The sequence below is a fragment of the Archocentrus centrarchus genome, chromosome 8, assembly GCF_007364275.1.
Source record: "Archocentrus centrarchus isolate MPI-CPG fArcCen1 chromosome 8, fArcCen1, whole genome shotgun sequence".
Lineage (NCBI taxonomy): Eukaryota > Metazoa > Chordata > Actinopteri > Cichliformes > Cichlidae > Archocentrus > Archocentrus centrarchus.
This window is the reverse complement of record NC_044353.1, coordinates 28,990,116-29,101,126: the sequence shown is the minus strand read 5'-3', so window position 1 is coordinate 29,101,126 and position 111,011 is coordinate 28,990,116. Positions and strand designations below refer to the sequence as shown.

Below are 111,011 nucleotides of genomic sequence, written 5' to 3'. Positions count from 1 at the left end.
ATCCAGAAATGTGTTTCTGCAGAAAATTATAACAGTTTGGATTTTACTAACAGGTAAGTGTAAATGTGTCAGCAAACTGTTTTTATTTTATGTTAAAAAAAAAATCATTCATATTCTTTTATATTTGTTTTGTTTGAGAGCTGTTTTAAAGTAAGTAGGATATATGGATGCACAACCCAAAAATACACTGCAAAAAAGAGAGGAAAAAAAAAGAAGGGAACAGTCCATCATCACAGTATAACACAAGGTCAGTTAAACTTCAGCAATATCAATCTATACAGTTATGAATAAACTATTGTGAATCCATGATGTTGCAGGCAGCATAACATTCACCAAGGTACCTCCAGTGTGAACCCGCTTTCCTCTGTAAAGAGAACAGACTGCCAGTCAAGCTGTATGGTGCAGGGCTGTGAGCACAGGTCCCACTAAAGGATACCGGGACCTCATGCCAATATCACCTTGATTCTGAAAGTCTGGTCACAAACATGGACACGAGTAGCCTGCTGGAGGTAATTTTGTAGGGCTCTGGCAGAGCTCCTCTTATTCCTCTTCATACAAAGGAGCACAGAGTGGTCCTGCTTCTGTGTCCCATTATCTCCTCCACATTCTTTAGACTGTGCTGGGAGACACAGCACACTACCTGAATGAGCTGCCAGTATAGTTTCACTCCACCAGCAGTAACAAGGACACAAGGGGGGGGTCAGTCAGGAGGGATAAGGACAGCGCAACAGTCTGAGGTTACCACCTGTAAAACAGGTGAAATAGCTTCACATTGGTTTCTTTCGAACTTGCCAGATTGATATGCCTTGATATGCATTATACTGTGATGATCTAGCATTCCATTGATTTATTTGACCAGTGTATTATGCTTCAATTCACTAAAAACTAAAGGTTATTAAATATCAGATTTAATAGCACTTACCTGTTAGATTATGGAAGAACTGCTTTCCACAAGCATGCTGCTGAATTGTCAATTTGAGGACAAGGACAGCCATAAACTGTCACCAACTATTTTAACCAGTGATGGGAGTTGGCCAAACAGAAACATGTCTACTCCTCTGTGGCATTCAGTTAGATTCTCACTTTATGTCAGGAAAAACATGAACAAGGTAAACAGACTGGCATATAAGAAGAAAAGAAAACCTAACCAAGGACACAAAGATTACTTTTCCGTGGGTTTAGCTGACAAAATCATAACTTCAGCACTATGCAGATTTAGTAAAGTATTTAATTCTTTCATGATTAAAAATGACTTCTGGTCTGACAGGACTCAATATCCTTTTCAGCCTGTTAAGACATGACCATACTGATGTGACCAAATGTAGCTTAGACTGCTGACAGTCTACTAGTTAAATTTAGCATCAAGCCCCACCCTTATTCTGCTGCCTGTTTTAGCCCATCACTCTTTCAACAGCTACCAGCCAAACACATATCAGTTTCTAAGTAAGACACCATTTTATTACCCACAGACCACTCTCTAACAACCATCACCAGCTGCCTTGTCATTTACCATTAAAAACAAACAAGTTTTCCAACAGATTCCAGTACATTTTTATTGTTTGCTCAGATAAAGATTATAAACAACTTGCAAGAAACCAACCACACTGCATTTATAAATTAAAATTTCCTTGATAGTATCATTTAAGATTATATTAATGCTAATATATTTCCAATGAAACCACAAGAATCCTTTTATTCCTTTAAAAAATTTGGCTGGGTATTACCACATAATGAATTCCTTTCCTGCAAATTAAGTTTAAAAAGCTCACTGAGCTACGCAACTGTCATGAATTTCAAGGAAAAAATCGTGGCATGAACAGTGATTACAGATTTAATGGTGAAAAGTCCTCCTCATTTGACACTGACAGTTCACTCACAGTCTAAGGTTTTAGCCACTGACATGAAGCAGGTGGTGACACGAACAGCTAAGCTCGACACACCCACAGGTGCAGGATGTCTGTTTGGAGCTGTGAGTGACTTGTGAGGAAGAGCTGTGGACTGTGGTGAGAGAAGCTGGAGGAAAATGTCTGAGCTGAGCACTGCTTTTATGTGTGCTTGTATCCTCATCCCTGTGATGACCTTTCACATGGCTTTAACTTTGATCTGCTTCATCTTCATCTGCTTCTTCTCGATCTTCTTCTGTTCACGCCGCTGGGCTGCTTCCTGAAAATGTGACATGAAAAAATATAGTTGAATTTACTTTAAAGAGAAAAATTCAACATTTTGGGAATTTTGCTCATTTGCTGTGCAACACCCTCAACCTCAGGATGACCACTTTTGATTGCAAGATGATTGCACACGTTGCCTGGTTGGAGGCAAGCTCTCCATCTCAGACAGATTGGTGAAGGTTTGCAAATAACTGCTATCTAATTTAGAAATTCAGACAGATTTATAGATTTGCAGTGTGCTGGCAGTCATTGTGCGGTGATGAGCACAACTCATCTGCAATGCATCTCTTTGCAATAGGGGAACTCGACTGAACTGGTTGCCAGCTGGTTATATTCCTATGTAAAGGCAAGGCTGAGTTGGTCATGTTGCAGTTAAATCACTGGCCTGCAGCAACTATGTCAATATTTGTGAAGGAATTTCTGAATTTGTTTGTAATTGCTCACTTGACACTATTCAGTCACAAACAGACTGACTGCACCTTACCGCTATTTGAATTGCTGTCTTTATGCAGCGAAGTTGCTTTGAAGACAGAAACTCAGTGCAAGTGTTCACAGACCTGCTCCCTGTCTTCAAAGTAATCCTTTCAAAGGCAACAAGACTGCAAGTCCATTGCACACGGTTGCAATATTTTGGTAATGCCAAAGTCTCCAACCACTGTTTTCCCTAGTGTGGTTGTAGCCTAACATGATAAATCTCCAAAAGTTGTTCAGTCCTTTACTTGAGACTACAGTACTGACATGATGCAGCAAAGGTCTGGCTAATGGGTAGACTGAACCAAGGACTTCATACAAAACAGGCACCAATTTGTGGGTTTTTCTTATAATTGAAGGTACCAGCTTCACCTATATGCATATCTACTGAATATTTCCATATTTCTAAAAACTACTGGATATCCTTTTGAGCAACTTAGTACGAAATTTTTTTATTTCAGACCTCCAGACGACGTTGTCTCTCAGGGTCCTCCTCATTCATGATCCTCTCCTTCTCTGCTCTCTTCTTCTCTTCACGCCGTGTTTGGGCTGCCTCCTGACGCTGAGCGTGAGTCTGCTTCAGGAAGTTCTCCTCGACACGGGCACGGTTTTTATCAGCTTTCTGTTTGCCCTAAACAGAAAGGATTAAAGAAAGAAATTTTAGAACCCTTATTTTAGAAGCTCAAATTCCAGTATATTAGCACAGGGCCACAGTGGGTACACTGCACTCACCTCTCTGTTCAGACGAAGCTTCTTGACTTTATCAATGCTGTAGATCACCATGTTCATGAGAGGAAGCAGAGCATCCATGTCTTTGGGAGAGGTGTTGCCCATGCCAGGCACTAAAAAAACACACACACACACACACACACACACACACACACACACACACACACACACACACACACACCATAAAACATATTAAAATGAGCACATCAGTAAAATCAAATGATGATGTATAGTGAAGATTTCCAAGACAGCGGCAGAGACAAAATGCTCACCATTAAATGTAAACAGCAGTGTCTTCTTAGTCTCCGGCAGCTTTAAGGGCTGACCCTCCCTAAAACACAACATTAAAAACTATCAGACAGAAAATCTTAACTGTAAGGCAAAAAGAATAAACGATTACTTACTCTTGCATAACTTTTGGACCAGAAAATTGGTCCGAGAAATGGATGGACTCAATCTTGTCAGCATGGTTGGTGATATAATGCACCATCTAAAAATGAAAAAAATTATGCAACACAAAATTTTAATGACCGTGATGCATTCAAAGAGAGAAATCAGGACACCATAATTGATGCAAACTTCAGAGAATATCCAGTCTCTTTTATGACACTACTTTGACATAAGAACCAGACTTCACCTTGTTGTCCATCACACCATCTGTCACCTCGCCCATCTCACTAAGAATAGCCAGGGAATCTGGGAGCCCATACTTGGCCCCAGACTTAGGCTTATCACCACAGAACTCACTCTGAGGAAAAAGGGACAAAAAAATAAATAAAAACAAGGCTTCTGTTTTCAGCATTAGTTGCTTATTACCTGGAAAATATTAAAAATTCAAAGCTGCGTATGGGTAAACATTAAGTCTTGAATACTGACCTATTTGTAGTCTTTATTTGTATGCAACAATAGCATAAAACAGTGACTCTTATGGTGATCTGTGGAAAAAACTCACCAAGTCCTGCATCTCTTTCTGAAGCCGGGCCATGGCCTTCTTGGTGCCCACAGCAAACACAAAAGTATCCATGTCCTCGTCATTAAGAGTCACTTTGATTTGCTGCAAACAAAAACAGACATCGATGGTTAAAAAGTGTATCTGCAGCAGTGTGCAGGGCAAAAAAATATCACTCCATGAGTGATAACATACCACTTGGTCACAGGCAGGCCTCATCATCCTGGCCAGAACATTGAGCAGGTCCTGCCTCTTCAGAAACTGTAACACATAACAAAAACATTAAAATATATAGAGAGAGAATATTTGGGACAATACACTGACACCAACAGAACATAATTATATATCCAAACACACAGTCCATACCTTGAGTTGGATCAGCATGCCTTCACAGCACACACGTCCAGAGCACCACAGGTTGTAGATGTGCTCATTTTCCTGATTCAGCTTCCCAGTGCTCACTGGCTCTTTACTGGTTCCATCATCACCTACACATTGTCAAGTGTTAACTTCATGTTGTCTATTAACATTGAATATATGGAAGAAGAACAAGCCTGTTAAGCAATACTTTTTACACTGTGGAAGCAACTCACCCACTAGAGCAAAGTTGCTTTCGAGAAGCTCCCTGTGTGAGTTAAACCAGGCCTGAGCCAGGCGACTGTTTTTGTTCTTTCCAATGATGTAGTTCATGATGTAGGCCAGCAGGCCGGTCACCATCAAAATCTCCATGTAGTAACTCTCCCAGCTGTTCTGAAGATGTGCAGGAACCTGCAGAGAAACAGCCAAGAGTTTTAGAAATGATGAAAATAAATTACTTTTTTTTTTTTTTTAAACATTAATTTCAATGACAAAGCTCTTGTTTTATCTTGCACTATAAATTATGAAAAATCCTTTCCTTCACAGTGGTGTCTTTTCACACCCTCCCACTCACAGTTTAGTCCAGCTCACAATAAATGATAAATGGATCTTTTCTACTCTGTCTGAGCACTCAAAGCTTATACAACACGTTTACATTTACCCCATTCACACAAGCACTTCCATGATTAACTAAGCTAAATGCTTTTTATTATCTAAGGTTCACACACATTCACACTCCAACGTCAGAGAGCAACTTGGGGTTAAGTATCTTGCCCAGGCATGCAGCCTGGAGTTGCCAGGAATCAAACCGCTGACCTTCTGATCAGTAGGTGACTGCTCTACCTCCTGAGCTACAGCCACCCCTGACAGAAAGAGAGCTTTTACTAAATAAAAGCAACCTGGAGCTGCAATCCCCCAAAATCACAACAAATCATTTGAGCCTTTGAAGTATTTTCTTTTTTGTTGATGCTCCATTTACATCTTTACTTCAGCCAACTGATTAACAGCTACTTCTTTGCTGCTACTGATGAAAATATGAGATGAATTTCAAATAAAAAAAAATAAATCAGAGAATGAAGATTACCTTTGCTTTTTTCAAATTACCAGTTGATTACACTTTACCACTGATCTAAAGGAAGTGAAAGTCATAAAAAGGTTTCTGCAGGTGGCCCTTGCTCAGGATCAGTATTAGCCTGCAGCTGCTTGCTAATAAATTGTGTCAGTTGGTTGTTGGCTTTGTTTCTCCAGCGTTGCTGCTCTGTTGTCCCCTTAGTGGATTAGTCATTGCTGCCTGGGGCTCTTGTTGCCCCCATCTGCACTCACAGGTATCCTGTGGGCCAGCAGGGACTGACTGTTGCTGTCGAAAGACCGGTTTACAGTCAAAAGCACCTGCTAGTCTGTTTCTAATGCCCTACAGGATGACCTTGTGTTTCCTACCATGTCCATCTCTTCAATTATTCATATTTTATTTAAATTATATTTAAAGTTTAAGGACAGATTGATTCAATAAATGCACCGGATTTGTTTATTAAAATAATCATGAGCATGATGTTTTTGCCATAATCAAGAAGCCCTAGCATTTTGAGGTTTAAAAAATAAATTCTGAACCATGTAGCACAACAAAAACAAATTTGTTTTTGACTATAACATACATTATAAGGTTATTACATGTTATTACTTTTTAAATATAATGACAGTCCATTCATCCATTCTCTTCCGCTTATCTGGGGCCGGGTCGCGGGCGCAGGAGCCTAAGCAGAGAAGCCCAGGCTTCCCTCTCCACAGCCACCTCCTCCAGCTCATCTGGAGGGACCCCAAGGTGTTCCCAGGCCAGCCGAGAGATATAATCTCCCCAGCGTGTCCTGGGCCTACCATGGGGCCTCCTCCCGATGGGACATGCCCGGAACACCCTGCCCAAGTGTGTCGGGCGGTTGTCGAGGGCGGAGGCCCTGGCGGACCAATCCCCGGCTATCGAGTATGGCTATAATGACAGTACTGTTTTTAAATGAGCTCAAACCTGGTTTGAGATTTCTGTGCTGAACTTTGCCATTCCTTTGCAGTCATGTACACAGGCACCACTGTATATAAAATGGGTGAATAACGGCCAGTCTATCAGCCTGGCTAACTTATCAATCTAGCTCAAATCAGTGCAACTGTGACAGAAATAAGTCAACTGCTAAAGATCACAATTTTAGGACTGACTGAAATGTGCCATAAACCCTTTCTGAGCTGCTGGTCTTTGACTGTTTTTGCACCCCCTGTATTGCAAAACAAAGGAGCCTCTTTAGTGTTTTTCTACACCTCATGATGAGAGTTGATTAGTATGATGGCAGAAGAGGATCCCCTAAGGAAGGCTTCTCTATACACTGTTCATATGCATTCCACATATACTGCGTAGATGTGGAAGGCTGGTATTGATAGCCTGTGGAGGTGGGCAGCGAAGGATTTGCAGGGCGTTTACTCTGCAAACCGTCTGCATTGCTGGGGATCACTGGACAGGATAAGAGCAGGGCCATTAGATCAGCTACTGAAGCTGGAGAGAAAGCCACGGCACATTAGAGAGATGTATTTTTCAGCTGTACGTTGCATTTGGATACTTCAGTTATATGACTAGAAACGTGGGATTTAGGGAGGCGCTGCTGTGTGCATTATTGTTTGATGTAGTTGCATGTTTGTTTTCCTGGGGCTATAAATTGGTGAGCTGGTGATTTTTTTTTTACATTTACCATTTTAGTGTCACCTTTGTGTCATTATCAATCACAGTGCTAAGGGTTTCTAAAGCCTTGACTAGATTCTGTTGCAGACAGAGAGCTGGAGACACGATGGCCGAGCAATCACTCCTGTTATATTTCTTTGATGTCTGCTTGAAGTCTGGGGGTGCATGTGTGGATGAATCTGTTGGTTTTCTGAACTGGTGGTCCACGTGGACCCTCATGCTCAGATTTATGACTACATTTACGTCACTTGGATGCAAGCGGACTCAGACAAGCAAAGCATAATCAAGGATTAAGAATGCAGCACTCAGTGTGCCAGGCTTGCTTTTTAGAAGATTTCATCATTAAGCCCAGCTTACCGTGTGGATTATCAGGGGGTCTTTCATGGAGTGGCTTGTCTTCTCCACGTCTCCAATCCCTTCAAACTCCTCCTGGTCATATTTGCTGTACATGTCTTGATCCTAAGAAAATATAGAAATTAAATACATAAAATCAATACATATAATTTATTACATAAACTGTGTTCAAATATCAAGTTGTAAACAGTTGCAAGGTAATGAACCTGTGTGTCTGAGTCTTCAAACCCATCCTGGCCATCCTCCAGCTCCACAGTGGCTTCATCTTCATCCTCTTCCTCATCTGGCTGCAAGGATGGTGAGACACGTGGCGGAGGGGCGGTTTCTGCCTCAGCTGCTGGATCGTCGTTCATGTCCTCAAACTCGGCAAAGTCATTGTCATCGAAGTCTGCTAGGTCCTCTCCATCGTCAAAGTCGTCATTGTAACGCCCCCTAGAGACGGGGATGGCCAAGAGGAGCAGCAGTGTGGGTATCAGGAGGAGATAGATGCTTCGCATGGTGGGACCTGCATCACAGCAGGGAGAGACAGTTGATGCAACAAACGGGAAAATAAGGGTTGACAACAATGTAGACAGAGCGACTACAGAAATACAGGACACGTAAAAATCTCAGACTTGGCAAAGAATAGAAAGATTAAGAAACTAGTTCAGAAATTTGTCAACCAAGACATCTGGCAACAGAAAGATTATTATGCTTCCTGTTTATGAAATCTGAGGACTAGTTTAAGATCAGAGCCCAGCTGACACATGGGTCAGCCAATCTTGATCCATGAGACATACTGATATTGCCACTAATTTACTAATTCATTAAAAACAGGAGAAAACAAAGAAACAGATTAGTCAACAAGTCTTAGTTAAAACTGAGCACCATCTAACAGATGATAAACATTGTGCTCATTTACAGAGAGAGGTACTCACTTTATGTGACTTCATGTAAACTTGCCAACTAGTTCCTGACATATTTTGCTGGAAAGATAATAAATAATCTTCATCTTTTCTATGTTTTCTTATGTTAACTCACTCTACTGTATGTAAGTATATAAAGGTGTATTAGGGATGCACAAACTAACATCAGTAAATATCTTATTTTCAAGTAGAGTTTGTGTTATGTTATTTTACAGAAGTCTGCATTTTCCTGTTACTGTTGTCCATTTTATAAAACCAGTTCTGGTGATTTTCTTCTGGTGAAAAGCTAAACCTTTAATTTGCAAGAAAAACCCTATATTTTATTTTATATATATATATAATCTAGTAGATTGGTGTGGGAAACACAACCTCTGCATCAATGCAGGGAAGACAAAGGAGCTAGTCTCAACATCCCATTGCTTCTCCATCATCACCTGGTATGGAAACCGCTGCTGACAGGAAGATGCTGTAGTGAAAGCTGCCCAGAAGATCGCTCACAGCCATCTCCCCTCCACTGAGGACATTTACGTCAGCGGGTGCAGGAGCAGTGCATTATGAGGGATTCCAACCACCGACCCAGCGTTTAAACTGTTTCACTCTGCTCCCTCAAGCAAACTTTGTTTTTCAATATAATAAAGGAACCTTCACCTTGATTTCTGCTAATGGTCTAAGTCATTTTTTTTAGGGTTTTCAGAAAAGACAAAAAACTCAATGAAAAATAGAAATCTACATAATTTAGGCAAAAAACTTTCATCAAAAAAATGACTTAGGCCGTTATTTTAACAAGGTGACGATATGCTATACAGGTTTGCAAGCCAAAAGAAAAAGAAAAAGAAAAAAAAAAAAAAAGGTCATTTGCAACTTGACTTCTATCAGCCATGAATCCAAGAGATGAACTAAACTGTGGTTTTGGTTTTATTACACCCTTAAAGTGTACCAACATCCTCAACCTAATACTAAAAACCTTTAAAAGTCTAACACACACACACACACACACACACACACACACACACACACACACACACACACACACACACACACACACACACACACACACACACACACACACCTCAAAAAATTAAAAAGAAACTTTTTAAATCAGAGTTTAGCATTAAGTCAATTAAACCTCTGGGATATTGATCTGGTCAGTTAAGTAGCAGAGGGGGTGGTTAATCAGTTTCAGCTGCTTTGGTGATAATGAAATTAACAGGTGCAACATTGAGACAACCCAAAACAGGAAAGGTTTTACAGGTGGAGGTCACTGGCATTTTCCCCTCCTCATCTTTTCTGTTTTTCACTAGTTTTGCATTTAGCTAGGGTCAGTGCCATTGTCAGAAGGTTTGCTGTGTCTCCCATGACAGTCTCAAGAGCACTGAGGAAATTCCAGGAGACAGGCAGTTACTCTAGGAGAGCTGGACAGGGACGTAGAAGGTCCTTAATCCATCACAAAGACCAGTATCTGCTCCTTTGCGGAAGGAGGAACAGGATGAGCACTGCCAGAGCTGCAAAATGACCTCCAGCAGGCCACTGGTGTGAATGTCATTGATCAAATAATCAGAAACAGACTTCACGAGGGTGGCCTGGAGGATCAAGGAATTGATACCATTGACTGGCCCCACACACTCACGTGACCCAAATCCAGTACCTCTGGTAAATTATACTTTGGTCCATTCGACTCTGCCAGGTTGCACCTCAGACTGTCCAGATCTGGGAGGAGATCCCCCCCAGAACACCATCCATCATGGGTCCCATGCCCCAACGTTGTCAGGTATGCATACAAGCATGTGGGGGCCAAACAAACAACTGAGTACCATTTTGAGTTGCTGCAATGAAATTTCAGCAAAAGTGTGGGTAATTATATATATCCCACCCCAAAAACTTGGGGACATTTACATGAGAACCTTAGCGTTAAAACAGAGACTCAAACAGAGAAAATAAAGCATAATACTAAATATAATCACCTAGGACATTTCCACCCACACCTGCCAACAGACAAAGGTCATACATCTTATTGATCCCTTTAGGGGTCACCACAGTGGATCATTTGCCTCCATCTCACCCTTTCCCAGCATCCTTCTCTGTCACACCAACTCTCTGCATGTCCTCCTTCACTATATCCATGTACTAGTCAGTCTTTACATTTAAAGTCCCTACACTCACCTTCACACTCCTGCCTTTCCTTCTCTCTCACTGCCTAACACGCCTTACCCCTGTCCTCTTCCTCTGTCTTTGGTTAACAGTAGCACAGTTTCCACCAGCACCCTGTTGGCCAACAGCACCTGAGGTGGTCGTTGTTACCCTGGGCCCCAACCAATCTGATACAGAAATCTCATTCAAAATTTTATCTGGACTTGAGTACACCTGCTGGTCCCTCTGTGGCAAGGGTCACAATGAAGTTAATCATGTCAAAGGCAAAAACCAGAGATCCAACAACAAATAAAATACAAAGTAACCAAAAAGATGCACCAACCCATTAGGATTTAACAGTACTTAACCACGTGTGTGTGTGTGTGTGTGTGTGTGTGATAAGCATGTCTGATCTTCATCCACCCAAAGACCGAAGTATTCCCCTAAAATCAGACGCTCCTTTGTAAAGAAGTGGTTTCCCTTATTGTTTAAACTGATGACATTTCTTTAAACCACACACAAACAGGCTGAACAGCAGATTAAAGTGGTCCCTGCGCACAAAGTGGGGTATTAAGGTGACAAAATTCCCACAGAAAACTCTCCCAGCAGAGCGACAGGAACTAAAAACAATGACTAAGGAAGAAAATTACCTCCAATTATCAGCAGCCCCACTTTATCGCTAGAGAAAACTCATACAGTTGGACCTTCAGACGTCTGTGGCCACACGGATGTCAGCTGGAACCGACTTAAGCAGCTTCAATCTTAGAAGTGCAACCAAAGTGCTTTCGTTAGCCCAACCAACTTTGAGCCACTGATCCAATCTGTGCTACACGCTCGCTAACAGCTAAAACACTGATTAAACTTCCTGACTTGTTTGTGACATTTGTGTTGAAATTATCAATGTGCCCGTAACTAGTAACGGGTGCAGGATTAAACCACAAATATTATTTGTATCACCCAACCCATCCCCCCCCGCCGCCACTACCCAGCTCCCACTCCCTCATTAACCGCTAGCAAATCTGACATTAGCATGCTAACGTTGGCTAACTAGCATGACAGCACGTCTCCAAGAGCCCAACTTACGATTTCAGCAGAAAGCAGCGTTTTTTGTTTAAAAAGGGCCCAGTTAAACAAAATTATTGAATAAACAGCTCACCTGGAGTCGACCTGTCACGGTAAAAGGATCACTTGCGTAAATTAAGCAGCATGAACTGTCCTTGTGACGACGACACACCTGAAAAGTGATACAGCCCTTTCAAAGTAAAAGTATTGCGACCGGATAATGCAGGATATTTTATGTATATTTCCAATACGAAACATTTATTTTGAATATTAAAACCGGAAGTGTTTGTATGCCTGCTTTGGCGTTATTAGTGGCGGTAATGCCGCCCCCTTGCGGACACAGCACGCAACTTACATCCGCCTATTTTATAATACGCTGGTTTACAGTATGTATACTAAAATGTTAACGATTACAGTGTCAATAGTGAAGAAACTTAAAGAGGTCCAGTCGCCTTTTTTTCAAGCTCCAGAGACTATTATGACGTGGATGACTGAGAACCTACACAGACAGTGAAGAAAAATATATAGTCTATCTTTATTACATACAAATAGTTATAAAAAATAAATTAAATAAACACTTGGATACATATAAGATAAAAACATTGTGATTTATATTTGTGCGCAGGCACTGTCCATATTTACATTAAGTATTTAAAAAGACATCAATAACTTTATTTTCTAATATTTCAATAAAACGCAGATTGTATACTCTGCCCTCTTGTGGTCACAATGAGTAACTATAGCTTTCGCTTTTGAACGTATTATTTTGGAAGGAAACAAACGGAAATGACACTCTGCTATTGTGTCTAACTTGATGAGCGTGGAGTTGCAGTTTCTCGCTGTGGCCACCAGAGGGCCAAAACACTGAAACACCAAACACCAAAAGATCTTAAAAATCGACAACTGTTAAACATTGATTGTAAAATTACCAGAACGTCACTTGTTTAGAATAGGCTGTGTTTCAAACCATGCTTTAGAGCGACTGCAGAAAAAAATATGTAATTACACAGTAAATTATTTTAATTGCGTTCACTGTAATGCATTGAAAATGGTCGTTAAGTGTTAATTAAGCCGTACACAATAGCTTAGCTCCACGTTTCCGGTTTGAACATTCAAAATAAAGCAAAATTAGGCAAACATTGGGTCGTAACCACCTATGCTAGCATGCTAGTACTAATGATCCGTATTAGTACTAGCATGCTTCTGGAACATTTAAAAATGAAAAGATAATAAATAGACAGTTTTTGGTTAATATGGAAGTCCAGTGTAGTCCAGACGGTGCCATTACACAACATATCAACAAGACTCAGGGGAAAGCATTAATATATAGTAACAGTAGACATTAAAAGCCCAAATGTTGAGCTAAGTAAGTTAGTTCATAGGCAGTTTAGACTCATCAGACTGCTGCTGCCCTCCCTAGAAAGGCAAAAATAAATAAACTTTCCTGTTCATGTACTTGTGTTCATGTGTGATGGTTTGAAAGATTTGCAAAGAAAAATTTTAGCAGAGAAAGAAATTACAAAATCTGATAATCCTTTGAGTAACAAGCTTATTTCTCTGCTGATGTATGCTGAATGGACTTGGGGTTTATTCTGAATGTTTTCCAAACTGGTTTAACCCACAGCGACCCCAGCCTCAAATTTACCTTCAGTTTTTAGAACAATTATGGACTAACGCAGTATAATACAAACATCTTTTTCATTGCTCTTGCCAGTCCTGTAAAACGAATCCTCTGTTCTTAGTTGTTTATATTTTGTAAACTTCTTTTATTGACTTGATGGATATTTTCTTTGTTATACTTTTTTTTTTAAAAAATAACTCTTCTGTGTAAGATGACTTCTTTGTAAGTTTCTGTGTTTTGAAAGGTGCCTAATTTTATTTTTCTTCTTTTTCTTATTGAGAGAATCCAGCTGTTTCCCCCTTTTGGCTGCCTTCTAATCTCCTGCTACTCTCTTCAGTCTAGCAGGTGGCGGTAATGCGCCTCTCAGTTTAGTCACCAACCGCGAGAGAAGGAGAAGCTTATTTTAAAGTTATGTTGAAAATCCAAACCGGAAGCGGGTTACGTTGCGCACGACTTGACCTCTTCTTCAGGTTGCAACGAGCGATGGTACTCTTTGTTAAGTAACGTGGTGGTAAATGTTACTTTGAGCCAAATTTTGCTTCGTTAAATAGACATTGTCGCCGAGTCTGCTGACATTCGTTCCTGCGAGTTGAAGAAGCGGGTCGAACTTCGCTTGTGGGACTACTTAAATCGCAGTTCGCTGACGCTGGTGTGTTGGCTGCAGTTCGAGGGGGGATGTCTCTTCACGGCAAAAGAAAAGAAATCTACAAATACGAAGCGCCATGGACGGTGTACGCCATGAACTGGAGCGTCCGTCCGGACAAACGGTTTCGACTGGCTCTCGGGAGCTTCGTGGAAGAATACAACAACAAGGTGCGCAGTGTGTTTTGGGGCCGTCGGCAGCTAACACAGCGTTAACGAATTAATGCTAATGCTAGCTCCCCTAGCGTTCAATAACAATGCCCCATCTGTTGTTATTCACCAGTAAAATTGAAGTGCTAACCGTGCACAAATGTATTAATATCCAGCTCCTCATCTGTTGTGTGTTAGTGAAGACACCCCTTAGTAACGCCACTATAAATGGACAATTCTAACTCCGACCCCTCCGGGAACAATCATTTGGTTCATTCCCGGTATAACAGCTCATTTGTTTGATATGACAGGTGATGTTTCCCCTTCTGCACAGGTTCAGCTGGTGGGTCTGGAGGAGGAGAGCTCAGAGTTTGTCTGCAGGAACACGTTTGACCACCCTTACCCCACCACCAAGATCATGTGGATCCCAGACACGAAGGGGGTTTATCCAGACCTGCTGGCCACCAGTGGGGACTATCTGCGCATCTGGAGGGTAAGAATACAGATACCTGTGTTTGTATAGCACATTTCTAAATAAGGCACAAAGCAGTATACATAAAAATAAAAGATAACAAGCAAAAGATAATAAAACAATTAAATGAATACATAGCGGTAAACGGTAAGTTTAACACAACAGGAGAACACAGCAGAAAAAACAATTATTTTCAGAGTAGTACGTTTTGAGCAAAGGGGTGAGGATGTCGGGAGTGACGGTGGTTCAGGGCATGCATGAGGGCAGCGAGACAGTGGTGAGTATTTTTATAGATATAATCTGTAGTAAGATCACGGAGCAGATGGAGAGGAGCCTGGAGAAGTGGAGGTATGCTCTGCAGAGAAGAGGAATGAAAGTCAGTAAAAGCAAGACTCTGTGTGTGTGTGTGTGTGTGTGTGTGTGTGTGTGTGTGTGTGTGTGTGTGTGTGTGTGTGTGTGTGTGAGTGAGAGGGAGACTGGTGTAACAGTGAAGCTGCAGGAAGCATAGGTGGTGAAGGTGGATGAGTATAAATACCTGGCTTCAACCATCCAAACCAACGGACAGTGGAGATGAGTGTAAGGGGTGATTTGTGACAGAAGGATAGCAGCAAGAGTGAAAGGGAAGGTTTACAAAATGATAGTGAGACCTGCAGTGATGTATGGATTGGAGATGGTGGCGCTGACAAAAACATAGGAAGTCGAGCTGGGAGCGACCAGTATGGACAGGATTAGAAATGAGTACAGCTCAGGGTGAGGGCTTTGGAGACAAAGTTAGAGACGAAAGGCTGAAATGGTTTGGACATGTGCAGAGGAGGGACAGTGGATATACTTGGCAAAGGATGTTGAAGATAGAGCTGCCAGGCAGGAGGAAAAGAGGAAGACCACAGAGATTTATGGAACAGCCAAGAGAAAAAGAAGAGATCAAGCAGTCATCTATATGATATGACCTCCTAGTTTTAAAAGTGATCATTTAATATTTTTAATACCTACTATTATATTTTAAAATCTACTGTGATACAGACTGGAAGCAAATTATCTCGTTAAAAGTTTGTGAGGCAGAGAAGAACTTTGCAGTAATCTAACTGGGACGAGATTAATGCATCATTCTTCTTGTTAAAGTTTTGGCAGATAAAATGAGCCGATTAGAAAAAGACAGCTGGATAATGCACTCACACATTCCTTCCACTGATTGACCCACATCTTTTTTCACACCTTGGCTCATGTGATTATGCACATGATCAACAGTGGGTGAACAACCGCCTCCATGGGACAATCCCCACTAGGGTTTAAATACCCGGGACTCCTCACGTTTTGGTTTTAGAACTGAAGAAGCCTTTTGGATGAGAGGTGAAACATCCAGTCCAGTCCAGCTGCCCTTTTTTCAAGCTTCAGAGGCCATCAGTGACTCATATTTTGCTTCTTTATTATGAACTCGCACTGTCCTGCCACTGTAAATATTCACCCATGGAACAAATGCATGATTTAATCCTCTGTAGTTGCTAAACACCATATCCAGCTGTTGTAAAGATGCCTTTTTAAAACATGAAACCTTACATTTGTTAATTGTTGAAGATTTTGTTGTCATTTTGGTCATTTCTTTGGATGATTTCACAACAAAACTGAAAAGTGAAAACAATATTTCTGGCCTCATTTAACTTGACTCTCGTCCTTTGCTGTATCTGTCGATTATCAGTGACACTCACTTGTCACCCTGACATAAACTGCTCTGTTTTGAAGATAAGATCAGTTTGTTTGGTCCTTAAACGTGGCTGGCTGGGAGCTATGAATTAGTTGCATTAGCTGGTAGCACTTGTTGTAAGAAGCCTTGCATTTGTGTCACAGGTCAGCGACACAGAAACACGTCTTGAATGTTTGCTGAATAACAACAAGAACTCGGACTTCTGCGCTCCCCTCACCTCCTTCGACTGGAATGAAGTCGATCCCAATCTGCTTGGTAAGAAACCTGATGTCTCATCAACTGTAAAGACTCACAGAATTGAATTTAGTTTCTCTTTTATGACACTTAAATTTATTGTGCTGGATTGTTGTCTTTTCTGCAGGTACTTCCAGTATTGACACAACCTGCACAATCTGGGGGTTGGAGACCGGTCAGGTGTTGGGACGAGTTAACCTGGTGTCTGGACATGTGAAGACCCAGCTGATCGCTCACGACAAAGAGGTCTGCGTGTGTCTGGATGCCAGAAATGATCCATGTGTGGATGTGTAAGCAGAAGAATACTTGATTTAATCTAGTTGTTTTTCTCTACAGGTGTATGACATTGCGTTCAGCCGTGCAGGAGGTGGCAGAGACATGTTCGCCTCCGTTGGAGCTGATGGGTCCGTCCGCATGTTTGACCTCCGACACCTCGAGCACAGCACCATCATCTATGAGGACCCCCAGCACCACCCACTCCTCCGCCTCTGCTGGAACAAACAGGACCCCAACTACCTGGCCACGATGGCGATGGATGGCATGGAGGTCGGTTTGCTGCAGTACATCTTGTTTGTTTGTTTGTTTTTTAAATTACTGAAGCACTTTTTTTTGTTGTAGTGAGCATTAAAAAAAGTAACATTTAGATTTTTTGACATGTAATTATCACAAGTAACTGCACTGGATCTTGTATGGTATGCTAAGAAGCCACAGCTATAAATGAACATTGATGTCATTTCAAAAAAGAAAAGAAATTCTATTATTGGATTTAATTTGAAATCTTTTGCCAGGTGGTTATCCTGGATGTACGCGTGCCCTGCACTCCAGTGGCTCGGCTGAACAACCATCGCGCATGTGTTAACGGCATCGCGTGGGCACCTCACTCCTCATGTCACATCTGCACTGCAGGTAAGCAAACCGCAAGCGGGGTTTTGTTGAGATCAGAACCAGATGTGGGGATGCGTGATGTCAGATAGACATAAAATAACACACTTCAACCTTTAATTAGAGTTTTATATTGTGTTTAAAGGCTGGTCAGATGCCAAAACAGTGGCTCTTGGTTTGTGATGCTAAAAACAGGAAAGTCATCAGTGTTCCAACTGTATTATATTTCTTTGTAAGAGAAGGGGCTCACATGACAATTTACCACAAATGTGTGGACTAGGGCTCATAGAAAAATGGTGATATATAACATAAGATACAATATGGTTAAAAACTAGGGATGGCCAATTCAACGATTTACTTGTGAAATTTTGGCTTTACATGACGGACTGTGCGCTGGAGCTCATGGAGAATTTACATTAAAATAAATACTCACATGTAGCGCTTTCATAAAGAACAAAACCCCCGATTCACTATCCACACAGCATTATCACTAAAATTGCTAAAAATGGAAAAGTCTCCAGCATCACTAATGGGGCAGACTGGCCAGGTTGCAGTCCCCCAGCCGTGAGCAGAAGCTTTCCCCTTATAGCCAAAAGGTTTGCTGGAGGGAGTTGGGGAAAAATACTGCAGTGTTTCTTTGCAGTTTTGAGAGATCTTTGCAGATAGAGAAATTAAGATAAACACTGGAAATGTTGGGAAGTCTTGTTGTTCTTGATGGCATCATTGCTTGGCTGTTTTTGTACATCTTTGGGTGGCTTTTCCCATGCAAGAAATAATTGCACAAACTATTTAATTTTACTTGTAAATCATGACCTTTACAAAGTTGTTTTAGTATCATTTTATTTGTAACACACAAAAGAATATTTCTTTACTTAAAATAAGTAAGAAAGCATAATAAGGATCCACTTCATGAGAAGTTAAAGTGAGAAGTTTGCTGCTCCTCATCACATCAGAATAAATCCCAACAGGGAATACCAGTTTGCAGCTATAAGCTAGGTTATAGGAAAGACGGGCAGTTTTTTTTCCTTCTCTACATTATACTGTCATTAACAGTCATTTCTGTCTTCGCCTCTAAGCTGACGACCACCAGGCCCTGATCTGGGACATCCAGCAGATGCCACGGGCCATTGAGGATCCTATCCTGGCCTACACTGCTGAAGGAGAGATCAACAACGTCCAGTGGGCCTCCACGCAGCCGGACTGGATCGCCATCTGCTATAACAACTGCCTGGAGATCCTGCGTGTCTGAAGTCACGAAGAAGGAGCACCATTTCAAATCTGGACTTTTTTTCAGTTCTCATTCCTCTGTTTTCGTGACAAGGATGAGGTGTTGAGTGAACTCTCTGAATGCGTTTGGAATATTAAATACCTGCTCTGCAATAACCTGGTTTACATTGTTTTTTTCCATGTCTTTATTCTACTGTTATATTAACCGTGTATAAGCACTTATTTATTTTACTTTGCTCGCAAGGTAGTGTTCAGCAGCTGGGAGAGACATGAGTGCTTTGAACTCTGAGCTGCTGCCTATGAAAGTCAAATTTTTGTACTTCTTGGTGTGATTTGTAGCCAGCTGTGTGATTATCATGAAGGGGTTACCTGTTGTACATTTCATCTGTTTCATTTCTCAAGGTTGATGCCAGCTACTGTAGGTGGCAGAAGATGACCTCTCTAATAAGTAGGAATATGTTGTAGCCTTTCTTGTCAATGCATACCTTTTTATCGAGAATTCAAGGATTAATATATTACAGTCTTGTTTACCCTTGTGGCAATTTAAGCTGTTAAATTTATCAAATGGGTGTGTGTTCTTTCTCCAGATGACTGTGCCCAGGCTCACGCTTGTAACTGGGGCAACTTTTAGAAAAATGTAAAATAACCTGAGAGGGTTCATGTTGTCACTGCAGTGGTGTGTCATCATATGTTGTGTTTTAGTTTTGCAGTTGGCAATCCAGTGAGGCAGCCATGTACAGCAGCACTCAGAACCTACCAGAGCAATGTTGTTCAGCCTTTTATGCCCCCAAATTATTCTCCTCTTTCTTATTTTTATTTGTAGAAGGCTGTGCTTGGAAAGCTGCATTTTTCCATGGTGTGTGAGTTGTCAAAATGGGAGGAAACAACTTTCTGACCATGTTTATGTCTGCCTCTCTTTTTTGTTTTCAATAATTAAAGGGTCGTGTCCTTGTAGCATGCCATTACAAGGCAAATTGTACATACATATAAATATATCAACTTAAGATGTTGGTAAGACAAGTGTTCATGTTGTAGTTTTTTTCATAAAGTTTAATATTGAATTTACTCCTAATAAATTGTATTCCTCCATATCTTAGAAATGAAGCTTTGTAGTGTTTTTTTTAATGTTTTTTGGATCTGTTTGCTCAGATTATAACTGTTCCTGCATTGCATGAGTTTAAATATGTAAACAGAAACTGCTGCTATCAGCATGTTGAGCCTGCAGCTCTCAGAGAGCCAGAGGTGGCTATTTACAGTTCAGGGTCATTTTTCACCTTTGACTGAGCTACCTCAGTTGAAGATAGGTTATTTTAATTTTAAGTTGGTACTAGAGTGAAAAGAGGGGGCACCCGGATTTGAACCGGGGACCTCTTGATCTGCAGTCAAATGCTCTACCACTGAGCTATACCCCCTTTGCTCTCAGTTGTCAGAGGTGGATGCATATGCAACTGGTGCAGGCACATCATTATATTTATCATCAGTTTGCATCAGTTGCTTGCATGTATCATCTGTGCAGAACAAATTTTTCAGATTTTTTTTCCTGAATCAGTAAATCAGAGCTGGCAGATAGATTACAACACTAAAATCTAGGGCACAGCTATAATGTTGCTTTATTTCATCTGCATTTTAAGCATAAAAAATACCTCAATTGCATTTAACAACATTCTTGCAATAAATCTGTTTTTTCTTTTGTAGAATGGAAAAAGCAAAAACCTCAAAAATCTACTTTCCACCAGTAATTTTAAGGTTTTATACCTGCTTTTCATAACAATTTACTACTATTCCATGAAAATCAACAGCCTTACCTGATTTAAATTGGCCAATCTCCCATTTAAAGTCATCTTCTCTGGCAATGTTGCAGGATTGCTGTTTTTTGACACACTGGAGGAGACCCCAGCTGCCATTACAGAGCCACAAGAACAAGGGGCCCTAAGGGAATTCTGTAGAGAGAGACCTAAAAATAGCAGCCTCATTGAAAACAGTCCAGAGGTGCCAGAGAAGATGACCTTGAATGTGAGGTTGGCTAAATTTAAATCAATTAAGATTTTTGACATTTATGCAGCTCCTCAGAACTTTTCCATCACACCTTGTAATAGAAGTCACACTCAATATACACAGCAGACATTTCTCATCATCTGTCACTTTGAACTGTTTGTGATATTCCATTTTTCCGGTGCACTTAGCATCCCAGTGCTTGGTTAAGTAATTTGGAAAACAAAAGGATTCTGAGCTCGCACAGTAACTCTGCAGTGTGTCTTTAATCTAAAAAAGATAAATAACAGGAATCCGTGGTTCAAGAAACCTTTCACAGAATTATAAATGCTTTAAAAGTCATTACATTCACCCTGTGGCTGGAACTGAAAGATCATCTCAAAACACATATAGATGCTGTCTCTGTGCCTGTTTGTGATTGACAGTTACCATCCACTTCAACTGCCACTCAGCTGATTTCCCTTTACGTGTGTCCAGGGTACAGTCTGTCCACTGTGAGCCAAAATAACTGAGAGAACAAGTCCTTCATTGTTGGCACTTTCAGATAAACACATCAGGAAGCGTTATGAAACCACGTGACCGCGCTGCTTTGAGACACACGTCTGAGGTGAGCAGATAAACAAACACAGAAACAGAGGAAACCAAAGAATTCATGACTGAAAACAAAACTGTAAGAGCTATATTTAAATGTACATGAAACTTTGATGTTTTTCTCTGCTGTTTGATTGTGTGTACTCTAATACTTTCTCATGATCAAATGACATGCTTAATAAGTTTTCAATGATGTCAAAATGTCACAAGAAATATGAGATGAAAATGGCATTTTCCCTACGTCTGCCTTAAATTGTCTTCTTTCACGGTGGGTCAGACAGTTATTGTATGACTTTTGATATTTTTTAAACATGTACAAGAACGGGAACACTGAACCTAAAACACTCACAGTTGTTACATTTACTATGGTCCTGAATGTACCCATAATTATTTGTAATATGAAAATAATATCAGTTCCAAATAACTGATTATACTTTTCTATGCTCAAATCTAAATGTGCAATTCTTATACAAAGTAAATGGAGATAATTCTTCAAATGTGAAACCTCTACATTTTTTCTTGTCGTTTCACTTCTCTTCAAGGATGCTTCCATTTAGGAGCAGTTGATGTAGCTTTGAGATCCAGTGACTGCTTGACACACATCAGGTAGATGTCAGTGCACCATCCTGCTGGGCATGAGTAATCTCTTTGTTGCGCAGGTTTTGGGGAGTGATGGGATGCTGGAGCACAAAACTACAGCAGCCTACAAGGGGGATGTTCGGTCTGTGCTTGAGAAACTCGAGGCACTCTGTACCCTCTGTGATGTGAAAGGCAAGGCATCCCATGCTCCACAGCAGCATCTGAACAGGAGAGGAGGAATAAATGGGAAGGAAGTAACAATCTGGGGAAAATATGGCTGCCCTTCCAAAGTACCGTACTGTTGGGTGGGAGTCGGTGATGGCTGTTCTAGCTGCCCGGCAGGACAGGGTCAGAGACATGCCTCTGGATCTCCTGCATTTCTGTGGAGATCTCGAGGTGCTCGGGGAGAGAGGGGAAGCGCTGGGTGCCACACAGAAGTCCAGAAGGCTCTTGGTTTCCAGAGCAGAGCATTTGAGGAGTGATGAGGTCCACAGAAGGCAGATGTGGCGGGTCGGCCTCCGGCGACATGGACATGGTGTCATCTGATGCCACAGTGAGATGGATTCCACTGGACAGGGAATCCTTGGATTTGTGCTTGGAGTCAGAGTCTGGACTCTGGAAAGACAAAGAAATATTAGTTCAAATAGGATTAGATGTATGCAGGCATGTCACAAAGTACCTGCACACTGTGTTTAATTTCATTTAATTATGAAGTATTACATCATATTAGATACATTTAAATGGCCTGACTCAGTTAAGTTCTGCAGGACATAAAGGTCAGAATCATATTATAGTACATAAACAAAAACAAGCACATTGAGGCGAACAAGCCACAGGAGCAAGAAAACACCAAGACAAAGAAAGTTACACAAAAAGAATAAGGTGGTGTATAATTAGAATCTGTGCTTGCAAGTGTGTCTTTCCATCAAATAGTTTTGATAGATTTTAATACTTTTAAGCTCTACTGTGTAATTGTAAACTTTCCAAAGTGGTGAAGGCTGCCACCTGAATCAAAGTTAACATTGTTATATTCTGTCTAACTGTTAAAAAGGTGCTCTGTGCTCTGAATGCAAAAACAAGGAAGAAAGATACTGCAGTACCTGATCTCTTCCTACAGATAAAGCCAGAGACAAATGATGATGAATTCATTGGGAAAAACGGCAGCTTATTATCTTAAAAAATAAACTGCAAGTACTATATCTGAGGATATTAACAAAAATTAGTGGGCTCTGTTTCTTGTTAGTTTTTTTCATCTTTCAACTTGCAGATTTATCCAAAAGTTGAAGTTATGTTTTGCCTTCATTTTTTTGCTGTTGTTAATTCTGTTCTTCCTTTTTCTTTTAAAAGTGATGGATGTCTTGTTTTCTTGTGCAGTTCCGATGGACTGAATTTAATTGTCTCAGTCGTATTTTTTTTGAAAACGTTACAATTAATAAATGCTACTAAATTAGTCCTGCAAGGGTCAAAAAAGTGATGACTACAGAGGAGCAAGCATATTACATACAGTACTTGTAAGTAAACTGAGCACCTGTAATAGTGAGGCAGTGCTGTCAATCTGTGCTGTCTGCTTTGGCGGGATGGTGTGGATTGTGGGTGTGCCTGTGCTGTACAGTGTGGTGGGGTGAGGTGGGTGAGGACTCGGGGACACAGCGCTGTAGGCCGGAGGCACTGGAGCCATCTGTCTCTGAAGGAGCTGCAGGATCACATTAATGTCTGCAGTCATACGGGTCTCCAGTCTAGACAAGATAAGAAGACAAACAAATATGGTTTCAAGAATTTTTCAGTCCTATTAGAGTATTCTCCCCCCCTCCCTTTGTTTTGATGCTGGTTAGAATACTTCCTAGAAGGTTTAGTCCTCTCATCTGCTTTTTAAAGTGTCCACTAGATGTCGCTCTAGCTCTCTCTACAGAATCTCTTGATTATTCACATATAAGCAGGAAGGCAGTTAAAAGCAAATATATATGATGGACTTCATGAAGACATTTTCAGTCTCACCCTTGACCCTTTCTTATCTTTGTTTCTTTCTCATCTTCTTCTCCCTCCTCCCTTTCTCTCTCACACATGCAAAATAGCACCTTGAATGCACTCAGTTAAAAACTGACACGCAAACACAGAAAAAGAGGAGGAGCATTAAAACACTCCCAAAATACAAACACTCCCCTGGGAGGACAGTGACAAATACATCCACCTCCTGCAACTTTTATCATCGGGGGTATAGCTCAGTGGTAGAGCATTTGACTGCAGATCAAGAGGTCCCCGGTTCAAATCCGGGTGCCCCCTGTCTGTTGTTCTTTTTGGTTTACTTTTTAACTCTACTGTTAGAAGAGGAACATAAATTTAGCTTACCGGTTTAATTGTGACTGAAGCAGTTCCAAACGAGACTCCAGCTCACTGGGCCGATCTTCAGCACAAGGTGGAGGGTGAAAACCGGCCCTTACTGAGGATGGTCGTCTCTGGCTGTCTGAAAACTGGCTTGCTCTGCGATCTGGCCAGTAGCTATACAGGCCTGACATGTTGATAGGGGCTGCTGCTGTGTAGAAGTAAAAGAATAGTTCTCATTTATATCTTTCCACTGTGGCTATGCTAGGCTACCCTTAAGAATACAAGGTTATATTTTTATTGGTGAGATTGGAATTGGAAAGATTTATGAATAAGTGAATGCTGTCTGCAAATCTAAATCCTATATTCCAGCTGAATTATTTCTATGCAGCCATTGTAATTTATTCTTTTATCCCAAAAATGTTTTTTGCCAAAATATGTACATTTCTTAGGCCATATTCATTTTTATTAATCAGTGCTGCATTTGAAAGAAAGACGCACTTGGACTTTCAACAATAATTTTAAATTTACATATGGGAAGTAGTTAGCACATTTAGAGTAGAGAAAGACAGTTTGGAGAAGAAGAATTTCAGGAGAAAACTCCGAAGAGGGGAAAGGTAGGAGCATGATTTAAAAAGTGATTTGCAACCTCTAAAATATTTTAAGGCTTTATCAAGTGATGGCTGATAAAAGGATTCTAATTGGAATTTACCTGAGTATGGAGGCCCTCCGAGGTCTACAGGCGGTCCCATTCCAGCTGAAGGTCCACTGTGAGGCAGAAGGTTGACTACTGCTGACGGATAGTCTCTAGTATCACCCCCATGGGGGTACAACTCCCCCTTTCTGTGTCCCATGGGCTTCATTTCCTCATCACTAGACTGCGAACATATGCTAGCACTGCTGCAGAGGTCTTCCCAATGAGATCCTGCCATTGTGCTCTGGTGGTGGTTTGACATTGGACATGACTGATCTGGGTAGGAGTCTTCACGATCCATCCCGTCTGTACAGACAGTCACAGCACAGACAGGAATAAGATGATATGTTGATGCAGGACCATGCAAATACATTAAGCGGTTTCTCTCGCTCACCTGGCCTGTTTCTCCGACGCAGTGAGCTTCTCCGATGCCTTGTCAGACGATAGCCACATTCAGAGTCCCTGCCTGGGGTTGGCTGGTTTATTCTATCTGCCTGATACATATCAGCTTCAGTAATTCAAAATTACAAACCATATCCCATGCTTATAGGAAATAAACAGCCAAGTATATTTAAAAAATCTAGGTAAGATGTGATTGTGAGATCTTTTTGATTTTACCACTAAAGGTCACCTGTGATGTTTGTGATGCTATGGCACCTGCTTACTGAGTGTGATGTGCAAATAGACAGCTTCAATCCTGCCTCTAAACCCTCCTCCTGCACACTTTGCCCATGTTTGGATGTTCACCTGGAGGGTCCATCACATTAAGTGCTGTTTCAAACCATTTAGCTTCAAGCTGAAACTGCATCACATTCTGTGAAGATGGAGTACTTTTTTTGCGCATGTAGGAAACTCCAACTACTCCATGTGATTATTTCAGGACCAGGACAATAATAAGTGAAATAGCTTTAATGGAAGTTTTATACATGTTTGAGTGCTTCATAATTTGAGGCCTTGAACTAGAAATGTGAGTATGAAGGTCTATAATCACAATTAGGATGTTGTGTAACAACGCCCCCTGGTGGCACTCACATCTCTCAAGTTGAAGGTGATTTCCAAATTGTTCCAGAACAAGTCTGAAAAATCAGGATACATGTCCAGCACTTCCAGAAGGTCATCCCTCAGGATCTTGTGAAGGTCACAGTAGGTCAAAGCTCTGACATCAGCGCTGGATTTCCCTGACCTCTCATACAGATTGATGGGTTCACCAAAGATGTCATTCTTTCCTACATACGTTACAGAAAAAGAGTAGAAAATTAATTTAAACAAGCCAATCTTTATATCAGTAATAAATGTTTAATAGAACTTGTTTAATTTTAATTGGTTAACTACTTTAAAAGTAATGCACTACAGTGACTCTGATACACAACAGTGCAGCTCAGCACAAATTAAAGGTCCCCACAAGCATGGCTTAAAAGATATGACCTATGCAGTCCGGATTAGCCATTGCTGGCTCTATTGATGATCAATGTCCCTGTGGAATGAAAGTGGAGCTGTGCCCAAACACCTCTGGCCACACACACACACACACACACACACACACACACACACACACACACACACACACACACACACACACACACACACACACACACACACACACACACACACACACACACACAGAGTGTGCTGATGTGAACTAAAGGGCAATGTCAGTTGTGGTGGTGGCTTTGCAGGAAGAGAAAGAACAACTGAGTGGAAAACAGGAACACAAAAAGTAACAAAAGACGAATCACAAAATAATACAGAAAAAAAATATGAATCAGACAGTTAAAAAATTTGTTATATTTTTTGGTTTTACCCCAAAAAAATACACATTATTTAGGTTAAAAGCTCACACTCCTGTTTTTGTACTTGAAAATTGGAGTGTGGGCATATATATATATTTTTTGGATTACCTAAATGAATAACTCTTTAATTTAATTTTTGGTAAAATGGGATGACATAAGAAAGTTCTTCATAGCAGCTTGCAGCTCACCCAGTATGGCCACCACCACGTCGTCCCTGAGGATCTCTATTGAACCTCTGGAAATGAAGTAGAGGGCAGTAAGAATATCCCCACTGTGGACTAAGGTGTCACCTGGCGGAGCATGGGTGGTCTTAAATCGCATTGCCAGAGCCCGCAGGCAGCCTTTGTTAGCACCTCGAAAGGCTTTACAGTTCTGCAGCAAGCTGCGGTTCAAATGAAGGCAGATGTCAGCTTGCAGACATTCTGGGAAACCCTTTAAAACCTGCAGAAAAACAAATGGAATAGGGTGAATTTAACTGTTTTTAGGTTTTGTAGCTTAAAAACAAAGTCATCTGAAACTGGAAGTTGAAAAATGAATCTGGAGGTACATGAAAAAGGACCTGAGAGGAGAGAAGGAGAGCAATGTATCAGATTGATTCAGTCAGGACATAAAGGATGAGAGCTACAAATGATAAGTGATTCTCTCATTGAATTGGCAGGCAGCGATTCTGCTATGGTGCTGTCAGCAGGGATAGCCCAAGCAGCAATATGACGCACACTGTCCCTGAAAACTGGGTCTCTAAATGCAGCAACTTCACTGGAAACAGTGGATGTGGCTAAATGAAAAAGGGGGTGCCCAGAGTTGACCTGGGGATCTCTTGAGCTGTGGTCAAATTCTCTGACCCCCTATACCCCTTCCAAAGTAAGGTGACATTTTTTCTCATCAAAGAAACTGCATCAATGGTGCCTAAAATCTGAGAACGATTCAGCGAAATAGTGTGATAAGGGTTTTATGTTCTCATCCTGAAATCAAATTAGTTTGCAATGTACCTAATAATGCCTGGATTTGTCATCATTACTACTTTCAAGGAGTATATGAAATAAAAGTTCACCACACAAAAACTGGGTCATTGCAACAGCATAGAACAAAGCAAACAGTGGGTGTAGGTCAAACACAGGATATCAAATGTAATGCATCAAATTAGTTTGAGAAAGAGAACTTGAGGAAACCAAGTGTTTCAGTAAATTACAATAAATGCAATTCAATGAGGTGCTTTAAAGAAAGCACACATTCATAGATGTTTGCACTTTGCAAGCAGGATCATAAAGGGAAAGTTGCAGACAGATTTTTAAAATTAGCTTTAATCTCTGCGGACAGAACTTACAGCATTCATGTCGATGCCGTTTGTGTAGGACCAGGCGTGTTGGAAGTACTCCTCCAGCCTTTGTCTCAGTCCTCCTGGGATCTGATGGAAGCGGATGAACTCTTTGACCCGCAGCATCTGGGTGTGGTAGCGGGCTGTGCCTGAGTATAATCTCTGAATGATGGCTGATACGTTTCCGAAGATACTGGCATACATCAATGCTGAATGGAACAGAAGGCAGAAATGCTTTATGTTGGAGGTGTACTGAAGTTTGATTCCTTGTTTTCTCTCTGTCTCTCTGCTATCTAAAAAGCCAGCTAATACACAGTGGCCAGGTAGGTCATTGTCATGATCACTAAAAAAAAACTGCATAAAATTATGTTAAAACTGCAGTTTTCTCCTTGAACTTGTTCTGTAATTTCCCTCATTTTAACATAAATGCAAGAAAACTTAGATTACAAGTACTTTGTATTCTACTTCAACAATTTGAAGTCTCAAACTTTGCATGTTGTTTATTCTTTTTAGAGAGTTCTTCATATAAATGTGCACTGATTTCAGACCCTTGTCCTCTCTACTCACAGCCGATTAGCATGACACAGATGGAGAAGATCTTCTCTGGGTTGGTGTTGGGTGAGACGTTGCCGAAGCCCACGCTAGTCAGGCTGCTGAAGGTGAAGTACAAGGCTGTAACGTACTTGTCCTTGATTGAGGGACCAGAGGTTGCATCACTGTCATTATAGTATTTACCAATCTGGTCAGCCAGGTTGTCCAGCCAACCAATCTTCATGCCACCGATGCGGGCAGAGCCATGACGCTCCACGTTACCGATGGCGTACCAGATACAGGCCAGCCAGTGAGCAATGAGGGCAAAGGTGCACATAAGGAGGAAAAGAACAGCAGCTCCATATTCTGAGTAACGATCCAACTTCCTGGCCACTCGCACCAACCTCAGCAGTCTGGCTGTCTTCAGTAATCCAATCAGAGTAGTTGTCTGAGGCTGGTGAAGACAGAGTGGACTTAATGTTAGTTTTAAGTGTACAAAAAAGTTCAAAGTGATGAAAGAAATAAAATAAACCATCTATTGTTCATTAAGTTGAACAATCAACATTAAGATAAAATAAGGTACAATATAGCCTGGACAATTACCATATGTAAGTCTGTGGGTTTTCTCCTAGACCTTTTTTTTTTTGTCCAGCTGTCCTGCAGTAATTATTGTACCATACAATTAAACATGTTATATATAAACTGACAGAATCAGGGAATGACATACAACAAATCCAGGTCCCGTCGAGTTTCTCTGAACCAAACTCCACTATATTTTGTCGTAGCACAAAAAGCACAGATGTGTTAATTGGTTTACCTAGTGAGAATTAAAAGGGCAAGAAACACTACTGATAATGACAGTGTCATAGCTCCAGGTTTTGTTCCTAAGTTTTGAGTTTAGTATTTTTGTTTATTTATTTCTAGAGTTTTGATTGCTATTTGGTTTATTTTTTTCTTTATCTCTGCCTGTGTTTTGAGTGCTGCATTTGGGTCCTTTTTCTACTAAACTATCACAAGCAGTTACATATAACGCTATAAAGGCAGAACTTGACATTTAAATCTTTTGTCTGAAACACCAATAGAACAACACTAAAGCATTAAGGATTTGTTGATGCTGCAAGGCCACTGATAACCTGATAGCTTTCTCACCTCCTCTGACCCAGAGCGAAATATGAGCAGGTCAAAGGGGATGGCAGCAACTATGTCGATCAGGAACCAGCCCTTGAAGTAGTGCTGTGCGATGCGTCCTGGGTGGCTGACCACCTCGTCGTTATGGTTGACATAGGTGGTTCTGAAGTTGATGAGGATGTCCACAATAAACATGACGTCCACCACAAGGTCCACCACATTGAGAGGGTTGCAGGTGTAGCCACAGGTTCTCCTCTGCTTCTCTTCCTCGGCTTCATTGAGAAGGAAGGCAGCAGAGTATGGCGTGAAGATGGCTGTGTAGATGACTAGCAGTAGGATGATCCAGTCCCATACTGCTTTGAAGGGGCTGTAGTGAAGGATGGTCCATTTGTGGATGCGCGGGGCCTGGAGCTTGTACTCTGGCAGCACATCTGCTCCGAGGGATAACACCTGAGGAGAGGGCGACGGGATGGAGAGGAGGTTATCAGTAATGGAGAAAGAGCAACAAGATTCATAGTCAGAGAGTATACTTTATGAGGACTAAAATAAACCAAGTTACTTTATGAAGCATACATTTCAGATAGGAAAAAGGGGGTGGTTTGTCCATTAGCTGGAGAGATGAGTGCATGGAAGGTGCACAAAACTCACAAAGCAAGCAACTGTCCTTGTTCAAAAAAATGCAAACTTTAATCTGACATAAAAATATGAAAGGTTGTGTTTGGCCTGTAAATCAACAACTTTTTTTAAATTACTATTATTAAACTGATGAATTTCTGAGAAATTATCCAAATAATTTGATTTATTTTTTTTCAACTGAGACATTTTCTTCCATGTGAAACACTACTAATTTTATACAAGTCTCTGTTTGAACCTCACTTAAATTATTGTAATGTTATATGGTGCAATACTTATTCTTCTTATCTCGAGAGATTTCAGACTTTACAAAACAAAGTTATATGAACCATAGGTTAGTATGATATATTACTTAGATTAGTATGAAAATGTACGTTAGGAATTATATATTTGGTGTATATTGATGTTTGGGCTCCTATTTATAAGCTGTGGACAGCTTTTGGGGAATCCCTTTTTTACAAATAACTATTTTATATATTATGTTTGAATTTGTAATTTAATTGATTTGTGAATAAACTAAACTGAAATAAATATAGCTTGCACAGCAGTTTTAATTTTTAGAAGTTAACACTTTTCAGCAGGTTTTATTAATAAGGGGAAACATATTCACAAATTGCACAGTTGTTCATATGCCACTGTTGGTGCAAATATCATACAATGCAAAAAGATTTTTTAAACATACAGACAATGGTAAACAGGTTTTTTAAAATTTAAAATCAAATGTTGCTATTTTAAATTTAAATGATAATCTTCAGAAAACAGCCCAAAACTCATTTGACCAGCTATCACTTGTTTGTTTTAATTCTAACAGAATGGTAGCGCCTTACTATGGTTTCAAATGACAAAATTATATCTTAAAACAAATGGTCTGGTTGTTTTTGATGACCAAGTAAGCTGAAGGTTGGGCAAACTGAAAGAAAAGCAGAATTTATTTCAGGAATATGGTGCATGAGCACCCAAGAGTAAGTGAAGCAATAATTTTGTTTTTATAAGTACTATTAGTGCAAACTCAGGTATTTACAATAAAAGTCTTCCTGCAAAATATTTTAAAGTGCAAGAAACAGAAAGCGTAGCAGTACTGTGATCAACAGATTAAACCACACCACACTTCACCCTAAAAGTAATGCTCAGCTGATCGTGCTATGTTGTCGCACATGAACTTCATCATAAACACAGGCAAAGTGCTAAAAAATTACAAACAAAACACTCTATCAGGCTTTGATTTATAATAAAGAGTGTTTTTCACAAAGTATTCTAAAGTTTGCAAAGAAAATAGCATAAAGCTTTAAAATCAATAGGACATATTATTAAAGCAGCGAAAGGTTAAAAACAACTCACGCCTCTTTCTCTTTAGAGTGGCAGAAAAGAGCAAAACACAAATCCACTCATATGTCAAGTACCACTAACAGGCAGAGCAACATAAATCGGTAAATTAACAATGACTGAATCAGTGATGAGTAAGATTCAACTGACCGGTACAACAATAAGAGCCTCCATATCGAGATTCTCATCCTGGTGACCACAGCAACAGAGAAGGCTCCTCCAAACTCTCCGCAGTCCTACATGCCTTCTGTGTAGTGGCCATCTCCCTTCCTTCATCCCTTTCTTATAGACAAATATCTTGGCTACTGAATGTCATGAACACACTTCTCAGTTCTGGGGTCCCACTCCTGCCTCCTTCTATCCTCTCTTCAGATGCACTTCACTGAATCAAATCACTAACTGCCCTTTTTAAAGAGTCCACTGCAGCCTCACCTGCCTCTGTTGCACCATGTGATCTCCACTTTATCTAAGCCATGTGACCCTTTCTGCCAGTGATCTGATCAATTTTGGACTGAAATAAGTGCTGTCATCGACTGGGCTTCATGCAGAGGAGTGATTTTAGGCAATTTCTGTTAATGGAAAGGTCAGCTCTATTTGGCCAAGCTGCCCTTGCAGATGTCAAAATGCTCTATTCCACAGAATACACAATAATATATTCTGTGCTCTATTCTTCTAATGCACCATAACTGGCATCCACATAAAAAGCTAAAATGCTGTACATACATGCTGTTGTGCTTCCATGTCCTCACGAGCCCTTTAGTGGTTAGACCGTAATTTACATTTCGGTTTGCATAATCATGCTCATGTTTACCAAGGTAAAAGGTTAAAGGTAAAAAGCTTGTAAAAAGCTGTGCTATGGCACAGTCTACAAGTCGGGAACCCAATGGAGAGAATGAACATTGTTCACCAAAACACATTCTCTCTTTTGGTGTGTTGATGAAGATGATGGCATGCATGGTGTAACTCTCTGGTCCAAAATCTCCCATATGTATTCACCTCATTGAGTCTTGTAACTGTGAAGGCCATGACATTATATCTTTAGATGTGATCCCTCCTGTCCTGTTGATGGAGGCATTGTGAAGCTAGAAGAGACCACTCTTCTCTCAGTTCAGGCTAGAAATGTTTCACAACAGAATATATGTGATCACTGTGAACAACAATGTATTAATTGTTAATTGATAAGTCCCTCTAGGGGGAGCAGCACACCCAGCAAGGTGCCCTAGCAACATTAAAAGGTCATTAGAGCCCCACACTTTAGAGGTCAAGAGTTTTCCTTTAATCCGTCAAGCATCCGTAACTACAGCTTACAACCATTGCAGCCAGAGACCACTTTGTAGTCACTTTAGCCCCAGTAAACCCGCCTCCCACCTTCTCTTTCAAAATATCTATTTAGCCTTTTTAAGTTCTGCAAAGTAAAAAAATCTCCTCAAAAAATGCAATTCCCTTCTACTTTCCCAGCTTGAATGAAAGCACTGGCCATAAATAGTTAAAGTAAACTTTTTCTCAAGGACAGAGCACTATATTTAAAAAAAAAAAAAAACCTCACTAGAAATAACCAAGGTTTCAATAGTGTTTCCAGTAAAGGAACACTGGCTTCTGCTCTTGCTTCATAACTCAGCTCTATGACCAACAGGGCATTGTGCAGGTTTGAAAACAGACATAAGGGGTGGAAAATGCACAGAACTGATTGAATTGTTCTTCTAGGACAACAAACTGTGGCAACCTTTTTTGTGTAAGCAACTACCCACAGGAGCTGAACAGATGTGAAGAGACAACACAGTAATGAGAATGTAAACACATGAACAAAGGTTCACTCATCCAAGAAATTTTACGTTATTGATGTCCACAGTTCTGTTTCATAATGACAACCAGAGAACAACGGGCACCTCTAATTTGCACGCAACAGCTCTCTGTTGGTACTCTGACTTCATAATCATCACATTAAGAGACCAGACTTATACATTTGAATTTATATTAAAATTATAAGACAACAGAGCTATAAAAAATAATCTGAGAGCAGGATTAAAAAATATAGATAGATAGATAGATAGATAGATAGATAGATAGATAGATAGATAGATAGATAGATAGATAGATAGATAGATAGATAGATAGATAGATAGATAGATAGATAGATAGATAGATAGATAGATAGATAGATAGATAGATAGATAGATAGATAGATAGATAGAAAGTAGAAATACAAAATATTCACAGTAACACAACATAACTGTGTATAAAGCAACAATGTAAAGTGTAAAACATTTTATTTATTTTAGTTCAAAGTCTAAATTGCATCCATAAAAACATCAGTAAATTCTAAATTAAACTTTTTAGCTATGAATATCACATTGATGCAGTGTAACCAAAAGAGTAACATCTATTCTGAGCTTAAAACCCCTCAGTAAATTTAAAAGCACAGGAGTCTGTGCACAACTCTGGTGTAATCTGCCTGCGAACATGGCATCAGCTTAACTTGAATCAAGTGATTGTTTCTCATTTGTGGAGGAATATGAAGTAAGCAGGAAGGCTGGGGTGAAAGATGGCTAAAGAGGGGGTGAGGAAGAACAGGAAAGGGACACTGGTAGCTAGCAAACTGGAATATGGAGCTGAAAAACAATGGAGTTTGAGGAGAACAGCAGGGAGCATGAAAGACCCAGTAAGGCTTTACTCACAGGCTGAAGTTTCTGCTTGATGCTCATGTTGAAACACACCACAGGGTGAAAAGCAGGACAAGACTAAGACTAAGAGAAAGAGAGAGAGGAAGAAGGGAACCTCTGTCCATCGGTCTCTATATCCCTCCCTTCTGCTCCCCTCCCTGATTGTAGCCCTGCCCTCATCATGGAATCCTCTTTCAAGCACATAAACAGTGATGGATCATGACACCTGCCTCCTATGTGGTGCTCAACAAGCAATAATTTTTGAAAAAACTAAATAAAGAAGGTTGTGCTCAGCTTGATTAAAAAAAAAAAACCCAGCTAAACATCTAAATAAAGTTTAGGGTGTTAACTGAAGTTAGAATATCTCTGTGGCAATATACACTCTTTACTGCTGACTGTTACTTATAGATGGCAAGATTCATGGTCAAGCTCTGGGGCAATAATAATTAAAGTATTTACTGTGCTACTTAATTAAAGTATTGTGTGCTACTATGCAAATTTATTGTGTGTGTTTAGCTTTATTTTGTTTGTTTTTTGCATAAACAAATCATGATTGAAATTAATGTGGTGTGTTTGAGGTATTGTAGTGTTCTTTGAATAACTCTTCAATCACTTTTTTAGTAAAAAAAAAATACAGGTGTGTGGCTACAATGTGTTTTTTCCTCTGAATTATTGTTTTTTTTTTTTTAATATATTTTTGTGAAGTCTCATGACTAGTAAACTTCATGAATTCCATTAAAAAAAAACTCATATTCAACCATGATATTTGGGAAATATATTTACACAGGGAGACAAATACTAAAAATAACTGTGCCAACTTGCAAAAACAAGACACCACTCAATTAAAACTACAAATCACTCTAAATTGCCCTCTTGTAAGCTCATTCAAAGCCAGGGGGCGCCACAGAACTAGTTACAGTGTGCTGAGGCTCTTGTACAGTTATCTGTCTTTAGCAAGCCACAGTCTGTAATCAATCACAGTGTGCTTTGTGTTATGCAGACAAATCAATATGAACAAAGATCAATGACAACCATCATTCCCCTTTTTTTAACTTGCCAATCGAAATCCAATTATAAGGGCAGCATAAAGAAAAAAATTATGTATAATCCAACATGGCCTATAGAAAAAGGCAACACATGCTCTAGTATTTATTACAGTGCCTTTAGAAAATTTACACTTGGTAAATGACCAGTGCTACAGCTCACATGGCAACAGCTGTGATTACTGTGACATTAACCTGACCTTTTGGGGGTCTGACATTTGTCTCTGAACTCAAGAATATGATGCCCAAGCAAGTCATTTTACAAGCTGTTTTAACAGGACAAAAACTCAAAGTGGTAACAACATGCAGTTGCAATTTAGTGTCTGACAGATGCACAGAGACCAAGCCTACTGTCCTCCACTTCCATTAGTTCCAGGGGCCAAGGTCACTGGCAGCGTCAAGCCAGCGAGTGCTGTTCGATAGCCTCACGGCCGCCGCCCTTTTTGCTCCCTTTCATAAATCCAGCTTACCAGGACCCCTGTCCACTCTCACAGAAAGCTCTGCAATCTATGATCCCTACACACACCCAAAATATTCTCCATATACTGACATAACACAAAGAAACACAGCAATGTCCACTCTGATTAAATTACCCTTATAACTACACAGAAGTTTTGAAAAAATTAAATATCAATATCCTTGTAGTTATGTCATTTGAAAGTTTTAAATTTTTGTTATGGAGGAAAAGTTTATATTTCTTTAATATACAGAAATAATTTTTGTTTACTGCTTCATCATTTGGATGTTTGTCTTTTGTATTTGCAGGATCTGACTCTAAAAAGATTGAATATTCATTTAGTTTGGGGGGGGTGGGCTCTTACTGCTATGTTTCATCTGTATTTAAGATGTGTACCTATAAGCAGAGCTGTATGATATCAAAACAAGACAGGGAAACACCCGAGACCTCAGGTGCACAAATGCTGGACTTTAAATAAAGTAGTTGAGATGTTTTGTCCAGTATTATACTTTTGAAATAAGTAATTTGCACATTCACATTCAAAGAAAGAATAAGTTATGATTTTTAAAGGAAGCAGGACTGAGCCCCTGATGGATGGATGAATGGACGGACGGATGGATGGATGGATGGATATACTACTAGGTTATTTAATGTTGTAAAACAATAAAGATTTTTTTTTTTTTACTGAAACAGGATGATTTGCACAAGGAAGAAGCCACTACATCTCAGCACCTTATTTTTCTAAAAACAACTAAACATGAAGACGAAGAAGATCTAAAACGGTGTGTGGTCTGTCAACAAGTGACATACCAAAGAAAGAGAGTTTTAATAATTACTTTCTACCTTCCAACAAAAACATAACAAAGCCTAAAACAAACCTCCCTGACAAGCAGACAAACACTCGCTGCTCAGCTATACGGAGGAACACTGACTTTTTATCCAAACTTGTTCATGACGTCAGCTAAGCGAAGATAACGAGTGAAGTGTCCTGCCAGGTTTTTCGGGAGGTCTTCTGTTTGAGCAGTCACTTTTTCCGAGACCACAGAAGCTACGTTGCTTGCACATAGAGTCAGAGCCGGCTGTCAATACTACAATCACTCCCAGGGTAAAGAAGCAATCCCTCAGCACTACCAGCACCACCATCACAGCAGCATTCAGTCACAAAGCAGTCACATAAGGTCATAGTACTGTGCAAAAACAGATGTACTTTTGAAACTAGAAAACACAGAACTCACATGTCCAACAAACTTTTCCTAATTAGTGAAAACAGTAGTGAAATATTTATTAAACTTTATAAGTCTTAACTGAGCCATGGTCATTCAAATGTCCACAGGCAGATGCAGCTGGGGTGAACTGCAATCAAATTTAATCAAATCACTTACTGTGAGTTACTGTCCATAGTTTTTATATTGGGAGAATGCAATTTCAGCATCTAAAACATTGGATGGTCTTTACTAATAGAGTAATCATAAACCCAGACAAAAAAATACCTACTGCAAAGCCTTATTAATTCAGCTGAAGGTCTAAATATGAAGGACTTTAATCAACATAGTGCTCCAGATAATTAAAATGTTGTGAAATGTTTTACAGGTCATGAACCAAAACATTACTGTAAATGAATTACAAACCACCTTGTGGTGAAGTTTTAGTCCCCATATTTCCACCCAAAGCTACATAACATGCTCATTGGCCCAGTTTTTCAAAGGTGTAACTGAAAGTTTTTTTTAGATATCCTGCTAAAATAACCAACCAGCCGTTCCAAAACACAGAAAAAGTAAGATAAATGGGACACAAACATAACCTTTTTTGGTCAGCTTGGTTGAAAAGAGTGTCAACTGACCTTCATGAAAGCCTCTCAGATGAACTGGGTTAATGTGATGCACTTAGGGAGCCCAACATTGCCTGGCTACCAGTTTTATACCTGACCAAACAGGCCATTACATGAAATACTGTACAAATGTTATAAATAATAAATGCAAAGTCCAAACCACTTTTATCCAAAAGTGAAGATTTATAATTTCATCTTATATTCCATGTACCATTTGTAGATCCATTGATACACAGTCTCACTTACTGATGGCAGCAACCTGCTGTGCAGTGTGCCCAGAGACTGTGGCACGAGAACCTCATCAAAATATTTACTAATAACATTATATTAGGTATTGCAGAAACTGTGACATACTGCTACTAATCCAAATTTTACATTTTTGACATGTTAGAAAAGCAAAAGTGCACCTCAGCATGTCTTCTTAAAGTGCAGATTAAGCTTCAACAGAAGCAAAACAACGGAAATCTTTGGCACTAACTATATTTTACTGGAAATAATTGTTTACTTTTAAGGCAGATTTTACCAGCAGAAACTGTTCTTGGGTATTTTAAAGTATTTTCCATTGTGGTTCTTCTTCCACTGTTATGAGACAGTGGAAATGTACACAGAGACACCATGGTGTGATGACAGGTGGCTGATGAGTGTGGTTTGCTGTTGGTGCCATAGATGTCACACCTCAGGTGAGATTATTCTTTCACACTTTCACCCTGTGACTGCAGATGTCTTGCATCTTCACTAAGCCTGAAGGGCGTACCATTTATAGACACCTTTGACTGAACTATCTGTGTGCAGAGACAATAACTGGATGTGACACTGCGGGATGAATAACAGCAACAAGGGCTAACAATCTGAACTTATCAAACAGGATGATGGGGAGGAAATATGATGTGACTGATCATATTTCTTTTTTCCATGTTAGAAACATACATTTCACTTTCAGGAAGAGCCAAAACCAGCTAGCAGATATCTAAATATATGGCTGAAACTTAAATGAAAATATGAATGATTCAATTATGTATTTCTAGTTTATTGTGAAGGAATAAAAATGTGATAGTGTTGCACAATATTTTCCAAGGAAAAGATGACACAAAAACCAATTATTCCAGCTGAAGTCTATATCACTGACTCCCTTTCTAGCACATTCTTGAAAGAAGAAAAACTGCACTGAGAAAAAGTGCAATTATCTCACCTAGTGCAGTATTTTACTTTTATCACCAAAGAAAAAAAAATAAATAATTTTTCTTCCCTCGAGTGTGTTCTACCCTTGATTGCTGTTCAGTGGCTGCAGACACATCTGTCATTGAGTATTAACCAAACAAAGGCAAGAAAGGAACGCTGGTCCCTTCTATTACAGTCATTTGATGACTTGGCCAGACTCACAGGTAAGAGGCAAGCAATTTTAAGCAATTTTGCTTCTTAGAGATCAGACAGCAATTCAAGGGATATATAACCAATTATTACATTTTTGAACAAGAAAAAATACAAGAACCAACAATATGGAATGCCAAATTTAAGAGCCCAGTCATTACAGTGAAAACAAAATAAATGAGAATGAGCAAAGTGCTAAGAAAACAGGGATTCATGATCTCTCTGTTCATCTGACCTGTGTGACCTGAGTGACCTTCTCTGTGACGTTCTGTGTTCGGTCTTTAATCTTGCTGGGTGCAATGATTTCAATCTCAGTTGGTGAAGGCGGTCTCATCCGGTCAGAGCCAAATGTGAGGGTAACCTGAGGGATGCGGCCAATGGTCCGATGTCTCATAAGATCTGAGTCTGAAGTGGAGTTCAGAGTGTTGGGCTTCAGATCTACAGCAAGAAAGGAAAGCATCAGTAAAATCTGTGAAAGAGTAGCTAGACAGAAAGAGTCTGAGGGCAGAGTATGATTGAAACCTTTAACCTGTGCAAAAGTAAAAATAAATCGTTCCTCATAAAGTATTTCCCCTGGGAGTGGAGGTTAACAGGTGTGCAGTGATAGGCAATTTTAATACTGATGGAGGGAATGAAAGAGGCAGAGGGATGCTCTCTGTGTCAAAAATATCAGAGCAACAATCTGACTTTCTGCGGTGAGAAATCTTTTGTAAGATGTTACATCTTGGCTAAAGAAAGCATTTTTATTTCTGACTTTGCAGTTATGTGTCATAGGAAATCTTAGGGACATTTTCACCAATAAGCTTTTAATTAAATTGCATTTAACTCATCCACAATAATACTCATGGTGTTATATAACATTCCCTCACTTTCAAATGTGCCTAGCATGATTTAAATTTCTTCTTTCAGCTGGGGGGTGGGGTGGCAGAGCAGAGCAGAGCAGATCATCTGCCTCCATCTCACCCTATCCCAGCATCCTCCTCTGTCACACCAACCCTCTGCATGTCCTCCTTCATGGTATCTATGAATCTTCTCTGTCCACCTTCACTACCTCTACCCCTTTCATCTTCACTGTTACACCTGTCTCCCTCTCATTCACACACACATATTGGACTAGACTGGTTCTCATATAGTGCTTTTCTACTCTACCCAAGCACTCAAAGTTCAGGGTTAGAAGAAGAAGAAGAAGAAACAGCCTTTATTGTCCCACAGAGGGGAAATTTGGGTGTAACAGCAGCCGCAGTTATTATAAATATAAATAAAGATATAATAATTCACACTATTAAGAAAAGAATATATATAAAATCAACAAACAATATTAACCTTAATACTACTAATAATAACACTATATACAATGTACATGATGTGCCTGTGTGTTGAACCTTAACAGGCCGGACTATTTACAGTATATTATATATTATCCTACATTGTGTAGGTTATTGTGGTTTTTGTTGGGAGCAGTGATGGTTATAAAGTCTTACAGGTTAGAGTCAGAGAAACCAGCTGTGAAAAGTGCTTTGGTTGATCTGATTTAGTATGCCATTTAGTTTAATCTAAGACACAAATACAGCAATGATAACCTGATAAAATTATTACTAATTCTATATTTTATCCACAATTTCAGTTTCCCTCTGAGATGCCCCCTCACACACTCACTGCTGTTAGTCCGAGGGTCTCCAGGCCGACTGTTCCATTCTGCCCTCATGCCGTCGATGTCATCCAGTGATGAGGCACGTCGGAGGCTGCGGACACTGTCCCTGGAGCAACTTCGAGGTAATGTGCCCCGAGGAAAGGCATGGACTGGGTCCAGCCGATCTGTCAGAAGAGAGCGTCGCTTGGTGGAGGACTGAGCTGTTGGGGATGGAGGATCCAGGTCCTGCTCTATCAGAGCCTCCGTTTCAGACTGCATGCAGCTCTCCTTAGATGGTATCCGAAACTCTTTCAGCGGGACTTCCTCGCTGTTTGGCTGTCAAGGAAGGACAATAAGCCCCAGGTTACTTTGAATATTATGTAAATAAAGGTCATGTGTCTCCATTGTATAGTTCAAACAAACACATTACACACCATTTCTGGTGGTTTTTGCTCTAAAATTCTTTCTCTTTTCTGCTAAATATTTTCTTTAAAACTTTGCCATATTTTGCACTTCACAGACACTGTACTGAAACAGAAAGGAATGTCACCTCCCTGCCAGCATGTAAATGTAAAACAGTCCCAACATGTCAATTTCCCTGATTCAGTACAGTTCCAGTGTCAGGTAAGGATACTGGCAGGAAATACTTTCACACAAGGTGCCATTCATCAAAACCAAAGAGAACTCTAAACATAAGGAAGAATCTAAGAAGAATCTAAGAAGGGAAAGATAAACAGAAAAGTTGCTTTTTAACCTCATTCTTCCATTTGGTGTCTTTTTGGGCTGATTTCAAAAACACCTCCCTGCCATTTGAGGCAGTGCATATTTAACTGTTGGAACTGCATGTATGACTATAATTGTATATATAAAATATGAAAAGCAAAGACTTTGTTGATGCTATGCAGAATATTGTTGATTGATGCTCTTCATGCATGATTGAAGAACAGTAGAAGCAGGCATAATATGTCAGTAAGTTTTAAAATTGTATCACTGCAAATGTCATGCCCAGGAGACACAGTATGGTGTATTATTTTTGTGCAGATTTTTTCCACTGCCACAAAATGCAAAACATGCTTTCACGCAAATGTACTGCACTAGGTGCATGTGTGTTTCACCTGCAGGTAATCAACTACCACTCCTTCAAACTGATCTTTGGAGAGTGAAGGTCGTCGCATGGATCGCAACACAGGCAGCCTCATCTTCAGCCTGCGATTCTGACCTAAAGAGAAAATTTTATGTTCAGCACAGTAGTTATTAAAACTGAAAATGTACCCAATCCAACTTTATCTTCAACTATTCTGCTTTAAAATATCCAACTATTCTGCTTAGATCAGGCACTAGTGTCCATGCTGAACACTATGATGAGACAATTAATAATTGTTGTAAATAACTGAAGCAAGACTAATTACATACATTTATTCATAATTTGTGTTTACAGTTACAGAATTCACAGGAAAAGAGAAAGACTGGAAAAGACTGAGCTTCTCTAAATGTGAAACACAAATAAAACACGTATGGAGTGTGAAAGGCTTTACAGTAAGCCCATCCTTGGGTGATTCTCTGCCTGAGAGCAGTCTTCTTGTGAGTGGGATCAATGAGCTCCTGGAAGTCAAGGATGAACATGATAACAAGGCCTTCTTCATTTTTTACAGGGACAATTCCTACCAGGCAGGGTCTGCATGTTCCTGTGGACACAAAAGACAGCCAGAAATAATTGAACCAGAGACCTCTTGATATACAGTCAAATGCTCCAACACTGAGCACTGCACATCGAGTCTAGAGTATTCCCAGAGTGTGATCAGCTGGTGGCTGCTCTTATTTTATGAGGCCATGTTTCTAAGGCAGGTCATGCATTAAGAAACAATATAAGAGAAGGAGAAAGAAAGAAGGGGGAACAGGAAGGAAGCATTTCACACAGTGGAAGCTAAAAAAAGTCTAAATGAGCAAAGCTTCTGTCAGATCTAACTTCACTCTACAATCAGTGAGGTCTAAAAATAGAAACAGGAGAGAGGGCAGATCGGACAAACGCACTCACAGTGCCTGCATTCAGTCCAATTCATACATTCACTTGAACTTGGAGACCTTGGCCAGAGATTTTGTTTGGAGGTTACGAAAAAAAAGATGCTGTGAGAGCTGTAGTCTTGTTCCAAATCACATTGCATTCACATGTTCACATTTTTTCTGTCTTTTCAGCCTGGGAGCACAGTAGGGAGCAGGGGACAAAACAAATGAATGCTTAGTGGATTTGAGCTGGCACACAATCCCATTCCCATGACAACAGCGCTCTAAACTCCACGCCTCATGCCCAAATGGCTAAAGTTACAAAAGACATGTATTATTAATGTTTTCTGTATAGACGTAGACAGTAAATGTATGGTTTAAAGTAGTTGACTGCCATAGTCTGTAGCCTGGTGTGCTTACTCATGTGCATCTACCTCAGTGCCTTTGTACCAGCAAAAGATGATAAGGAAAAGGAGATCATGGAGGTTAGACACAGACCTCTGCAGAGGACAGTGTGTAACTGGCAGGTCAAGTAAAGTCAGAATAAACAGCAAATTAAGCTCTAAAGTAAAAATAAAATGCCAGTAGGTGAATTAAATTTAAAAATTACACTGCGTTTTTTACACAGTAGCCACTCTCACCTCGCTACCTTTGCTTCTGTTTGTATTGTCTAATGACTGCAGCTTTGTTTGGAGAACTTTTCTAAAATAAAAAGAGTTTTTTGAAGAAAATACAGGTTAATGATGTGAAGTGAATCATACTTAGGACTGATGAGAACAGAAGGACATAGGGATTAAGGCTTCACCTTTAAAAACAGGCTTGAAGAAGAGATTAAGAGTATGATGCTGAGTCTGCCTGCCTGGTCTCTCTGGGTAGGTGACTCGAGAACATACCAAGTGATTTAAAGTCTAAAGTCTAATGGGGAGAAAAAGATAGCAGCTAACTGTAAATGCTTGCCAAGCATAGTGGTCTGTGATTAAAACATTCTTTAAATTATGAATAAAGAATCTAAGAAAATATGAACTAATAAACTACATTAATTTAAAGGAAGATGAGTCTTTATTGTCTTGATCATCAAAATTATTCATATCATCCTTGTGCACCAGATCCAGGCACTTGACACTATGAGTTATCAAAATGAAACTATTGGTCTTGTTTCCAGAATGAAGATAAGATGGTTTAAAACAGAACCAAATGACTGGCTGGTGGGTTAGTCTGGATTAAGAGCTCTACAAAAAAGGTTTCTTGTCAGAAGACAGAGGATAAACTAGTGGAACATATGGAAGATTACTGTGATCATGTTCTGATAATCAAGCTGTCAGCAGGACAAATCTTGTGATGGCCAGAAGGCTCTTTTCTGGAGGTCTGGGGTTGTAAAGAGGCTTAATTTCCCCCAGCTCAAACATCTTTGAAATTCACCTTTCCTCAGTTTTTCTTTTGTGCCTTACCTTCCTTAGAGTAGTACAGGATCTCCACCTTGCGCTCCTCAGACCCAAGCAGGGCCTGGCCCAGCTGGGCCAGGGAACTCTTCATTGTGCCAGGACCCACCAGGAACTGGCAGGTACAGGGCTGCTGCATGATCTCTGCCCTGGTAAAACCAAACATCTGGCAGAAGCCTTCATTGCAGTAGATGATGCCACAGTTCTTCATCTGTGCATTGGCAATTATAAACTTGCGATCTGAAGAGAAAAGAACAGTGTCAGTTGGCAATTTATAAAGGCAAGATATCCATTTGGCAGTACAATGATCCTTTGTTACAGCTGGGTTAGAAACAACACTGATAGAGCCAATTTCTTGTTCATAAATATTAATAAACTTTCTGGATATTAAATGAGGAATAATATACTGCACAGAAGTTTATAAATTTATTTTAGCTATGACTATCTCACCAACTAAATTAGCCTTTTACTTTGTAGAGGAGTAATGATGCCTAATTCCAGTGATTGCACTTGCGCTAGTCACTGGAAGCCTGGCAGAGATAGTTTGCTAATGTTGACAATTAAACTGTTTACATTGTTTAATATTTAATCAAAGATGCTGAAAATACTCGGCTGGCTTTGCAGCCCGTGAAGTTTATTCTTCCTCCTTGCCACATGACAATCAGATGAAGTGGAACTAATGAAGTCCATGGTGTTAATGTTATCAGCATTACAATTTCTCCCAAGGAATTGATGAGGAGCAGGTGGGCACTTCAGCATGAGAGTCTTTGGAGTGCCACACATGCTCTCAGGTAATTTGGGGGAATCTACAGATTTTGGTGCTCATTTTGACATCTTTTAATACATTGGAATCAACCACTTGCATATGATGTGGTTCAAATATTTTAAAATATGTTTGTGGTATTATTTTACTGTTACAGATTGTTTCTGCTGTCTTATCTCAATTTTTAGCCTGCAGCATATTATGCTATTTTTTGCTCTTTTTGAGCCAATTATTCGTATATGCTTTTTAACTGTGTTTTGTGTGAACACATATGAAATTCATTTAGACAACCCACCTATGCAGTAAAAAATAAAATTCCACTGTTACATTATTTATCAAAGGTCTTTCACATTGTAAATAATAGTGTCAAACAATATTAAAGGCACAGTCAGTGGCCATTTTCATATTTTCTGCCACCAACTCGATTTTTATTGAAAATATTGTCAGTCTCTCTTTTAAGAAGTAAAGTCAGTACTAGCCTCCTTTTCACAAGGTATTGTTAATGAAAAACAAAATGAAAAACCAATTTTACACTCAAATTTCATAATGAGAAAAATCTGTTATAATGTAATAAAATAATAAAATAAAATAATGCCACTAAAGTGCCAGTGCTCAATGAATTAGAAACCAAAGCTCTAGCAGGATTGTAGCTCCTGGACACGTTGCTGTGTCTTCTCACTAGCTAATGACCCTCAGTATCGGGTTGACCACCACCATCAGTGATCTTTCATCATGTGGGAAACACTGCGGCTGTACAGTGTCAGTCACAACAATACTGACTCTTCCTGACCTGTCAAACCTTTGATTCTGAGTCTCTCAGAGCTTTAGAAACATCCTTAACAGTAAATCCAAGCTCATACACCCTTCAGCGCTTGTTACTGATGATATTAATGATACTGTTCATGGTGATAGAAACTGCCACTGTCCGAGAAATGCTGCATGACAGTGAATTGGGACAGCTTTGTTCGAAGGCTGCTAATGGAGAAGTTCAACGATCTGAATGAAAAGTACATACATAACCTCTGTAGCCTCTCACTGGCCTTTTATTACACTCTGGTGGAACTGGGTTAAACAGCTGTTTGCTGTTTGCTGCCCACACAGATGAGAGCAGGGGACTCTTCTCTTGGCCCCTCTCTTTAATGTAAACGGGTGAGCTCTTAGAGTGGAAGAGCACATCCTGTTCAAAGTCATTATCTGGGGCTCAAAGCAAAAACACTGGTCGTCACACCGTTGCTAAGCAGCACCACTGTGGCACGTGCACTCACCTGATCGTGCACGTGCATGTGATTGCGCGTGCACACACACACCTTTGGGGATACAGTAGAGGTGTTACATAATAGAGCTTTCTCAAGGGAGATTGGTATATTTAAGCATTACTGGTCCTAGAGCTGATTATAATGAAACAGACTGAGAGTTGTCAGCAATCAACTATTTCTCCATGTATGGTCAGTATCTAATCAGGATGGCAGGGTTATTTTCAGTCTTGTGTCAACACGCTGCTAGTGGTGAGGAAATGTACTGATTATAATGGGGTATGGTGTTTTGCAGTGTTTGTTGCAGTGTACAAAGATTTAATGACTCCTGTACAAAATGTCAAGTAAAGAAACTGAGCTTTAGGTAAAACTGGATTAAAAATCATGCTCAGGTCAAAAGTAGACAGCAACATCTGTGTTTTATCAGAGGCCTTGGTGATTTCAGGAGAAGAGTTTCTTCCCCCTCTATGAGTGAGAGGTGGTCTCTTTTTTGGAGCCAGTGGAACATGTGAGCTAATGGAACACAATGTAAGTCATAAGGTGAGCTCTGACAAACAAACACACATACAGGTGCAATAGCCCTCAAACGTAAAAGCGGCAGATGGGTTCTGTCAGCGTTACTGATGCAAATAAGATAAGATATTTTAATTTATTACAACATAATATCAAAAAAAAAAAAAAAAAGAAAGAAAAAAGCCTGTCCTTCTGCCATCTGTTCAGGCACTAAGACTGACCAACAGACAAAAACAGACGTGTGAAAAATAAAACAGCAAAACCATATTAACAAGATTTAATTGGATACACTAACAACCCTGAAATAAAAAGGCTACTACTCCTACCGATGAGCTAGCAGTCAGAAACACTTTTCTCCTAGACTAAGAACATAGTTATCCCTTTTATAAAAGAGGATGTAATTAATGCAGGGTTCTTCTGGCTCTGCCATTTCTTTCAGATTCATTTTAAAGCAAAAACAGTCTCAGTGTTTAAAATGGGGAAACTAAACGTGTATTTTGTACAGTGTTTGGAGCCTAATATCAGCCCTTTGTTCGGACAGACGCATTACTGAAACTAATTTCAAGGGCACTTACTTTGCTCGTCGAATTTCCTGATGATAGTATCCAAGTATGTGTTCTGGAGCGCAACATGACCGCGTCTCACGGGCATTTTGATGTTGAAAGAAAACACTTGTCCGACACATGAACCTTAGATAAGTAAAAAAAAAAAAAAGCAAAGAAATTTGAACTGACGCCAGTGATAAAAAGGATCCGCTTCCACTTGAGAACGATCGTAAGGAGCAGATTTTGGCTTCCCTCGCAGCCTGCCTCTGATGGTGAGAGGTGAAGCGCTGGAGAATGATGGAGAAGAGAACTGGTTGCCAGGGCAATAGCAGATGCAGGATGTTGCACGCTGATAATGTGGGGTAAAAAGTGGACTAGGAAACAGCAAAAGCTGTACGCCACAGAATCAAGAGTCTGCTACTTAGTCGGAGGACCTGTTGTGGGAGAAGTTGTGAACAAAAATTGCTGAGCGCAGAATCCGGTCACTTATTTTATAATTGCAGCATTCTCCCTCAAGTTTTGGACAATGTGCATTAAGAATGGCAGCGAAAAAGCTCCCATTAGCCCGATCCTCAATCCACTCCCCTTCCACCACCACCCCCCGGCTCGTCAGAAGCGACTGTCAGCAGCGCGAAGGCAGCAGGAAATTAGCGGAAGCATTAGTTTGTCTTTCGCAATAAAGACTCTTTTTTTCTTATTAGAGGCATTAAGAAATAGGAAGTACATGAGTAAGAAATTGAGTTTGTTTCAAGTTTTGTCCAGGGTGGCTGTTACATGTTTTATGCGTTCATCGTTTTAATGTAGTCCCCTAATTAGTGATAATGACAAATTCTGCACGGTAATATTTTCCCCTCAATTTGCTTTAACAACGCTTCAAAACATTAACCAGCTTATAAGACATATTGCACGTAATTTAAACCAGGGAGAGACACCATAAAATTGCTCATTAGCAGCACTAATGGCTTGTACTGTCAGGTTAGAAGAAATATAACACATTTGCAATGAAAAAGCATAAACTAACTGGCTCTTCACAATAATGGCTATTCAGGATTAGCTGTCCAAACTAAGTTTTTCTGTTACATTAAATATTTCTCCTACATTTCTGGTATCTTATACTTTATATGCTACAAATCTTTTATCTAATAGCTGTTTGGCCTTTGTTTCTCACTGAATCAATGCTTTATTTTGAAATGTATACACTGATATTATCTATGTATGGCATTATGGATAACTTGACAGTGGTTTGACACTGATAGAGTGCAGACCCAGCAGTCTATTCTGCTTCACCCTACATCTGAAATCTCTGTGCTGAAAATAGCAGCATCCTCTTCCTCTGTGGCTGCCATCACACTTCTGAAGAATTATATTAAACCACTGATAGTAATCTTGAAACTGCACTTATATGCTTGTTGTAGGTGTGTCTTTGTGAGATGTTCCTATGCTCCCTTCCCCCGTTTATTTTAATCTGTCAGAAAACAAACATGTTGCAATAATATTTCAAAGCAGATTAGGACTTTTGTAGGAGAAATGTAGCAATGCCACTGACAAAAACAGTTCAGGAGCATCAAAGCTCGCAAAGCTCCAGGGCCAGATGGTGTCTCACCTGCCACACTGAGACATTGTGCTAACGAGCTTGCCCCATTGTTCACAAACATCTTCAACTCCTCACTGGAGGCTTGCCACGTGCTGTTTTAAAACCACTACCATTGTTCCTGTCCCCAAGAAGCCAAGGATCACTCGACTTAATGACTACAGACCTGTGGCACTGACCTCTGTGGTCATGAAGTCATTTGAGCGTCTGGTGCTGTCTCACCTCAAGTCCCTCACAGCCCCCCTTCTGGACCCCCTGCAGTTTGCCTACAGAGCCAACAGGTCTGTGGACAATGCCATCAACCTGGCTCTGCCCTTCATCCTACAGCATCTGGACTTCCAGGGAACCTACGCCAGGATCCTGTTTGTGGACTTCAGCTCTGTCTTCAACACCATCATCCCTGATCTCCTCCAAGACAAGCTCTCCCAGATGAACGTCCCTGATCCCATCTGCAGGTGGATCACTGACTTCCTGACAAACAGGAAGCAGCACGTGAGGCTGGGGAAGAATGTCTCGGACTCCCGGACCATCAGCACTGGCACTCCTCAGGGCTGTGTCCTCTCTCCTCTGCTCTTCTCCCTGTATACCAACTGCTGCACCTCTGACCACCAGTCTGTCAAGCTTATTAAGTTTGCAGACGACATGACTCTCATCGGACTCATCTCAGACGGGGACGAGTCGGCCTACAGGATGGAGGTCAAACGTCTGGTGTCCTGGTGCAGCCACAATAACCTGGTGCTGAACGCCCAGAAGACAGTGGAGATTATAGTGGACTTTAGGAAGCACACAGCTCCTCTACCCTCCATCATCCTGACTGGCACCCCCATCACCACAGTGGACTCATTTCGCTTCCTGGGAACTACCATCACCCAGGACCTCAAGTGGGAGCCCACCATCACCTCTGTCGTCAAAAAGGCCCAGCAGAGGATGCACTTCCTGCGGCAGTTGAAGAAATTCAACTTGCCAGTAAAGACCATGGTGCAGTTCTATACTGCCATCATCGAGTCCATCCTTTCCTCCTCCATCACTGTGTGGTACGCTGGAGCCACCACTAGGGACAAACAGAGACTACAGCGCGTTGTGCACTCTGCTGAGAAGGTGATTGGCTGTAACCTCCCATCTCTCCAGGACCTGTACACCTCCAGGACACTGGGGCGTGCAGGTCGGATCACAGCCGACCACTCTCACCCTGGGCACAGACTTTTTGACCCTCTCCCCTCAGGCAGGAGGCTACGGTCCATTCGGACCAGAACCTCCCGCCATAAGAACAGTTTCTTCCCCTCTGCTGTTGGACTCATGAACAATAACCCTAAGACTGTTACCACCACCCTCCACAAACGCTGATGACCCTATGTCTATGCACCTGTCTGTTTGCACTGATGTACATATTACTGGACTATAGCTTACATTCTTTTATCTTTTAATTATTCTCTGCACTGTATATTTTGTAATATTGTGTTATAGTTATAGTTCTAATATCTCTGTATATTTGTAATTTGTATATTTGTAACATTGTCTTATAGTTTTTATACTTATTGTTTTTTATGTAAGCACGAAGTACCGCAGCAATTTCCTAATGCTGTGAACCTGTTCACCCATATGGCAATAAAACCTTCTGATTCTGATTCTGATTCTGATTCTGACAAGGTATATGAGTGCCACTAAAGCAAAAACTGAGATGTCAAAACTGAAAAAGAAAAAAAAAAAGAAAAAATGGAGCAAAAGATGGCTGTAAACTAAGAAGATGAAGCAGTTTGTGATTTACAGGCTTGACACTGGAAGCTTTTCAGTCTGGATTTTTTTCGCCACAACCAGACGTGAGGGCGCAGAGTTGACTACTTGAGCTGAGTTATAAATGTGACAAATTCAAACCTGACTAAACTGAAAGTGAGATGGGATTTAAATTTCATGTTTTGAGTACTGGCCTGGACATTCGTTTTATAACTCAAAGGCCTCAATCTTGTCCCTGAACTCAAATTGGAACAGCAAGGAGACATTTACCTGGCACTGGCAGTGTCTTCGGAGACGGAACAGACATCCTGGCCAGAGTTTCTATTGTGTACCTAGTTAAAGGTCAACTGCAGGCTGCAACTGCCTTTTTCAAACTCACACACACATTTTGTTTGAGAACGCTGCAACAAAAGAGTTTTGCTGACAAACCATGCTGAATGGTGTTTACAGCTGAGTTGTGTTTATGGGCCTTTCTCTTTTTGTGGCAAATCCTTCTATGTTCTGTTCACAACCACTGGCAACAAAATATTGTCACTGACGATATCTTGAAATGATTCCTGAACCGTGAGAGTCTAGATAAATATGTTATTTAAAACTTCACCATGAAGGAATTCAAATGATGTGACAAAATCACACCAGGAAGCCACTCATGACCAGCTGAGGTGCCAGGTGACCTGTGTGCTTAAGAAGTCATCCTTCAACTTTGTCCAAAGGCAGGCAGCTGTTACGAGCACTGTTCACTTAAACTCAGACAGTAAAGGGTGTTTGGAGATCAGAGGGTTCACTTTTCATTAGATGGGTTGAGGTAGTGGCTCTGTGTTCTGTCTCAATGGTCTTGATGAAATGAGGGCTAAAATTAACCAAGAACCTTCCCATGACCCTTTGGTGTGAGAGCCACCAAAGGGCTCTCACACAGGAATGTGCACTTAACAGGGCAGCGAAAGACAAAGAGCAATGACTGGAACTCTAGATCATACGTGTGAGTTTGTTAGACCTGGTTCAGCATCTCTCTGATTATTTCCTCATAAGAGAAGTTTTAGTTTAGATCTCCATCTAGATGCTCCTGGAATTTCTTGAATGTCTTCTGGAACATCCAAATCTTAATTTTTTATTCATTTTGATAGTTAATCTAAATGGTGTAGATAAATTCTCTCTGTAAAGTCACCTACAGCATTTAATTGGCTTATTTCAGTTATTTTATTTTATTTATTTATTTATTGCAGAATTCATTAGTGAAAGCCAGAATTGATTGGTGAAATCAAACTATATTGAACAATTTGCTTTCCCCCCTCATCTACTAGATATCGAGATTTACATAGGTCAAAAAATTGTAGATACTGTGTGCATTTGTAATTTCTATATGTAACAAATGCATACATGACAGCTGTTGTCACCTCAAACCCAGCTTGACAAAAGCACATCTCTGTAACCATTTGTCCCTTCCTGACCTTGTGGGAAAGGACTGGATGGGAAAGGAGGCTGACTGCCTGAGAGTTTTATCTGCCTGGAATTCCTTTTGCTCAGGGTCACCTTTCAGATCTCAAACATCCATTCTTCTGATAAGAGCTGGACAAAACAGACACATGTTGTGTCTTGCACTTACTGGATCATACTTTAATACACACATCACATTCAACCAGAAGGAAAATAAAAAGAACAAACTGCCACTGAGGCAGGGTGTGACATTTTTTTAAGCTTGGGATAAAAGCCATGTTCAAGTCTGTAAATCCAGTCAGTTGTTTTGGAACTACCATGTTAGGTCTTGAAAAGCATAGCAGCCACTTGTGACTTAATTTACTCAAATGTTTGCTTTGGCAAACAAATATCATGCGTATATGTGTTTTTTTTTTTACCATAGTTAGAAGGTTTGTTTCGTGATAAATTCTCAAGTGCCAGACAAGAAGCACAAGACAAACAAAAGAGAAGGGAGAACAGATTAACCACATTTTAAAGTACTTATTTCATCGGGTGATTTCAGCCTTCTATTACTTAATCTTCTGATGTTTAGCTGCTTTTCTTAATCTTCATTTAAGGCAAAGAAAAACATAATATTTTACCTTCAAAGTATATTTAGAACTGCACAGGTTGCACATATCTGACAACGCAGGAAAACTGTGTGAGCTCACACAGAAAAAACAGCTACTACTCTGGACCTTGACTATGGCTGACAATAACTGCTTGAGCATTTTTAGGCAGCTTGAACTTGGCCAATTTCAGTAATTGTTGTAGTAAAGAGACCACTATGATTCAGAGCCTGATTAACTCTTTGAAAAGTATATATCACAGAATAGCACAGTTTTAAAACTGCTTACAACAGTACTCATATTCACATGGGTACATCAAAAGATTTTTTTTTTATTAGTGATTAGGGATCAAATCAAGAGTCTCTACTCTGTGCAAAAAAATTCCAAATTTCATCTGAAGTTCACAAAGTTTTGTACCTTTAAATGTTACCAAAGTCTTTTAAGATCAAAGACAGTGATTGTGCTGAAATACAGTGAATGGACAGTAACAGTAATCACTACAATCACTTCACAAACGAATGGCACAACATAGAAGAGCCACCTCGACAGGACAAGATTCAGCAGTACATCTGCATCTGAAGGAAAAAGGGCACTCTTTTGAGGATGCCAATGTTCACATTTTGGACAGGGAAAACAGATGGTTTGAAAGAGGAGTGAAAGAAGCCATCTATGTCCACTGTGAACAACCATCATTGAACAGAGGAGGTGGATTACGTCACCAACTTTCCCCCGCTTACAGTGCTGTCCTGAGCTCCCTTCCCAGACGTCTCAACCCCCATTCACACCTTTGTTCCAGTGACCTCAATAGGCCACAGGAAACAATGGAGCGGAGTCCTAAATTGGTTTCAACTGAAACCACTGATTAAATATGACCCACGCCCCCTTCACACCTGGGCACATGTGTTCACGCACATGATCAATAGAGGGTCATAACCACCTCCAGGGGACTACGCCCACAGGGGTTTAAATACCTGGGTCTCTCCACCATTTGGTTGAGAACTGAAGAAGCCTTTCGGATGAGAGGTGAAACGTCTTCAAGAAACAAAAAGAAGTCCAGTCGCCTTTTTCAAGCTCCAGAGACTACTATGACCTGGATGACTGAGAATCTACACAGACATATAGTAATCACTACAATTTTAAAACTTTGATTAAACTTTTTGCTTTCAATTAAATTAGTAAATGAAGGGATTTCTTCAAGCAAAAAAGGTTTTACTGTACATATTGACACCTGATAAGTGTTTTGAGACAGACTTTAAAAATGCACATCTATCCTTTAAAAACTCAAATCAAGTTCACATGAATTATAAGGATGCACCTGACAATGTAGGAAACTGACTTTCTGATGTCGAGATAGTTGTAGAGAGTAGAGATGTTTATCTGCATCTCAAGCAATATTATTCTTGGCTACAAATGATCTCTCGGCCCATGCAGACAGTAAAACTCATACTGGGCCGTGACATTACTTGAAGTGAACCCATCTGTTCAGCAGTGCAGCCCGCCTGAAGGGCAGAAACAATCAGTTACAATGAATAATATCCGTCCGTTGCTGTCAGCCCTCAGATACCCTGAAGGTAATTGTCAGCATATATAACACTCAGTTGACAGAGATGAGAACTGATATATTGTATGACTGTGTCAGGTTTGAATGAGAGTCAAAGAAACATGATTATGAACACATGAAAACATTGTTAGGACAGACTTTTTGCACAAAGCAAAGAGGCATCAGCAAACAAAATGTTTTATTGTTGTTAACATAACATTATAGCTTGCAGCACTGGTCTGAACTAATGTTATATTCACATCTGCAGAGGTTTCTAATGAGTAAAGGACCAAAAACATCTATTTAACATACAATCAAACAAATAAAATCAAAGCAAACAACAGATTGCTATGTGTTATTACAGGAAAAGGGAGAAGAGACTGAAGGTTGGGGGTGAAGGTTCCAGAGTGTAGAGAGTGGTAGGCATGAACACATGGTGTCCTTGGCGACAGGCACAGACACAGCCAGCTTTGGCGTAGCAGCGCTCTCGTTAGTGGCAGGTCCTGTCAGCACTGCTTCAGTCAGTGGGAGTTTCATCAAAAGTTGGGGTTTGGATTACAGTGTTTGAACTGTGATGTCCAACTATCATTTCGGCCTTTAAAAAAAAAAATTCCTCCCATTCAAAACAAAAAAAGAAAAACAACACTGCAGTGCAGTTTGTGATATTTGTCAGAGGTTATTAAAACAACTGCATGGTCCTCTCTCTGCGTCTTCCTTTGCTATCTCCCAAATAAAGGAACTGGCTGACACTTGGTCGAGGCTGGAGGGCAAAAGTCGTGTCAGTATCCACACCTGTAAACTGGGCCTGTCTGTCCCTGTTATCGCTACTTTATAAGTGGGCATGTCATGACAAATCCTGGTGTCAAAAACTTGTCCTGTTATCAGGTTGCATTCAAGAGACAGAGGATGTTACAGAAGACACAGAAGAGTGGAGGTACAGTGATGGAGGAAATTTTCAAGGCCCAACACAAATCTTGATGCTGATAATCACTTACACTTTTTATGGCGGGAATGAACACTCTAGACATCACCATAGATCCTCCATCATGTGCTGTATCTGCACATTTATTTGTATTCCCATCTGACTGTGCAGTTTTAAGTCCTCAGAGCAGCACTAACAGGCTTGTTTGGGCACTCAGTGCAATGTAGATAAAATGTGATGATATCAGAAAACCTGCCGCATAGCTCCACCCAACACCAACTATGCACGTGTGTAGGACTTTACATTCAATAAACAATACACAAGCAGACGCGGCTGCTAGAATGAACAAAGGGATGAAATATTAGAATAGAACCAGACAGAGGGTTAAAAAACAAAACAACTCAGACTCACGTGCTGTTTTGATCAAAGCTGCAGTAACATACACGTATCACTTGCCTAAATCCAGTTCAGATGTCTGCATCTGCAGCTCCTTCCTGTACTTCACTTGCCACATTTCACATACACATAACCATGCATCAACCTCCACCATGCTATGTACTAAACATAACTCTATGACTCTATGTCTTTTCTATGGTAGCTAATCAGAATCAATGCTAAAAAAAAAACACCTGTTAAAGTTAAAACAGCTTATTCATAGTTTTTACTGGAATAATCTAACAATGACTCAAGCTTATGGTGGAGCTGTACAAAAACCTAACCTAGATATTTTCAGCAGAAATATTAAGAGGGAGTCTAAGTGTAATTGGTGGTTATTTTATGGTTGCCATAAAAAAAGTTGCCAGGAGGTAATGGCGATGGCAGAGAGAAAAGATGGGGATGCAGTGAATCTGATGGGATAGCTTTTGGATCTGGAAACAAGCAAACAAACAAAAATTGTAGCAATATCCAAAAATGTGTATTCAGAATCCCCAGATAGTGAATGAGGAAAAGATTGAAGAGCTGGTCTTGGAACTTTAAGGAAGATCTTTGTGTTCAGTGGTTGATTCCTTAATGATCTAAAAAAGGAAAAAAAAAAAATCACAGTTAAAAATAACAAAATGAGCAAATCTCTGGTGGGGTTTTTAGTGTCAGTTGCACAAGGCATCAGGTGTACAGAGCCACAGTAAATCTGTGAAAACCTTCAGAAGAGTTCAACATTGCCCTCCAGAGGGAATGGGTAAGAGGTGCAATGTGCAGATTATCCTGAAGCAGTGTGAATGACTCATTCAAGCGCTAATTCACTCAGCTCACTCAATTTGACATGACTGTTTTATTACAGTAGCAGAATACAGTTGGAGTTTGGCATCCACTGGATGCTGTAGATCCACTGTAGTAGATGTCTGAAACAGCAGGCAGTGACACAAGGCAGCAGCAGCACTGACATGTCAGGGAGAATTGAGACATTTTTGCAGCTTAAAAAGACAAATACTTGAGAAGACCGAGGCATGTTACATCTTTATGATTGCAGTGTAGATCTTGAGTTGCTTTCCCAAACTAGTCTGCAGATTTCTCTCCATTTGTGTTCATCCACATACCTCCCCATCTCTGGTCTCCACAGTTCGAACCAGGATGCTTCTCTTCACATGGGCCTCTGGAGTTTTAGTGTCCAAATTAGTTTCTAAGTGAAAAACAGCAGGAGAGAGGGGAAAATGTTTAGTTCTGACCAAACCCTGCTAAATCATTATCCTCTGTTCACATCTGACTTAAAGTATACAGGATGATCACTTAAAAATTTAGTGGCTTTGAAATCTTCTCTCCACTTCCTGTTTGATTTAGCTTTCTAAAACACCTTTGATCACAGTATACATGAAAAAGTTCATGTCTGAATTTCTGGGTTTTGATAATACAAGCACAGTTCCCATATCATAAGTCCTAATGCTTTTGTTGACCTCCGCAGTGTTTTACTTAATGGCAAAATCAGATGACAAAATTCTCTTTTAAATCCACAAATATCGTCCTTTATAACTGACAGTAAAAATATTGAAGAAAACAAAAGGTTAAAAATTTAAACTGACCTCTAAACTGAATGTTGGAAAAGCTCTGAACTGGAATAGTGATCCTGGAAGAAAAGAGACAAAAAAAAAAAAATCAGTAACATATACTCTGATTTAATGCTTCCGTCAAATCTGACCAGACAAGTTGTAACGCACCTGCTCTCCTCTCCCTCCAAGAGCTTTCTGTATGTGGCAATCTCAATATCCAGAGCCAGTTTGACATTGAGGAGGTCCTGGTACTCCTGCAGGTGCCTTGCCATCTCCTCTTTCAGTGCCTGGATCTCTTCTTCCAGACGATTCACTGTATCCTGGTAGCCGGCTGTTTCCATGCCAGAGCGCTCCTCCATTTCCCGGAGCTGGCGTTCCAGAGACTCATTCTCAAATAGAACAGAAGAACAGACCACATAATAAATGCAGTGAAAGACTCAGTTATATACACCAGGTTTTAACATAGACAAGTAAGAATTTGTTTAATGGTCTTCCCAGATAAGATGTTAAATTCTACACTAGTATTACTATCTGCCTCTACTGTTGCTACTTCTACTATTACTTTTGCATTCACTTCTTCTACAGCTACTACTGCTCTTCCTGCTTTATATGAACTGCTTTTTTGTGCCATTAGTATTAGTTCTATTTTACAAAACTGAATGGCAATGGAGTTTCAAGCTACTACTGGACAGCACATGTGCCTCCATGCCTCCAAGTAAATGTGGTTAACACATTTGCTTAGGAAGTGAAAGAGCATCCGGCATAAAAGTGTGCCAAATCAAACATGCAGAGCTTCCCACTGTGGTGACCTCTTGTGACAAGGGAGCAGCTGGAAGTTGCTTGCTACTAGACAGCATATACAAATGCATAATTAACTTAACAGAACAAAAATATTTATTAGGTTAGTTTCATTTTAGGTCCAAGCCAAAGAGGAAGCAATTGAATATTCTTGACTGTGCAAACCCAAACACATGATCTCAAGTCCAAGACCAGACTGAAGGTAAGCATAAAGTCAAGCAGAGAGTGCATGATATTTCCCTTCCGTATCATCCAGAAGTTGGTGGAAAAGTGAGACAATCCCTACAATGTTCACTTCAAATTAAAAGTCAGTTCTGATAGGCTATTATATAGACATATAATACGTATACTCCTCCGTGAATCGCCACCTTATCGTGGTGGAGGGGTTTGTGTGTCCCAGTGATCCCAGGAGCTATGTTGTCTGGGGGCTTGTCCCCCTGGTAGGGTCTCCCATGGCAAACTGGTCCTGGGTGAGGGTCCAGACAAAGAGCGGTTCAGAAGACCCTTATGAGTGAAAAAACAAGGGAACAGTTTACCCTGCCCGGGATAGGGTTACCGGGGCCCCACCCTGGAGCCAGGCCTGGGGAGGGAGCTCGAGGGAGAGCGTCTGGTGGCCAGGCATTAGCCCGTGGTGCTTGGCCGGGCGCAGCCCGAAGAGGTTACATGGGCCCGACCTCCTGCAGGCCCACCACCCGCAGGAGGTGTCGTAGGGGTCGGGTGCAGTGTGTGTCGGGCGGTGGCCAAGGGCGGAGGCCCTGGCGGACCGATCCCCGGCTATCGAAACTGGCTGTTGGGACATGGAATGTCACCTCTCTGGTGGGGAAGGAGCCTGAGCTAGTGCGTGAGGTTGAGAGATACCAGCTAGACATAGTTGGGCTCACCTCAACGCATGGCCTGGGCTCTGGAACCAGTCTCCTGGAGAAGGGCTGGACTCTGTTCCAGTCTGGAGTTGCCCTCGGTGAGAGGCGGCGAGCTGGGGTGGGTATTCTTGTATCCCCCGGGCTTGCTGCCTGTACGTCGGAGTTTTCACCGGTGGACGAGAGGGTAGTTTCCCTGCGCCTTCGGGCTGGGGAACGGGTCCTGACTGTTGTTTGCGCTTATGCGCCGAATGACAGTTCAGCGTACCCACCCTTTTTGGAGTTGCTGGGTGGGGTGCTGGAGAGTGCTCCATCTGGTGACTCCATAGTCTTGCTGGGAGACTTCAACGCTCACGTGGGCAATGACAGTGAGACCTGGAGGGGCGTGATTGGGAGGAACGGCCTGCCCGATCTGAACCCGAATGGTGTTTTGTTATTGGACTTCTGTGCAAACCACAGTTTGTCCATAACAAACACCGTGTTCGAACACAAGGATGTCCATAAGTGCACATGGCACCAGGACACCCTAGGTCGCAGGTCGATGATCGATTTTGTAATCGTATCATCAGATCTGCGGCCGTATGTTCTGGACACTCGGGTGAAGAGAGGAGCTGAGCTGTCAACTGATCACCACCTGGTGGTGAGTTGGATCACAACTCCCACCTCCGGCAGAACTTCGACAGCATTCCGAGGGAGGCTGAGGACATTGAGTCCGAATGGACCATGTTCCGCACCTCCATTGTTGAGGCTGCTGCTCAGAGCTGTGGCTGCAAGGTGGTTGGTGCCTGTCGTGGTGGTAACCCCCGAACCAGATGGTGGTCACCGGAGGTGAAGGGAGCCATCAAGCTGAAGAAAGAGTCCTATCGGGCTTGGTTAGCCTGTGGGACTCCGGAGGCAGCTGACAGGTATCGACAGGCCAAGCGGAATGCAGCTCGGGTAGTGGCCAAAGCAAAAACTCGGGTGTGGGAGGAGTTCGGTGAGGCTATGGAAAAAGACTTTCGGACGGCATCGAAGCGATTCTGGCAAACCGTCAGGCGACTCAGGAGGGGAAAGCAGTGCTTCACTCACACTGTTTATAGTGCGGGGGGGGTGCTGCTGACTTCAACTGAGGCTATAGTCGGACGGTGGAAGGAATACTTCGAGGACCTTCTGAATCCCACTGACACGCCTTCTGTAGTGGAAGCAGAGTCTGGGGATGACGGGGATGACTTGACCATCACTGGGGGTGAGGTCACTGAGGTAGTTAAACAACTCCTTGGTGGCAGAGCCCCTGGGGTGGACGAGATTCGCCCTGAGTTCCTGAAGGCTCTGGATGTTGTAGGGCTGTCTTGGTTGACACGCCTCTGCAACATCGCGTGGAGATCTGGGGCAGTGCCATTGGATTGGCAGACCGGGGTGGTGGTCCCCATCTTTAAGAAGGGAGACCGGAGGGTGTGCTCCAACTTTCGGGGGATCACATTCCTCAGCCTCCCCGGTAAGGTCTATGCCAGGGTGCTGGAAAGGAGGGTGCGTCCGTTAGTCGAACCTCGGATTCAGGAGGAACAATGCGGTTTTCGTCCTGGTCGTGGAACGCTGGACCAGCTCTTTATCCTCTCAAGGATATTCGAGTGTGCGTGGGAGTTTGCCCAACCAGTCTACATGTGCTTTGTGGACTTGGAGAAGGCATTCGACCGTGTTCCTCGGGGTGTTCTTTGGGAGGTTCTGCGGGAGTATGGGGTGTCTGGCCCATTGTTGCGGGCCATTCAGTCCTTGTACAACCACAGTGAGAGCTTGGTCCGTATAGCCGGTAATAAGTCGGATTTGTTTCCTGTGGGTGTTGGACTCCGTCAGGGCTGCCCTTTGTCACCGATTCTGTTCATAATTTTTATGGACAGAATTTCTAGGCGTAGCCAGGTGGCGGAAGGCTTCTTCCTTGGTGGCCTCAGAGTCTCATCTCTGCTTTTTGCAGATGATGCGGTTCTGTTGGCTTCATCAGGGGGGGGCCTCCAGCTCGCAGTGGAACGGTTCGCAGCCGAGTGTGAAGCGGCTGGCATGAGAATCAGCACCTCTAAGTCTGAGGCCATGGTCCTCAGCCGGAAAAGGGTGGAGTGCCATCTCCGGCTCAGGAACGAGTTCTTGCCTCAAGTGGAGGAGTTTAAGTATCTCGGGGTCTTGTTCACGAGTGATGGGCGAAGGGAACGGGAGATCGACAGGCGGATCGGGGCTGCTTCTGCAGTGATGCGGACGCTGCACCGGTCCGTCGTGGTGAAGAGGGAGCTTAGCGTAAAAGCGAAGCTCTCGATTTACCGGTCGATCTACGTTCCTACCCTCACCTATGGTCACGAGCTTTGGGTAGTGACCGATAGAATGAGATCGCGAATACAAGCGGCAGAAATGAGTTTCCTTCGAAGGGTGGCTGGCCTCTCCCTTAGAGATAAGGTGAGGAGTGCGGCCATCCGGGAGGGGCTCAGAGTAGAGCCGCTGCTCCTCCACATCGAAAGGAGCCAGTTGAGGTGGCTCGGGCATCTGATTAGGATGCCTCCTGGCCGCCTCCTGGGTGAGGTGTTCCGGGCATGTCCCACCGGGAAGAGGCCCCGTGGTAGACCCAGGACACGCTGGAGAGATTATGTATCTCGGCTGGCCTGGGAACGCCTTGGGGTCCCTCCGGATGAGCTGGAGGAGGTGGCTGGGGAGAGGGAAGCTTGGGCTTCTCTGCTTAGGCTTCTGCCCCCGCGACCCGGCCCCGGATAAGCGGAAGAAAATGGATGGATGGATGGATGGATAATACGTATAGTTTAATTTGTGAATTCAAAATTTGTGCATAAAAATAAAACCAAATATGTAGCTGACAAAGAAAGAGACACTACAGCTGGTTGCTGATCAGCAGCTCATTTTCACATGTGCGTTTTATGTGATCTGGTGTACTTACTGTACCACGAAGAGCCTCCAGGTCACAGGTCACCACTTGGATCTGACGGCGATATTCATTGGCCTCCTGCTTGGCCTGGCGCAAGGCCTCTGCATTTCTATTGGCTGCATCTGTCAGGTCAGCAAACTGTGTACAAAGACAAACAGTGAAACAGCTCATTACCTTATGAGTTTTTAAACTTCATACATTTTTTTTTAAATTTTCACAGCAAATACCAACAAAATGGTCACACACTTTCACAATTTACTTATATACAGTATGCGTTTTATAAAAGATATAGCTAATTCTTCTGACCTTGGATCGGTACCATTCCTCAGTCTCCTGCATATTTGAACTGGCCATGTTTTCATACTGGACCCTGATGTCTCTCAGAGCAGCAGTCAGATCTGGTTTAGACACATCTAGATCAACGTGGACCTGCTGGGCCAGGGTCTGCTCCTGTAACTCACGCAGTTCCTGCAAGAAAGAAGTCAAAATTATTTGTGGTTTAAAAACCGAGAGCTAAAACTATGCTAATTAGCAGTAACTAATGGTGCCTTAATATTAATATATCTTCTTTCACTTCCATGCTTTCAATTGTTATTCTTACCTCCTCATGAATTTTCTTCAAGAAATGTATCTCATCCTGCAGGGCATCGATCTTCCTCTCTAGCTGGACACGATTTAAAGATGCCTCATCCACATCCTATGCAAAAAATGAGGTACACAGAGGGATGAGGTTGGACAGTCAGTCATACTGACTATCTAAATTATTTAGTTAATAATTTCAGGAAACAGGATTACCTGTCTGAAGGCATTTAGATTATTTTCTGCATCCTGTCGCAGGCCAATCTCATCTTGCAGTCTAAGTCACACAAAGGAGAAAAAGCACCACATTCAAAAAAAAAAAAAAAAATCCCTTAAATTTTTATTTTTCTGTAGTTTAATACAACATGTAACAACAGCTCCTGCCAGTTTTGCCCTGCAAAGTACTTTTGCTCTATTAAGGCAAAAAGTTGAACCTTTTTCCTGATTAAAACAAATATCATACCATCATCATCTCCAAGGATTAAAAACATATTTTGAAGTACATCAATTAGATTTTTAACACGAACTTCTGTGCTGCTCCCCATGTTGCTGGGGATGTGTGGGGCTCAGCTGAAAGGGCAACTTACGCATCATTACACATTCACTCCAATCTAATAGCCTTGGCCTTTCCCACGGGATGAAGCACACACACAGAGACATAAAAAGGAGCCACGTACTCACAGCCTCGTGCACAGATAGGCACCACCCTACAATCCATCTGCCATGCACACAGAGACATGGAACCCTAAGCATCTGTAACGCTTCATGAAGAGTTTTGCTGAATAGAGGGCTTTAAGAAGAACAGCATGAATCATAGAAGTGACCTCTGACCACAACCATTACTATTCATGCTGCATTCTTTTGGAGGACCAGCAGCTGTGTGGTAATCGGAGGATATAGTCTGAGGTAGACTTTTTGAACCTTTAGAGGCTTCTAATGGTCACTTATTCTCAAGACAAAATTAAATTATAGATTCATGTCACATACGCATCTAAAAATAATATAATAAAAAAAAGCTGGATATTTGACAGCAGTGAATCAGTATTTTGGAGTAACAAGGGGACAAGTGAACATCTGCCTGGCTGGCTGTTCCCTTTGTGGAGGGCTACCATTGTGTTTCCCTCATTCCTCCGGACTCACTCAATGGGGACAAGGGGTTCAGCGAGGATCAAGTTTGTAAAGAGGGATCCCGGAGTAAAGCTGGGGCAGAGCACAGTGGGCTGCATTCCAGTGAGTCAGAAATTTGCATATAAATGCACTGGTAATTAAAAAAGAAAACTAAGGAAAACTTTCCATTGGAAAGAGTTTGTCTTAATTTGTGCCAAAATACATAAAATCTCTTCCAATTGAATGTGTTTTCCAATCAAAGCCAAGCTGACCAAAAGCAGTTTGTCTAGATAACACATTTTGTGAGCATCCTTTCACAGTCCAGATATTTTCCAGGGTGTATTTTGGGTTCTGCTGTGCTTTAACCAACAACATTCAAAAGTTTAACACAAACAAGAGTCCAAAACATCTTGCACCCTAATTGAAAGATGAAACTGAAACTCAATCCATAATACTAATGAATATAAATAAGGAGGGCAAGCACAAGGAAGTTTATTTCTCTTCTTTAACTCCTTATTCTTTTTAAAAATTTCACATATATGTATCTTAGTTCATTTAAATTTGTCACTATGACAATCTTTTAGTTTGTAACCCTAAAAAGGTGACAAAAGGTTTCAATACTGCAAAGGGATGCTACTACTGTGGGATTGTGCATCACACTTACATGATCCTCCAGTCCTGTCCTGCTTCCTCTTACCTCTGCTTAAGTGTGGTCAGATCTGCAGCCAGGTTGTCCCTCTCGATTTCCAGTCGAGCCTTGCCAGTGGTGAGACCGTCCACTTGTCGTCGTAGTTCCCTAAGCTCCTCCTGGTAGATGTCTCCCAGTCGACTTGGCTCTTTCCCCTTCAGCTGGTTCAGCTCTGCCACCAGCACCTTATTCTGCTGCTCCAGTAGGCGCACCTTCTCTATGTAACTGGCAAAGCGATCATTCAGGCCCATCATCTCCATCTTCTCATTAGTTCGTGTTTCCTTGTACTGGGCCTTCAACAGAGAGTCAGCTGAGAAGTCCAGCCGGTCCACAGGGCTCCCCAGCAGCAGGGCTGTATTGCTTGAACCCAGGGAGATCCGCGATATGGGGCTGGATTGGGTGAGATTACGAGGGGTGCCATGCCAGGAGAGGCGGCTGGAAGAAAGGCCACCGATTCTGACTCCAGAGCTGCTTGAGCCCTGGGGCCCAAAACGCTTCCTGTATGAGGACTGGACTCTCTGACTCTCCATGTTGGGGAATGGAGCTTGTTCTGGGCACACACAGGGTTTTTATACAGCAGGCAAACCCCCCAAAGTCCAAAGCAGAGAGACCACAGGGTGGGGCAGAGAGAAGGGAGGGTGACAGGCAGTGAATGGGACAAAAAGGGAGAGCGAAGGGGTGGTTTACATGACACTCAAAAAGCTGTGCGCCAGGGATTGTCTGTGCTCGTCCACTCAACTACAAATGTCTCCTGGCTTTCTCCCTCTCCCCCTTCACCTCCCTTTTCCCCAGCTTCTGACTCACTCTCTCTCACTCTTACTTTCACCCCTTTTTGTCTTTCTCTCTTTCTTTCTGTTCAAACTGAATGAAAAGGAATTTGTGTGACAGGGTCTGGCCACCAATTCAGGCTGACCACACATACACTCTCACAAAAACAGAAACACAGTTTGATCAAACAAAAGGGTGTTGGGGAGAGATCTTCACTCTCTAATCAGAAAACAACTGCAGACTGACAGACTTGTGAAGCAGGTACAGATACAAAGAAAGATTAGTATATTAGAAACATTGGTGAGTGTATCAGACTTGTCTATAACAAAAGCCTGTGAAGTCATCTGAGACTCGGGTCAGCTGTGCAAGGAGAATCTAAGCGCTGTTGTCTCTCCTCTTTGAATCACAGTCTGGGGCCACAGTTACATAACAAGGGCATAACTGCCTATGATTATTCATTAAACACGTCCTTACCCTAATACGGGAATATTTATCATAAAATGTGCTTCATCAATCATTAAAATCACAATGAGATTTGGTTAAAAAGTTCACATTAAACAGGTTATACAAAATAACTTTTTAGGAAATCATAACACATCACATAATCATCTATAATGACAACTCATCTTAAAGTATTTAAAAGAGTTTTGGAGCCTTTAATAAACAAGTTGGTAACAGGAAAACAAGGGAGAGAGAGAGATGCACAGTTGGTTTCTGTCCCTGATGATAATGTTCATGGTTAGGACAAATGAAACTTAAACCTAAATCCACTCCACGAATACTTTTTTTTAATGTGATTTTCAACATAAATCTTTTTTTTTTTTTTCAGATTTAAAGGCTTTATGTTTTTGTGTCAGCCATTTTACATATGTCAAAAAATTAAAATACATTATGTAAAATAAAAAGTAGCAGCAAAATGTTTTTCATAAAACTGTAACTTCAGCATCATGGTAATTAAAAATTCAGTTATATCATCAACAACACATTTGTTTGAGCTGCATACTGCAAGAATACACGCACACTTTCAACATGAGCAGAGATAGAAAGAGAGAAACTTGCCAGTGTAAGACTCAGAGGTGTTCACTTTGTCTGGGTTATTAGATGTCTCGCTGGTTCCAAAGACAGATGGATGGCAGAGTAGCACGGGATCGGGTTCTGAGATGTGGGGAGCGAGGGAGGGAGTTGGGGAGTAAAGCCTTTTAATCTGACCTCTGTGAGGACTGAGTCTGCATTACAAAACCATTTTCATCCATTACCTTGACAACCACTGAGCTGGCTACCTCAGACATCTCAGCTGATCTTTCTGAAGAGGATGTGACTTATAGACCAAGTCACAATTTCTTTCTGCAAAGTTACATCCCTTAAATCAAGAACAGTCTTTTGGCATGACAGTTATGTTATTAAAAACATATTTTTATGGAGCTAAAAAAAAAAAGACAGAAGGATTAACAGTTTGTGAAAAATATTGCAGGAAAAAAAATCTACAAATAATATTGGTTTTATGTATCTAACAAGAAACAATAACAGTAAGTCACTTTAACAAGTTAAACAATTTTAATGGTTACTGTGAAGCAAGCAAGTTGGCAGTTTTGGATTCCTGATTTGATCTCTTCATGATTCTAATACTGAGTTTGATTTCTTGCGTTATTGCTGAGTCTCTACTTCCTGTTTTATACTTCATGGGTTTTCTAGTAATAATTTTCTTTTTTGCAATCACGTGTTTTGGTTCCTCTTTTCATTGTTTTTCTAGTATGTAAAGTTTTAGTTTTATCTTAGTTTTGAGTTCTGGTCTGGTTCCTGTATATAGTCTTGGATGCCTGTTTTGATAGTTTTTATTATTATTATTATTATTATTATTATTGGTCTTTGTTTTTTAGCTTTGGTTTCTATTTCTTGTGTGGTTAGTTCCCTCAGTAATTCCCTGGCTGTTCTTTCCTCTGTCTTGTCTTTCTGTGTTCGTGCCTTTGTCCTATAGTGTTTCCTTGTCTCTGCCCTCATGTTTAGTATAAGTCTTCTTGTATCTTATGGGTCATGTCCTGTTTTACTTTGATGGATGGTTTATCTAATGTCTGGCTTTGGGTTTTGCCTCCAGTCTGTCGCCCCTGATTGTCTTCACCGGTGTCTCATTCCCCCAGCTGTATCAGTCAGCCTTCTGGGTGTATCTGTACTCCAGTCCTGCCTCTGTCCTTTGTCATGGAGTCAGATGTGTAACTCTTAGTGTCTACTGTCCTGCTTTTGTGTTGTTATGTTTCCTGGTACCTCCTAGTTCTTTGAATTTTGGTTTTGTTTGGACTTTTGGTATCACATTTGGAACTTTGATCAGCCTCAATATAGGCTCGCCTTTCATTTAGTATTCTTCCTGAAATGTTCTCCATTTTGGCTCTGCACATCCACCCTACTGTGGCCATGTGGTAAAAATGTACCAATATTTAGTGAAATTCCAGCAGAAATATAAATTCTGTTTTTGTTTGGAGTTGAAAAGATCAAATTGGCAGTAGCATGGTCATTTAACTGCTGAAGGTAATAAAACCACAACAGCAGTGGTTCATAAAGGACTTCTTTGTTACTGGGCCATAAAATCACAGGGACTGTAGACCAGTCATAGGGCCTTTATTCAGTGGGAGGCAGTGAATAAAAGCCCTATGACTTTACTATTTGGCCTCTGAGTGTTGTTACTAGTAAAGAAGAACAACAACATGGTGTCTTGAATCCCAATTGGTCTCTGTTAATAGAGGTTAAACAAGATGGCACACTGTAAGTCTGGCAGAGATTTGTTGACTAAAAAGGCTCCATCTCTAAGGATTAATAGCATGCTTGCATCATTAAGGTGACAGTAATTGTTTCGCCTCTCTGGATTTTTTAGACAATCACTACCGTTGCCCCAGATCTGGTCACTGAGGTAATACGTCCTGATGATTAAACATCCCCACAGAAAGAGTGTAAAAGTGGTGCTGCAGACCTCTCCCTCTCTTCCCTCCCTGCAACTAGAGTCACTGAAGGGCCAATTCAGACAGCTGATTCATAGGTCCAACATAAGAAGACCATCTCATCTCCAGGAATTACAAGGAAAAGGGGTGTGGGGCAGAATCTTAATGCTGAACTGATCGAAGGCCAAGGTAACACGGCTGCCAGCAAAATTTGACTGCTCTGGCATTTTACGTCCAGAATCCCCAGTGTGAACTCAGCTACCATTCCTCAACCTTGCTGATGTCTGAATGTACATGGCCACATACCAAACTGAATCCTGACCAACGAGCTGGAAATACGACTGTTTCAGCCCCAGCTTCATCACTATATCAAGGACAGACAGGGTGTTAATTAAGGAATGGGTCTTAATCAAAACTCGGGGCTTTGGGTTTAAAAAAAAAAGTATTAGACCCATAAAATTATTTGCTGCATTAAATTAAGCAAGATGAATTTAACCCATCTGTGTTAGTCCTTATTAGTGAGAGTGAGACATGCCTCCAACCAGTCCTGTGCAGGTGGGAACAGATTGTACTTGTTAGGTCAGGGAATTACTTTCTGTAATTCCCATTGTTGAGCCAGCATGTCTAGAACACTGATATTGTTAGGAATTAAAAAAAAAAAAATTAAAACAGATTTATTTCATTTAAGCCTAAAGCTAAGCTTATTTCCTGTCTATAACTATTCCTCTTTGTGTAGTGTAGTTTTTCTTTTACTCCTTGTCTTTCTTGTGATAAATAATTGCACATGAGCTAAATTTATGAACCTACCAGATCTTTTCATTTACCTTGTCTGCAGTCCTCTTCGCTGATAAATTGAGGCTCAATTGTTCCAAACACTTGTAGGGTGAAAATTACTCTACAAGTGTTACTCACTATTATACATTTACATGTGTAGATTTCTACAAGCAATTCCAAAATATTTAATTTTATGCCATATTATACAAAACTGTTATATAAACATCCTGTTATAAATTCAATAATAAAAGCATATAGAAGTCTTAAACAAAGTTCCAATTTGGCCTACTAGGCCCAGAAAGTGTTACAGTCACATATTGTACAGAGACATTGAGTTCCTTTCATTTATTTAATTGATTTGATTCCATTTAAGGAGTGTGTGGAGTCTGTCTGCCTGTCTGACTCTCCTGTTAGTACTGATTAGAAAAATAAATGAAAGCACTTGTTCTTGTGTACGTATGTATCCCAGTAAGCAAAGGATCTGAGCCCTCTGCTGGTACTAACTCACTGACTGGACTGCCATCAGGTGCATTTCTGAGACTTGACAGTTAAAAACAACACAGCTGAATGCTTGGGTTCCACTGAAGCTCCAATGCCTTATGGCAAAAGGGTTTTAATGAAAATCAGGGGGGCTTAACTGGGACAGACGGAACAGCAATATGACTCAGCACCACTAGGTCCAAACAGAGCATAGCCACAAAGAGGGACAGCAGAGAGCTGATTTAGAGCCCAAGCTCCAGTCTGCCTGTCAGCACGAATGCAGGGGGCCCAAATGCACACAGACAGATCTGCATACCCTACTGCCCAAACACATCACATAATCAGGACAATACTCATATATCAGCCCAAGTGGTTTTTGATTATACACAGGTCAGAAAACCTTTCAGTCTCACTGACCAGTCAGAATAAATTCTCATCAAGCACAATAAAGGGACTATGTTGGATATTTTGCAGGCTCAATGTTAACATCAGCTCACAGTAATAATGCTAATCTTCTGGTGTTTAGAGGGCCCGCTCACCAACATTTTGCTGTATGACTGGTTTATTTATTTTTTTGGCCACAGCGGCTTTATTAACAGTTGAGAGTGACAGGAAATTGGGAGGAGATATATGGGGGAAGATACGCGGGAAATGGCAACAGGCTGGGACTGGAACCTGCGCCACCCGCACCGCTACGTGGCATATGTATATGGTCGCCTGCTCAACCTCTGAGCCACCCTGGCACCCTGTATAGCTGGTTTATAAACTATATGGCTGACAAAGATGTCATAACAAGGTATTAAAAATAGTTTGGACAGTTTTGATAGGATAAGAGTGCAACAGGAAATATTAGGGATCACCAAAGTTTTTTACAACTTTTACAATCAGATTGAGGAAGTGGGTTGAAATCAGAAGGATTCACAAATGTGAGGACCATGAATGTCTGCACGAAATTAAAAAAAAAAATCATAAGTTAAACTGCAGGAATGTCTTAAAAACATAAAGACCTGGATGACCTCTAATTTCCTGGTCTACATTCAGATTAAACTGAAGTTATTGTACACGGCCCCACAAGTCTAACCAGATATTTACTCTGGATGGCATTACCTTGGCCTCCAGTAACACTGTGAGGAATCGTGGAGTATTTTTGACCAGATATGTCCTTTAATGCACATATTAAACAAATATGTGGGACTTCTTTTTTGCATTTGCACAATATTTCTAAACTTAGAAACATCCTTTCTCAGAGTGATGCTGAAAAGCTAATTCATGCATTTATTACTTCTAGGCTGGACTATTGTAATTCATTATTATCAGGCTGTCCTAAAAGCTCCCTGAAAAGCCTTCAGCTGATCCAAAATGCTGCAGCTAGAGTACTGACAGGGACTAGAAAGAGAGAGCAGATTTCTCCCGTATTGGCTTCTTTTCATTGGCTCCCTGTTAAATCTAGAACAGAATTTAAAATCCTTCTCCTCACATACAAGGCCTTGAATAATCAAACCCCACCTTATCTTAAAGACCTTATAGTACCATATCACCCCAATAGAGCACTTCACTCTCAAATTGCTGGCTTACTTGTGGTTTCTAGGATACTTAAGAGTAGAATGGGAGGCAGAGACTTCGACTTTCAGGTCCCCTCTCAGCTTGGATTCAGGAGACAGACACCCTCTCTATTTTTGAGATTAGGCTTAAAACTTTCCTTTGATAAAGCTTATAGTTAGGGCTGTATCAGGTGACCCTGAACCATCCCTTAGTTATGCTGCAATAAGGGCTAGACTTTTGGGGGGTTCCCATGATGCACTGAGTGTTTCTTTTCATTATACTCTTTTTACTGTTTATACCTCACTCTGCATTTAATCATTAGTTATTATTAATCTCTGGCTCTCTTCCACATCATGTCTTTGTCCTGTCTCTCTCCCCTCAGCCCCAGCTGGTCGATGACTGCCCCTCCCTGAGCCTGGTTCTGCTGGAGGTTTCTTCCTGTTAAAAAGGTGTTTTTCCCTTCCCACTGTCACCAAGTGCTGCTCATAGGGGGTCATTTTAACAGTTAGGTTTTCACTGTAATTATTGTAGGGTCTTTACCTTACAATATAATGTGCCTTGAGGCGACTGCTTGTTGTGATTTGGTGCTATATAAATAAAATTAAACTGAATAAGGTTTGTATTTTATACATAATCAAAATGCTATACAGTACATTTGTGCTAAAAAAACAATCTTGAACTGTCATGTTACAGTGGGGAAAAAAAGGAGTCAAAAGACAATAAAGACCAAAACTGTCAAAAGTGAAGGAATGTCTGTCATGCCAATTCATGACAAAGACCTTTTGTTCAATACATTCTGTTTATCTATCCCACAGGCGGACACGGGCTGTAACAATCTCTTCTTCCTGTGTCTGCCTCCTGTTTTCCCTCATGAGAGGAGTGAAAGAGCCAAAAAGAGAGGAAGAAACAGAATGAGAGAGACAGAGAAAAGAAAAACGAGTGCATCAATCAAGTAGCTTCTTAGTGCCAACAATGAGCTCAGTCTCCTGTGTGTGTCTTCATTTACAGAACTCAATGGATTTGGACCAGCTCGTACTTCCATGCATGTAAATACAATGATAACAATCTGACAACATATTTAAAAACTATTTATTTGGTTTTGAGAGAGCAGGTCACATACTCTATACAGTATATATTTATACATAACATACTATTCTTTTCTTGCTGTAAAATAAATTTGATACATTAGACTTTGCACTGCAAGTCTTGTCATGATACATATAATACATTTACATATATATAGATTTCTACCAGCTAGTCTGTATTCATTTGATTATCTTAGGGTCCTTTATTTCTTTAAAACTGCATCATTTAAAACTCATTTTAGCTGCCTTTAGCATGTAGCAGCTCCACAGAAATATTTTTGTATTAGAGTTAAGGCAGTAGCAAGACTATTGCCCAGGAAATCATTTAATACTGGACTTGTCTGAACCCCGGGATAAACAAAGTCGTCGTCTGGGTTGAACAGCAAACTCTGACATCCAGCGCTGGCTCTGATCCTGTTTGTCTTTGGCGAAAACACACCACTTAATTATGCTTTAATAACACTGAGATCACACACAAATATTCCCAGCAATTTCTTTTGTAAGTTAAACCCCTAAAGGCTTCATTCATGAGCCTCATAGATGGATCAAAACAGTATAGCCAAAGTTTCCATAACCTGTCAGGTAATACTGCCTTTGAAATGTATAGCTAAGGATGTGTGGAAACATTTTTCTGCACTGGAACAAGAACCAGGCAGCCTGAGTTCGTTTTCCACCCATTTTCCACATATAAACCCCATTTCTGAAATGTCTGCAAAACCAGTTGCTTTCAACATTTTTTTTTAATAAAAACTGAGTCCTCAAAGTATCATTAGCTTTGACACAGTCTGAATATAAAAAATATATTTAAACATATATACTTATAAAAATCTAATTGGAGTGGACATGGGGATATAAATACAAATGAAAGAATGTTCACATTTGAAGTAAAAAAAAAAAAAAATCTAATTTTAAACAAAACCCTACAAACATTCATTTTACATAAAAGTGCATCCGATTAAAATTGATCTTTAGGCTAAATCTTCTCAGCTAGAGAGGTCTGCGCCAGACACACATGAACGGGAAGAAGGCCCATCACATTATGGCCTTTAGTTTGAGTTATCAAACAATTAAAAAAAAACCCATCTGCTTTACTTTAATACATATATAATGCCATATCTGGAGCATAATATTTTATCTGCTTCTGTATTTGACACCTATGATATTGAAAAGCTACAAGAGCAGGATGTCTGACAGAGAGACAAGTCACAACGAGAAATTCCAACATGAAATTCCACCCTTCACATCCCTTAAACTGCTAATCAGACTATTAAGCTCAAATCATCAAACTATGCTGAAATATACTGATTTTCAGAATTTACCTGAATGTATTAAGGCAGCATGACAAAGTAGATACTTTTACAGGCAGAAGAACAGTAATAGTGACAGCGCTTAAGAAATTCCATCTTAAATCAGGCATTGCACCTGTGTTGCTCCTGTTTGTGCTTCTCACACATAATTATTTGTTTCAAGTCGCAGAGCGAAGCATGTCAGAAAAAATAGACACTTTGCAATCTTTGACAAGTCTGCTTAAAAAAAAATCCATTTCTGAAAATGTAACTACTCTACGTGGATGAAAAACCAAACATTTTAAACTAATTTGTCAAGTTGGGACTACTGTATGTTTCTTGTTGTATCTGTACATGACACTTCTTTGGTTAATTGACACAATAAACGCTTCAAAGGTTATTGCAGTCTTGATTTCTACTTGTTTCATATATAATGCTGGATTAAGATTATTCTTGTGTCCTAAAGAAAAAGAGCAAAAACAAATCGTCACCCTCCTAAAATAATGACCTAAGGCATTTTTTTAAAAAAGAAAATGTTTATTTTTTGCCTAAATCATCATATTTTTAATATCTGCTTCAGTTTTTTGTGACGTTTGTGAAAAAATGACTTAGGCCATTATTTTAGGAGGGCGATGACATGTTTTGTCTGGATATAGGGATATGGAATTTTGTCCACATATTTAAATATTTGAGGACTATGAAAATGTCTTCAGCCCAGCTATATATTTGGTTCAAAGATTGCATAATGATTATTTTCCAGAGAAACAGATGTTTAGATCTGTTCAAATGTAATGCAATAAACAGAAAAACAAATGGCTGTGGTGGATCACTGTCTATTGAGGATACTCCTACCAGACTTTGTGCATTTGCCTCTTACGATGAAGATACCTAAATTTCCTACCTTCCCTCTTACCACGATAACTAAACCGTGCAAAATAATGTATAAATTCTGTTGGGCTAAAACCTGAAAAAGTGCATCACAAATAGCTTAAAACAGGAGTTGTAGTTTAAGAGTTGAAATTTCTTTGTCTCAGAAAGACAGAGCTGGACAAGATGGGGAGAAAAAAAGGAGAACAAGCCTGTCCATTTAACGCTATTGTGGATCAGTAGCTTTCAGCATACACTTTCAGCCTATTGTAGCTTTAAAATGAGCTGCAGCCACATGTTTAGATTTAAATACTGGTATTTTTCATAACTGCACAAATGAATGTAAACACAGGAGCTGATGCACAACTATATAACTATATAATTCTGTCTTTGGAGTGCATCATTTGGTGTGTGTGACTGTGTGAGCTTGAATCTATCAAAGACCAGTGGCCCACTACATACTTAATCTGTGTTTTGTTTCCCCCTTGTGGAGACTCTTGCACAAGCACATACTGGCATTTTCCAGGCTTTGTGTTTACTGCCGTGGTCAGTGTTCTTTGAATTTGCTTGTCAGGAATCTTTGAAGTATCAACATCTCAGTCACCTCCATGTCTAGATTTTTGCCATGGATGGGAGCTTATGGAAACTGCAGATGCTGCTGAGACTACTACAGAGGCTACTCTGTGGTTAAGTTTGGAAACCAGGCAGATCTCAACACAGAATCTGGGAGAATGGGTGTCTGAGCAGCTCCTCAGCACTTGGCCTGTGTTTGGCTTCCACAAATATGCTGCGGATGAAGTCCCGTGCCTGGTCGGAAGTGTGCAAGGGTAGCAGTGGGTTGGTGGGCTGGGTGGCGATCTTAAATATGGCTGCCATGGCCTCATATTCAGCCCATGGTGGCTTTTCTGTCAGCATTTCTACCACTGTGCAACCAAGGCTCCTGCAAAAGACATAACATTTATCTTACTTTTATGTTACTTACAGTGGAATCTCACAACAAGTTCAAACAAATACCACATATTGTGCCTGTGCTACTCAACCCTAAAGCCTTGCAGGAATGTGTTTAGTGGAAACTTTGGCACACACTGTCTGCAGATGGCCTCTGCTACCTATTTGGGAGGTACAAATCCTGCTACGAGCATTACTCCCCCTGCAGCACTGGCTGAGAACCTGGAACATACCAACTTCTGTAATGACCTGTTTGACTGGCCTTCAGCCAATCACATCACTTGCCTGGTGGGTCACCACCCAATTAGACTATATGAGGGAATGTGGTCTGCTCTGTGTGTGGGAATATGGTAGAAAGTGTGTTTCATACAGCAACCTGCTCACTTTATTACATTTTCTTTTCTTTTGAGAGAACATTGTTTGTCCTGCTTCCCAATAGCCTGGTGTTTTTGCATTTACATTAAAAAGTCTCAGCCTCCCCAACCCCTGATCTTGTGATCCTAATTTCATGTTAAACTGGTGTTTCTGCCCATTAAATTTAGCTGTTTGTTACTTCTATCAAGGTGTTTCCTGTACTTCAGATACAAGAAGCTTTGACACTTGTGCTATTATGCATCTATTTTTTTTCTCTGTCACACAAGTTTCCAGCAGCAATGGCACGTATCATACACTGCTCAGAAAAATTAAAGAAACACTTTGAAAACACACCAGATCTCAATGGGGAAAAATCATGCTGACATCTATACCGATATGAACTGGGTAATGTGTTAGGAATGAAAGGATGCCACATCATTTGATGGAAATGTAAATGATCAACCTACAGAGGGCTGAATTCAAAGACACCCGTAAATCAAGTGAAAAAAATGATGCAGCAGGCTAGTCCATTTTGCTGAAATTTCACTGCAGCAACTCAAAATGGTACTCAGTAGTTTGTATGGCCCCCACGTGCATGTATGCATGCCTGACAAAGTTAGGGCATGCTCCTAATGAGATGACAGATGGTGTCACTGATCTCCTGGACAGTCTGAGGTGCAACCTGGCGGTGTCAGATGGGGATGAAAACATGTCCCAGAGATGCTCTATTGGATTTAGGTCAGGTAAGCGTAGGGGCCAGTCAATAGTATCAGTTCCCTGATTCTCCAGGAACTGCCAGCATACTCTCGCCACATAAGGCTGGGCATTGTTGTGCACCAAGAGGAACCTAAGACCCACTGAACTGGCATAGGGTCTGACAGTTGGTCCAAGGATTTCATCCCCACACCCAATCAGAGTGACAGTCAGGGTGCCGTTGCCTAGCCTGTAGAGGTCTGTGTGCCCCTCCATCGATATGCCTCCTCAGACCATCAATGACCCACCAGAGGATGTCAGGCCCTCAGGCCACCCTCATGAAGTGTGTGTTCTGTTTGTTTGATCAGAGACATTGACACTAGTGGCCTGCTGGATGTTATTTTGTAGAACATCCTGTTCCTGCTTGTATAAAGGAGCAGATACCGGTCATGCTGAGGGTTAAGGACCTTCTATGGCCCTGTCCAGCTCACCTATAATAACTGCCTGTCTCCTGGAATCTCCAGGAGACAGGCAGCTCTTGAGACTGTGCTGGGAGGCACAGCAAACCTTCAGGCAATGGCAAGTATCAATGTGCCATCCTAGAGGAGTAGAACTATCTGTGTAAGCTCTGAGTGGCCCAGGTATCACCTCATGCTACCAGCAGTGAAACTGGCCTTAAACAAATGTAAAACTAGTGAAAAAACAGAAAAGATGAAGTGGGAAAAAATGTCAGTGGCCTCCACCTGTAAAACCATTCCTTCTTTTGTATAGCACACCTGCTGTTAATTTCATTAACAAAGCAGCTGAAAATGATTAACAACCCCCTCTGCTACTTGGACCAGATCGATATCCCAGAAGTTTAATTGAATTGATGCTATACTCCGATCAAAAATCTATTTATTTTTGTTGAGTAGTAAATAATTTGAAGCAAAAAATGTCCCATTGTTAGTAAACATAGATTGATTACTGTACTGTAGGATTATATTATATCACTAAAGGAGCCTAGCTTTGCTGTCACTGGGCCAAAAGCAGGGTACATCCTGGACAGGTCACCAGTCTATTAAAGGATATGGGTATATATATAAAGATAAATATGCATGTGTGAATAAGATTTATTTGACTTGACAATTCTAAACTTTGTTGTTTTTGTTCTACTGTATGTTAACTGAGTGTAAGTTGTTTTGTTAGTTAACTGAGAGACACAAAAAATATGGATGTTGCTGTAAAGAAGACGAGGTTATGGGTGCACCAAAAACACTGTTGTTGGCAAGGAGGCACAAAAAGATGTACTCAACATGCAGGTCCCGAGTAAATACACAAGCTGTAAACTGGATTAAGAATAAAGTTTTAGAAGTCCACGGGAACTAATGTGGTTTTTGTAGTTTGTGTGGCAACTAATGCATATATGCAACACCATTTGGACCAATTCCATAGTAACTTCTGCTCTATCCTTCTAGCAAACTGTGTGTCAATAAGTGTTTTGAAGCTATGGACAGGTCAGCTTCAGTTCACCACACCTGCTTCATCAACTCAGACAAAACTAAACTGGAGTGGATTTTTTGGTCTTACCAGACATCAGCTTTCCGTCCATAGCCCTCTCCACTGATCACTTCCGGACTCATCCAGTAGGGGGTGCCGGTTACAGAGCGCATGCCGGTGCCAGACATGCAGATGGTCTGGAGCCTCTTGCTGGCACCAAAATCACCAAGCTTCACGTTGCCTGCTGAATCCCGCAGGATGTTGGCACCTGAAAGCCACAGTTGATATAGAGCAAACATTTATTTTCTTTCTGCGCAGCATGATGACTCAGTATCTGCAGTTAAACAGGACTACCTTTGATGTCCCTGTGTACAATCATGTTGCTGTGCAGATAGGACATGCCTTCCAGGATCTGTCTTGTGTATTTCCGGGTGACATTTTCTGTCAGGGCTCCGTAGGCCTTCAGCTGATCTTTGACTGAACCCTGATGGGAAGAAATCACAGGCTTTACATTGTAATATTAAACAGTTCAACCAGTTTAAATCACAGATAATGAATACAAGAAAGAGTAAAGACAACCAGCTAAAAAGTCAACTTGTGCAATAGCAAACCACTAGGTCTAAGTAAAGAACAACAAGTTTCCTTTTCCTACTTTAGTAACATCTTTATCTCACTAGTTTCTGGACCAGTTAAGAAGTCGTCCAGATACTGTGACCAAAAGTGAGTACCTGTAGTGTTTTGGCCCCTATAATTTAAATGTAGTGGTTGAACCACTTTTCTGACTGCCTAAAAATGTTTATATTGTCAGCATAGCATGAGGTCAAAACATTAACCCATGGGAACTTGTTGTCCTTTGTGCCTACTCTCCTCCTGTTTCAATTTCATGCCCTCATATGTTTCATCAGTGCTACATGCAATGGAAATGAACACAAAGCCTGCAGTTAGGCGAATGATTATTATGAAAACGATCACTGCTCTGGTTGAATCTGTAAAATGAGAGCTGCTGGGACTCACCCCCGGCATGTACTCCATGAAAATGGTGAGAGTCTTCTCATTGTGGTCCCTCAAACAGCCGTAGTACTGAACAATGCGCTCATGATGTAGGTTTTTCAGCAGCTGGATTTCACACTCTAAAGCACTGACCTCCTGCACAGAACAGTACAAAAAAAAAAGGAAAATTTAAAACTGAGGATTCAAAAAACAGCAACAAATAAGCAAATAAATAACACAAAAGATGTCATTTTTGATCATCTTTGCATCTTTATTGGTTTGCAAAATGTTAAATGTGGATTTCAGATACAACTAATCAGTTAGCACTAAGCACTCATAACAAACAAATGCAACCATAAACAGAGGGATGACAAACAGGATTTTATGACTGCATGTGGAGTCTGCCAAAAGTGGAAAGAGTCAATAAAAGCCAACTGCACAGTTCCCTAAAAGAAGTTCCTGTGTTTACTTGAGAGAATTAGGCCACAACAGAGAGAGAGAGGGGGGGGGGGCTCAGAAGGACAAAGTAATTACCAAGTCTCCACACTGAAGCTGGTTTAATAGAAACAAATACTGATTCACATCTGCCACAAGCAAGGGGTGGGAGTTGGGATGTGAAGGGGTAACAGGAGGTCAAGGCAAATCAAGTGCTGACCCATCACCCTCCGCCACCACTACAATATTTGGCTCCTCTTAGATACAGGAAGTGACAGTGCATGTTTTCTCTGTGGCAGACAGGAAAAGAAATTAAAATGGGGGCGGGGAGTTGATTGAGGAAAGACAACCACTACGATGCATTCCACTTATAGCTCGTTGAATTTCCTTCTAGGAGGCTTTTATTTTTTTCTCAGGGGATAAAATAAAATGAATCCAGAGCTGTAACTAATGTGTAGATGTTGGTTGATTTATTAATCCCATGCTTGGCTAGTCCTGCTAACAATCTGCATTCCAGCATAATGGCCTGAACAGATCATTATATGAAGTCATACTTGGCACATTTACAGCTGGACATTGGTCCAGATTCATGACTTGTTAGTGCTATACAACCTTAAGTTTGATCTTTTACAACAACAACAACAACAACAACAAAAAAAAGCAATTTATACTCATTATTCATGAGTTATATAGTAAAAAGTGGGTGTGATGTAATTTCCTGACAAAGACAGTACAATTTTAATGTGCCACCAATAGGAAAAGAGGTACCGCACCAAATGACATGGTGGAAGTAAGAGCACCAGGGAGAGAAATGGTGAAAACACACATTAGAAAAAAAAATCCTGTGTCTGTGAAGGTATTTGTAAAGTTAAACCATCCATGTCAGAGAACCTCTGCTAGCGTCTCACCTTGCTGGTCTCAGGACTGTCGGGATCAAACTGGACTTGCTTGGCAGCCAGCTCTCTCCCAGTATCCACATCATAACACAGGTACACCTGACCAAATGCCCCCTGGCCCAGAAGTTTTCCTCGGCGCCACGTCACTGGAGCACTTGGTGCTGAAAATAAACAAACAGAATCACTGTTGTTATTTTTTGTTTTAAGTAAACATTCATGCAAAATATTACATTTTGCATGAAAGAGGGTAACATGAAATATAACAGTGCAATTTATTCTTTTACACAAGTTCCAGCCTTTGTGATAGACTTGGCTTAACATTTCCCACAGCCATTATTATTTGCATTATTATGGTAAGAACTAACTCATCCGGGATTTTTAGTAGATGCATCTATGGTCTTTGAAAATGCTAGGTGACATTGTTCTCAAATTATCGCGTTCACAAGATTTTCAGAAAACCTGACCTCTGAACTTTATTGTCAGGTCAAATGTGCCGAGATTCAGACTCAATCAAGTTTTTTAGTAGATGCATCTATGGAATTTTAACATCCTAGGTCACATGGTTTTCAAGTTAGCATGTGCAAAACTTGAAAATTGGCCAACAATACCCCATCATCATTTTTAGCTGAGAGGTGAAAATTTTCTGCCAAGCTCAGTTATATTTTTAACATGATTCATTTTTAGTCCCACTATAATTTTGCTCCTGTGGATAATTTTATGAAGACATGGCTTATATACTGATACCAATGAAACATTTGTTTTCTTTTTGGTGAAATATAAAAGGAACTCTGAGAAAACATGATTGTGATAAGCTTCAGCTTAAAAATATCATTACTGGTGTTGGCCATGCAGTGACTCATTTATTCTTCTCCATCATGCTCTCTGTGTATAGACATTTTGTTAAGAGCTAAGCTAAACTCACACTTATGGGCAACAGAACGATCCTGGGGACGCAGCCTGCCTTGCGCGTCGACCTGCTGCCAGCTGCCCAGACTCTCTTCACTGCCGTTAAGTGACCGCCTTGAGGGCACTAGAGTGAAAAGGTTTCCCTGAGGGCGACGAATCCGTGGAAATGTTCGGCGACCTAAAGGAGAACAGGAAAGAGTGTGGCTTAGATCAATATAACCTTGTGAATGGGGAGACTAAGCAGGACTATACTACAGATCGATGCAAGAAGAGAAACTGAGCATACTTGAAAAAATGCTAGATATATAGTAGACACTGTTAGTCTTACCTTCACTGTGGTCCTTATAAGGGAGGGAAACATGGTACCTACGAGGAAAGGTGCCCCCCTTCCCTGCCACCCTGTCATACACATGATTCTCCCGATCTAAAAAAAAAAAAAAAGACAAACGTCCAGAGTGTCACAGGTCAGCATGAAGCTGTAATTCAACAACAGTTTAGTTAGCTGCACAGTGTCACATACCAATAATGTGAGCTTTTTTGATACTCTACGTTGTAGCTTTTACTTACAAAGAATGCAGCAGAGAGTAGCTTGAACTTACCGTTCACATAGGCTTGCAGCCAGTTAACATAATCACTAACAAGCAAACACTAATTAATAAAGGTAGATCATTGATATTAGAAAAATTATTATTAATGATTGTATGCAATAAGTAGATAATAGATCAATAATTAATGTTGTCTCCTCGGCTTATGAAAGGACAAGACAGTTTGCTAAAAACATGAAGACGCTGTGGTAGTTGCGTAGTCCATTAAAATCTTCTGTCATGTTCTATCCTCGTGGCTTTGAAAACAATTGAAAGTATGAACTTTATGCTCATCACACTGTGTGCCTTATTACATGAGTGCTGAACCACATAACATTTTTGCATAGTTACTGGGAAAAAATATACAGAAGTCAGAAGCTTGGGTCCTACCTGAGCACTCTTGACGATTATCGGGGTAACTCTTGGCTCTGTGCATGCGAGACTTCCTCAGTGAGGGGCTGTGTAAGAGGAGAAGGAAAGACAAAGATTGAGCTATTTTGGGAGCCTAAAAAAATAATAATTTTTTTATCAGACAGAATTAGGTTCCTTAAATAAAACTTTTTACAGTTATTTTGCAAACACCAGTTCTAAAAATCTAGTGGAAAAATGATAAAATAAGACATGAGTAATGAGTTCCTGGCAATGTTATTTTTGCATTTAGCAGGCAGAGCTTGTTTGTCACCTGTCTGAGTTGCTGTCCAAAGACTGGCAGCTTCCAGAAACAGAGTTCTCTGCACTGCTCCAGGGATCCAGCACCTGCACAGGGCACGATGGAAAATTCAGTGTGTCCATGTCTGTGTGCATGCACGTGTGCTTTGTGTACACAGAGGATTGTGTTTTTGAAAACTTTCATTTTCTGTAAAACAGCTGCATTGCAAAATAGAGATGAGCAAATCAGGGGAATTCACTGTGTACTTTGTTCAGTTTTTACTCTCAAACTTAACTTTAACTTCTTAGTAACTTGTTTACAAACTCTCATCATGTCAGCCACACAGTCCATTAACAACCAACATCAGAAAAGATCTCAATTCAATCTCATGTAAGCAAATCTTAAAAGTCCTGATCACAAACATACAGCATCGATGGGAATTCTATTATAAGGTGTTTTGTTTCCCCATTATGAATAAAGAGATGGCTCACGCATTGATCGCTGGTCTCAGGGATGAACTCCCCCTCACTGTTTATGCTGGTGTATGAACCTTGGCGGGCAATCCTCTGCTGGCGTTCAGGGACATAGCCAGGAGGTGGTGAACTACGCCCTGTGTTCTGAGAACCTGGGATCAGACAGAAATTGTAAGAATGTGTATTAGCTAGTTACATGTTATAGAAAAACTTCTTTGCCTAATTTTTAAAACTATTAGGCTCTGTTCCCCTCTACTGGAACTGATTTTTGTGTTTCTGGAGTACACATAAAAATCAAACATGTTGCAGTTGAGACAAAGAACTCAAGGACACATCCATGATGTAATTCTTGGTTGTCTTCCTGCTGAGCAACAAAGAAAGGAATACAACAAATGACTATGCTGATTGCTAATATTCTGCCCTAAAAGAGAGCACCTGTTGAGAATTGGTTTCAGCAATTATGGGCTGAATTGTTATGATGCAAAGCTTTCAAGTTCTCTAGGAGCCACTTTGACCCGTCCTGCTCTAGAGGGGGAAAAAAAAAAAAAAAAAAAAAAAAAAAAAAAAAAAATCTACAACAGACCCCTGGTCCGCCACACTAATAGCATACTGTAATCTGATTGGCTGCTGTCCAGCAGGCATCGTCTGGTGATGGTGAACAGGAAAAGGAAGAGGACCCGTTGCAAGAAGGGGAAGCAAAAGAAAGACCAGTATGAGAGAGTAAAATAAGGAGACAGGCAGGGAAAAATCAAGGCAGAAAAAAAGAAAAGAAGCAACAACAAAAATGCAGCATGACAGCTACCCAAAACTGATATTTCACTAACTGTTAAAAGAAGTAATCTAATCAAATCTCCTTTTTCAAATCAGTAAAATTAGAACATTAAAGACAGTTGAAGTCACGGTATTTACCAGTTGATAGGTGACGCCCTCTGGGCTCAGAGCTTTGGAACACTGTGCTTACATCTCCAGTGGACTGGGATGACTTGATCCTCACCTGCTTGCATGGCAAATGGTGGGAGGGGGAGGATGCCTGCAGTTTGGGAAAGGAGAGGAGAACCGAAGATGTGAAAAAGGCCTCAACACATTTAACAATCACATCGCATTAAACCAGTTAGTTTAAGGCTGATAAATCAGGAACTCAGGTTTTTCACAACTTGGCTCTGTGGTGAAGAAATGGTAGTGATGCAACTATATACTGTAAATACACGCCCAGTGTGTGTGTGTGTGTGTGTGTGTGTGTGTCTTACATTGCTGTGCTCCTGAGTGAGAAGCAGTATCCTGATGCTCTTCATGTTGGAGCTTCGGTCTAGTAAGTCGATTGCCTTGTCAAGGTCGTCCTGTCCTCGCAGAGGAATGGACAACTGCCAAGAAGCAAGACAAAAAAGAACACATGCACGCATGTGCGTGCACACACACAATATCAAAATGACATGGAAACAAATTATTGCAAAAATTTATAAGCATTCACAGGTTGCTCGACAAACCTAAAATGTACAAACATGAAATTAGATAAACAGGGAGGTACTATAAAAGAGAATTGGAACTAATAACTGATGATTCATTATTATTTTTTCCATTTACCAAATAACTTGCACTTCCTCAACAGAGGATTTACTACCATTATTTATTTTAAGAAAATATCTTAGGATTTTAGATTACTATTGAATGAAACAGACCATCTGAGGATGATACAGTAGCCAATTCTAGTATCTTTTACTTGATTCTGAACATGTCTGGACTCGGTGATCTGTCACATTGTTGAGTAATGTGAAGGAGCACAGAATAACTTGGGGGCAGGTAGAGCGGGAGGATGCACAGTGCAACACTTTACCTCATTGTTCATATAATGTAGGTCTAGTTGCTGGCCAAAGACTGTCTTGACTTTCTGCTGAATTTCCTCAAACTGCACAGGTCGCCCAAACACCAGGATCCTATACAAATAAACAAAGCACTGAATTATACAGACAAACACATCATGAAAGATTTGCATCAGCTGGTAAAGAAACTGCTTTGAGTTACATGCACACATGCAACAAAATACACACAAGCTGTTCTTTTTAGTGTGTGCAGATTCTTTTATGTACACCTTGCATATTTGTGGTTTATGCTGGCAGTCACTGGCTAACCACAGTCCTTTCCCTTTCTATTCTCCAGCTCACATACCATCCTGAATTAAGTACTGGAGTGTGTGTTGAACTGTGAGAAGTGCTCTTTCATGAACTGGAACATGTGACAACAGCTGCATGCCTAAGTGAATGTGTTTATGTCTCCTGCATGAGTTATTACTCTCTTTTACTTGCATATGGATATATGCTACTTGAAAGTACGATACCCGCACACAGAACATGCATGTTAATGCAAACCACACCAAACTCACCTCCTCTCTCCTGAGAACTCAAACTTTATCCTGACATCGTCCTGAGAGAAAACAGAAATAGGAAGGTCAAAGAGTGCTTGTACAGTAATCTGCAAAGGTCTCGAGACATTCCCTATTTCTTTATATTTTGCTCCATAGGAACCAGATTTTTGTGTGTGTGTGTTTTTTTTTTTTTTTTTTTTAAGTGAGCAATAGTTCTCTGGGCTTTCTGAAGCTTTTTCTTTGGACACTGGATGCCTTTTTACTCATTTTTTAGTCCAGCCCTTGATTGTGACCAGTACTTTTTAATATAAATAAAAACCTATTTAAATCAAGGGATCAATCAGAGTGTCTACACATAACTGACAACTTAGCAAGATGAACAACATCTGAAATCATGTCTTTAAGAAATAGAAAAAAAAAATATCCAGCAAAGACCTGACACAGGACCTGAGAGATGCACCTGACTCTTCAGTTGATCCAGCTATTGTTTGCCAAAGCCTCATCAGAAATGGTCTCTGTGTAAGGGTGGCTATCATTCTTAGGGAAGGAAAACTCAGACAAAAGGCTGAGTTATGCCAGATTACAAAGAACTCGACTGAAAGTCAGCGGCAACAGGTCTGATGGAGTGATGAATTCAAATTTCACATGGGCTGAATTTTTCAATATGACAATCATCCCAAACACACACCCAACGCTCTAAAAGCATACCTGAATAGGAAAGAAATTACACACAGTGGAACACTATCAGTCATAGATTGGCCTCCCCAGAGCCCAGATCTCAGGATTCCTGAAACAGTGTGGGATCATCTTAACAAGAGAATGGAGCAAAAGGCAGTCAATATCCAAAAAAGAGTTTTGAATGCTCTTCAAGAAGCCTGGAGAATTATTCTTGAAGACTACTTAAAGAAATTACAAGAAAGCTGCCTAAGAGAGTTCAGGCTGTGTTAAACAATAAAGGTGGTCATACCAAATATTGACCCTGAAGATTGTTAGAATTGTATAAACTCTGTTTTTGCATTATGTACTGTATTTCCATGTATGTTTGCAGATGTTTCATTAAATGTTGCAACTATTTCCCATTTTCCTAGCAAAATATAAAGAAATGAGGGATGACGCAAGACTTTTGCACAGTATTGTAAATGGGATGTCTTCACCTGTGGTTCTTGCACAAAGACAAGGCAATCTATACCACTTTCATTTCTCCATCAGGAGAATTTAGAGAACTTACGTACACTCATAACAACTGCTAGCAAAGTTACTGAGATTATGTGGATGGCAGAGCAGAGAATGTCTTGTCATGAAGCAATGGTTCTACATTTTAGGAAATAAACTTATTCACCTTCTAGCAGAGTTAGATGAGGAGATTGTCTCCTGACTGACAATCAGAAAACATGAGGCTACAGCCAGGATCTGGTTGACTTAGCTTAGACTGGAAACAGAGAGATCAGCTAACATAGTTCTGTCCAAAGGTAACAAACTACACCTACCACAAGCTTTAAAGCTTACCAACTAAGTTATTTCCCATTGCTTTCATTTGCACAAAAACCAAAGTGTAATACTGCAAATTGAGTGCATAACTATGGCTTAGAATTCAGGATGTTGACCATGAACAGCAGCTGCCTGGTTCAAATCTAGACACAGACCTTTGCTGTATTTTTCTCTCTTCCATATAGTAATTTCCCTACAATTACTATGCCCCATTATACGCAGTAAGTCCCAGCAAAAATTATTCAAGCCCAAAACGGTGAATTGAGGTTTTAACCATTTGTTTCTAGTACAGCTTAAACAGTTACTTTGTGAGCTTTTTCAATATATTTGGACAGAGTAGCTGTTCCCCAGTGTCCAACCTTTCTTCTAAGTCTATCAGGTGTTGATACAGTTCCATATACAATGTGCAGATATAAGAGTTATATCAATCTTTGGATGCAACTGTTGCAAGAAGGTGAATGAGATACTTTCCCACAACATTGCTCTATTTGTCTCAACACTAAAAATTATGTGCTTTTGCAAAAAGCTGCTTTTTTAAACACAAGCAGAATATACTTTTAGAGAAGAAACTAAAAAATAAATTCTGGATGTAGGAGTAGCGAAGCCGTGAGTGGCTTTGGAAATTCATGTAATTTTGTTAAAACTGTGAACCGTGTGAGTCAGGAGAAATACTAAAAGCATCATAAAGTTTGCCAAATGGTTATGACCAATTACACTGAGCTCTATTACAGCAGTTTTCTCAAACAAAAATTCTATACTTGACACAGTTGTCCCTCCTGCGTTCTAGATTCAGGGTTTCAAATTCAGTTGGATTTCAAAGCAAATCTCACTGTGGCTGAAGAGTCATTCTGTGGGCTGATTACTACATTTATCATACATCATTCTCAACTCAACTACATATGACTTACAGAAAATGTATTTCTATAAAACACAACACATTTGTTTAAGATATAACAGCTAAGAAAGCGGTTAATGAAGACAGTCAAATTTATGGGGTCTAACCTTCATTTAAACCTGTGGTTTAAGGGTCTTCAGAACTACATTACAAAACTCTAGTCTTTTTAGGCTTAACAAATCTTTAAGTTGTATATGCATTTGGGACCAGTGTGTTTCATCTCTGATTTGTATGAGATCAAATGTAAGATCAATTCTATTTTTCCTGGGTTTACAGCTTAGATTACGATGGCAACATTACATTAGCTCTTTAGTCTCGTTAATCTTCTGAAATTTTATATAATTCACTCTTATTTTATAGATAAATTGTGATGGACTGATGCTGTACCTGTCTGTTGGCCTGTGCTGGTGTCTTGGGTTTACCGCTGTCATAAGACAACACAGGCTGGCGCCGTGTCATCTGGAGGGCAACGAGGTCCTTCATTATAGAGTGGAGAGCCTGCCTCTCATCTAGCGAGGATAATGGGTTGGCAAAAAACACACAATTAGAGTGTGGATTAGCAAATGGGTGGTGTGAGCATGGCAGAAAATGAAAGAGACATGAGCTCTGCACTAAAAGGTGTGGAGGGACAATTAGTCATCTTTAACTGCAGCTATATTGGAAACAATCCTGTGACAGAGTATTAGAGGCTGGAAAGAAGTGCAGTGTTTTTGATATGCTTATTCCCACATTTGATCTCAGGGCAAGTTCTGTCTTGGCTGGACAAGCTCATGAAGGGAAAATATTCCCCTTGTGTAGCTTGGAAAGACATCATACAGCCTTGGGGCAGTCGAGTGAACCAGACCCCTATCACCAGAATGTTGAAAACCAATCCTTCACCTGGCTGTCTGGAGCAACAGCTCACACCAGCTTTGGCCTCAGGCATGATGATGTTTGGTTATGTGTCTGTTTTTATGTTATGCTTTAAATGTCTGTTTAACATCAGAAGACTTACTCATTGTGGTGCTGTTTGCAAACGAAGTCTACAAACCGGTCTTCAGAAACCTGCAACTTGTCTCTGCTGTGCGAACCACCTCACAGAGCCTAGTGTGGCAAACAGAAATCAATTAATTATGAAAATAAAGCACGCAATAACTGATGGTAGCACATGTTTTGGGAGAAAGGACACACACATCATGTATGCCAGTAATTCAGCCAATAAGAATATCACTTTACTGGTAAATGTTATGGTGATGAGGAGACAATAAAAAAAAAAAAAAAAGGAGACACAGAATGAAAACAGAAGCTTGGCATGACAAAGAACCTGTTATTTTGTACCCATCTCATATGCAATTAAAGTAAAGAAATTATACATTAGCGTTTAATGTGTTTCAGAGAATCTCATTTTCATTTACAACATAAATCTCTTCTCATGCTGGATTCCTTGCAGGCACGTAACCTAACCCTGCAGACCACAGACCTAAAGAGTTTTTCTGACTGGAAGGCTAAGCGAATGTGAAAGCGTGCAGTGCATGTGAGAATGTGTGTTGTGAGTTTGCCCATGAGAAGGAATGACAGTTGGAAACGACTGAAATTCAAGCTGCCCTGGCAGTGATTATTCTGGCCCTGTTCATATGGGAAAAATGTTCTTTGTGAGGAGTTTTCTGCCATTTCAAGTATCTACCAGCTTTAAACGACGCCCTTTGCACAAGCTGCAAAACTCCGCTGTGTCATAACTCCATTGTTGATGTTAAAAAGGCAATATTATCAGCCCGGTTTAAGGCGTCAATAGCATTATAAACTGAGGCATTTCCTTCAATGGAGAGGGTTTCCCTCATATTTGTACCAATAAACCACAGAATTTAAACAAATTCAGCAAAGGCTGAATTTGTTTAAGAGTTTCTTGTGACTTTGAGGTCTTTTAACACAAACTTTGTTTTCACAAATTTAAATATTGTTTGGTAAATCAGATACAACTGACTGACTGCCAGCAACTAAAGTATAAAATCATTTTATTTATGGGCTCCCCAAGAATGAATCAACTTCTTCTCACCCAGTTCCGGTACCTCAACAAGATATCTGGTGACATTACGTACAATCTGTGTACCACACTGCATCCTTAGGAACACTTTTATGACCAGCAACTTGAAGCCAAAGACCCTGACATGTGCTTCAGCTTTCCTGAAATATACTGTAGCAAATTAGTCTATCTACACAAGTTCTAGCATTAGATGCCTAGTAAGCCTTGAAAACTAAGGACTGATTAGATTTAGAACATAACGGTGACAAAAATTAAAAAAAAAAAAAATCTGGTCAAAGAAGGTCAGACAAGAAGTTGAACACTGTCTGAGTCTGGAGCCAACAGCAGAGGTTGTCTGTCTGTACTCTGTAGTCAAAAGGCTGTCTTAAAGGAAAACAGGAACAAGAGAAACTCATGTACATAAAATAAGCAGCATCGGCACCTGAGGCAACTCATTGACTTTGTGGATTTCTGGGTAATAATCACCCACAGGAATGCAGGGCATGTCCGTCTGCGGTCGCCAGAGCGTTGCCACATTGCTTTCAAGCTTATGCTTCTCTCATGTTCCCCTGCCAACGGTGAAGGTGCCAAATAGTTTTGTCCTTCAGTCCTTGAACTTGTTTATGGCATTAAATAGCCAAGTAAATAGAACATGGAGTTTATGTAGTGTGAATTTCTCACTGCTGCATTAGTGTACAGTCACTTCAGGTAACAGGGAGCAATTACCTCATGGATTACCTAAAAAAATGTGTGAGAAAGAGAACAGTCAGCACACTTTATCTACAAACAAAACCTCAACTCAAGTGGTCCTTACAGTCAACAGCACAACAACAAGCCTCTCTGTCTAATCCCCAAGCTACCCTCATCTCTCTCTGCCTTCTCCTGATTTTAATTACCTCCCAAGCGGAATGTGGGGAATTCAATGGAGAGCAAAGCTGCACTGTACCAGTCCAGTCAGCTGTGCCTGCTTTATTTTCCTTGTATCGCATTTCCAGGACTAGCAGGATTTACATGGATTTTCCTCCACCCTTTCTTCTCTGTCTGCTTTGAGAGGTGTTTAGTCTGAGGCTGTTTTTCTCAGCCATAGTCCCCTGTCTCAAGCCAGTGATGCATTTGGACTGAGGGCTTCGCGGCAAAATCCCATGGCCTGGTGTCTGTCCTGTTTCAGGTGCACATGTGCTTTTCATTTAGGGCAACCCACCACATTTAAATATTGCAATCTCAACAAAGACCTGGTGCTTTTCTTGGCTGGGTGAAGTTTTAGAATGACCTCTGTAGTGTTTTCACACATGAAAATACATTGAAAATCAAAGCCAATGTGCAAATGTGTATCAAAATCTGAGTTTTGGAAATCCTGTCCATTCTACATGTTATGCAGAAGAAACACTGAAAAAGATGTAAAGACAGAAAGCTGGTTCCTTCTGTTGCATTTATGGGTATGCTTGTACAAGCGCTGTGAAAAAGACAACTTTATTTTAAAGCTAATATATAGTAGTACATCCTGTCAAAGTACCACATCAAGTCCCCAGAGGGCAGATGTTTCCAGCAAATGAGTCCATTGCTTAGTCTTCAATACAAATACGACAAAAATTAAACCCTTTCCAGTGTGGGATAGGGAGTAGCTTATAGTGAAACTTGTTATAGCTTCATAGATACATTCAAATCCAGCCTTTCAGACCATCTTCTATCTGTCTCCTTTCAGTACATCATCATGCAAAATACTGCAAATAATACGTATTTACTTAGTGTTTGCATTACACACAATCACTTCTCTCTTTGTCTTTAAACAGTCACATGAAGTTATGAGAAAGTCTGTAATGTAATTTTAGTGAGGCAAATGGTTTACATTTACTCATCAGGTAACAGTTTTTTTTCTGCCTCCCTTTGATGCAATGTTCTGATGTCTAAATAACCTTTGGATGCTTAGAAAAAAGGGTTATTATTCATGTTTTCCAAGGTCAGTTTAAAACAGTAATCTTTGAGAAAACAAACCTATATTTCAGTTACATTCAGCTAATACACAGAAGTCCTGACTTGTCATCTATAAATCAGGCGTATGCCTTTATATGACCATACCTAATGTGGTCCAAAATACTTGCCCTGTTGACTTCAGTTATTCTTTTAAACTCTGTCACATTTAAATATAGACCTCTACATATTGTAAAATGACTATATTGACTATATTTGAGTGTAGGTGTTTGTTATCAGGCTCTCACAGACTTCATTGATATACTTGATCTTTCCTGTGCTGCTCTGGAATTCAAATTCATAAAAATAGCTGATGACTAATTTAGTTGTTATAAAAATAAAAATAAAAACATCTTAATTGGTCTTTTTTTTTTTTTTTTTAATGTAAACACTCAGCTTACCCACACAGGTTTGTGACTATGCTATCTGAATCTGTTCTGTCTGAGAGCAGATGTTTATTAAATTGTTTGATTCAATGTGTAACTGCAATTGGGTTTTTGCTGCAAAATAGCACAACCCCTTTCCCCTCTGTGAAGTGCCACCTTATCATGATGGAGGGGTTTGCATGCTCACATGATTCCAGGAGCTATATTGTCAGGGGCAATTTGCTCCTGGTACGGTCTCTCTAGGCAAATTAGTCCTGGGTGAGGGGCCCAGACTTTGTGCAATTCAGAAAAACCTCTGTGATGAAGGAAAAATATGTTTTGGGGGAAGGGGGGCAATAGACTGTCAGTGGTTCGGTGCTTTTTAGATCATGTGGCTCAATTCTGTAATTGATTTTGTTATATCATCAGAGCTGCAGCCGTATGTCTTGGACACTCAGGTAAAGAGGGGAGCAGAGCTGTAAACTGATCACCACCTGGTGGTGAGTTGGATCAGGTGGTGGCGGAGGATGGTGGACAGACCTGGCGTACTCAAATGTGTAGTAATGATGCATTGGGAGTGTTTGGCAGAGGCCCCAGTCCACAAGACCTTCAATTCCTATCTCTGGCAAAGCTTTAACAGCATTCTAAGTGAGGCAGGGGACATAAAGTCTGAGTGGACCATGTTTCGCACCTTCATTGCCAAAACTACTGCAAGGATCTGTGGTTGCAACGTGGTTGGTGCCTGTCATTGTGGCAATGCCCAAACCTGATCGTGGACACTGGCAGTGAAGGGGTCCCATCAGGCTTAAAGAGTCCTATCAAACTTGGGTGACTTGTGGGACTCCAACAGACAAGTACAGACAGACCAAGTGAAGTGCAGCTCTGGCAGTAGCTGAAGCAAACACTCAGGTGTGGGAGGAGTTTGATGAGGACATGGAGCGAAGACTTTTGGTCAGCTTTGGCAAGTCTAGCAAACCATCAGGTGACTCAGGAAAGGGAAGGAGTGCTGATGTCCTCAACTGCAGATATAGTCAGTCCTACATCCCACTGACACTTCTGTGGTGGAAGCAAATTCTGGAAACGAGAGGGATGTCTGGTCCGTCACTGAAGTAGTCAAAAAGCTCTTCGGGGGCCGGGCCCCTGAGGTGGATGAAGTTTATCCGGAGTTCCTTGAGACTCTGGGTGTTGTATGACTGTCTTGGTTGCCACACCTCTGCAGCATCACATTGAAGTTGGGGACATTAATGTTGGATTGGCAGACCATGGTGGTGATCTGCCTTTTCAAATAGGCAAATCACCCAAGTGTGAGCGTGAGTTCCAGTTTCAGAGAGATCACACCTGAGCCTCCCCAGGAAGGTTCTACCAGGGTGCTGAGAGGAGAGTCCATCCATTAGTCGAACCTTGGATCAAGGAGGAACAATGTGATTTCCATCCTGGTCATGGAACACTGGACCAGCTTGCCCAACAAGTCTACATGTGCTTTGTGGACTTGAAGACATTCAGCCACATCACTTGGGATATCCTGTGGAGGGTGCTTCAAGAGTATGGGCTATTCAGTCCCTGCAAAACTGTAGTGAGAGCTTGGTTCACATTGCTAGAAGTAAGTAAGTAAGACCCTTCCCGGTGAGAGCTGGACTCTGCCACGCTGTCCTTTGTCACTGATTCTGTTCACAACTTTTATGGATAGAATTTCTCGGTGCAGCCAAGTAGTGGAGGGTTCCCGCTTTGGTTGGTCAGAATCACACGTCTGCTTTTCACAGATGATGAAGTTCTTCTGGCCTCATCAAGTGGTGACCTCCAGCATGCACTAGTGCAGTTTGCAGCTGAGTGTGAAGCAGCTGGGAGGAAAATCAGCACCACCACTGAGCACCAAGTCCACGGCCCTAAGCTGGAAAAGAGTGGAGTGCTCACTCCAGATCAGGGACGGGTTGCTGTCCCAAGAGATTAGAGCAGGAGACTTACATTTGGATTGGCACTGCATCTGCAATGACGCAGTTGCTGTGCTGGTCTGTTGTGGTAAACAGGGCTGTGTGTGAAAGCAAAGCTGTCCATTTGCAGATCAATCTACATTCCTACCCTCACCTATGTCCACGAGTTCTGGGTAGTAACTGAAAGAACAAGATCATAGGTACAAGCGGTAAAAATTAGACCCTGGGAGGGACAGAGTAGAGATGCTACTCGAAATGAGACAGTTGAAGTGGTTTGAGCATCTAAGTAGGCTGCCTCCTGGGCACTTCCTAGATAAAGTGATTCAGGGATGTCCTATTGGGAAGAGGCCCAAGGGCAGAAATGACACAGGCTGGAGAGATTACGTCTCTCAGCTCGGTTGGGAATGTCTCAGTGTGCCCTGGATGATCTGGCCAGGGATTGGGAGGTCTGGGCTACTCTGCTTAGACTGCAGCCCTCATGACCCAAACCCACATAAGCAGCAGAAAATGGAATGGAAAAGCACATGTGCTATTAAGCTAATAAAACTGGGAAGGAGGGCTGTTATATAGTCACTATGAAATGTATTTTTAAAATCTTACCAGTTGAAAAGGTATATTCAACACTGATCAGATTACAGTGGTTAATATTTTCAAAAACCTAACTTCCCGAAAATATTAACCACTATAATCTGTATCTATTTTCAAAGTTTTTTTGTTTTTTTCCAGCATTTAACACTGTACATCTTTTTAGATAAACTCATTTGAGACCAACAAAATACTTAAAAGTTCCAGGACTTAGCCTATTCATTTCTAAAACAAACAAACAAACAAAAAACACCCAACCTCCTTAAATAATGAAACATTTTTACATTTCTGTTGATACACAGGTTGGATTGATCCTAAATATTCCAAACATATAATCCCGACATTATTTTTCCTCGTACATTAACACAGCATAATTAACACCTGTCACTCCCCTCAGGTGTAGCTCACAACCCTCACCTGTCGTCTCAGGAGGTCAGGATAGGACCGAGCAACTCGCGCGTGCAGCAGACTGGTCACCGTAGTCTAGCGGCAGGAGTGACGCAGTAGGTCCAGCTGTTAACGTCCATCAGCGTCAGAGCGACACACCGGAGCGAGTGTGAGAGTGTAAAGGCGCCATCGGCGGGGCTGACCCCCCCAGGTACCGGGGCTTGTCTTCTTTAATGGAAAGTTAGAGCACACACAGAAACCGATTCTATCCAGGTTGTAAAAATAAGCACAGTCACATCAGGCAGCTGTAAGCTTCACACAGAAAATGTTCCGATGGGAAAATCTACATCAAACCGCTCCAGCTGTGTCCCAGAGGCAAACTTCTGCGCCGCTGCAGCCTCGGATCCTTGGAAAACTTAAATTTCCAAAACATCTTTAAAAGTTACACGAGAAATGAGAGTTTTCAGACCGTCCGGACAGAAATCCGTGTTCCATTACTATGTTAAATACGCACAAAAACTGGCAAACCAAAGTGTAACAATAACCGTATGGCCTGTATGAAATCCATTTGTGTGTAGCAGCTCGCCAGGAGGAAAAGACCTTACGATTTCCGTGAGTCTGATGGCCTCTCTTCCTGCTAAGTTTGCAGATTTTCCTCGTCCGTGGTTCCAGGTTTGAATCCAAAATATTCTAGGCAGGAGATGTCTCTATTCTTACTGCTGCGTGGTCTGTAACTGCATCGCAGTGCAACGTGAAAAAGGATACAAACATAACCAGGCAAGATTACATGAAGGCCTATCTGGCCTATAACAAAAGTGCAGATGAATTTAATTGAAAGAGCACCGTGCTGAGTTCAGATTAAACAGAACACAGACTGAAGGGACAATGGCAGAAAAAGTACTACCTTTTCAGTTTAATATATACTTTAACCAGATTCGTTATTTCAAGCAAAGCAAAGTAGGATAAAGTCCATCGATGTTTAGACTTCGCAGGGCTGCAGACTCTAAAAATACAGATCTCGGAGTATTCATGTACGAACCAAACTGAAATGTAAAAAACAAAAAAACAAAAACATAAATTCTTAGAGTTCAGTCTGTTTTCAGCGACAGTAACAAAAGCTCTCTTTTGGTGTCTGGAGCCATCGGTCGTCCACAACTTTTCCGAACCAAAACAAAGCTAGAAATAATCTTCAGCCGAATACGTCAAACTTCCTGACAGAAAAAATATCGCCACCGGAACCAGCTTTTATGCTTCAAACAACTCATGAAAACAGCTCGCAAAGGTTGTATCCGCGTTTCCCAAATGCTTTACTGTCCGCCATCCATACGTAGGTAATAATATTGATTTATTCCCAGGAGGATTTCAGACTACTAAACTATCCAAATTAACGCCGTGCAGCCGCGGGGACGCGCTGTTACTTGGTGGAAGTCTTCTTACAGGAGCGCGCACAATATTATTAGTGGGGCGGACCAGCTGTGACGTCGTGAGGCATTTAATGCTGCTAAAAGAGTTGGAAATTCCGAATTTGAATTCTTTGAACTCTAGCATGACTGTCTTCATCCGTCTAATTAACTCATCAACTGTTCCTTTAACCGTGAGCAATCACTTGCATTCGCTCACCGAATTTAAGTGAAATGTCAGTTTATTCTCTTGAATATGTCTATTTTATTTTCGCTTCAACAGTATCGGATCTGGATTGGAATACTTAAGTAAAAATGAACAAAGGTTTAATCTTTAGTATATTATAGTATTATTATTATTACAAATACATTTCTTTGGAGATTTATTGCACTTTCTTGCAACAATTATATGTATAGTACAGCTGAGTAGTTTATCCAAAAGTATATGTTTTTACAGCTCATTTGTTTTATATGTAAAATATTTATTTGTAGAACAACTGAATCTGTCAGCTCAAAACAGCAGAGTAAAATGCACAGTATTTTCTCTGTAATGTAAGGAATACAAGTATAGTGTATCAAGTACTTCAGATTTTTACTTAAATGCACCCAATTACACTTTACCTCCACATTTCACTGAAATATTTATCAACATTTACAGACTGTAATTTTACCTTACACATAAGTTATGATGTTTTGTTCTATCTATCTATCTATATTGGTAGTGTTCTTACATGACAGCTAAACTTCTAGAGGTGCAAAGATTTTACCACAAATAATACACAAACACTGTAAACATCAATGTCTTAAATCAACACCAGCGTTTTAATTTTTTTCTCCAAAAGCACGTAAAAAAAATAAAAACAAAATTATGCACAAATGATTGTGTTTATTGGCGTAGAAAGAGGGCTCTCACATTTTAAAATGTTCCATACCATAACTAAGCAAGAGAGAGGAAGAGGAAGAGAGGAGAAAGACTGCAAACAGTCCAAGCATCCTTTTGCTGTAAGGCCACCTCAATCCACAGGTCATGTCTGTAATATTTAATACACTTTCAAAGATGCATACATTTAAAATGTCTCGATGACAACAGCAATAAAAAAGTAATTCCACATTAAGTTTAGCACAGAAATGAAATGACTCACAGATTTAACATTAAAACGTCACACTGCAATCATTCACCTGAGCCTTGTGGCACCAGTGTAAAGTGTACCTTGTCTGCTCTATTAGACTTTAGACATTGCAGTTCACAGATTTTGCAGTTGTACCTTGGCGAACTGCTAACAGAGAATGACAAACAGCATTTTTAGATACAATTCTCTTGATTTTTAAAGCATTCTCTGGGATCCAGAGGACCATTTTTAAATGACATAAAGAAAACATACATGTTCACACACAGTAGAATTTGAATTATTGTACATGTGAATAAAAACGTTTAGGAAGGAAAAGAAAAACGATTGCTGGTTGTGTGAAGTAATCCTATGTTAAAGAGTGGGACTCTACAATGACCGGCTCTGTTTTTGCAAAGGAATGATCACAAGATTTTATTGTAAAGATTTGTGCACTCAAAGGTCTTTTGAAAAAGCAATAAGGTCAGCTCTTCGTTTTCTAAGGCTTCTCTTAAAAAAATTCTATCTTTTTCGCTTCCTATTCTGCACAGCAAGCTCAAATTCACAGTAAACCTTCAGTCACAAAAAGTACTTTGTGCCATTCAAGTGTCAGTGGTGCTCAGACATTTTATAAAATTAGATAATTTAATGGCTTTTGAGAAATTCTTTGTATAGACTGAAATACAGCCATGGAAATCTAACTTGAATTAATTTTTCTTACATGTTGCAATTAAATAAGATTAAAAGAAGCGGTTGCTCAGCAGCTATACTGCTGAATGAGCCAGCATACTCCAAAACTTACTGTTGTTCGAGAAACTAACAGTATCATCCTCTCACGCCAGACACTACTGTCACACTTTCCCCAGCAGGGGGTGCTCTACACTGGGTTTTACAAACTGCATGCAGCCACACATCAGTGTGCCCAGGGTGACAAACTCTCCATCCATCTATTGTAAAATTTATATTAAAAAATAGGTCCAGTTGCTTAGCTGCAGTTAGCAAATAAGACAGGAGATAAAAACAAGAAGGCATTAATTGAAAAAGGACTTAGGGGTTCATGACACAGTGACTGGATGTATATGTCCCCATGAAAAAAAAAACAGAAAACTATTCAGTTATATGAACACACTCTAATACAGCATTGAAAACGTCATCACAAGACAACATCTGACAAGCATGAAATGATGAAGCAACACAAGTGTGAGGCTTAAGCTCTGTCCATCAACACCCTCATTTACAGCATACATGCAGTAATCAATTTAACCAGATGTTTACAGTTCCTCTTAAAATGTTTCATAGAACAGAGTGATGTTTACATACTAAGCCCCAACTTCCCTGTCGTTATTAAACATCTTGTCTGGTGATCACATATAGTTTTATGTGCAAGACGAGGGTACGGTCTGGTGGGGAATGTCTACTAATCACAAACTACAGCTAGTATACAGACAGTATACAAAACACAATCTGAAAAATCCATTAAAATCTTAACCATAAAAAGCTCAGTGATCAACTTATGCCATGACATCAATCAAATCTAAACTCAAGCATTTCTAAAAATTTTAAAAAGAGAACTGCTATGCCAGTGAAACAAATGAAAGTAACAAAAGATCAATACAGTCATAAGATAAGGCTATTAAGACCCAGTCATACCAACTGCAAGGATAAGACTCAATGTGGTCATTAAAATAAGGAAGAACCATGTGATGAAGTGAGCAATAATAAAACTAACACTAACAAAAATTTAAACACAAGAGGTGAGCTGTTGCTAATGTGCACGGTTATTTTACAGTACATTGTACCCTGTTTGTTCCTCAAATATATGAAACCTGTCAAACCTGTCTGACAGCACAATCATAATACTGAGGAATTTTTAATTTTGATTTGCGTGTTTTTACTATGAGTGATAAAATCTGATACGTTTTCTTTAAACCCTCGGGTTAAAACTGACCTGAGTGTATGCACTAACACAAAACATGTGATGCTCTCTAAACCCTCAGATATGTTTGCCTGAGCATACAGTTTACTTATTTCTAAAAAATAAAAGGGTGCAATTAATTAAAACTAATCAAAAAATAAAACTGTTTACTATTACACTCACCACACTAGAGAAGGCTTTTGGTCACAATCAACTACCAATTTCAAACAGGAAATTGGAAAAATACATTTAGGAAATTAACAAATTATAATCGAAATTACTGTTAAATGGTATGTATCATGACTGTCCAGTAATTTTCTAGTTGTCTGTGCATGTATTTGTTTTGATGGCATTTAAAAAGCAAGTGAGTGTGTGGGTGATTTAACAGTGCCCCAGTTTATGAGGCATGTGTTCATCGTGATGCATTGGAGGTGTTAGGAGAAGGGAATAGAAGAGGCAGGTCTGCGACGGGACAAAGGCAGACACGATTATGGCGTCTTTGTTATACTATCTGATTCCTTGGAGGCCCAGAGCTCTTTGTGCTGCTTGCGTCCGAAGCCCTCATCATAGTTTCCTTTGCTCTTGAACAGCTGTTGGAAGTGGGGTTTGCAGTAAAATTCGCCTTGAAGAGCTGCAAAGCTGCCAAGGCTGCCAGGAGGGGAGGAATCAAAGAGTTACATGCTGATCACATTAGCCAGGAGAAAAAGAAATAAATAGGAGTAAACTATATATAGTCACCTGAGTTTGGCATTGCAGTGCTTGCAGCAGAAACATGTTGAATGGAAGACAAGGTTGTTTGCAACCAGTTTCTCCATTGGGTAGACTGTCTTCCCACATGATGCGCACACTTCCTTTTGAGCAGTAAAGCTGAAGGACTGAGCACATAAGTATACTGATTTACTACCAGGCATGCACACAGTCTTCTCAATATAGGCCTTGAGCTTTAGCAAGATGAAAGCTAGTTCTCATAAAAGACACTGAATGCTTCCTTCTGAGATCAAAAGCTGATGAAAGGGAAGTGGGGCATGAGTAACACATGCAGGTGAACAGAGAACCATAAACTTGAGATAAGAAAATAGACATTTATATTTACCTTAGATCGCTGGACAGGTTTTTCTTCCGTGGTGTTTCTGGTGTCCTGGGTAGGCACAAAAAAATATATTTAACAATTAAACAAAAGTATTCAAATATGTATATAATGTGTTATGCGTTTGTGATATACACCTATTACAAATATTAGGTGACACTGCCAAGAGGAAACTGCCCAATCAAAATTCAAGCACTAGAAGAGCATAAAGGAAATTTTCACTGTCCTCTTATTACCTTTATCCGTGTGTTAACAGTGTCAATCTGATCTCTTTCTATTCACTCCATCTGTCTCTTTACACCCCTGGGAGAGGATCAGGTGCCTTCTGTTTAGTCATGTGACTTGAACTGTGTGTTGCTCTACATGGATCTGCTCTCAGCATAGCAGAACAACTCAGTCTTTCAGTTAAGAAATTTTAGGGGTCAACATTGCATGGAATCTCTTACAAATGGTAGATTTTTTTTTCAGTGAAATAATATAACTGATGCTGCTGCAAGTCTTTATCTTAAACATTTCTCCATCTTTTTATAACTAGCAATCAATTTGTGTAATAAGGCATTTTCTTTTACTCAACCCCACAATCAAGCACAATCATAAGTTTACTCTTTAATTCTCTGGCTGCCATTTATCACAAGTCAGCACAGTTTTCTGCACACTACAGGTGTTGATGGTTTTGTCATGTAATTATAGCTTGGTTAACAGTTTTATAAGCAAAAGAGAGACTTCTAAAGCACTAAGAAGGTTAAGAAAGAGAAAAACTTGCTGGCGGAAGTAAAACAGTAGCAATAACAGTATTTGCCCATGGGAGTACTGAAGTATGTTTCCTGAAGCAATGAGAATGATTGCATCTTTAAGCAGGACTAACAGGTAGTTCAAGCAGATAATAGGCAGGAAAACATTCAACACACAAACACAGCAAGAAGCATAGAAAAACCTCAATGTAGGGAAGAAGGGCAGTCTCTGTTGAGGTAGGGGAAAGTCCACTGCAGGCTTTGCTAAAGCCCTATTATATAAGGCAATTTGGCTGGAACAGGAGGTGGGGGTAGAGGTTATGGGGGTTCAGAGACTGCTATAAATTTCAAAGATCTTTAGCATCAGAGACCACTGCTGACTACTGTTTTATAGGTTTATTATAACTTTGTAATCAAAATAATAAATAAGCAGTTAAAATGCAATTAGAGCACTAACCGTTCATAAACTGCTGACATGAGTCGAGATGAAAAGCCAGAAACAAACCAATGATAAAGTAACATTGCAATGGGCTTGACGTGCCTGAAAAACTAGCTTCCTGTACAGGACATGGGAATGAGTGATATGGCTACATGTTTATTGCTAGTTAGAAGTTTGTTTCAGACAGTAAAGCAAATTAAATACTATAACAATTACTGGTCCCATTGGTCCAAAGATGAGACTGAAATCTAATTTTGCCATATACTACTGCTTTCAACTTTTTTATACTAGCACTATGTATTCTATGTAAATTTAAGCCTGTATCTGACATATTAAAAACAAAAACAAAAAGTTGTTTAAAAAATGCAAATTATTCCAAGTCTAAGCTTCAACCAGGTGTTGAACCTTCAATATTACTGCCAAAGTCAGACTAATATTTGGTCTGCACAATCACACAATTCAAGTTGTTAAAGAACTCTTGCTCACTGATTTGCAACAAACTCACAGCTGAACCAATATCAAGTATTCGCTTCACAATGTATACATTATCAAACCATCCTTCCTGCACTGCACATCACATGTTAACCTAATGATTAGAGAGGCCCTCTAGTGTAAACTGTTGCTGCATTAATTAACATATTGTTTTTGACAGGACAGCCTTTAATGCTCTGTTCAAAGGGGTAACAATAAGGGTGTAGTCTGTACTTATGATAACTGGATGGCATGTTTTTGAAACGATTGGTTCATTAACAGTAAGGTCATGCAGTTTCCTGTAGATGCAATCATATCACAACAGTTGGACGTCTCTCCCTTATCCCTGATTGATCCTGAACTCAGTTATTATGCTGCTGCTGGCTAGCAGACAGCTCACACTTTTCTGGTTATCTAGCAGAATGCACAGTAGACCACTTCCTGTTGCTGCAGTACAACTGAGAAACTAATGTGTCTCTGATCTTCTTAAATGAATGAACACTGCTGAAACTCAAGTTTGAATATGTAATTTTTGAGTACATTTTTAGAGAATATTTGCTGATAAGGACTTCAATTGTGCTAATGAAATTAAATAAATGTAGCAAAAACAAAAAAAAAAGGAAAACTAATAAGAGCAAAGACAAAAACTTAAGTAAAAAAATAAAAAATAACACAGCAGCATTAGTTTCTATGTTGGAGTAGGCATGCATTCCAAAAACATGTACACAAGCATGCAAGAAGACTTCAGATTAGCTTGTACCATCTTGTCTTCTTTTACCTTATATGGATCTCAGCTGCCACCAAATAGCTTGAATGTGGCAGGAAGTTGTTATGACACATCTGGCTTCCTCTCTCTTGCACAGTCCCAACAGGGGCTACAGTAATTCTGTACCTAACCAACTTTCATCCCAGTAGTTGACGATCAACAGCTAGTTTGTGCTGTATGCATGCTTCAACTGCAAACCAGAGGTGGCAAAAGTAGAGACATTTACTTAAGTAAAAGTACAGATATTTGTGTTTAAAAATACTGATTCATTTCTTTACTCAAGTAAAAGTGAAAAAGTACAGGATCTGAAATGTACTCAAAGTAAGAAAGTAAAAAGTAGCTCTTTGAAGGACATTTCTACCATCTATTTTTGTGCAAACCTAACTGCTATATTAATATAATAATAAAATAATATTAGTACATGGGAACACGAACTTTTTTTTACATTATTTCCACAACTAAAGGGTGGCTGTAGCTCAGGAGGTAGAGCGGGTCAGCTACTGATGGGAAGGTCGAAGGTTCGATTCCTGGCTACTCCAGGCTGCATGCCAATGTATCCTTCGGCAAGATACTTAACCCCATGTTGCTCTCTGACGCAAGCATTGGAGTGTGAATGTTAGATAATAAAAGCACTTAGCTTACTTAATCATGGAAGTGCTTGTATGAATGGGTGTGAATGGGGTAAATGTAAACGTGTTGTATGAGTGCTTTGAGTGCTCAAACAGATTAGAAAAGCGCTATATAAGAACTAGTCCATTTACCAACTACAGTCAGCGGTTTAAGTTGGATTCAGCATGTGGGATTCAGCATGTGTTCAAGATCGGTTGTAGTGACCCAACATGAAGAAAAGAATGACAACTCAGTTCAACAAGATGTAAGCAGATGTTTCATGAGTTGTCTTGGCTGATTTCCACAGTATACTGTTCATTGTGTCTTCATACTAGACATTATACAGCTGGTATAAAGGTGGAATTCGGCGACTGAATCTAAGCATCATCAACTTCAAATCAAATTCATCTCTGCTACACTTGTTGTAATCTAACACTGATCATGAACACCCCAGCCGCTGTGCACCAGTCCAGCACAGAGCTTTACTGTAAACTCACCACAGTACAGCAAGCTGACTTGTTTATCCTGCACTAAACTGCAGTATTTTCATGCAACCATTGAATACCACAAAGTTAGTAAACTTCAGCTTGTTTTGCACATAGTTTCACAGTATGAAAAAACATAACTTCATATCATATACAAATTCAATACCTGATGTAAGCTTTAAATTCCCAGTTTATCAAATGCCACTGAGCAGTTCTTACCTTTAAATATAACCTGTCTGCTTCCTTTCTCCATCTCTGAGTGAAGTTATCTCTCATTCTTATGTCGCACTGGGAAATACAGCAGCTGTACCTTTAGCTAGCAGATGCACTGTGTGACAAACTGTACACAAAGAGTTTGTGTGTTTGCTGATATTTGGTTAGCAGTTGGAAATGTTGCATTTAAAATTACCTGCCACTTAAAAGATGTTACGTCCTTTATGCTCGCTCCTCTTCTGTAGCACTAACTAGATGGTAATAGTAACTTATGGACATCTGCACCAAAAACACCTTTCTGGATTGTTCTGGACCACTTTAACCCCTGAGTACAGTGCTATCAATGATGCATAAATTATCTGTTTTTGCTTCTTTCATTTCTCTGTATGTGATGGTGATGAATACACCAGTAGGATTGTCTTTTATGTGTTATTGTTCCCTCCATTTAGGCTCAAATCAGTTTGATGTTTGAAGGCGTGCAGTGATCTTAAATAAAAATTTCCATGAAATGTGTTAAACCTAAAGTAATGAGCCTGTTTTGAAGTGTTCAATGTAAAGATAAAGAATGTTTGTGAAGTGATTAATTAGGCCTGCTATGAATAACACTGTTTTAACTGTGGAGCAATTCGACATACCAGTGAAAAGCTAGAGCCAGCTGGAGTGCAGCTATCTTACCAAACAAAGAGCACTTTCACTCAAGTGTTCAAATCTTTTTGCAACAGAGCTTCTACTATTAGCTCACAGCATCAATTCCTCACACTGAGCCCTCACATCACTTTTAATCTCACCTGCACATGTCTGCTTGTGTGCATTTGTGCTCATGTTGCAACTGCCCAGGAGGTTTTCAGCCTTTTAATGTCGGGTTCCCCTTTTCTTTTTAAATTTGTTTTAAGTAAGTTTGACATTTAGAGAAATACTCTTGGTGAGTTAGATTAAAAGCTAAATAACTCTATTATGTCTGTATAGTAAATAAGAAGCTACACATCAACCCTGATTTGCTAGCACTTTTGCTTTGCAAATGGCTAAAATATTTGAATTTTGCTATAGTGTGGTAAAAGCATGTAAGCCATTTTCCCCTTTTTTGAATGCTAAGCTACAATATTCTTTATACACAGCCCTTAGCAGCAATAAGCAACTGTGCATCCTGATCTGCATGCTGAAGTACAATTATAAGCCTTTTTCTTGAGAACACTCTAAAAAACACAAATGTCCCAAAATCCTACTGCCCTTTTCTCTGAGGCCATGGATCATGTATTCGACAATCAATTGTTCCTCAGGTCTGCCCTTATTCCATCAAAATCAGGAGATATCAGGAGATGTAATAGGGAGAGTATGTGGAGATTCTGTTTAGGAAGTATACGGCAATAAAGTGTATAAATTCTTCACTGAAATTGAAATTAAACAAGCACCAAAGCTACAAACCAGCTCCCTCTTGTCTAAATCTTAAGTGTATACAAGAGCTGTCTACTGATGTAACTCATAGCCATTTAACTAGCTACAAAAACTCTATAACTGTATTATCTGTTTAAAGGTCAACATACTAGTGACATTCAAAATGAACACACATTTTCCCTCTAGTAGTACTGACAGAACACAAGAAGGCAAACACCACAACTTCACACTTGATTCTCACTTAAAACACAAAGCGCTGCACAATTCACTGCAACAGGCCCCTAGAAGGGAATCAGGGAGGCTATGCAACAAATGTCATTTATCAAATAAGGTTCTCTCTCCCCCTCTCTTATTTTTAGAAACAAGATCATTGTTTAATAATTTGGAAAGCAGAGTGGAAAAAAACTGAACAAAGCACTTTCAAACACATCAAACAGGTTAATGCGCTTCTTTATCAGCTGCCAAGCAGTTTGATAAATAAAAACAGTAATTTTCCAAGCCATTACTTACAACATAAACTTAGAATCGTAATATTTATTTTACAGATAATATCTAACTGTACATAGCACTTGTTGGATCTGAAAGGCATGGCAATGATCCAACAACTACAACAGCTGCTGAAGGGAAGCTACACAGGCTCCCTTTAGCAATCGATAACCCTGAACATGCAGAGACCAAGCAAACTAAGTGGTCAAGATGCCTGAGAAAGAAAAATAAATACTCAAGTCTGGTATGGGGTTAATAAAAATAAAGTTTCTGTGATGAGAAATATTTGAACATTGCTACTGGCTGGGGAGCAGCTAAAAGAAGAATGACATGGTCTCGTTCGTCAGAGCACAGATGGAGGTTTGCCTCGCCAGTCTGCAGAGTAATCATGTCTGAGCCAAGTTTTGGTCTTTGCTCGACCACTGCTTCTCTTCTCCTTTTGAACTTCCCGTATATAACAAGAAAATGACGGTGCATTTTTTCTGTGTTCAGTGGTACAGGGCATTTATCAAGTCTACATGTCTCACGGTTTTTTTCACTTCCTGTCTAAGATTTATGAACATATGTTAATGTAGAATAACGTGAACTTTAAGGGTGAACCATGAGGACTGAACTGTTTCCATTTTTGATTAATCTGCCAATTATTGCCTCAAGTACTTAACTAACAGAATTTTCATAAAACATCATAATATAGTGATCATTGCCAGGTATAATTTCTAACAGAAGAAGGTGACATCGTTTCTGTTTGTTGGTCTTTCATTCAACACAACAAAGCTGCAACCAGAAAATGTTTGGCTCAGAGGTTATGGATTAATTTGACATATAACAAGTCAATACTAACCATTTCTGATCTCTATTTTTAGCTCAACTGTTTCAAAGAAAAAGCCGAGGTACTGTCATAGCCCTGGCGTCGGCAGCTGTTCCACAAAAGCTTTAATGCTGGCCATAACTCAAGAACAATCTCACCTAGGATCTTCAATTTCACACCATAGATGCATCTACTAAAAATCTCGAATGTGTTTGAATCTCAGTGACTTTGACCTCAAGGTAAAGGTCAGAAGTCAGGTTTCACAAAAGCTTTAATGTTGGCCATAACTCAAGAATGATCTCACCTAGGATCTTCAAATTCACAGCATACTGTTCAAGCTAGACCCATCAAACTTCACACACATGTTCACTGGCTTCACTATAATACCGCCCCACCCTCCCCCATTACCAATCCAAAACAGCTGACTGCTGGCAACCCCTCAGTGGTGCTCTTGTTTTATATTGCTGATGTTCTATTCATTTAAGGAAGAGGTGAAATATTTCAGAAGCACAAAAACCACAACATACATTTTAACATAATTTGCATGTATCACTTCTGAGAAGTAGTCTGCCCTTTCAGAAGGAGAAAGTGATACTGACTCATTACTTGCAAAGCCAGCAACGTCTACTAACTTGTAAGTTACACTACAGGGCTACCTGTGCTGAAAAGGCCTTATGCATTTCCTTTTCCAATTCATAAAGTGTGATGATAATGATGCTGGTATGCAGCAGTAGCTGGTATGTTTATGGTTTCTTTTTAAAACTGAAATAAGTAAAGGAAGCCTACCAAAGAATGTGCTAGGAGACGTGGAGCCTGTGTTGACTTGATGTAGCAAAATGCCACTGCCTTCTGCGACCTTGCTGCAGGTGGGGTAAAACTGACACGTGCAAGAAATGATCTGATGTTATCGGGGACTTAAGAAGAAAGACCATTTCACAATCAACTTATTTCCTTAACTGGAATTCACCATAACATGCCTCATCCTGTCTAGAAAAAAAATGGCCCTATGCAAATGTCTGCTTTGCAATCACAGCAGAATTTCCATCACAAACTTAGCTGCAGACTGGGACAGGGGCACTGGAGGGCAAGGAACAGGAGAATGAAATGTTTCAACTTTGTTGCTCAGTAAGGTGCCTTAAGTAGTTAGTTCTCAAGTTTAAAAGTGATCATTTGTGAGCAGATTATCTGCAGAGCCTCACAAACCTGTGATAACTAAGAAGTCTTCTTTTGACTTATGACACTGTGAGAAACTGGAGAATTTCAAAACAATCTTCCCTGAGGCCTTTCGGCATTAGGCCAGTGCTAACAACCTCAGAGACAAAAAGTAGAAAGAAAAAAAAAATGAGTTAATAGTTTCAGTCCAATGAAAAACAATGGTACTAAGAAGAGTCGTGCAGAGCAGTGGCAGTAGAAAGGTTGGGGAGGTTGGACTGTAAAAAAAAGAATGGAGAAGACACTATAATCATGATGCTGAAGTTTCCTGTCTTCTTCTGCAGCAATTGCTGGCAATGGTCTGGATTGTTGCTGTACTGATAGAGCAGCCAAACCTTTATTACTAGCCCTACACATCTGTCTGAGATCTGACTGACATGAGAATGCAGTTACACTTCTCAGGAAAATTAAATAAATCAAAGTAAAAGACTTCCTGCAATGAGTCACTGAGTTAGAATGCTTTCATACAGCTTTACAGATTCTAAAACGAGATCGTACATACCCACAGGAAACGAAAGAAATGTGCATTTTTTTATTGAATCGGGTGCATGCATGTGTGCGTGGTCAACTGGCAATCTGTGATTTGTAGTATGATTAAAAAATACTGACTCTTCTCTACACAGCTGATTTGGCTTGCAAAGAAATGACGTTCTCATAAAACAATACACACACAAAAAAATATATAACCAGCTCAAAGCATAAACCTTAAAAGCATTAAATCACACTGTGAAATACATCCCTCCAAGCCTGATCCTGCCTGTTTACACAAATTTCCTGGCTATATTTGTTATTTTCTAAGCAAGACATAACTGTAATATGATAAAAGATTGAGAAGGAGGATATAAATGCACAGGTATGCATCCAGTGTAACTCTGTGTCTATGTGGTCACTTTTTCCTGCAGCTCTATGGCTTGGATCTGCTAGCGACCCATTTAATACTCCTCTACACATCTGACAACAGGGACCCCCCAACCCCCCCATCCAACATATGGGACTTCTGTCATGCCCAACAAATCTGGTTTTTGTGCTGTTAATAGTAATTGTTTGACAGAAGAGCATATGGTCAAACTAAATACAATTTTAGTAGTCCTCATTGCAGCTTTGAAAAATGGGGTTTGTTGAAAGCTGCTTTATTTATTTACTGTCTGGGTAAACAAGTGAGTCAAACAGCAACAACAGACTCCCAAATCCAGCAGGATACTGACATAGATCAGGAAGCAGTGTCAATCTGCATAGTCAACTCCAACTGAAATTACACTCAGACAGCACACTGATGATGGTAGGAAATGAGAATGACCGTATACTTACTTAAGCCTTCTCGCCATATGCCAGGGCTATAATTACAGACTCCTGAAGCTGTGGTGCCTTGGATGGATAAAATGTGGTTTTACCAGACCGCATGTAATGGTTTGACAACACAAATCACTACACCAAGTGTGAATAAAGCTGAAAATCCAGTCACTTATACATTAGGAATGTGACTTTGTATACTGCAATGCAAAATAAAATTAAAAAAAAAAATCATTTTAAAGTTTCAGGGTTCAAAGATACCTTACTGTATTCAAACCTGGTTAAGTGCTTACCCCTCACAGAGCAAAGTTATTCCCTATGTATGCAGGAATGTGGTTGGATGCTGCCAGTGAAAAACCTGATGTTAAGATCATGGATGCCGGTTTGCCGATTGCAAAGGTGTATTTAAGTATGCTTAATATGAGTAAAACAGTAAAACATGCAGGTTTGTTTGTTTTTTTTTTTTTTTTTACTCTTTTGTGTAGGGTTTTCTTTATCTTGTCTGGTTTCTTGAATGCATTGATTTGATGTACCTACTTCAGCAGGTAGGAGTCTACAGACCTTTCAGGTGCAAGTAATGACAGTCTGCTATGGCTGGTGCTGTTCCAGCAAAACAAAAACATAAATCCACGCCACATAATATTAAACTAATTTAAACACATTTAGAAGTCGGCCAATAAAAAGGAGGAAACTGAATAAGTTATAGGCTTAATAATAAGCAAGTGTGCCATGTAATAACGCATTAATAGTATATCTAAATAATGTCAGATTATATTAATTAGCCATCGTGCTAGCTAACGAGCAGAGGTTACAACAAGCGGCGTACTGTTAGCATTTTGAGGAACACGGCGGCGGCGGCGGGCATTTAAATTCTGTGGAATTTTTTCAAAGCTGATTCTCTCCTCCTGCCCAACCAATTCACGCATTGGTTTACATAACAAACCAGCTCCTGGACAGCTAACCCTTCCTGAGTGGTGAGACATCAGCACCTCACCTTTTCTTACAAAAAAAAAAAAAGAAGAAGAAGGGAGCGCGGCGGAGGGAGGGGAGGCTGCACACACACGGTGCAAACGGGCAAGAAAAAAAAACACACTCACCATCTGCGCTTCTTGTCTGCGACACACTGGATGATAACACGGAGTCTGCTCGCTCAGTAGCTGGAGAGAGATACCTGCTCTCTTATTTACTTCTGGGTTATGGCAGGCTTTGTTGGAGACAGTCGCCCCGATGCCGGTGAGTTTCTGCCTCCTCTTCGCTCCTCGCTTCGGGTTTTCAACGGAACGTTTTTTTTTCTCCAGCAGGAGGTTGCACGCTATTGGTTCGCATCTGTCCTGATGCATTCAGAGGTTATCGGACAAATGACAGCTACAAATAGAACAGGAAGCTTTTACACATACCAAATAAGTTTTAACCATAATCTAAATGTTTAAACGGAACAGTGATGATAATTTTCAACTGACTGGTTTAAATCTTCTTTGATAATTGCATTCATGCACGATATTTAGTCTGATATTGTTTATTTTATTGCAGCTCGTATCTATCGTGAATGTATTGAACATGCCATGTAAGCTTTCCGTGCCTTTCATTGTCTATGCCATAAATTTGTCAAAACTGTAAATAATGTACCATGCAACCATAATTTTATTTATTTATTTATTTTATTTACAAAATATAATAGATTGATAATGCTGGTGTGGTCATGTGGTACCAGCATTGCTATACAGGAGTTAAAATGTGTAGTTAGTTATAAAATTTTAGAGCGAAACAAGTTGGGTTACTCATAAAGGTGTAAAATACTATTGCTCTTTGTTCATATGTCACAAAAATGCTAGATGTGAAGGTGTTGTGCCTTTTAAAACTCCTTTATGATCTGTGATCTGGGTGGCGTGGTGCTGGAGTTCGTTGTTTGAACCTGATCTGGAGCCTTTCTGTGTGGAGTTTGCATGTTCTCCCTGTTCTCCTTTTGGGTATTTTGGCTTCCCACACAGTCAAGAGGCATGCTGAATGTAGAAAAACTGAGACATTACTGGAAATGCACTTATTTTTCTTAAGACATCTCACGCTGTTCATCATCATAATCAATACAAAAGTGACATTTTGTTATGTATTAATGTGTGATAAATTATCAGCACACATTTATTTGCTCTATCATCTCAGGGCTTTGCTTTCTATTTGATTGCTGATTATATTTGATTGCTGATTCAATAACTAAGTGTATATTTGTATCCAATACTCAAACAGGAAAATGCACTTCATATTTAACAAAAGTTGCAAACTTGGAGCTAATAAATGTTATAGCTGATCGAGGTAAGGCTAATTTGAAAATGTGGGTCATACTGTTGAGCAGTGTATGAAAAACACTGAAGCCGTTAAATCAGTCTTTATTAAACTCTGGACATACATAATTATGTGAAGCTCAAACGTGGAAGAGAACACTGGCCAAAATATGTTTCTTTTTTGAAGTGGGGGACTTTTGAGTAAAATTTGGCATACTAGTTGTTCGCGTTTTAATTTCTGGTTTATAGGATACAGTTTGTACTGTTAAAATTGACAGCTACTAAACTGCATGGTGTTTATATACAAATTATCAGCTGTCTCCAAAAATATGCCGCCTGA

General features: G+C 40.4%; 6 protein-coding genes and 2 non-coding genes across 9 annotated transcripts; 2 read left to right on the top strand and 6 right to left on the bottom strand.

Annotated features, from left to right (window-relative positions):
* Positions 1 to 1,436: 1,436 nt before the first annotated feature.
* Positions 1,437 to 12,057, bottom strand: ccdc47 (coiled-coil domain containing 47). The gene is made up of 13 exons (XM_030735388.1): positions 11,933 to 12,057; positions 7,951 to 8,249; positions 7,748 to 7,849; positions 4,911 to 5,085; positions 4,684 to 4,805; positions 4,513 to 4,578; positions 4,321 to 4,422; positions 4,006 to 4,116; positions 3,773 to 3,858; positions 3,641 to 3,699; positions 3,372 to 3,481; positions 3,103 to 3,270; positions 1,437 to 2,163 (listed from the first exon to the last, which is right to left on the bottom strand). Exons 2-13 carry the CDS (start codon positions 8,239 to 8,241, stop codon positions 2,083 to 2,085), a joined length of 1,473 nt encoding a protein of 490 aa, XP_030591248.1. The 5' UTR covers positions 8,242 to 8,249; positions 11,933 to 12,057; the 3' UTR covers positions 1,437 to 2,082.
* Positions 12,058 to 13,892: 1,835 nt separating this feature from the next.
* dcaf7 (ddb1 and cul4 associated factor 7) lies at positions 13,893 to 19,856 on the top strand. The gene is made up of 7 exons (XM_030736225.1): positions 13,893 to 14,272; positions 14,586 to 14,744; positions 16,566 to 16,677; positions 16,784 to 16,902; positions 16,993 to 17,202; positions 17,445 to 17,562; positions 18,615 to 19,856. Exons 1-7 carry the CDS (start codon positions 14,135 to 14,137, stop codon positions 18,785 to 18,787), a joined length of 1,029 nt encoding a protein of 342 aa, XP_030592085.1. The 5' UTR covers positions 13,893 to 14,134; the 3' UTR covers positions 18,788 to 19,856.
* A 249-nt stretch (positions 19,857 to 20,105) lies between these two features.
* Positions 20,106 to 20,177, bottom strand: trnac-gca (transfer RNA cysteine (anticodon GCA)). The gene has a single exon. It is a non-coding gene; the product is annotated as a tRNA-Cys (tRNA).
* A 190-nt stretch (positions 20,178 to 20,367) lies between these two features.
* Positions 20,368 to 47,671, bottom strand: kcnh6a (potassium voltage-gated channel, subfamily H (eag-related), member 6a). Of its 2 annotated transcripts, none has more exons than XM_030736177.1 (16): positions 47,191 to 47,671; positions 44,096 to 44,326; positions 42,182 to 42,331; positions 41,762 to 41,865; positions 40,673 to 40,982; positions 39,252 to 39,454; positions 29,726 to 30,154; positions 28,613 to 29,030; positions 28,055 to 28,254; positions 26,919 to 27,171; positions 25,973 to 26,166; positions 25,335 to 25,434; positions 24,959 to 25,246; positions 24,274 to 24,457; positions 23,456 to 23,663; positions 20,368 to 22,542 (listed from the first exon to the last, which is right to left on the bottom strand). In XM_030736177.1, the coding sequence occupies exons 1-16, from the start codon at positions 47,264 to 47,266 to the stop codon at positions 22,255 to 22,257; spliced, it is 3,636 nt and encodes a 1,211-aa protein (XP_030592037.1). In that variant the 5' UTR covers positions 47,267 to 47,671; the 3' UTR covers positions 20,368 to 22,254. The 2 variants fall into 2 exon arrangements, with proteins under 2 accessions (XP_030592037.1, XP_030592038.1); XM_030736178.1 differs by having other exon boundaries at positions 24,274 to 24,454.
* trnac-gca (transfer RNA cysteine (anticodon GCA)) lies at positions 24,136 to 24,207 on the top strand. The gene has a single exon. It is a non-coding gene; the product is annotated as a tRNA-Cys (tRNA).
* Positions 47,672 to 54,226: 6,555 nt separating the features above from the next.
* Positions 54,227 to 64,445, bottom strand: gfap (glial fibrillary acidic protein). The gene is made up of 9 exons (XM_030736179.1): positions 63,885 to 64,445; positions 62,297 to 62,357; positions 62,103 to 62,198; positions 61,808 to 61,969; positions 61,514 to 61,639; positions 57,119 to 57,339; positions 56,984 to 57,027; positions 56,504 to 56,586; positions 54,227 to 55,984 (listed from the first exon to the last, which is right to left on the bottom strand). Exons 1-9 carry the CDS (start codon positions 64,403 to 64,405, stop codon positions 55,943 to 55,945), a joined length of 1,356 nt encoding a protein of 451 aa, XP_030592039.1. The 5' UTR covers positions 64,406 to 64,445; the 3' UTR covers positions 54,227 to 55,942.
* A 7,023-nt stretch (positions 64,446 to 71,468) lies between these two features.
* On the bottom strand, positions 71,469 to 95,404 carry map3k3 (mitogen-activated protein kinase kinase kinase 3). Its single transcript, XM_030736450.1, has 17 exons — positions 94,016 to 95,404; positions 87,748 to 87,836; positions 87,141 to 87,262; positions 84,389 to 84,429; positions 83,843 to 83,942; positions 83,259 to 83,372; positions 82,921 to 83,041; positions 82,030 to 82,163; positions 81,572 to 81,645; positions 81,280 to 81,347; positions 80,634 to 80,729; positions 80,322 to 80,483; positions 79,412 to 79,560; positions 78,093 to 78,224; positions 77,433 to 77,562; positions 77,169 to 77,346; positions 71,469 to 74,544 (listed from the first exon to the last, which is right to left on the bottom strand). The coding sequence occupies exons 2-17, from the start codon at positions 87,749 to 87,751 to the stop codon at positions 74,316 to 74,318; spliced, it is 1,854 nt and encodes a 617-aa protein (XP_030592310.1). The 5' UTR covers positions 87,752 to 87,836; positions 94,016 to 95,404; the 3' UTR covers positions 71,469 to 74,315.
* A 776-nt stretch (positions 95,405 to 96,180) lies between these two features.
* On the bottom strand, positions 96,181 to 109,664 carry limd2 (LIM domain containing 2). The gene is made up of 4 exons (XM_030736752.1): positions 109,493 to 109,664; positions 99,500 to 99,544; positions 99,145 to 99,281; positions 96,181 to 99,054 (listed from the first exon to the last, which is right to left on the bottom strand). Exons 1-4 carry the CDS (start codon positions 109,493 to 109,495, stop codon positions 98,895 to 98,897), a joined length of 345 nt encoding a protein of 114 aa, XP_030592612.1. The 5' UTR covers positions 109,496 to 109,664; the 3' UTR covers positions 96,181 to 98,894.
* Between the last annotated feature and the right edge of the window lie 1,347 nt (positions 109,665 to 111,011).

Bases quoted from the DNA above. Each gene is read 5' to 3' on its own strand.
- gfap (XM_030736179.1), bottom strand. From the start codon at position 64,405: ATGGAGAGTCAGAGAGTCCAGTCCTCATACAGGAAGCGTTTTGGGCCC. The intron at 62,199-62,296 runs GTAATCCTGTTT...TTTTTTGCATAG, and splicing joins ATCTAAATGCCTTCAGACAG to GATGTGGATGAGGCATCTTT. The intron at 56,587-56,983 runs GTCAGTTTAAAT...TTTTTCACTTAG, and splicing joins TTCCAACATTCAGTTTAGAG to AAACTAATTTGGACACTAAA.
- map3k3 (XM_030736450.1), bottom strand. The intron at 83,042-83,258 runs GTAAGACACACA...CCCAAACTGCAG, and splicing joins TCACTCAGGAGCACAGCAAT to GCATCCTCCCCCTCCCACCA. The intron at 80,484-80,633 runs GTAAGACTAACA...GTTCTCCTTTAG, and splicing joins TTATAAGGACCACAGTGAAG to GTCGCCGAACATTTCCACGG.
- ccdc47 (XM_030735388.1), bottom strand. From the start codon at position 8,241: ATGCGAAGCATCTATCTCCTCCTGATACCCACACTGCTGCTCCTCTTG. The intron at 7,850-7,950 runs GTTCATTACCTT...ATATTTTCTTAG, and splicing joins TTGAAGACTCAGACACACAG to GATCAAGACATGTACAGCAA. The intron at 2,164-3,102 runs GTCTGAAATAAA...TCACATTTTCAG, and splicing joins AGAGACAACGTCGTCTGGAG to GAAGCAGCCCAGCGGCGTGA.
- kcnh6a (XM_030736177.1), bottom strand. From the start codon at position 47,266: ATGCCCGTGAGACGCGGTCATGTTGCGCTCCAGAACACATACTTGGAT. The intron at 29,031-29,725 runs GTGAGAAAGCTA...TGTCTTCACCAG, and splicing joins TTCGCTCTGGGTCAGAGGAG to CCTCAGACAACTACTCTGAT. The intron at 28,255-28,612 runs GTGAGTAGAGAG...TGTTCCATTCAG, and splicing joins CTGTGTCATGCTAATCGGCT to CATTGATGTATGCCAGTATC.
- dcaf7 (XM_030736225.1), top strand. From the start codon at position 14,135: ATGTCTCTTCACGGCAAAAGAAAAGAAATCTACAAATACGAAGCGCCA. The intron at 16,903-16,992 runs GTCTGCGTGTGT...TTTTCTCTACAG, and splicing joins TGATCGCTCACGACAAAGAG to GTGTATGACATTGCGTTCAG. The intron at 17,203-17,444 runs GTCGGTTTGCTG...ATCTTTTGCCAG, and splicing joins TGGCGATGGATGGCATGGAG to GTGGTTATCCTGGATGTACG.
- limd2 (XM_030736752.1), bottom strand. The intron at 99,282-99,499 runs GTAAATATAAAT...TTATGTGCTCAG, and splicing joins AACCTGTCCAGCGATCTAAG to TCCTTCAGCTTTACTGCTCA. The intron at 99,055-99,144 runs GTGACTATATAT...CCCTCCTGGCAG, and splicing joins CACTGCAATGCCAAACTCAG to CCTTGGCAGCTTTGCAGCTC.